Genomic DNA, 144,179 nt, shown 5'->3' on the forward strand with positions numbered 1-144,179 from the left:
CGTATGTTCCTTCTTCGTCTAACTCCTCATTACTGATCGTTGTGACCCTTGTGGAAGCAATGACTTCTAATCTTCTCCAGTTATACCTTCACTGCACTGAATATATTTATACTTCACGTAGCGCTCCAACCACCGAGGTGCCTTCTGCGAAAATTATTAGAATATGTTAAACAAATTTGTATCCCGATTTTACTATAAAATTATATATTGTAGCTTACAATTTTCCTGTCACTGTCAATCTAAATAAATAAATGTTTTTGTAAAACCGCCAAGTATCAACATAGAAAGGATTAGTACATTAGTTCAGTTAGTCAGCTAGATCCGATTTCAACCCGACGTCGCACAGTGGGGTATATTGGCGATCTGGGCGGCCAATATTATTTTTCGTTCTAAATCGATTCCAAATATGCCTTCTGACTAATTCATTGTATTATATGGAGATATTTTTTACTTATCAGTAAAAAAAAAAAAAAAATTTTTTTTTTTAATAAATGCAAATCGTAGTAAATAATTTAAAAATATTAGTCCGAGAAAGATGGCCATGGTTCCTCGTCCGGACACAGTTCTTCTTCCGCTTTTAATATAAGCGATTTCTTCATTTGTTATTTTTTTTTGTTTCCTTTATAAATCGTATTCTTATTGGACGACAATAACGTGGTGAAGAAGGAATTGGGTTTTGCCAAATAACCTTATTATTCAAGGAACAAATAAGTTGTAGTAGGGGCACAAACGAACTCTGAAATATGTTTGCATCGGAGTCTGCATCATTTAAAAACGTTTGTTTATATTGAGCTTGTTGTGCTCCATCACAACCCCACTTGCACATTAAAAATTATGTTTCTCATTCTTTTTTATTTAAATTTTATAAACATTCTTCTAAATGTGTCAATAGTCGCGTGGTAGTGTGATCCATTAAACTCTGTAGGTTTACTTCGGCACAAGTTTCAGTTACTCTGTAAGCTTTCTTAGCAGGGTAACACTCGAGTTTTGCTTTTTGTAAGATACTGTAACTCGGGTATAGTTTTTTTTATGAGAACTCCTTACTATTTCATATTGCCTTCTCGAAAGATCGGCTTCAACAAATATAGATAAAGCCTGTAATGGAGTCGATTGCGTTATCCGGGTATTTTTTTGCTGGCAACGAGAATACGCTTTCTTATATTTGGTAGCACGCTTAGGTGTACAGATAATTTCTTTCAACACCAAAGAAGCATCTCTCATCTCGCTTTCTCCTAACTTTGACCGAGTAGCATGGGTGAGCACATCTAATTCAATATGTTTGCGCAAATCTTCAGTTTTCCTTCTTTTGCTTCTCTGACTTGATTCACCAAACGACTTTGATGGTCGTCCTGATCGATTCATTACCCAAGGAATTGTAAAAGTTCCGTCAAGCCAATTTTCATTTTTTATCAAGAAAGTTTCCTCCTTTCTGAGTGCATTAGTCTATTTTCGTTTTATTTCAGATTTGAAATGCGAAAAATAGTTTTTAATTTTCATTGCACACTCGTCAGAAAAATTATCCAATTGTAAAAGGTACTTTTGCAAGCATTCTAATTTTTCATTAATTTTATTAGCATTTTGTTGCTGCATGATAATAAATAACTGTTTTCTAGTCATTATTCTAACATCTACTGGTCCTAAATAAAAATGTAACAATTTAAAGATAAAAAACTGTACATAGTTCAGTTTTCATTATTGTGCTGACTCATCTTAAAAGAGCGATTTCTTGCAAAAGAGCAAAATTCTGCAAAAAAAAATTCAATTTATATAAAGAAAGAGGGCTAAGCTATTTGATACAATCAAAATTATAGCCGAATAACACTCGGAAGCACAACTAAATATCCTTTATTTAAAAAAAAAATGAAGGAAAAATCCATTTAAAGGCACTTATTTAAATTAGTTTTTTTTTAGTCAATATGTTAGCTATTGCAACTTAAATCTATGTACAATACACTATCTTACCTGCTTGATCACAATCCATTATTAAATTGTATACGTGTAATACAAAAAAAAAAATAATCACTGAAATGTTTGCGTACTAAACGAACAGCGAAAGAAAAACACGTGCACTCACAATAACAACAACTTTGCGACTGACCATTAGACACGTGAGATGTGCGTGGGGGGGATACAATTATTGCATGTCATCAACAAAATACTCTATTTCATGTTGATATATTTTTCATACACCTGCGACAATGTTTTTAAAAGTGACTCTTGGCCGCCCAGATCGCTAATATACCCCACTGTGCGTCGTGACGTTGGCCAGTACACACACTCCTCCACGACCCTAACCAGCACAGCAGACAGATACGGTAACAGTACCAAGTACCCCATACAAATGTTTACTAACTCTGTGTCATAATATTCCTTTGGCCTTATCTGCACCCAGTGGTGCATAGGGGATTGCAAATAATCTACTCGGTGAAAAATCAATCGTGATTAAATGAAGGCAGGGAGAGAAGTCCCGCTATCCAGATTATTCATATCCAGATAATGTAAGTGAAGGAGCTTAGGGTGAAAAATATTATCAGTTTATGGGAAAGAAAATGAGAAATCTAATAATCTAGTCTGAATAGTGGTAAAATAATTATTTAAAAAAAAACAGTTCCTACCCCATCTTTAACCTTCAACGTCCCAAAGCCAAAATTCTAAATTTTATACTAAGCTTTACATACGGTGTTTGATAACTATGCGAAATGAATCGAAACACGTGTCATAATAGATTTGAAGAAATAGTGGTATTTCTTCAATGTATTATTTTCAGGTATTATTTTCAGTGAGACAACCCTTGCATCCTGAAAAACGACGATTTTAATAAATATGTCGTTAGTTTTTTTTTAAGTATTTCATAGGAAGTCTCATCATTTTGTAGGCCATAAACATAATATTGATTGAAAAAAATCTTAATGTACAATTCTTGAAATTATGATTACTTCTGAACTAGTTTTGTGCGGGTCTAAGTAAACTATTCAGTATCAACTAACTGTAACTGAATTTATCCCGTTAAAATAAGTTTTTAAAAGAACTCCATCGATGTTAGTGCAATTTCGATAGTCTTCGGTACATGATAGACAATTAGGAATTCATTTTTTGGGAATTCAAAAAACAAATAATGACGTAATTTGACACGTACCCGCACCCGATATTGCATAGGGCACTGCATTATTAAAACGCAGTGAAAAAAAAATTAAAAGGATATTTTCTAGCGTTTCTCATATATCGCTCACTCCTTTCAAGAACGTCATAAATCAAAAAACTTGATTTTTCAGGAGAACGTTTTTAAAGTTTAAAAATATAATACAATGTATTAAAAATAAATATCAAGCGACTTATTGAACTTTTTACTGTGCAACAGATCTTTTTAGGTAAAACCTGAAGGTTTTTTCTCCATTTGAAAAATATTTTGGATATTTAAAAAAATAATTAAACAATATCTTTTCTTCAAAATGCAAAAACAACACTTTCTGCCCTGTAGCGGGTAAATATGAAGTTAAAAATATGCAGCTTTTGCTGGGATATAGTACATTTTCTGGGCATTCCGAAAACATGCACAACTGAAAATTGACGATTTTTGATTTATGACGTTCTTGAAAGGAGTGAGCGATTTGTGATTATAATCCAGGATTCGGACCTCACATACAAATAAAATAGTTATCTGCTCAATAAAGAGCTTCTTTCATCTCACCAATAGATGTCTCTCGTGAAATTCTAGTGATTCAAGTGCAAGGATTCGAAATTGGTTCATATATGTATATAGAACTTCCAAGAATTTGAGTAGTGTGGTTGTAAATCATGGGTAGAATTGGTGAATGTTACACGTATGTAATCACTTAAACCAGCTTATAATGGTTGTAAGCCCCATAAATACCCAGACTTCCATATTCTTCTTCATATATGTTGAGATATAAAATAAAAAAAATACATGTATGGTACCTACATTAATACTTGTATGAGCGCGATGCACCATATACTCGTTAAACGTTTTGTTGTGACTTGAGAATTATCGCTAAGCAAGAAGATTGATTGTGTTAATGAACGAGATGTATTGTTTCATCAGGGTTTTCAGTTTCAGCTGTACATAGCAATCGACGTCAATTTATTTGGAATAAATACGCGTATTTACAATAAAAATTCTCTTTTTTACAATACAATATTCAAATTTCAATTGTACGTATTGGCCCTGAAAAAAAACGTAATTATGTCTTTATTAACGCTGCAGCCAATTTGATTAAATATATGTTGTATTAAAACATACAAAAAGGGTTAGTTTATTAATTAAAAATAACGTTTATTTTTGTTTTAATCATTTTTCGCTCTATATTATTGTATCAAGTGTTCAGAATTTAATTTCCTTTATATAAGTTTATTTTTTTTATCTTTTAGATTTTTAAGAAATGAGGTCTAATATGTTTGTAGGAAAGGAAATAAAGAATCATATCAATATTATAAAGTGTTTTAAATTAAATTGTAAATGAAAACACTTGTTTTTTACCACTTGAGTTAAATTTATTTTAACGACTAGTTTTGGAAGCTACAGATGCTTCCATCTTCGTGTCTTGATATAAACAGGGAAGCATCTGTAGCCTCCGAAATTAGTCGTTAAAATAAGTGTTTTCATTTACTATTTCATCACGTCTTACCACAAAGTGAATGCCGGAACAATTAATAAAATATGTTTAGAATTAAATTTACGGTACAAACTTTTGGCAACCCTGGCTTCGCAAAACGTCCTTGGTCAATAACAACCATAGTAAGTGTCGTCAGAAGGTGTTTGGCATATTAAACCAATGCAACCTATATTGTTACAGTCCATATTCTATGCAAAAGTGCAGTAAATGTAACAATGTACGTTATAAAGATTTTTTAAGCAATTTTTTTAAGGTTTGATTTTGTACATTTTACCCAAGATACGCAGAACCACCTGCATCCTGCACATTTTATTTAATGATCCAGAATACAAAATAATTAGGTAGGAAAATCTTTATTTTTCTTCTTAAATGTTTTTGAAAAATCACGATTGTATGTTTGGGAATCTGCCATGAAGCAAGCAATTGTAAATCTTATGTTTATAAACAATGTACTATAATAAATACATAAAGAGATTTTTGAAATTTTTAGACGCGTTTTTTGATAAAAATATAGGAAACACTAAATCGGTTGATTTTCACTTTCCTTTTTTAATTGACTCGAATTGATTTTTTTTAAAGAACATGCCACTTGATATCGTGAAGTGCACTTTGAATTTCATCAATTTAAATATTATTTATATAAGTATTTTCTTCCTCTATCAACTGCAAGTACAAGACTTGTACATCTTGATTGGTATTTGCATTAGGGCTAGTGAATCAGTATTACAAAATAAAAGTGTCTAATACAATTCCGTAAAATTAAATTTAAGTGATATGCAAACATATTTAAGACAGTATAATATATTTAAATATATATTTTTATTTAATACTTGAAAGTGGTCAGGTTAGGAGTCGTAACAATCGGCGGGTATGTATGAGGAGATGCATGAACGTGGAGGCGAAGAATGTTTGCAAGGACAGAGTGGTGTGGCGCTCTATTCTCTCTGCCTACCCCTGCGGGGAAGCGGCGTGATGGTTAGTTAGTTAGTTAGTTAGTTATTTTTATTTAAATAAAAAGATAAATATTTGTGTTTTTCCACAAATATTTCAATTTCATACTATTTCTGTGAGCCTGAGCGGCTCATTATTAGAAATAGGTATCCAAATGTGGTAGAGTGGGTTCGACCCGAGAAACTCCGACTTAAGAGAATGCGACACTAACCACGGGACCACAGCCCGACACGTATGATAATATAATAATATATCTAATATATTCTCATGTATCAGATATATTATTAAACCCATGTGGACCATATGGAATTCACAAACCGTCTCCAAGCTTTTCTGTCGGCTGCCAGCTCCCTTGCATCCTCCCAAGTCAGGTCCACGCCCTGAAGCTCTGACGAGAACTGCCGACGAATTTTCATTAGTGGTCGTCCTTGTAAAAGAGGCAAGTTTGATTAAGGCTCTCGGGAGGCATAGCAAAGGAAGTACATGGCCTAGCCAACTGAAACGCCTTTTCTTGACGACAGTTGTGACCATGATTTGCTGCGTCCTACGCCTTATCTCTTCATTCCTTACAAAGTCAAACCACAGCATAAGTATATCCTCATAAGGTAAAGCAAATACCAGGTATGAGGTGGGTAGAATTATATCTGAACTATTATTTCTAAGGATCTTGGGGTTTTGAAAATGTTTATCGATCCGAAGTTGACGGTATTGGAATCGGCGCCGAGAGAATAATAACATTATAATTATTGTAAAAGTCAGATATGTTATTATGACTATTATTGTGTTAGAATTAAATGTTCGAGATATTACATAACTATCCTAATATGTTCTCACCACACATACATGTAGATACTACTTAATATTTAATAGTAGGCAACTGCTAACGTCACGCAATAGTTCTGTCATTGACTAGAAGAAGGCAAATGCGAATAGTATGTTCAACCGTTCCATGTTCAGAATAATACGATAATTTACTAATTGGACTTGGTTTTTGTGATAATACATTAATATGTTTGTTTTGGAACAATTTTTCATTTTAAAGCCTCACATCTCATGTTTATATACATTCTTTAGGAAAAATGGTTACGTTTAGATGTATAAAACAAATTTTGTAACTTTTAAAAATTATAGTGCTTACAACATTTTGAGTGTGTCCAAATTCGTCTCTAATAGGGTTTCAAAAGTTTATTCTTTAGTCTAAGAACACAATTATGTGCGAGTATGTTCATAGTATAATGTTGTAACACGTAATGTGCCAGGCCTAGACTAGATTCGCTATCATTGTGATGCCACCAATTTACGGTGGGCAGCGACTCTGGATGCTGTGATTATGTGCCAGAGAGTCGTGGGCCACGTCCTGCCTTGGCAGGATGCGGGAGATTATCCTTTTAAATTCTCGTCTATCATAGCGGAAATGGTCGGGAAACGGGAATTGACTAGCATTTTTGTATAGTTGACACATCGATGCAAAAATGTACCGACTTATTTATGATTGTAATAAAATTCTCTTTAAAGTTTTTTATTTATTATTTAATATGGTTACAAAAGTTTAAAAGAAATCTAAGCATTTCTCCTTTTACAATATTAAAATTAATAACACAGTTCTCTCCAATAACGAGACTAAGCTTTTGTGCTTGGAGAGGGACTTACACTTATTATTTATTGTTTATGTTTGTTTGTAGTATATATTTTTTGTTATAATTATTTTTTGCGTGTGTTTTTCTTTCATTCTTAGATTTACATTTATATGATTCATGTAATTTATTTCTTAGCATTTTAATGTCTTGAATTTTTTGTATCTGTAGGAAGGTTATTGAGGTTCTTGGTTCCCAAATATGTAAAGTTCTGTTGGAATTGTTCGGTATTGCATTTTAGTAATGTAGTCATGTTGGTATCTCGAAGATGAACTTTTCATTAGGTTTAAGTATTCTCTCTTTTTTATATTTAACTGTATTCCAAACATGAGGTTTACCTCAAGTGTGCAAGCCTCAAATGTTGATATTATATTTACATTTTATAACATACAATGGAAAACACATGACAAAATAAAATTTATATATAAATATATATATATATATATATATATATATATATATATATATATATATATATATATATATATATATATATATATAATTTATATATAAATATATATATATATATATATATATATATATATATATATATATATATATATATATATATATATATATATATATATATATATATATATATATATATATATATATATATATATATATATATATATATATATATATATATATATATATATATATATATATATATATATATATATATATAAATACATATATATATATATATATATATATATATATATATATATATATATATATATATATATATATAAATATGTATATACATATATACATACATAAAAATAAAACAGCAGAAGGCAGCAATTCAAGAGATTCTCGATGATCCCATCCACTGTGTGTACATTGGGGACTGTGCCTATCTTGCTGTGGCTTTAATGGCTACTGCATGTTTAATTGAAGTATAAGTATAATAGGAATGATATAATAAAACACATACAAAAAGTTGTAACAATCAACTTTGTAGAATGCAGGAAGGCACGATAAGTTCTCTAAAACCCTCTTTATATAATTCACGAATTTTTTCGGTGGTCTGACTATAAACTACAATATTGAAATATCAAATGAATATTTACAGTATTGGCTTTGAATCATACTGTACATTAATAAAAGTGTAACCTCAATAAATTCTGATACACGCCTACTAGATCACACTCATTGTTGAATGAAGAATAAGAGCTCGTGGCTCATCTACAGTACGTGATCAACTATGTATTATAAATGAACAGTTCCTACCAGATATTTTCACCCTTATGTACAGCAAATGATTCTAGGGCACCGTACCGAATCGCCGCCGTGTTAATTTAATTAATTTTTCAATTCAATTTCAATGTATTCAATAATAATTAACACATTGTTACATTAAAAACTAAAACTAAAGCGTATACATTTAAACATAAACTAGAAAACTGTCGGGTTGTGGTCACGTGGTTAGTGTCGCGGACTCTTAAGTCAGAGTTTCTCGGTTCGAACCCACTCCACCACAATTTGATAACTATTTCTAATAATGAGCCGTGTAGGCTCACAGAAATCGTATGAAATTGAAATATTTGTATAAATAATAAAAACACAAATATTTCTCTTTATTTAAGAAAAGAAAGTAAGCAATAATACTCTTGTTTAACATGTAGAAGAACACATGGAACAAATCAATATCCGTCGTGATGTTGTTCGGCATAACGGTAGCTCTTCCTACAGGCATCTTCCTAACGGCAGGTTGGTCCTGTATAAAGGAATGTGAAACAATCTATTCCGACGCTGTCTTAGGTAACTATCGGGAATATACAGACCAATGCTCCGGATAATTTAAGGATATCAGGATACCGCGCAACAATCCAAAAAAATGCGTAATCAAATACAAATTGACTAGGTGTCTGTTATCTAAAGGCACAGGAATAATAAAATAGATTTTTTTAGGGCACTCGGGGTTGCATACCCGTACTAGCTTATGTGTTGTGTTCCCTTTAGGAATAACATCATAACAATAATTTTCAGGAGAATTATGAAATATCAAAGTTATTTTGAACTCCATAGCAAATTTTAGTCATGTAAATAAGGAAAATATTATATTAGTGGCGATAGACTGCCCTTCAATGATGCAACTTTTATTGAGTATCAATTTAATCAATTCATTTTTATAGAGTATAATTTCCATAATGTTTCATTTGACAACGATTAATACCGAAAGAAGTATTTAAATTACAAATATATATTTATAAATGGGTAGATGCCCTATATTTTTTTGTGTCCTACTTTTAAAATATATTCGATAAAACCTGGACTTTTTTTAAACAAAAATGGTCCCGGAACTCACTGCATGTCAAGCTTTTTACTAAAAAAAACATTTTCAAATTTCATTCAAGTATTCATTTAAATAGCATACTTTATCATTTTGACTAATTATATAAAAATAGATTGTAATTGCGTAGGCACAAAAATTGTTTCATGTAACTGATTTTGTAAATTTAAAAAAAATATTCGTGAATAAAGGTGCCGAAACGCCGTTCCACCGCGTTACATGAAAAAAAGCCCTGGATAAAACCAATCATTCTACACTCTACACGGACAACCATATTAGATAAAATAGTAGAATTTCGTAAAAGATGACGCGCCTTAAGAAAAAGCGATAAAAATGATAATATTATTAAATTCACATTATTTAATTTTAATTGAGTAGCAGTACACTCTGGACATATAAACAAAAAGTTGATAATATTGAGATGTTGATAAAAGCATCATAAAATATAAATAAAAGCCAAGGTGACCATTTATTTAAATTCTAAATTAGGGTATAAAACTTTCATCGTCAAGAAAAGACAGAAATTTAGACCTTACTGAATCTAAAAAAATCGTTTAGGCAAAAAAAATGTTGGTGGAGAAATCCAACTGAAATTTTTAACATAATTAAGCAATTGTGTAAAGAAATAAAAAATGTCGTGGTGATGTTTCGGTTGCAAATTAACATTGACATTAATTTAATTTGTAGTAGGTACTGTACTGTTAAAACCAATACGAATGGTCACATTAATTAATATACATATAAGTTCTCGGTATATATGTACATATCAATTTGTTAACAGAATCACGCGGGAAGAATGATTGTTTTTTTATGAGATAAAACATATAAAATTGTCTTACTTCGATTTAATTAATCGCGAAGGCGAAAGTTGTGGATTTCAGGATGTGTTATCTAAGGAGTGGAAAGGAAAATGGTCCTGAATGTGGAGCAATGAGAGCAATCAGTGTCCATCACCGTCTGAAGACGTGTGTATGAGACATACAAAGATCGTCTCGTCTGTTCGAACATGACATGGTGTGTTCCGCGATCGCTGAAGTAATTTTAATAGAACCGGCGTCATATCGTCCGCGCCGTCATCAGTCATACTACGGTACTAGTCTCTCGCGAACCGCGCGCTTCCTCACACCTTTTCTCAACCCTCCGACATGAAAACCTCCAGAATTCTGGGCTACTCGCTAGCCGTCATGTTGTGCATCATGCAGAGACAAGGTAATCTAATAACCAGATACAATTCTAACGTTTTCTCGACCAATTCCGCCATTCCCGCTCGAAAGGCCCGCGCGCATCTCCGATTCAAATTTGGGACAAGTCGCCAGATTCGTGGACCATCCATTTTTTAAGAAGCAATTGTGGCTACCGGTGACGAAAATGAACGTAATTATTCGTTAAAAATACATAAATTTAAGTTAACGATGTAAATGTAAAATACATTCCTTAAAAAATGGTTACATCGTGTCTAATTTAAGTTCTTTGTTTTGTTTCGAATGTCTTGTGAAGAATACAAATTTATAGAATACTTTTAAGAGGTCAGTTAAATATTGCCACGATTATGGAAGTGTTTTTTAAAACTAACGATTTAGAAAAATGTGGTAATAGGATAAAACTTTATCCGAAGTCACAAAGCAGATTATTCGAAAAAAGTTATGTTGGCACATTTGTACTCAATACAAATTTGCCAAAGCTGGGGCTAAAAATTCAACTATAATTAAATCGTTTTACCTATAAAAAAACTTCCAAATTCTTTTTCACCTACGTTGACATATTAATAAAAAATCTTGATATAGGCGATACTTTAAAAATCTACATTGAAAGGATCTGGTTGCCTGCGATTGCGGACATTTTTCATCCAATTCAGCCATTTTAGTTGCGGAAACTATTCGAATGAAAACTAGACTTAAAAGGAAGATAAGTTTTAACGTTGTCAAGGGCTTTCTTATTTTCAAAGTATATTAAACTTGTTTTCATTATAAACTCAACCAAAGTCAAATCCGACGCGCTAAAACCACGGGAATCAGTTTCAGTCGACATTTTAGTGTTAATGAAAAGAATTTTTTAAAACTAACAAAAGTTGAAACTTTCATCAACAAATTTACTGCTATTTATTTTAAAAAAACTAGAATCTCGATGTTTTTATGAATAACGATTAACTAAGCATTAACGTATACTCTTTTTTATTATACCATATTATTTGGGGATTTATTAAAAAAAATCTCTTTAAACTTTTCCATAGTAAATGAATTGTTTATTGATTTTATCATACTTAGGCAAAGCATTTATTAATGTAAAATTAATCTAGCTTTTTTGTAACTTTGCTCTATTTTTCTTATTCATTCACTGTCCCTTCGAACGGGTAAAATAAAAAAAAAAATCATTTGCCTTGTATCCTTGACTAGTATTAAAATTACGAATAAATCAACGCTACGTCAAAAATCCAATTAAAAAATATTACAGTAAGGAAAGACAAGTGGAATATAAATTAGCATAATACGAATATATATATATTTTTAATATTGCTTTGTATTTATGTAAAAGCAATTTTATTATACTGCGCATTATAACGAAACAAATACGTAAAATTCTTCTACATTAATTACATATAAATTTATATGATTATATGCGTAAAAAGTTTATCAGCCAGACTATAAATATTATGTATAAAATAATCTATTTTAATTGCTCAGGTCACTCTAATCGGTTTTCATAAGATTTCTCAATCGCTTATTATAATTATAACACAAAATACGTTAGTAAAGAAAATGACATATTGCAAGTGTATATCCTTATTTTTAATTGGTAAGTAAAGCTATTATTTATTTAACCTTGTTTATTTATCATGTACAGAAAAGAAATGAGTACATTGGCGGGCTTATTGTTAAAAAGCAATATCTTCCAACCAACAAAAAGCAGACTAGTGATATTGATCAAAACGTTTGACACGTTTGATATAAAGCCGTTTGCAATCAGAATGTATGATACTTGAATATAAAAAAAAACATAAATTAAAATTGATGACAATAAGGAAGGCAAATGAAAAAAGGGAGTTTAGGGGAGAATGTAGAGGGAAAAACTAAGGGAGGAGGTTTGATGGACAGTTAGGATTGTAATGATAGATAGTAATGTCTCAGACGTTTTTTAAAAAAAAAAATAGTAAAATTATGTACATAGAGGACGCCCACGCGTGGGCAGCGTGGCCGCGCTGCGAATATCTTTACGACTTATACGAGGACATAAGCTGTTCCACGTATAGGAGCTGAAGAAGGTTTCGCATAATAGACCGGAATGGCGAAGGAGGTGTTTTGATTTTTGCTGCAGACCTACATACAGGATTGAGACTTCCACAGGATTGAGACCACAGATGGAGAATATTACAATAAAATCCATTGCCTCCTAGAGTCTAGGACATAGACAATTTTTGTACTTTGAATAAAAGGGAACATAATTCAAAATAGCTCGATTTTCCATTTGACAAAAGTGTTGCCAGTGTAAATATGACTACCTAGTTCTTAAACGTAGTATCATTAGAAAAGGTACCTTATTTAAAATAACCTTTTTTAAAAACATGTTCAGAAAATTTAAACGTAGAATTTGATATATTTGTTGACACGAACAAGCACTGGTACAAGATTGTGCGTGATCGTGGTTTTCCATCCGATAAAACTGAAGGGAGTAGATACCTACGCAAGGGTAATAAAATATTTATTTTCAATAGTGGCATATGATCGCTAACATCTCGATGCGGTAAAACCATGGTTACCAAGTACCGTTTTCCATATCATCACGCGACGATACTGCATTGCAGTCTGCGGAATACTAACATAATGCCTATAAGTGCATTCATTAGCTTCTACAAATTGTAGGTACATACGGGTTATAAGGAGACAAATGTTTTTACACGAAAAATCATATAATTTTTTTTCAATATTTAAACTGCTTTATAAATATACTAATAAATACACATTTGCATATGTAAAAGGTATAAAAGGTAAGCGTGTTTAGCTACCGTTCTGGAGGTCCCGGGTTCGATTCCGATTCCCATGGTGTGGGGGGTGAAAATAAGCATAAGTGACTCTCTCATATTTATTTAATATTATCCTGGACTGGTCCTTGAATCGCAGGAGTGATCACCTTACCTTTACGTAAGTAATGATTAAGACAACACGTCAATATGATGCAGTGCCCTATGCACCATTGGGTTCATATAAGGGTTTGAAGAAAAAGAAGATATTTATACTTATTTTAACCCTTATTTATGACAGATCTTCATAGTGTTCATCAAATAATAGCAAAAACTAAATTATTCAATGAAAAGAAAACAACAATGTATTGTAATTTGATAAAGAAAACTATAATGTACCATTATTTGAAAATAATGTACCGTAATTTGGTAATTTAATGCAAGTTAGGTTAGTTACTCCTGCGATTAACTAACTTACAGTAGAAAGTAATGATAAAGATAACACTGTGTCAATATGATGCAGTGCCGATGCACCATCCGGTGCGGATAAGGGTAAGAAGAAGAAGAAGATTACCAATTTACACATTTCAATAAGAATAGTGTGTTTTTTTTATTTGATTTTTTAAAAATGGAAACAAGTGATACTACTGTTGTATATATATATATATATATATATATATATATATATATATATATATATATATATTGTTTCATTTTATTTATTGACTTGGCGTTTAATTTGTAGAACTCCATTTTAATTTATGTATTAATTTTAAATCAAACACAGATTTTTAGAGTCTACAAAGTTGTATTTTATTAACAAAAAACACATAAAAAATTATATTGTGACAATTGTTTCGCCTTGTTAGGGCATTATCAAACGAATGTCACATTCGTTTGATAATGCCCTAACAAGGCGAAACAATTGTCACAATATAATTTTTTATGTGTTTTTTGTTAATAAAATACAACTTAGTAGACTCAAAAAATCTGTGTTTGATTTAAAATTAATACATAAATTATATTGTTTCAGTTGGCGGTCTGCAGTGCTACGAATGCAATAGTCACAACGACTCCCGCTGCGCCGGGTTGAAGCTGCCAGAAGCCATGAAGAAGGACTGTTCGTCCTTGGACAGGGGAACGGCTTACACAATGTGCAGGAAGATAACGCAAGTCATAGAGTTCGAGGTCAACGGGATGCCTCCAGACAGCAGAGTCATCAGGGGATGCGGCTGGGATGAATCTAATTACAAGGTATGGTCATTTCATAGCACTACTAAGCTATATTGAGCTAAAAGCATACTATTTATCATTAGAATCCTAACTGGCCATCAAACCTCCTCCCTTAGTTTTTCCCTCTACCTCCTTCCCTAAACTCCTTTTTTCCTTTGCCTTCCTTATTAACATCAATTTGTAATTTATGTTTTTTTTTTGTTCAAGTACTATCTACCCTCTGATTGCAAACAACTATTGATATATGGTTTCAAACGTTTTGATCAATATCGCTAGTCTGTTTTTGGTTGGTTGGGAGATAATGCTTTTTAGCAATAAGCCCGCCAATGTACTTATTCCTTTTCTGTACATGAAGTTTAAATAAATAAATAAAAAGCTACCCTGCAGGAGCTCCCGGGTTCATAACTTCACTCAAATTTAATACCACTCCCGTAGTGTAATGGTCAGCATGTTCGGCTACCGTTCTGGAGGTCCAGGATTCGATTCCCAGGAGGGAAGGTCAAATAAATATAAGTGATTTTTTCGCTCTAAAATTTATTCAATATTACCCTGGACCGGAGCGGAGGGCTGATCAGCTTTCCTTCATGTGTTAGGATCAAGATAACACTGCGTTTATATGATGCAGTGCCCTATGCAGGTGCGGATAAGGGTTTGAATTAATGACATTTAATACAATAACCTGGACTGGCACCTGAAGCGTAGGACTGACTGCCTCACCTTACAATCAACCACCGAGTGAAACGGCATCGATTAAACTAAGTACCCTATGCACCATTGGGTGCGCGAGTGAACAAGGCTTAGAAGAAAAATAGCATTACGTCACCCATCGCGTACTTCTTACATAACAATTATTCTGAGAAATTCGAGTCAGGCGAGATAAGTAAAAAATTGGCCTATAATGGCCTATTTTCGTTCGAGAGAAATAAGTTTTGAACATTCTCATTGTATTTAATAATCAGAATGATCAATTATTTCATTTGGCATGTTTTATTTTCAGAACTCGCTTTTCCAAATAATGCATTTTCGTTTTTTTTCAGCATATTTTATTTTTATTTTGCATAAATATGTACGTTTATTTATTTATTTATTAAACATATTGTACCGTAGAACGGGGCTACTTGAACTTTGTTGTGTTACTTGAGCCCAGTACTAAAAAAATATTTAGATCGTGGTATCGATAGAAGTATCGTGACAATAAGTGTCACCTATCAGGGAAACAATGAATCATGTCGATACGTTCATTATTGTAGACCAAATACAGATTTAAATCTTTTTTTGTACTGGGCTCAAGTAACACATCAAAGTTCAAGTAGCCCCGTTCTACGGTACATAATGTGTGTATGTACATTGGAGGACTTATTGCTTAGAACCAACTAAAATATCTTCCAACCAACTAAAATATGTGTGATTTTAGAAAGTTAGTGCCGTGAAAACCGTTCAAGTTCTCCCAGTTGTCAGATTCTTGCTTCCAATACAAAATTAACACCATCATCCCGTCCTAAGGGTGCGTAAACGATTACAGCTATGGCGTGGTAACAGGGGTCGCAAGTTTTCATTCTTGCGATAGAAATAAGTAATGAAGCCACGAATTGTTCATTTTTCTTGTAATTGAAATAAAGAGTTTTTAAAGTTTTAAAATTCAAACCTTCCTTATTTTACATTTCTTAAGGATTTTTACAAGATTAGCGCCGTGTTTCTGGTTTTATTTTATTTAAAATTGTTTTTCATGAAATTATAAATTAAAAAAAAAAACGAAATACTAGTTAATAAATAATAATGGTATAGTATGTGTGCCGGAAAATGACACAAAATTTCCCATCTATGAATGCAATAAAGAATCCCATAATACATTTTTCTTAGTGCGTTATTTGTTGAAATTATGTGAAATATAAATGAGTAAAAAGTATAACAGGTCATTTTCACCGCTTCACTTAAGATAAGTTCTGAATAATTTTTAAGTATATATAACATTTTTTTATTGGTTAATGTCAAAAATGATGTTAAAAGTTTATTAAAAAATAAACTCTTTTTAAATAACAAAAAATGAAACAAAAAGCTTTTGTGATAACTTACTCTAAGTGCCAAATCTTGTCAAGATTATTCATTATTTGATTTTGCCAGACAAGGAATCATATCACACTTTTTACAAATGTATGTGTAAAATCTATGAATCTAGGTTACAAAGATTAATGATATCCTGGCATAAGTACAAATCATTTATGTGATTTTGATTTGTTTCCTTGTAAAATCATAATAAATACGGTGGATGCTTTCACTCGATTATTTAAAATATCAATCTGATGCGCAGAACTAATCGCCTAACCTTAATGTAATTAAAAATAAAATGACACCATCGATTACATGGATAAGTTTTCACATGTCGCCCACTTCTTTCGAGAACGTCATAAATCAAAAAACTTGATTTTACAGGAGATCGTTTTTAAAGTTTAAAAATATAATACAATGTATTAAAAATAAATATCAAGCCATTATTTAACTTTTTACTGTGCAACAGATCTTTTTAGGTAAAACCTAAAGGTTTTTTCTCCATTTGAAAAATATTTAGTATATTAAAAAAATTTAAACAATGCCTTTTCTTCAAAACGCAAAATGCCCTGTAGCGGGTAAATATTAAGTTAAAAATATGCCTTTTTGCTGGGATATAGTACATTTTCTGGGTATTCCGAAAACATGTACAACTGAAAATTGTCGATTTTTGATTTATGACGTTCTTGAAAGGAGTGGAGTGGAGATAAGAGTTAAACTAAGTGAAATAATTGTCATTTTAGGAATGATTTTCATGATCGATTCTGGGCATCGATTACATGGATAAGTTACCTTTTTAAGTTTTCACATGTAGTGTATACATATACCTTTAACTTTACTTCTAATTGGTGAAAAACAAATATTTCGTAACAAAAATCTTTCATTTTATATCCTAGTAATACGGGTCGATAACCAATAAAAATATCTTGAAGTAGAAAAGTTAAAAAGCCATTAAAAGATGAATCTTCACTACGTAGTTAACAAGTTATCTTTGGTAATTTGTGTTTTGGTTGTTTGATGCCCTCTTTCAATACAATATTTTAAGAACCCATTTTTTATAATACAAATGGCAACACATTCGTTTCTGGATATTTTTCATAATCTATTATTTGACATATCGGTTTTGACGAAAACATTAATTTTACGACTGACTTTTCATGGCGAGAATGGTAATCACAAAGCTCGCTAATTAGACGAAACCAACGACAAACTAAGAAATGACCGTCACCAATGCGGGTAAAGAAACATATTTATCTTTAAAGACTATTTAACCTTTAACAATTCAAACCTCTAAAATGTTTGAAAAAGGTTTATATTTTTAAAATTTCAAAACAATACAATAACAATATTTAAAAAAATACACACACACAATGAAAGGAGGAAAATAAAACTTAGCATAAGACTTTAGATTTTTGTGAAAAGTAATTTACGCAAAACATAAAATACCTTTTCCATTTATTATTGACCCCGGGATAAGTTCTATGTTTTTGTTACGCAGCACATATATTTTATTTTTAAAAAGGTTTAGTCATATAAAATAACTGTATCAATTTGTCTTTTTTATTAAAATATTTCGTTTTTATTTTCTTTAGTATCTACTAGCTATCATGCCAATGACAATTTAATAACATGTTTTTATATTTTATAAAATAAAATATTAACATTTATATTTATCAACAGAGTAATATAATTTGTAATCAAATAAATCGTTAATATATTTTTTTGTGTAGTTCTAATAAGAACTAGTTGAAGAGCGTAAATATCATGTATATTATTTATAATATTACACATAACATATTGTTGTGTTGGTATATAAGTAAAGTTTAGTACCTACACACACATTGGATGAATACTGAATGGCTTTATTGGAGTACCTAAAGCGAGTTACGAGCAAGTACGTACTTTGATTCTACGTACATAATATATTTCCGCTATATGCTTTGTGGTTCAAAGATAACAAAAGGCTATCAGTGCAAGTTATAGAGACCGATGCAATCAATCAATGTGCATTCTTATAACATGCTCGATCTACTTACATACTGGTGCAACAACACTAGCCGGTTTGTGTCTTCAACAGGACGCGAGAGCCGCGTGATGTCTGGAATGAATGAGATCCAATCATACCGGACTAGCCATTATAAAATTAGTTTCGAAGGGCAGGAACCAATTTGGTTTTCCAAATCAAATGAGGCGTATCGTTCGGATTCATTCAGCGGAGAATTTCCATGGAAAATAGTACAAAGACCGAATTGAGAGTAGATCAAATAGTGCAAATACTGGTGTGCCATTTTACACATGGTGGCGCAAAATTGATCACCCTATCGAAAGATGTTATAATTTTTGAAAATGGCGTTGTGCGTCAATCATATTTAACATTTGTAAACTAGACTGCTGCAGTATGCAAACAGATTTAAAGTGGCGCGGAATGAATAATAAAATTTAGTTTTTAAACTTTTTTACAATTAAAATATTTTGAGTGATGGAAATCCCTGTTTGAACCTTTAATTATTTTTCTGTTAAGTGGAAAAGATGATATTCGTCAAGTGGCTGCCGCCAGTGTCGAAATACATTTGTGTCCATTTTATTAATTTGTTTGCATACTGCAGCTGTTTAGTTCACAGATCCCAAATATAATTGACGTACGACACCATTTGCAAAAATTATTACATCTTCCGATAGGATTATTAATTTTGCAACACCCGTATAGGGTGGCGCAAGATCTTTTGTGTAACGACACATTCGTATGTGTTGAATGAATTTGTCCCATAGCTGACCTTATTTCACATTTCTTGCTGTACCGGCTTTTTTGGATCCTTTCATAAACATTATATGAAAGTCTATGACAATATTTTTCTTGGCAAGGGAGTGAGATTTCACCCAAATTATTTATATATATATATATATATATATATATATATGTATATATATATATATATATATATATATATATATATATATATATATATATATATATATATATATATATATATATATATATATATATATATATATATATATATATATATATATATATATATATATATATATATATATATATATATATATATATATATATATATATATATATATATATATATATATATATATATATATATATATATGTTTTTATGTTCGGCTGTGTACAATACACAAAGGGGATTTCTTGGACTAAACAAATCACGCAAAAAATGCAATACGCGTTTTTTTTTTACTAATTTATTGTTTCGTAACTAGTTTAGAGTTTTCGAGTTTTTGCAGGTGTTTTCATTTTATATAATTACAATATAATATTTTAATTTGTAAATATATGTGTATTTTAAAAATTATGTATATTGTAATTTCTTTACAGTAGTAACATTTTGTGATATTCGGGAATTACAAAAAAAAACATTATGAAAAGTGGAACTATCTTAGTTTATATTTACTACATTTACTATTATTTGATCTCACGTAATTCTGCTAACAATAAAATCAATGGTTATACACCTATCCTCGAGTTCAATTCATTAAACCCGATTCAGAAAACACAATTTCCGTCGAATAGTATATTCGTACCTACTAACATGACCTCAAATCCCGTTCTACTTTGGATAAGTGCCGTTGAGATAAATAATCTTTGATTTCATATAAATATCATCGGATGAAATAATAACATTATTACTGTATATTATTATTAAGATTTATAAACACGCAAAATTTGTCCGCCTCCGTAGTGTAATGGTCAGCACGCTCGGCTACCGTTCTGGAGGTCCCGGGTTCGATTCCCAAGGGGGGTAAAATAAATATAAGTGATTTTTTCACTGTCATATTAATTCAATATTACCCTGGACTGGTACCTGAAGCGGAGGGCTGATCACCTTTCCTTCATGTCTAAATGATCAAGATAACACTGCGTTTATATGATGCAGTGCCCTATGCACCATTGGGATGCGGATAAGGGTTTTATTATTATATTATTATAAACACGCAAAACAACCAATGAATAAGCGATCATTATAATAAAATTTATTGTGTTATACGAATAAGTAATAAGAACAATGAAAACCCCTTAAAATAAATAAGGGTTCATAATTCACCCGAAGCGATGCCATTTTTACCTGGAGAGAACATTATTTAAACTTCCTGGCAATCATATTAGCACAGACAGACAACAATACAAGATTGAAGAATATTTTCAGCTTTCTCATATTAAAATAAAAGTAAAAATAATATTACAAAAGGTAATTGAAGATCCGATGTCTTCTAGGGAACCCGCTTGCACATCGCGGGCTCAATCTGTGCACTTGATAATGTTTAATATTCTCTGTGATCGATAGTATAGAGTAGATGTACTCCCTGAACGATATACTCCTATAGGTTGATGATAATTTGGGTATTCTATTATAACTAGGGTATTGATTTGGATATAAATTTAAGATTTGTAAAAACAACAAAAAAAAGTTGTAATATACTTATCATTCATCTCTCAGTTCCATATTTTGGCTTTGATAAATTATAGAACCAAAAACACAAATGAACATAATATACTCGTAGATATGTTTAAAAGGAACCTTACAAATCTATCCATTTTTAATTAATGTTTTACTTAGTAAATACCACTATTTCTTAAAATCTACTGTGACACGTGTTTCGATGCATTCCGCATCATTTTCAAACACAGCTACTTAACGTCCTTTGTGATTATAAAGAACTGAGAATTGTCTTGTTTTCTTGTACCCAAATATTCTACATAGCCCAATTTCGTATTTTCTTTGGTCCATTTTTTAAATACCACTTTATTGTTATTTTCAACAAAGGATAAAGTATTATTTTTTGACACCTCATCAGAGATGAAGAAGAATATGGAAGTCTGAGCATTTACGGGGCTGACGACCGTCATAGGCTGGTTTAAGTGATACACACGTGTAACATTCACCAATTCTACCCATTATTGACAACCACACTAGTCAAACAATTTTTTCAAACTAGATTTGTGAAAAGTATTTGGACACACTCAAAATTTGTAAATGTAATAAAGTCATGTTGAAATGCTCTTTTTCATTCGTAATTTGTTTTGTTACAGGGAAAGTGCTATCAGCGTTCAGGGTTTGGCGGAAGACAAGAAGTGTGTTCTTGCACTGACGACTACTGTAACTCGGCACCCAGAACTGCTCCCACCCTTGCCGCCATGGGAGCTTTTCTAGCTATGCTGTACAGTGTCTTCTCACTCAGATCGTGCTAGGAGAGAGATCTAGTCACTAAAAATACCAAGCCGGTTCAATACAACCATTCATATCTCGAATTGAGACCAAGAAGTGTCGCGTACCTCATGAAAAACTGTATAAGCACCTAGCTGCTACGCCAAAAAATATTTCAAAATTGAAAAATACTGGTTTTTAAAACCGCAAAGCGTCACATTGACTCAGCTTATTTGTTATACCTTTTAGTTTATTTTTTCTAAGTTATCAAGAGTGAAATATCAATTTTCTAGGTAATTGTTTCTAGGTACACGCCAAACAGTTCTACTGTCAAATCCAAAGCATCCGGTAAACTCGTTTATTTAAGATTTAGATTTTTATTTAAATCATGACATCTTCGTTTACATCTCAATTCTACTACTCAAGGGCTACATTCTTATTTTCGATTTGTTTGGTTGATTGAATTCTGCTCTAAAAAATATTATGCGAATTTAGTAAACAAGTAACATTTTTTCATTTATATTTAAAGCAGCGTCTTTACTGTGCTAAACGTCTTAATTCATCACTTTAGTTTAGTTAATTACGATTTAGTTTTGCATTTTTTCTACAATTCACACATTACACCACAGTTTTTTTTAATTAAATAAAAAAAAAACCTAAATTGAAATATTCGAATATTACGAAAACGTCCAAAATATAAATTTCTTAAAAAATAAGAATTGATTTTAATTTGGAGATTTTTTCGTCATTTATTTTTCCATTGTGGTTTTCTAGTATTTATTCATAAAATATCGATATGTTGATATTCAGTTGAATACAACATAGTATTGGATATTTTCGTTAATTAACTCAGAATTAAAGATGTGTTGTTGATTGATAAGTACGCACATATTGACTCTGCTTTGTCGATTAATATTATTATTAATTCTTGTTAAGTTTTGTTTTTAATCATATTTTATTCATGTGTTTTAAATAAAGTACTCATTTACATCGATAAACTTTTTATTTTAATGAAATACCTAATTTCGTAGTTACACATATCCACAATGAATTTGGATTATTTTTAAAAGAAACAATGTACAAAAGAAAAAAATTGTAAATATTTTTTGATTCTCTATTCTTGTTAAGTTTCAATTTTTATACGAAAGCTCACATTTTACAATAATTCTTTAAATTGTAAATAATACATTTGTCTCGGTAAATTTTATAAACACATCATTTCTGCAAGACTTTTTCTTTGCGTATAATTTAATTAATATTTTATTAAGAAGTATATTAAACGTATTAGTTGTAGAATTATCATCAAGAAAATACATATCTCCTTAAAATAGATGCTAGTGTATTTTTTATGCAACTGATTATGCTGAAATTTGTTATATGTAAATCGAAAATAAATACGCGGATTGCTTAACTGTGTACTAACTTTATTTATAATCCCCAAAATCATAGTAAATTGCTATTTACCTACAATCCCAGTGATATACTTCCCAAATGGTCAGTCTATTTATTTATTTATAAGAATGAATTATTAATACTTTTTATCTTTTATAAAGTTATTATATAGTAAATTTAATTCCCAATTCACATTCAATTACAATTCGCTTATTTAAAAAAAAATCACAGACCTGTGTTATGAACGAACTGGCTTCAAATTTATTTAACAAATAATTATTACATAACTGATAGATTTTCCTACTAGAATAAACTAAACAAAAAACTATTACCTAGTGTATTCTAACAAGAAAATTCAAGTGCTTTTAGATATGATCGAAAGAAATGCATAGAAAAAATACCGAAAATATTTTTTACACCACATATTTTCCCGCTTAAACTCCGACTGAAAATAGATCAAAAAACGAATGATAAACAAAATTCAATTATTTTATTCGAATCCGTTGGCAAGCACAGAAAAATCAGGCAAAACGTAATTTTCACATAAAATTTTATTTCATAACTTATTCGCGGTCGTGTCGCATCGAAATATTTATTTACTAAAAATATTATTTATAAAAAAAACGTTTGTGGTACTATTTACACTGAAGTGGAGCTCGAAAAAACTATTTTTATCGGATGTAAAATGACTACAAGGTAGGACGACATTTTTAATTCATTCGACTCTATTATTTTACTATTCGACAATATCGTTTTTCAATTATTGTACGGCATTTTAATTTTTAGAACATTTATCTAAAGTTGAAAGTTGTTTTTAAAAAAAAAATATTCAATGCCTAATTATCCGTACATCATGATTCTGTGCGTTTCTTTTATTTCTAAATGTTATCATCGTTCAAGGTTATTACTAATGTTTAATATTACTATGTCTTCAAGTACACATATATATACAAAATAGAGTTTATTTTGAGGGTAGATAATATTTTAAACGGTAGATAATATTTAATTAAATTTAACGGTAGATGAAAAGCTTGTTGGAACGTTTCATGTAACTAAATTTGGTTTTCATTTAATTGGTTTTCAAATGCATCGAAGTTATATCGTTTACCGATTAAGTATCAAGAAGTTTGCCAAATTAAATCCTAGTCGAGAAAAATATAAAATTCCCTTTTTTGGTATTTTATATTTTTCAAAGGCATAGAAAATATTGTAATAGGGGTAATACTTAATACGCTCAATGACTCGTATACAATACAATACAAAATTAATTATTTCTATGAAACAATCATCACCAATTCAAATATTTAAGTATACCTACATAGATTTTAAAATATTTTTTAAATATTTTTTTTCGTTTTTAACCATCAAACAAATTACATAAAATGCTGATGTCAAGTCGCTTAAAAAATGCTGCAACGTCGTTTTATTTTCACGTGAAAATATGGCTAAAGTAGTTCAATCGAAGGTTGCTAATCGGAAAGCTTTCCTTTGTTTAAATACACACGTTGTAGAATAAGTCTGAACAAAAATATGCACATCACCGTTGAGAAAAACCTTTGTATCATATTAAAAGTATTTTATGAAAGGCATACCATTACACCATTCACAGATATCGTATATACCAACTGTCTCGGTTTAGATCGTTGCTGTGCGCCTGGTAGCTTTCTTTACCTCATACCACACCCAGCGCCTGTACGCCTACGGTGAAAATGTGAATCTCTCCGTCTCTCTCTTCCTCGAAACGTTTTCCGCCGCTACGAAGCCCCTCCCCCCGCTTCCCCGCTATTTCCTCATTTCCCCCGTAACGTGCGCTCCGATACCTTCTCACTATTCTGCTCTCCGGATACAAGTTGCCCCGGAATGACCCGATTTAGATGTCTCAAGGTGATTTGTTTTATAAATTGGGTCACGTTGTATGTTTCTATGGAAAATCAAAATGAAAAACTAACTGATACATAACTATATATATACTAACTGAAAAAAATTGAGGATCAATATTTTTTTATTTCTACATTCATTTTTCCAAAATAAGATCTCGTCTTTGTAGCTACGTAATTATGATACAAGCACGCAATAATTTATTAATCAATTTCTTTTCGAAATATTTATTTGAATTAATTGACGACAAATTATGATGTGATGACAAAACAGCTGATTTTGGTAGAAGCAATATTGTAGCATGAATCAATATTTTAATACGGCTTGCTTGTCTTTAAATTTTGATATTTCGGTTTTCGTATTTTTCTTACGAAACTTTTGAAAGCAGTCATCATTCGAATTAAATCAACATTAGTTGTATGTAATTGAAGCTACTGAATTAAAAATAATAATAATAACGGGGTTTTTAAATACACAATATGAAGAATATCATTTAAATGGCTTCAAAATATATGAATAGTTTTTTTTTAAGTCACAGTTTTACGAGTTATCTAATATTCTTCTTCTTCGTAAATGTGCTTAGTGCATGCTTCCCTGAAATTATATATATATATATATATATATATATATATATATATATATATATATATATATATATATATATATATATATATATATATATATGTATATATAATATATATATATATATATATATATATATATATATATATATATATATATATATATATATATATATATATATATATATATATATATATATATATATTTAAAGGTATATTTTATAGATACTGGCCAAAATCAATGAAGAATTGGAATTGAAACCTTGAAAATTATGGATTCAACATCATACGTAACTAGTGAGATTGATGGATCAATGCAACACAAGTAACATATCATTTTGTTATCTAAAGCTGATATTTCCCACCATTACATGAAATAAAATTTATTTGATTTTTTAGGCAATTTTCTAGAAAAATGACATGTGGATCTACAAATTCTTTGAATTATGCTAACAACATAAACATTTCCGATTACGCACTTGACACATTTTCTCAGGCACCAGGATTGCAAAGAAAAATTGTAAAATCTAACAATCAGTATAGTTTATCCCCCAAAGTGGAGCACATGGAGACATTGACTATAAAATCAAATGTATTTAAAGAACCCGATAACGGGAAAGTAAAAGGTCTCCCACATTCTGATTCTTCAACCAGTTTAGACTTTTTTGCCGAAGGAGAAAGAATGGTATCAGAATTGTGTAACATTTCTACTGAGCCTCATCTTCTTGAGATACCTGGATCCAGTAAAAGTGGCGACATTCTGTGTTCTAGATGTTCAACAGAGAAAGCCAATCTATGTAAACCATCGACAGTGGACATAGCTATGTACGATGAATCTATACCAATTCAAATCATCAAATTGGCTGTAGAAGCTTGTACCGCTGCGGAGAATATTGCTGTAGCAAATAAAAATAGACCGTGCTTTAAAAACATCCAGACTATTTGTGAAAAAACTCGATCCAATGTTCAGAAACCTGATTCTGCTGTAGCAAATTTGCACTCTCAAGGTGTTCCGTGGGTTATTAAGAATTTTATTTTTTCATTTGTCAGAATTTTGGATGGTTGGAAAGGAATTAAAGAACTTTTGTGTGAAAAGCACGAAAGTTTCAAAAGAATAGAAAACAAATATTACAATCCGAAAATAAGGGAGAGTTTTTTAGAATGGCAAGTCGCCACAAATAATATGCTGGATCATATTTACAAAACATTCAAAGCATTAGATAGTGGATTTCAAGCGGAACAACAAAGGTATAAACAAAATGCTAATGGACTGAATTTCTCTTCAATACAAAATCAGACTCAAAATCAAATTCAAAAGCACCAAATAAAACAGGTAGGGAGTGTAACCGCAGTCAACCCACAAGTCTACCAATCAACTCCATCAGCGCATCACTGGGGAGGGAATACTTGTTATGGAGCACCTTCATACTTGGCTCCAGGAATTCCGCTCTGCGGAAAGACATTTCCGCAGTGGACTAACTCGACAATTACTAATCATTCTTCACCCTCTGTCTTAAATGGCTCTCTTCTGAGAAATGAGAATGAATTAAATAAAAGACCTTTAATAGATACAACAGAGAAATCGGATGAAAGCAAACTACACAACAACACGGACTCCATGAAAAGCTTCGGTAACTGGAACAAAGAGTTTCCATTAAAATTTCAGAATGTGATGGGATCAACTAATTATGCAAAACTAGAAGATCTTTCAAGCAGAATAAAGGGGGCTTCAGAACTACAGAAACCTGTGAATTTAGAATCCATTACTATGATTCCCGAAACTATATTTGATTGTAATGAAGTCAGGGATTCTATTACACCCTTAAATACTAATTATTGGGTAAATGAAAAAAAATATAATGCAAATAAATGCTTCAATGATTCTTTCAAATGTCCAAAACAAAATGATTCAGAAAATAGTAATCAAAGAAGCATACCATTAGCCCAAACTATTACTTCAAAATTGGAATCGGATAGTGATGTACATGAGCCTACTAAAGTTTACATGAAGCCGGGGAGTTACAGTGTACCGATAAAGCAGAGTGACAAACCACCCGACTCGGAATATGGAGCTCTAGAAACAATAACTGTTCATAATTCTCTGATTACTAAAGGAACAGTCCCAAAAATATTGAGCTTACCATTCTCAAAAGCTCCAAATTCTTCATTTCCTCAACCATTATTCGAAGTAAACTCATATAATAACTCATATACTTTAAACAAGAAACCTCCAGTACTTGAACAGAGTCAGAATACTGGTAATATTTACATGCAGGGTTTAGGGTTTCATAACATGTTTCCAAATCTTAATCCGGGTTACCATACTTATTATGATAAGGAATGGGAAGCGGCGAAGCAAACTGCTCCAAAATTACTAACTAATATATATAGTAAACCTAAAACTGATGCTGAAAGATTATATGAAGCTCTGACACCGCCCGAGTTTGTTGATCTGGGGAAAAGTACTTCGGAGGAAACACGAGACACACCATTAACAGACGGTATTAGTTGGAACAAAGTTTCCCAAAACTTCTTTGGTGAAAATTCTCAACAATTCAGGAAGTTAACAGAAGACGCAAATCGCAATACCGCACTAAATGATGACAGAGATAATAATGGCATGGAAGTTTCTAAAGGACAGAAAAAGGAAGAAGTACCAATTGAGGTCCGACAAGAAAGTACTATGTTTTCAGTCCCCAATGAGCAAAATGAAACACAGTCATCTAAAGAATCAATAGTTGGTGATGCGTCATATTTTGAAAGGGAGTATCCTTCGTGTGCCACAAACAAGAAACTCAAAAAGAAAAACAGTGTCAATACTAAAACGACCAACAGAAAAAATAATGAATATGCTTTGTCCAGTGGATTGAAAAGAATGGAGTCCATTTTATTCTCACTGTGGAACATGGAGAATAAAGGCGACAGCAGATTTGGACTGGATATTAGTAAAGTTAGTAATAAACTGATATCTAGTTGTCTATTAAACCTTGAGAAATTATATACAATATATAAATGGGATGCAATCCTGTGGACTGTTAGTCAGAGTTTCTAGGTTGGAACCCACTCTGCCACAATTTCATTCATATTTAACGTGAATTATTTTCCCATATAATAGCAACTATTCACCTTTTTGGATACCATTCAAAGTTCCATGTATTGATTAATTTTTTTAATAAAAATTGTTTATCTATTTTTTTAGGCTCCTCACTTTTATGAAGTTGTGAAGAATCCTCTAGTCTTTTCAAATATCTCGGAGAGAATACAGAAATCCTATTATACTGATGTTCATCAAGTAGCTCATGATATTCGTTCGGTCTTTTATAATTCATATGAATATTTGAAGGTAATTTTCAATTTTGGCTTCAAATATTATTATCAAATTTGAGAAAAATATTATTCATTTCAAATGTATGTTTTGTTTTAGGTTTATCCTGATGACAAATTAAGAGCTCAAGTGGATGAAATGGCTGCTTATTTTGAAAAACTTTTTTGCGAGGATGTGTTAAATGTAAGCACTACAGATAAATCCAGGAAACCAAAGAAAAGACCTGAGTTTTTTGACGAAAAGCGAATGAATGTGTTTTATCGCGATGGTAAAAAATCATTAGAAAAAGAAAAATGCCATACTTAAATCGGTATTATTTCGAATAAGTTTTTTTTTTAAATGTAGACTTATAAAATACAGGCATTAAATTGAAGTGTTATACTGCAAAAATATTAATTTTGAAAGAAATATTTAAGAAAAAAGTTACGATACGTGTAGCAAACATGAAACATTCTTTTAAATATCAGAAGAAAAATATTTTTGAAATTTTATATATAATTACAAAATGAATTAGAAATTAATTACACTTATATTATTTTTAGTTAAGTTCCAAAAAAAATATTATCAAAGACTTGAAGAAAATATGTATTTTGTACAATTGATATGAATATTTATATAAATAAATATTAAGAAAACCAGAAACACACATCAGTTAAATTACATATGGAATATTAATTAATTTTTCATATATGTATACGCTTTATAAAGTAGCCTCCGTAGTGTAATGGTCAGCACGCTCGGCTACCGTTCTGGAGGTCCCGAGTTCGATTCCCAAGGGGGGTAAAATAAATATAAGTGATTTTTTCACTGTAACATTTATTCAATATTACCATAAACTGGTACCTGAAGCGGAGGGCTGATCACCTTTCCTTCATGTGTAAACGATCAAGATAACACTGCGTTTATATGACACAGTGCCCTATGCACCATTGGGGTGCGGATAAGGGTTTTATATATATTTATTATAAATAATATCCTATATTATATTAAATAAAGAGTAAGTCTAATGGTAGGGACTGACCGGAGCATTTCGTCGTAACGTAACGTCGTAACATCGTTCGCGGCCAGCGCTCCGACTATGGATGGAGCGCTCGGCTCGCTGTACTATACGAATGCTCGCATCGTAACGTGTTACGTTACGACGAAATGGCTCCGGTCAGTTCATACTATCAGACTTACTCTTTATTTAATATAATATAGGATATTATTTATAAAGCGTATACATATATGAAAAATGAATTAATATTCCATATGTAATTTAAATGATGTGTGTTTCTGGTTTTCTTAATATTTATTTATATAAATATTCATATCAATTGTACAAAATATATATTTTCTTCAAGTCTTTGATAATATTTTTTTTTGCAACTTAACTAAAAATAATATAAGTGTAATTTATTTCTAATTCATTTTGTAATTTTATATAAAATATCAAAAATATTTTTCGTGCGTGTAAACAATTTATTTGAACGATACAATAAATACTATACAAATAGAAGTGCGATATAGAGTATTGCAGGGTCGAAATCAAATTCAAGAGTACTTGAAAATTTAACAGCTTCGGCGCCTCATTTTTCTGATAGTGAGGCATTCGCGCTCGTTGGAGCACCGGTTCCTCTTGAAGCGGCCGGACTTTGATCTCTGCAGCGTTTCGTCTTGAACGCAGCAGCAGCTCGGGCGATTGCTGCTGCGCAACCGGCCGCAGCAGCAGCTCGGGCGATTGCTGCTGCGCAACCGGCCGCAGCAGCAGCTCGGGCGATTGCTGCTGCGCAATTGCTTCCTGGAGCAGGACCTCCTTCTGGGCCGCCTTCTCCTGCGCCTGGAGCACGAGCGACACCTCTTCCGCCGTCGCGAACAGGACCGTTTGCGCCGCCTACCGCACGAGTCCTCGCAAGAGGTCGAAGGAAAGGTGTCCGGATCTTCTTCCACTAGTTGACGCAAAACCGTTTTCATTTTAACGCTTCTTTAATTTTAAAGAATTAATTAATTTAATTTTTTTTTAATTTATTCTGTTCGATTTTTCTCTGGAATTGCTTCGGTAGGGGAATCTACTCTTGTTTCTGTATCGGCCGTTTTCCTGTCTTCTACTGTTGTAGCGGCTCATGCGTCCTTGCCAGTTGTCGTTTTCTTGTTTTAATTTTAGTTCCTTAACTTCATGTGTCAGTAGTTCGATTTGTTTTTGCAAGCTCAACAGTATGAGGTCACTAAAATTTTCGTTTCTTGGTTTGTCGCAAGTTGTATTATATTGCCGTGCTGCTGTGGATGGTCGATTTTCGTCTATCCTATTTCATTCCGGTTTTCTTAGTATGTCCATTATTTTATGTGCCGTGTTGGCCATTTCGTCCAAATTTTCTGTTTTCGTTGCTGATAATATCGCTTGGACTTGTTGAGGCAGCCTCTGTAGCCACAGGGTCTTCGTTATACGGTTTTCTGCCAAACTGGGTCCTGCTAGCTCCTTCATATACCTCATTAGTTCTGATGGTTTTCTGTCTGCCAATTGTAGTCCGGTTAACAGAGTTGTTAGTTTCTTCTGGTCGGAGTCTTGCAGTCGTGCTATCAGGTTTGTTTTTAGATGCATGTATTTTCCTGCTGTCGGAGGTCGCGTTATTATGTCACTTACTATCCTGAGTGAATCCGTATCTAGTGCTGCTAGTATAATATAGTATTTAGTTTCGTCGGCGGTAATTCCTGCCGTGGTGAATTGAGCTTCGGCTTGTATGAACCATAGTGTTATATTTTCCTTCCAACATGGTGGGAGTTTCACGCTGACTTTGTGTACTTCCGGTTCCTCTTGAAGCGGCCGGACTTTGATCTCTGCAGCGTTTCGTCTTGAACGCAGCAGCAGCTCGGGCGATTGCTGTTCGAGTATTTGACGTACCCGATGGTGCCAAGTTTTCCGTTGCCTTGCTGTGCTTCTTTTTCCTACTACATTCGCCTTTTATTTTTGTTCTACCCTTCTTTCTTACGTGTTGAACCATCTCAACTGACTTTTATATTATTTTATCTACGAGTACCTACCGTAAGTACCTACTTTTGGATGATTCAAGCATTTGCCGTTTGATGGCGCTACGGTACAGTCTAATTAATAATTCGACAAATTTTTACATTTTCAAGTACACGAGTACCGATTTTACTATGCCAAGTTTTCCATATAAGACCTCTTTCGTCTTCATATGCTCCTGGTACTTCGTACTTATATTATACATCAAACAAGGTTGTTCTGAACGTTTTAGCCGACTTATCATGACGCTTCTCCGTAGGGGTGGGCAGAGAGGATAGAATGCCACAATACTCTGTTTTTGCAAACAATCTTCGCCTTTTTCACTTTCATTCGCCAAATTAGTTTGAATTCATTTTTTAGTTCCAAATACCTTCTGTATCTTTCTGCAATCCTGGTTGAATTATATCGATACTTTCAATAAACTGGGTTGATTTGGATGTTGTGGCTGACTTAACATCATGACGCTTCTCCGCAGGGGTGGGCAGAGAGAATAGAACGCCAAACCGCTATATTTTTGGCAAACAATTTCGCCTCTTCCACATTTATAAATCTATATCCATATAAACCCACCGATTATTTCGAATTCTAACCAAGTAGTTGATATGGGAAAGTTTCAAATATTTTCGATAGATGGCGGTATGAGTACCGATTTGCACATTCAATTGATTTAATTGATTTGATTGATCGATTTGAAATTTAAATCCACGTTTGTTTTCCAAAATACTATGTTGAGATACACAAGCCACGATTTGAATAATTATCGAGTTATTTTCGAAAAATATGCTTACTTCTGAAGTTTGTTTTTACATACATAGTAAGCGTTGCATCGAATAAATATATATATATATATATATATATATATATATATACATATATATATAATTTTTGTATGAACAGACTTAATTCTGATTTATGTTTTATCATAATTAACAGGCTTTATAATGAATTAAAAAAATATATTATATACTTAGGTACTTACATAAAATTACTTATAATTAAATAAAAAATATTACTGATTTTTATTTTAACAAATACTAAGTGGTGATGCATAAGCCACGATTTAAATAATTTTCGGGAAATTTTCGATAAACATGCTTAGTTAAGGTTGATTTTTTAACATACTTTATAGAAGTTGCACCGAATAAAAAAATATATACATACCTGGGTGCCTACTTAAAATATTTTTATTTAAATTTAACAGACTTAGTTGTGATTTATTTTTTAACATACTTAAAAGACTTGACAATGAATAAAAAAAATACATATATACGTAGGTACTTACGTAAAATGACTTACTAAGGTTAATTTTGAAAACTAAGTATCTACTTTATTATGTTTGATTAAGTCATGTGAGGTGATATTTGAGGACTTACAATCTACATACTTAGAATTAGTAGTGTGAAATAACGTCAAGTTAGATCAAGTTAAGCAAATCCAAGCTGAGTAAAGGTAGTTAAAAATTCGTACCAAAAAAATATTAAAAAAACGAAAAAGGCGAAGTTTTAATGAACTCTTTCATAGGTTTTCGATAAGTTAGTTAAAGTTAAGCAAGTCTTAAGTTGGGTCAAGGATGTTAAGGTTAAAAAGTCGTACCATAAAAAAAGTTAATTTTTTAATGAACTCTTTTAGAGGTAAGATCTCTTAAAGTCTCTTTAAAAGTTTAGAGACGGTGCTCGTGTTTAGTTATTTTTTTAAAACATCATTGGTAATTTATATTGTGTAACTCAATTTCTGATTCGTATTATATCGTGAAATAGAGTCGGACAGTAATGTAAAAAGATTGACATCGGTTTAAAAGATGTTGTTACGTATAAAAAATAAAAAAGTCTCCGGACACATTATTAAATGTTTTTATATTTTATTTTACGAAATAGATTATCGAATTGCGGGAAACTTCCAAGTGTTTATGAGTGATATTTTTAGAACTTTGTAATTCCAAATCTTAAGTATACTGTTTACTATATATATCGTTAATTATTTTGAAATTATTACATAGCATCTTTTATTTGTACATAGTGTCCCATTTGTATAGATTATAAGAACTTGATTAATTTTAGTAAATGTCACGTGCTGTATTATAGGTATAATGTGTGAAAGTTGAGTTTTATCAGTCCACAATATTATTTTAATGTAAATTTTCCACCTAAGGTTTTAGCAACCAAATGTTTTTTTCTTCCTAGTCTTGAGATGTGTCAAATTTGCAATGTCTGCAGTTGTAAGTAAAATATATGGACATATGAGGGTAGTCACTATAATTTTCTGTTTCTCGGCTGTAGCAATGTATTGTACTCGTATCTATAACTACTGTGTTACATATGTATGATTATTATCTGTGATAGTGATAGAAGAAAGGGAACTAGTCATCAGTTTTGTATTGTCAATATAAAAGAAAAATAATTTATTTTCTCGGATTATATGTATTTTTAATGAATAACAGATGGTCTGTAAGTCTCGATTTTAGGATTAAAACGTCAATATTTTTGTTTAACTTAATAAATATTTAGCAAATGAATCATATTTTTCCTTTCATTACTTAGACCTAACATTTAGTAGTGTGAGATTTTAGAGTATTGCCCATTAAATTAATTTATTGTGAACAAATCACATAACATTAAATAAATGTGAATGAAAATTTGACCAGATGAATTAATCTTAATGTAACAGCCCTCGCTGTTTGTTAGTAAAAATACTTAAGGTTTGTATCACAAGGTTTATTTCACAACACCAGCGCAATACAACTTTATGTATGATCTTCATTGGTCTCGATCCAGGGAAGAAGTGCGGGTTGCCAACGGTTGTTTTCCAGTACACATGCTCCAGGCAACCTGGCGGGCATCCATTGGCTGACATCATTCCCCACTCCTTGACATCAATATTGCCATGTTACAGTAATATTATTTTTAACGGATTCAAAACAAAGTTATATGAAGTATGTACATAATTCTATAAATTAAAAACCATTAAGTAGTCACAGTTTACTTTATTCAGTATTTTTACAAGTCGATATGGTGGACACTTAACAAAAGTTTGTCAAAATGATCAGTGAACAATTCAGGTATGATATAACGAATGTTGGTAACAAACTAAAAATAAATTATATACATAATGATACATAATACATAAATATGTAAATTGCATAAATGTTTTCACAAACAAAACTAAAAGAAGAAAAATTAAAATGAATACACGCTTAAATTATAATTTTGAACATAATTTAACAAATGTAGGTAGAATGTCTAGTTTCACATGTTGCTGTAAAGCACATCCTGTTGTCACAAGGAATACTGGACTAAATTGATGAAGAATCTAATTTTATGCCTCATAATTAAATTCAGGATATTAATTGATTACTGATACATATATCATGTCTCTAAATAAGAAAAAATTTCATTATTGAAATATGTACCACATATGGATCATAATAGAAAATTGCCAAAATTCAGAGACATGTACCAATTGATGCACGAAATGTATATATAATACTAGAATCACAATGTTTTACGGATATCATACGCATATACAAAACAGATCTAGAAGCAACTCTAGAGTGGGGTGAGTGATGACTACCAGGCGCCATCTTATAAGGAATGTCAAAATCATCTTGGCAACGATGTCACTATTCAGAATTTTATAGGAAAAGCAAATGGAATTTAGTGACCCGAGGTAGATGCCATGTTTTCATTGGAGTTCATTTACAATGGCAACTCTAGACTAAAATTTGCACAAACCTAGTTAGGTATTTTGTAACAATGCATCCTGTAATGCCTTCTATAATTGTATTAACAATTAAGTTACATAATCGATTTACATGTCAGCATTATTTTATAATTTATTTTATTTTATACCATAAAAAGTATAACAAGATATATAACTGGATTTTTGTAAATTTTGTTTTCGATCGGTTAATTATAACAGTAAAGTATGAAGAGATTCCGTTTCAATGATATGATTTTAAATGCTATCAAATTATAACAAATAACCATTTAAAAAATCATTTTATAACAGACATGTCTCAAATGTGAAGGTCAATCTGAAGGTCTCACACCACCTATGGTAAATTTACTGTATTTTATTTGTAAATTGCTAATTGGTTCCAACTTATTGTTGGACTGACTGAGACTTAGACTGGTAGACATAATAGTGACTTTAAAATTGTACCTTTGTATCGGCATTTAAAGTCTTATCGACAGCTGATGCTCTCTCTTTTAGCAAACTAGTTTGTTCTTCAGACAGGGCTTTAGTTTTTTTATCGGAATTTTTTACCAAAAAGTGACTTATGAATAACCTCAAACCCTCCCTAAAGAGCCGGAGTTTGGGAGATATGGCGACCCGTTGGAAAACTTCTAAACAAGTTTGCCAACTCTTGTGCAGTAATATAGCCAACAGGATCTGCCTCATCAGTCGAAGAGTCGACTTTGTGAGATCAGAAAACTGCACCACCTAAAAATGATAATCATTTTTGCAATTAACATCAAACATTTTACCATCGGTTGAGCGAGAATGCGAGTCAACTTGTAAACTTAACCCATTGCACCACTAATAAAGATGACATAGTTTGTTCATACAACACACTATTTCATTTTGACAGTTTTTTTATTACAATAACATTAAGACTAAATTACACACAAAATTAAAATGGTACAACATTGAAGCTGATTTTGTTGTTGTTCGTAAGATAGGTCATTATGGCTCATCCCCAGGTAGTTTTGGAAAAGCGTGTTCAGTTCAGAGTTGAGAAAGTAATTGTCATTCAGTTTTAATGTAAAAAAAATCACTTCAAAGACAAACTGTGTAATCGCCGCCTTGAGTCAGTGACATATTGACCTTGTCCGGCGATTTTCCGGCTTTATGTTGCAATGGGTTGAGAGCCCGTTTACAAAGTAAAGAATACATTAAATATAATTTATATTTGAGGCAATAGCTTTGTGATTTTCAATTTTATAATTAAAATGTAACTTTGTTTTAAAATCACTATAAATATTTCATTATAACTTAATTATGATGTCTACCGGTTTCGAAGCTAACCGCTTGGGTCTTGATAAAGAAGCGGTTAGCTTCGAAACTGGTAGACATTATAATTAAATATTTATAGTGATTTTAAAACAAAGTTACATTTTAATTATAATACATTAAATGGTTGGAATATTGTTACATTCATCTAGAAATATAATGAAATGTAACAATATGTTTTGTAATCTTGATTTTTGCTGTCATCTGAATGCCTGGCATATTAAGTAATGATGAATTTGGAATATTATTGATAATAAAGCTATAATTCCACAGTGGTGTATACTAAATGTTGTATAGCATAATTGTGATTGAAAAAAATCAATACTTTACCTTAAGAATTGATATTGGTAAACCCTTTTCAATAAATAAATGTGTCAAGAATTGTCCCAAGTTTGCAATTTGAAAAGGTGGGAAGTCATCAATCTCTTTCAGCTTATCCCAAATACTGTATTGAATGGACATCTGAAATCATGAACCAAAACAAAGATTACAAATATACTTGTTAAATACAAAGGCAATTTGAAAACTACCCGCAGTTTAGATTGAAAAAATCCTCTTCTAATTTAAGTTCAACTTAGTAAATACATACCACTATTTCTTAAACTCTATTGTGACTTCCCAATAAGTGTCAAAGAAAAATAAATAAAGGTCACCAACAAACTGGATCTACACAAAAGACAAATCAAAGTAAATCAAAGTTGACTTGGAAATATAAAATTTTGTATTAACCTGAAATTTTCTGTCGTGATCACAATACTTTTGGGCTAAAACTGCATAGTAAGGATTGTAAATCTTCTCTTGTAAACAGCAAGCGATAATAATATGTATTATTTCTCTTTCTTGTTGATTCTTGAGTCCCAATTGCTGAAGTTTCTCAAACGCATCCATGTAATCCTATAAATTAAAACAAAACATGAAACACCCCCCCAAAAATAATCATTCCTCTAAAATTATCCTACATATATAGGGTATTTTTTAAGAAGTTTGGGTTTTAAACTGGAAACATTGTTTCTACAGACTGTCAATTTGATAGTTGACAGTTGGTAGTCAGTATATTTTGCCATTTCACCATGAATAGACTGAATGACCATTATGCGCATCGTAGGTTAGCTGAATGGGCCGAAAACAATATTCAGCTGGATCCTCTTTTTCAATACAAAATTTTGTTCACCGATGAGGCACATTTTTGGTTAAATGTGCCTCGTCAATAAGCAGAATTGCCGAATTAGGAGTGGATAAAACCTAGAAGCCTGTGTAGAGACACCATTGCATCCATTAAAAGTCTCTGTTTGGTGCGCTGTAAGGGCAGGTGGAATCATTGCCACATATTTTTTTAAAGACTATGTAGGCCAGAATGTTACGGTGAATAGAGAGCGCTACAGAACCACGATTACTGACTTCTTCGTACCTTAGTTGAATGGCATTGATGTGACAGAGTTGTGGTTTCAACAAGATGCCGCAACATGCCACACGGCGGGTGCCACTATCAATTTATTGCGGGAAATTTGAGTTTGTATACCTCCAAAAAAAAACACTCCTAATTTCATAATAAACCAATGGATTTAAAGAGAGAATCATTACCTCTGCAGACATGATAATGCAAAATATGTTTCTCCGAAGCTCAGTATTGATCCTTTGTTGAAGGGCTAACTCCATTAACTGCATATGTTTTTTATCAGCTGGTTTTTTGGTTTCACTTGATTCTTCTTTTTCTATTTTTGTAGATCCTTCCCAAGCAGATCCTACCACCCACCATTTTCCTCTTTCATCGGCTGAAAAGAAATGTCACGCAAAAGATTCATTATAGGAAATACAGTGGGTACACGCAATTTGTTTTAGGAGACTAATATGTATAAATACTAAATTAAATTTTCAATGAGAAAATAATGAATGATAATGTTGGGTTAATTAATAACCACTCCAAAATCTCTTGGATGAAGTTGATACTTCTTTATTATAATATTTGTACCATTGAAATGAATAAATGTAAGCGCGGGTTGTCATATGTACACGTGACAATAGGAATGTCAGGCATTCTATAACACATAATGGCATTTCTGTGTATCTCGAGGCTAGAGACAATGATGTGTCTCAATATGAATGCATCCCAGTTAGATGTACAACTGGTGTGCAGTAGTCGATTGACTGTCTCGGTAGGTAGTGGATTAATTTACAAACTGATACTTTTCATTGCGATATTACATTAAAAAAGGTTTTTTTTAATCATAAATTTATCAGATATCCGGCAAATCATATTAATTTAACACACTGATCGGCAATAAGACTTTCGTAATATGTCCAAAAAAGAGTCAGCCACCAATGGCCGACACGGCTCAATCGGAATACCTCAGTGTCGGCCACCGGTGGCTAACACCGCGATAAACGTGTTAAATTTGGAAATCTTCTGAGGACCGAAATTTGGTACAATTTTTGAACATGCTGTAGAATAAAATGACATGATTCCACAAATGGCTTATTTTGGTTGCAACCAACGTAACCTTCATCACTTCTGCATCAATAATACACGCAACTCTAAATACAGATAAAGTAAAATCAATTTACCTTTGAGTAAATCTTCTAATTTGATATTAAGGGGAACGACATAATTTCCTTTTCTAATAATTCCTTTCATAGATTTCTTCAATTCTTCCGTGTAAGATGGATCATAGTTAGGTATTTTATTCATGTTGTTATTTTTTATCGCCAATAAAACATCCAACAAGAATTTCACGCGGGAACTGGAAATAATATATACAGTATAAATAAGCTTATCTTATTATACAATACTTTGGGTATGTCTTTGTAGGTGTACAAATACTTGATTTCTCTGAGTGATTATAATCAAGTTTTTTTTAAACATCTCAACAGAGGCAAAGAACTTTTTTGAAAGGTGAATGTGGAGATATAGGTATTTACAGGGTTCACAAATTATCTTTGGCTGTATATTTTGATAATATAACACTCTCCTTATAATTCATCATTCACTTTGTGTATTACACAAAGTGAACGATGACTGATAAGGAGAGTGTTATCTTAGGCTGGTTTTTACACTGCTTAAAATAACAGCGATGGAACATCGATGTTTCAAAAAAAAAAATAATAAAAAAAAATAATATATATGTATATATATATACATATATATATATATATATATATATATATATATATATATATATATATATATATATATATATATATATACACTTAAACCAGCTAATGGCATGTTGCAAGCCTGTCTAGACATACATTTTAATACCTCAAAAAACCTCATTGTAGTTTAGATACATATGAAAAGGAAAATAATCATCCACTTCGTTATCTTTACCCTTTTGTCGTTTCATTGTTGAAGCAAGAAGCCCGTTCCTGGGTGGTTTGGATAAATGTCTTGAGAGCCACGGGATCCTCTTTCCGCAAGACTCCACCGACGCTGCGCAGAGCCACCAGCGCGCACTCCACACTCTTCTCCGATAGGTTCTCCAGAACCTTATTCAGGATCTCATACATCAACGGAGATTGGAATATCTGGGAATTTTTTACAAAGTTAAAAACATAGACACTTATTTAGGTGGCAATACTGTCTCATTTTGTACATGGCTGCAAAATGCACGATCAGTTTAAATGATGGTTAAGGTGGGTACTATATTGAGGCTTGTCTGTAGTTAGTATAGAAAGGATGGAAAAGTTAGGTATGAAAAAAAACATCACAGACACTCAGATAAATGAAAACAAGTGTTTCATTTTAAAATTGGCACAAATAGAAACAGAGTGTCTAACTAAGTATACCACAGTATCTATCGGTCGGCGAAATTATTCAGTGAATTCAATTCCGATGCTATGCTTTTCCGACATATTATTAGGTATAAAACCTTAGATAATACAGTATACATTTCCAAGTTCAAGAAATTGTTTGTAGTGGTTGATTTAAATACAGAATTTTATCTTACCTTAAAACTGTATAGGTACGAGAGAGCCAATATTAAATTATCTAATTGCTTATTTTCTAAATTCTGCTCAACTGCCATTACTTCATCAAATTTCTTCACAAGTGTTTGCAAGAAGTGTGCGCCTAAAGAAAAAAAATACATTCAGATTATACATACAAATAGAAAAATCGATAAACAGATTCATAGCAATATGTAATTGAAAAATGCTACACATTTTACACAAACAATATGATTTCTTGTCAGGCAATGGATTTGGCTTTTTTTTGACATCTTAACATGGATGAAGAAGAATATGGAAGTCTGGGTATTTACAGGGCATATGAAATGTCATCGGTCGCAACTACACATGCAACACTCACTATTCTACTTATGATTGACAACCACACTACTCAATTTTTTGGAACTTCTATATATATGATCAATCTCATGACACAGTGTATACAAATTCACAACACACATCTATGTTGGATTGAGAAAGCTTTTATTTAGCAGAGACCCTTTTATTTGGATGTCTGCAAGATCCGAACCCCGGGATATTTTCACATACTGGGAACCGCCTGAAAACATGATTTTCAAGCCCTGTATTTTCCTTAGTTCATATTCTTCTTCATCTATGTTGTAATGTTTTTTTAAAAATAATTTCTTCTTAGTGGAGAAATCCCAGATTTCTGAACAAGTACTTAGATACACTCAAAATGTTGTGAATTTTATTGGCAGCCACTGTGTGATATTTATTAATCTAAAATTTATCTTTTACTCGGTAAATACCACTAAATAGTGATATTTACCAAGTAGAAGTTAAATTTGTAAAAAATATTAGGTAATAAGAACACGTGAATTTATTGGAGAAAATATAATTATCTTCAAAAATTTCATTTTTAATTTTTAAAAACTGACAGCGAAAACATCTGAGAATTCACTAATTTGGGTCTATGTATTAAACATTTGACGTTTTGGATTTAAAATTTTTCATTCGCACCTGCCGATATTATCACTCCACTGTCGAGTGGATAGAGCGTGTGACGGATATTCCAATGATCCTGAGAGTTTGGTAGGTCACTTCTGAACTAGAGAAAAATTAGGATAAAATAAACATATTGAAGACTTGCCCACTTCCGATCCGACGTTGGCGTGTAGTATGGCCACCAGCATGGTGTGCTCCGCGGCCATCCTCTGCGAGGTCATGGTGCCCTGCACCAGGGCGGCGAGCCAGAGAGAGCAGAAGGCATTGTTCACTGCGTTCCGGCTGTTGGAAGAGTAGAGCCCCTCGATCTGACTGCCAGTCCAGTGCATATTGCTTCCAGCCACCTTATTAAGTAATCCTGGGAAGATTTCAAAATAATACTACAAATGTTTGAATGAAAGCTGTCTTAATTCACTTGACTGGTGGTGTTGGGCGGGAAGGGTAATTTTTACCTTTTCACTTGACTGATGTGTCAGTTATTTTTACGCATGACTTTTGCGGCATCTTTTGATCTCATATCGATGTATACAGTATGGTTAAATGTTATCACTTCTTTTCAGAGATGTTTATCTCTATTATGAGTATGAATCCGCCCGCAGATAGTGTGTTAACACTTTATTTACTTCATGACTTTCCTCAAATACCATGCAAATTTGTACTACTAGCAAAAAATGTACATTTTAACAAAACATTCATAATTTCTGTACCAATCATTCAATTATTATGATTTTTTCAATGAATACTCAAAATGTAAGATAGCCCTCACTCGAGGTCGTAAAATAATATTTATGATTTAACAAGTGGCAGTTGAAATTATGAGCAAAAAGTGTCGTATTGTGATTCATTCTAGAAACATTTTGTATTTATTAAAAATATTCTTGTGAAGACACATTTGGAGAATTGTTTGGGCCGTCAACGGAAGCAGACGCGTAATTTAGATTTAAAATTCACTTCTTTAACTTCGTATATTATAAATTATTTGTCAATATTTTATTTCAGCATTTAGAGTAAATTTATATTAATTTCAATAAAGCAATCAACTGTGGGTATATTATTTTATTTTCATTCAGCGCACTACACCTTACATTGACAAAAACAATCACCAGCCACGCAAAAACGTAGCCACACGCCGCCATAAAAAATAGCTGATCCCGAAACCAATAGCCATAAGTGGTATTCTTTTTAAAACGTAACATTTTCAAAAATAATAGTGCTCATTTATTTTATTTCATTTTTAGTTCGTAGTAAATATAATTTTTAAATGAATAGTTCAAATTTGATATCGATATAGTGATTTATAGTAGAAAAACCGACTAATCGGTGTTTGGTCATTTACGTTTGGCAGCGAAAAGCAGACTAGTCGGCTTTTGGTAGTTAATGCGTTATGTACGGACATAATCCAGCCCACAATTCCCTGGCTTTTAACTGTCATTTAGCCGAGATCTAATTTTTCATAACATGTCAAATTGTTGCGACAATGATTTATCGGAGACAACAAGTTTAGTTTTAAGGCATTTCAAAATATGTATTCATTTTGCCCCTATTGTTTGAAATTATTCAAATGAAAACTGCCACAATTCCCAAAAGAAATACAGTAGTTTTTAGATGCATTTACCTTTGATTTGACGTTTCAGCTGTTGGATTTCTTTACTATCTTCTAATTCTTTTTTAGCTCTCAAATGAGGAGGAATATACTTCGCAGTTTGATTCTGAAAAATATAAGTTAATTAAAAAATTATTACAAATTTTTTTAAAACAATATTTAAAAATAATACAGATTTACATGTCCATCTTATATTTTTTTTACCGTTAACACGTTTCCTTCTTTATCACGTTGCCTCCCATATATATCTTCCCACAAACCGTTTTTCTTATTTTCAGTATCCGATGATTCATCCTCATTCTCAGACATTTCCTCAGAGCCATCAGCATCCGTACAGTCATCACTATCTTCACTTTCACTGTTCACTTCCATAGGAACTTTGACACCCTTTTTCGGCTTATCTTTTTTGATGGGTTTGGAATTTTCTGTTTTCGGTATTTTCATATTCTTTTGTGGATTAGTATCTTCTTCATTCTTTCGCTTTAGATTTTCTTTTCTATCATTTTTCTCTAAAAAGAAAAAAAACATTATCCGTTATTGCACAGATTATCAAATTGGATAGAGCATTCATCTGCACATTGGGATAGAAAAATATGTTTTAGTCACTTCTGGGCTGGAACTCCATACGGATGTTATCGTTTTAACTACGTAGTGTAGATAAAAAAAAATTAAAATCAAATTTAACTGTATGTAACAATATGTAAACGATATGTATCAAAAACTGGTAGAAAATGCCAAAAATATGACAAATGGAAGTTTTGAAGTTATCTACACCAAGAAGAATGTTAACTTTTGTATACTGCAGCTGTCTAGTTCACAAATGTCAAATATGATTGACGTTCGACACCATTTGCGAAAATTATAGCATCTTCCGATCGGGTGATTAATTTTATGCCCCTGTATATAGCTAAAAATACACTCAGGACAGTCGGATGATTTTTTTATAGCTAATACTACTACAAACTTACTTGAAATTATTATAGTTGAAATGTACTAAGAAAAAGAATCGATCTAGTTATACCTTTCTTAATGGGATGAGTTTTTTCAAAACTTTTTTCACACTCAGATTCTGCACTACTCAGATTTTCAAGTAACTTATCCAACTCGGGACACTTAACGATTTCAGGTTCGGCTTCTCTTTCATAATCTCTGCCATATGTGTTAATCACTTTCCCGTTCACTACGATCTTTCTATTGTTACTCGGACCATCACAATGATCCTCGGAGCAATCTGAATTACTACAATCTGATTCATCAGAACTGGGCGGTACATTATCAGAGTCATCGTTCATTTCCATTTCCATTTCTTCATCTTCCAAGTCTGACTCTATATCGGAATCCATCGATTCATTAATAGAAATATCGTTAGGTGTGTTTGAAATTTGTGCCGGGATCTCAATGTTGTTTTGGTACAAATCTAATTCTTGCTCAGTTTCTTCTTTAACCGGTGTGAGATTACCCGGCTGAAAGGACTCATCGGGAAATGAAGACATACCTAAAATAGGTAAAAAGATTAAAAGAAAAACATTGAGTGGGTGACTAAAATTCCATACAACAGGTAAACTGAAGCTATGTATTTCTTATAAGATTGAATGTGGTTTCAGCTAATACATATTCCTAATATTGTAATTTTTAGGTAATAGTCTTGCATTTAGTGATTGGCTAATTTGGGTACGTGATTACCTCCGATACCGCTGAAGTTTGGATGGAGGGGTAGGAAATTTATATTCCGATGTAGGCTTCTCTTCTTCAAGTATTGAGAACGAGCCAGAATTCATGTCTATTTTTGATAGTAAAAAAAAAAACAAAAGAAAAAAAAATTCAACCAACAAACTGTAGTCTTACAACCACAATATGTATTACATTTATATATTGAACTAGTTATTTCGTTGGTTATATTGAACTTTTTAACAACAGGTTGCGTTAATTATTAATTGGTGAATGTATCCCATAGAGTCGTGCCATTACCGAGCACACACATACTATCTCATAGGTAGTAAAATAAGTAGTGTTGATGTATTTCATTATGTGGGTAATAACTCGGAGAGAGATTATGGCAACCATATTATTATTTCTTATGGATCTGACACCATTTAGATGCAGTGTTGATCATATCATTGGAAGCAAAGATCATTTTAATTTTTAGATAATAAATACATACATACTCTTTTGGTAATTTGTATTTTGAAATCATAGCTTTATTAAACAGCTTTTTTTAAAATTTTTTATTATTATTAATTTTTTAAGATTAACAACTCCAATTTTTTAAAGGGTGATGTGGATAGTAGGCATACGATTTTTCAAGTTTAATTTGTTTGTGGTCTTAGTACAAAGATAGCATTTTTTAATTGGAATTTATATTTTCAATGTCATGATTTGTATGCATAATGCTATGCTTGTAAATAAAACAGATTGTACAGAGATTTGAAGTGATACAACTAGGGTGATTTAAATGTCATGATTTAATAATGAACCATTTTTCATACTTAAATTATTTATAAACATATCGGGAGAGGACCGAGTGTAAACTGAGGATGTTTTCTAATGGTTAAATAAAAAGGTTGAAACCATCCTACACTCACCAGAACAAATCATCCCAAATTCTTCGTCTAAGTTGTCACCCATATCATCAGATTCTTCATCTTCTTCTTCTTCAATTTCTTCTCCCAAGCTCATATCAGAATCTGTAAAAGAATTTAAAAACATCAATTAATTTAGCAATAGGGAAGTGATGAACAAGTTGATAAAAGATAACTACTTAAATTACCTTGATCTGAAAAATCTTCATCACTATCACTAGAAATAATAGTTTGTTTTTGATTATTTTTATTGAGACTAACTTTTGCCACTGATTTTGGAGAAATGCTATTAATCTTGTTTTTCGAACTATCTTTTCGAGTTGAGGATGATATAATTTTTTTTTCTGTGTTTAATTTGATTTCCGTCTCTCCATCATTGCTATCACTTTCATTTTCATCAAAATCGTCTACGAAATCTTCATCTTCAGAAAAATCCGAATCACTAGAGGCATCATCAATGATGCGACTATTTTTCAAACTTTTTTTATTGTATGTGGCAGTAGATTTTCCTGTAGCAATAGCTATATCTTCTTCAAAATCAGATCCGGAACCAGTTTCTGCAAGATGTTTCTCCGCTGCGACAGCAGCCTGCATTGTCCGTTCATCGCATACTTCTAATAAATCTGGGTATTTGGTTAAGAAAAATGCAAACACGCAGTAAGGTTAGCAGGAATCTTAATAATGCACAGCATAAAACCTGTCTATCAATAAAAATGCATCATCAAATTCTCCATGTTCTCTCCGAGTATTTTCATTTATTTATAAAACTAAGAACCCATGATTCTACCATTAGAAATAGACATTTTTAATGCTAGAATCATGGGTGTCTTTTTTGAATATGAAAATGTTGACGATTTAGATAGCATTTTTGGAATAAAGAGTAAAATGATTTTTTTTGCTTTGTGGCCCTTTGGCAATTCACCAGGGATATGTAATTCACAAACAGATGAGATAGAAATTATATTGAATCTGAGAGTGTGGTTCATATTCTTACGTTTACAAAAACTGAAGTTGCACATTATCCTGATTTGTGGAAATTCTGTTCTACATGATAATGGATTACATACGTCATCTGTACGACCAATCCACGGTTAAATAGTAATACAGAATGCTCCAGAAATTAATAAAATGACTAAAATAGTAAAGGATACATCCAAGACCGTCAGCATCAAAACTCTTGGAAATATTTCCAGACTTTCTCTTTTTCAATTTCAGTTGTTTTTCTAATTTCTTAATGATCTTATCTTCTTCTTCATTGGCCTTCAACAGTTGGCTGTTTCTCTGCTCCTTCATCTGACTCTTTAATTTTTCTTCTCGCCTTTTAGCACCCTTATTTTCTTCCATAATTATATTAGTCCTGTCCAATACATTTCCTTTGCCAGTACTCTAGAAAAAAGAAATCCTTTTTTAATATTCACTTCAAACGCTTATCCGCACCCCAATGGTGCATACGGCACTGCATCATATAAATGCAATGTTATCTTGATCGTTAATACATGGAGGAAAGGTGATTAGCCCTCCGATTCAGGTACCTGTCCAGGGTAATATTGAATAAATATTAGAGTGAAAAAATCACTAATATTAATTTGACCCCCCTCTGGGAATTGAACCCGAGACCTCCAGAACAGTAGGCGAGCGTGCTGACCATTACACTACGGACGTGGACATATTTTTTAAATACAGTGTATTGATAATCTGCTTCAATTTAATTAAAGACGTGTGCGGACATGTCATGGCAAGTCATTTTGTAAAGGACAGGTGAAAGCGGTTTCACCTGTGCTTCACAAAATGTTAACGATGCGCTTGGGCTTTTCATTAGTTTAACCTATCCCTTACGGTACAAAAACTTCTGCGTGCAATGGAGATATGTATTTTGTACACCGTATGAAAATGTGATCTAAATGTTGTTTTTATTAACCATAGTTGAAGTTAAAATGTAACAATTTTGTAATGTTAGCTAGCTAATGTTAGATTTAAAACGAGAAAAAAATACATCGCAAGTAGCCGCAATAGCTAGCGTAGCAACATGACTGCCACTTAAGACGACCTGGGCACTACTGGTGCTACTAAACATGTTACGATATGCGCATATATGCAAACACAACATGTATGCATACACGGAGAAACGTTTGTATATTGGTGATTTTATCCCCGATTTTTTCACAAATTATTTATTTCCGATGCTGCAAATGAATGACTTTATATTATAATACTTTTTATAATACATTTTTTTATAATACTTTTTTGTTACCAGCGAGCTGATCTTCATCAACTACATCTATCCAAAAATGTTTACTTTATTTTTTTCTTTCACCGTTCTTTTCTTTAGTTTTTAATTTGTTAATTATTGTAATTTTAATTTTATTGAATACAATTTTTTGTAAAACATATATCGCTCACTCCTTTCAAGAACGTCATAAATCAAAAAACTGTATTTTTCAGGAGAACGTTTTTAAAGTTTAAAAATATAACACAATGTATTAAAAATAAATATCAAGCCACTTATTGAACTTTTTTCTGAGCAACAGATATTTTTAGGTGAAACCTGAAGGTTTTTTCTCCATTTGAAAAATATTTAGTTTATTTAAAAAAATAATTAAACAATACCTTTTCTTCAAAATGAAAAAACAACATTTTCTGCCCTGTAGCGGGTAAATATTAAGTTAAAAATATGATTCTTTTTCTGGGGTATAGTACATTTTCTAGGCATTTTGAAAACATGCATAACTGAAAATTGACGATTTTTTATTTATGACGTTCTTGAAAGGAGTGAGCGATATGGCTGACTAAGTATTGCACCCACAACTTAAAAAAGCTGGAATAAAATTGTATTATTATTATGTAATTAATAATTCTACTACGGCGGAATACAGAGCCCGTATATATTACATTTTATATTGATATTCTCATTTTTAAAGTTGAGTTTTAGTAAATACATATCACCGAGAGGGAAAGGTTAAATTCACTGTAAATGTGTTGGATCAAAATACCTTATTCTGCTTTAATTTATTTTTATCAACTCCCACATTATTCATAGGTTCATCATCCGTTTCTTTTGGTGCCTTAACAAATTTTCCAATCTCTTTCGAGTCACTTGTTTTGGAAAAATATTCGCGTTTATGAAGCTTCTTTAACATTCTTTTTTCTTTGCGAATATCCTTTCGGGTTTTTGGACCAACTTCTTTTATTTCTTTAGACTTCTTTACTTTCCTTTTCTTCCCTTTAAATTTTGCCATATTTTAGCTAAAAATGTGGAGTGTAAAAACATTATTTTTTTAATATATAAATAAGATAAATAATATTTAATTTAAGATAAATACGCCAAACATTTAGCATCTTCTAAAAATCATTTGTAAATAATAAAAAATATACGTGTTCTAGAACAATATGCTCAAAAATTAGGTATCCGTGAAATAAACAAAACTTAGAAAAGTATCCATATGAAATTAAGATTAACTTCCACGTAATTAGAATATACAATTTTATATTGAGTATATTATTTTTCAATAAAATAAAAATAATAAATTGAGGTTACGATACTAAAATTAATATGCCTTGAGAGTATTGTAATTTGATTATAATTAATTTGAATATTTTTCACACCTAAATGATGAGTAACGTTAAACGTAAGAGCACGACCAAATGTGTATTTTTTAAAAATGCAGTTCAAGAAACAACACAAAACACCAAGATATTCCAAAACCCTAACCACAGATCAGAAGTGACATTTTTTAAAATAAAGGGCTAATGCCAAAAACGAGGTTTATTGAGAATCTATGGAATTGTGACTCGCGGTGTTGGCATAATCAAAAATAAAATAAAAATCCTTGCTTTGTGGTCTTATGATGAATAGCTGTAATGGACATTTTTATTCTTATGTTTCTGCATTATCTGCTGAATTCACCATTGAAGACACTTTTTTTAAATTATATAATATGTTTAGGGATCGGTGGTGATGAGGAACAAGTTGGGTTGAATGGTAGTGTTTATTCAGATACTATACAAAGCGGTGTCGTAGCAGTGGTGTAGCGATGGCGTAGCGGTGTCGTAGCGGTGTCGTAGTGGTGTAGCGATGTCGTAGTATCGGTGCTGGTCGGCAGCGAAGATGGACTGCCAGACTGGATAAAGTAGCATTTTGATGTAGGCGAAGATGCTGGACTGAAGATTGGGGCGAAGACTTAAGATGGACGTCTTGTGACATCATCGGGAGACTGTTCTCGACTGTGTGAATGATGCTGGTTGCGTTCCCGGTGGAGGGATGAGATATCACTCGTCATGGTCCCGGTGGAGAAATGAGATAGTACTTGACGAGCTCCCGGTGAAGGTATGAAATGTCGATGCACGGGCTATACCCCTTTTATATGGTTCAGGAAGGCATTGTTCCATTGTCTCGATGACCTAAAGAACCAAAGTACGAATTTCCTGACGTCTGCTAAAATGCAGACTAAATAAATTCAGGTCCCCGCTCTTGGAACACATGTAATCCTTTTATTACCGGTGCGTATAATGCATGTTACGTTGCATTATCAAATTCTGCGAAAACTAATGCTCTCTAATGCCTTTACACGTGTGGTCCGTCCGCGGGGTCCATGGCCTCCACATATGTATTAATTGTTTTTGGGAAGGTCCACCTTCGTGGTGTAATGGTTATCGTGTTTAGCTACCGTGCTGGAGGTCCCGGGTTCGGTTCCCTGGGGGCAATAAATTTTAGTGATTTTACACTGGAATATTTATTTAATATTGCCCTGGACTGGTTCCTGAGGGGCAGGAGTGTTCACATTGCTTCATGTAAGTAACAATCAAGATAACACTACATCAATACGATGCGGTGCCTTATGCAACATTGGGTGCGGATAAGGGTCAAAAGAAGAAGAATTGTTTATTGTTGTTTTTAACTATTTTTATGGACAAGTGGTTTGAATTAAATATTTGTCTTTTATTGTGAACGAACATGAAATTCTAAAGTATAAGGAATGTGGTAAAACCCTTTATTTGCAAACATAGAAGATAGAAGTACTCTTAAAGGATTTTTTTTTCAAAAATAAATCATTCTATAAACCTACCTTTCTTTATACCTAAGTACTTACCTAGGAAGCACGAAAAACATTTCAAAAGAACGACCATAAGCATACCTTGCGTTAGTCTATGGATTTGAGTTATTTTCATCAGTGATTTTCATTGGCTTGTTTTCCGAATCTGACATTTGACTGCTGTCATATTGTTTATTTACATTTATACAAAAAATAAATATCTTGGCGTAGCAACAAATGTTTGGTAACAACAAAGCTACTTCACTTCAGCAGTTTATTCAAGAACAGTGCGATATTTGTGTTTTTTATGTTAATATTACATATGCTTATTACTAAAAGGTAATGTCTTCAAAACATTTTTCCGAAGAAACAAAGCTAACTGACTGTGAAAGTGATTTAGATTTTAAAATAGATTTCGGTGCTCCGAGTGATTTAGATTCTAGTCCATCTGTTCGCGAATTTTTAGAACAAGAGAAAATATGCATTGAAGAGGACGGTAACTTCAATATTGAAAATATTTTTGACCAAATTAATAAATTACAAAACGGAGGATTACAATCGGATAAAGGAACTTATGTATTTGTGAATGAAAATATTGATGAAATCTTGTCTGAAGCTGAGAAGTTGGTAAAGCAGACATCTTATGAGAATTCCGAAAAGTCTGTAAAGAAATTAAATTACCCTAATGGAAACTTTAGAAGCATTAAAAAACACGTATCATCTAATACCAACTCGATAATTTTGAGCAGTTCGAAAACTTTTTCTTCCACGAACCATCCTCAGAATTTAGAATGTGATCACACGGAATCAAACAATAATTTCACTGAAGATATTATATTGGTGAGTACTTTTTCTGCTTCGCTGTCTCTCTCTCGCTTTTACTAATTTTGATTTGTTAACAAAATATTATGGTTTGTTTTTTCTTTGACTAAATATGCACCTTAGACGAGCTATTGAATAATGTAATTAGTTTGGATATGTTTCAAAATTACTATTTTTTGCTTAATTAGTCATTTGATATCATTATTATTATTATTTAGTGCTTTTGTGAATAGTTAAATGATATTCATGGTCAATGATAGCCAATGATAGCCAATGTAATTGTATTTTAATATATTTTGTTCGCCTCCGTAATGTAGTGGTCAGCGTGTTTGGCTACCATACTGGAGGGCCGTCCCGGGTTCGATTCCTAGGAGGATCAAAGTTAACAGGTTATTTTTTATTCTAATATTTGTTCAATATTACCCTGGACTGGTACTTGAACTGCAGGGCTCATCACCTTTCCTTCTTGTATTCATCCAACTTTCAAGATAATACTTCTTATATATGATGCAGTGCCCTATATACCATTGGGTGCGGACAAATGTTATAAGAAGAAGAATATTATAATATCACGGTAAAATTTCTACCATTTTCTCAAATTGAATAATCATGCATCGATTTTCTGTTCGTAAATTTATTATGGGGAAATATATGACATTAACCTACTTGTACTTAACAGGGCAGATTTGAAATCCCCCTAAAACAATGTTTCGCTCTATAATTTAACCATATTTCTCATAATCTTTAAATTAATACCTAGGAATATTTTTTACGCATTTTTCTTTTCAAAATATTCAAAATGTGTGACATTTAATTTATTGTTATTGTAATTTTTGGAGACTTCGGATGAGGAAGGTTTTTTTATTTATATTTGTTAGTTGCTTTAGAAATTTTTCCTTGCCTATTATGTACAAGGATTTGTAACATATTTAGTTTACATCCATAAATCAAGATCCGCCAAAAAGCTCATTTATTTGTCTCATTCGTCTTGTCACATTTTCCTAATAAGACACAACCATAGCCGATGGATCCTTTTCTCCCATTGGCTCATCAATTTTTAATTTTGGATTAGGAAGGTTAGTAATAAATAAAACACACAAGAAAAAATAAAAAAGTCTTATTTTTATTAATCCTTAATAAACTACTTTAAATAACTTAGGAATAGTTTTTATAAATAATTTATAACTAATTTTACTATGAGACATTGTATTAGGCGAGGTAGGCGGCCTGTGCTAGCACTCGGAGACCAGCTATTGACTCCTTAGCAACTTTAACGATAAAGTGCGCCGGTAGGACGAACCCGTACTGGCCTCGGTCACTCAGTTCTACAGTGTAAGCGTACTTGATCCCATTGGCCTTGGCCCAGTCGTCGGACCCTCCCGACGCCGGGTACAGGATAAGGCTAGAAGTTCCCACTCTATATTTGTTACCTCCTGCTTGTTGTATCGCCTGCAAAATATTGGCATTGTTAATAGAAATTAACTCATGTTTTGAAAATAATGAATAATGCAAAACTTGCATTTGTCATGAGACTCTCTAATCCAGTGATCTCCAAACTCAATAAGGATGTGAGCTATTCTCGGAAATGGAACTTGTCTGGTGAGCTACCTTTACAAATTCCCTCTTTATAGTTTTTTTTATCATCGCCCCTTATCGTACCATACATAAAATTTTTATTTTAGTTTAAATAAATTAGAGCATCAGTTTAACGATAAAACATAATATGTGTACTTCCAATATTTATTTATAAACAAAATAATTATTGAAAATAGGTGTGATTAAAAATAAACGACATTAAAATGTTTACTGGACAAATTTAATACGCTAAGCGAGCCACCGAAAGAGCCTCTTTGAGATACCGGAAGCTCACAAGTTGCCGTGTGGCAATGACTGCTCTAATACAACATGTGGTAAATTGCACAATATTGACGTTTTACTTCCTAATTTACATGCATTTGAGATTTTAACTTTTAACCTTTAATCAAATTAATTTATTTTATTTAATGGGATTATTTAAAAAATTTGTTAGAATGACTTTTTTTTTATTACAAAGCAATTGTATAATTAATGCATAAATAGCATATACTTTTTTACGTTATGATATTTTGAAAGCAAATAACACTCCTTAGTTTTTTTGGGTGATACATCACACCTGGGCTAGATTTCAAAAATATATTCAAATGAAAAATAAGTGGTATCAATTCTTGAAATATTTATTAATTTTTCTTAATCTCTACTATGGTTATGTCCAAAGAGATACCGTATAATGTTTGAGTAAATGATAGAATAGTTACATATAATGGCCATTTACATTTTATATACATTGTGTATGGAGTACTATGCAAACGTAATTTGAAAATAATACTTTCAACTGGATATTTCCATTTTCACATTGATATAAATATCCAATAAAAAATGCAAAATCAATTTACCTGAGCAGCATCATTTCCAACTCTTTCCAATTCTGCAGAATCTGAAGTTACAACTTTGTCATATCCCCATGGATATAAGATATATTCTCCGTAACTGTGATATGTGGCATAGAGTTTGAAGTTTGCTGTAGAATTCCCCACAAAATCCTGCAGATATAAAACATGATTGAAACTTTTTGGGCTTTATATTGCGATTGCAATGTGTTTTGTATGCTGTGTCATTTCATTGCTTTATCATTTCTATGCTCTGAACGTTTGGTTTCCTTTTACACATATTAAAATATTTAATTTAAAAGATAATTTTATATCGCTCTAACTTTCTATTTTGCATATACTGTATTTGAATTTTTACATATGATTTCTTCAATATTCCCACAGAGTAAATAACTATTTTATATGCGTTATTGTATTATATTGTATTGTTTCCCCAACTTTTAAACCCAAAGATTTTGGTCATATGCCATACATAATTGGTCATATATATGAGAAATATAGAATAAAAGAATATGTCCAATACATTGGCGGCTCTCACCGTAAACCATTAAAATTATCATATTATTTTTTGACATCTCAACAAAAATGAAGAAGAATATGGAAGTCAGGGCATTCACGGGGCTTACGATCGTCATAGGCTGGTTTGAGTGATCACTTCACTCATGTGTAACATTCATCAATTCTACCCATGATTGACCACCACTACTCAAATTCTTGGAACTTCTATATATATATATATATATATATATATATATATATATATATATATATATATATATATATATATATATATATATAGTAGTTTAATTTCGAAACATTGTGCTTCAATCACTAGAATTTCACTAGAGACATCTATTGGTAAGATGAAATAAACTTTTTATTGAGCAGAAACTCTTTCATTTGGATGTGAGGTCCGAATCCTGGATTATAAGCACATACATATTTCGACATATTTAAAATGTTGTCATTAAAATTATGCTAAATTTATTGATGGAATTATCTTGCAAAAATATATACTTATATTTGTGACTCACTTTTAACGCTCTACTCTCCGGTTCTGAGAATGCATGCTGTCCCGGGTACACTTCACTGCACGGATTCTTCGATGTTCCCATTCCACCCCATTTGTATCTGGAAATATTTACTTCCAAATATTACTAATCTAGTCTAGTCAGATGATGAAACATTTTCTGGACAAGTTTGTATCATATCCACTAGGAGCGAGCTCAATGAACCCGGGATCAATGTGAATACATGACCTTAACCAAACTGACTTCACCCTCTGACTGCTCCTTACCGGTCGATTTATTTTGACTCGGCAAACATGCTAGCCGTTTCAAATATCTAATATCTCGGTTGTTTGGGAATCGACACCTGGACTGATACCTGAAGCGAAGGCCTGATCACCTTTCCTTCGTGTGTTAATAATCAAGATAACACTGCGTTTATATGATGCAGTGCCCTATGTACCGTCGGGTGCAGATAAGGGAAAAAGAAGAAATATCTTTATTTGGTTATCTCGGAAGCAGATGAAGACCGAGGATAACTTGTCATGATAAAGTATTTCAAATACTCTAAATAGGTCAGGTCAGGAATCGGAATAATCAACGATATGTATGATGAGATGCATGAATGTGGAAGAGGAGAATATTTTTTGCCTAGACAGATTGGTGTGGCGTTATATCCTCTCTGCCTACACCTGCGGGGAAGCGGCGTGACGGTTAGTTAGTTAGTTCGTTTACCCGAAGTTTCTGTTGAGATCAGTTCCACTGCAGGGCCCATAGCCTCTTCGGTTTTTCCTCCACAGCCTGTCGATGGTGTGTGTGAACTCATACCCGTCGGGGTTTAATACCGGCAAAAAGTACCTGCAGAAAGTTGAAAATTATTGTGTTTTTCATATTATTGACGAGCTTATTCTAAGCTCTTAACCCTTTCCGGTCCCCCAAAATTAAAAAAAAAAAAAATCTAGGTAGACAGTTACATTTCAATAGGGAAAAAATCTTTTGTCCTCTGCTCCACATACTATTGTAAAAGATACGAGTGACAAAAATGTAAGCTTGGAATTTAAATAAATAATACTAATATTATTTTTTGACATCTCATCAAAGATGAAGAAGAATATGGAAGTCTGGGCATTTACGGGGCTTACGACCGTCATTGGCTGGTTTAAGTGATCACTTTACACACGTGTAACATTCACCAATTCTACCCATTATTGACAACCACACTACTCAAATTCTTGGAAGTTCTATATATATGAACCAATTTAGAAACCTTGTTCATGAATCACTAGAACTTCACTAGAGACATCTATTGGTGAGATGTAAAGAAGCTTTTTATTAAGCAGAAACTCTTATATTAGTATGTGAGATCCGAATCCTGGATTATAATCACACACATGAGAAACGCCAGAAAATACCATTTTCATTTTTATTATTAAGCTTATAATTTGACCAGATAATTTATTTACAACATTTTGAGTGTGTCCAAATACTTGTTCACAAAATCTGGATTATCTCCAATTACAGGAGTTATTTTCATATTATTTTTTGACATCTCATCAAAGATGAAGAAGAATATGGAAGACTGGGCATTTACGGGGCTTACGACCGTCATAGGCTGGTTTAAGTGATCACTTTACACACGTGTAACATTCACCAATTCTACCCATTATTGACAACCACACTACTCAAATTCTTAGAAGTTCTATGTATATATATGAACCAATTTAGAAACCTTGTTCATGAATCACTAGAACTTCACTAGAGACATCTATTGGTGAGATGTAAAGAAGCTTTTTATTAAGCAAATAATACTAATGATGAAAAAAATGTCGAATAATATCCGACATGGGACCTAAGAGCAAAAAATCGATATCGAAAAAAATCGAATGAGATTCGACATTGGACCAGTAAGGGTTAATGAGACTTTAAGAGAGGATACCGCAACAAAAGTTCTTTCCTTCATCCCTTTCTTCTTTCCCATTTTTTTGTTATGACCTTTTTTATTCGAAAATAGTCGGTTTTTTGTCCTAGTAAAGGTGAATTGTTTCGATTATGTCAAACGCAAACTTACTTTACGAATCGGTTTCGTAATATCATTATATGTAAGTACTAAGTTTCCAAAAATTAACCTTACCTAACTCTATGCCCCTAGTCCCCTATGCACCACTGTATGGTTTATTTATTAATTTAGCGCAAACTTTTTGGAGCGACATAACGTTTGAAATGTGGAATAAAAACACTTTATTTTGTTTATAATAGTGGTCTTTTACGCATATCGCTCACTCCTTTCAAGAACGTCATAAATCAAAAAACTTGATTTTCAGGAAAACGTTTTTAAAGTTTAAAAATATAATACAAAAATAAATATCAAGCCACTTATTGAACTTTTTACTGTGCAACAGATCTTTTTAGGTAAAACCTGAAGGTTTTTTCTGCATTTGAAAAAAAATTAGTTTATTAAAAAAAATAATTAAACAATGCCTTTTCTTCAAAATGCAAAAAACAACACTTTCTGCCCTGTAGCGGGTAAATATTAAGTTCAAAATATGCCGCTTTTGCTGGGATATAGCACATTTTCTGGGTATTCCGAAAACATGCACATCTGAAAATTAACGATTTTTGATTGATGACGTTCTTGAAAGGAGTGAGCGATATTTTATATTTATATTTAAATTACACCATTGGCTATTTAAAAAAAAAACGCTCTGGATACAACAATACGAAATTGTCTTTAAAAATTCTGTTCATTCAATATTTGCACTGTTATTGATTGGTGCTTCATTGATAACAAGAAAAAATTGGTTTTATTGTAGTTCCGGACTTATTCATTCATTGTACACAAAGTGTGGTACCTCACTGTTCATATATACCGTCTGACGTGTACATCTACACCACTATCTGATTCTATCGCTTTGTATCGTTGTGTTAACGTCGCTCTCTTTTGCTCCACTACCGTGGCGTCGGAATGGATAGCTCTTTTTCTCCTTTCTCTATGTTATATCTTTCTTCTCTCTCGTGTAACGAAATGTGCCTAATAAATGTGACGCGTCCTCAAAATTTCACTCTCAACTATCGTCGATTATCGAATCGCCGCCTAAGAAGTTTCACTTCCAAAAAGTGAAAGAAAACATGGGTGCATAATGCCTTTTCAACAAAATATTTATCAATCAATTTACATAGTCGTATAAAATAATGAAATTGTAACAAGTACGATTTTTTTTAATTACCTAACGTCCAAGTGACTCTGAAATCTAGCTACGGCTTATGCAACACCGTTTATCATGTCCCTACTCAGGCTTCAACTTTATAAGTTTCATAGCCTATGCCTACTCGTGAGTGGATTTACTCTTTATGTTTAAAGTTACTAAAATTTCATGTAATTCATGAGTGAAAATTCTAGGCAAAAACACTCGCGAGAAGTACGAATTATACCAGTGGCTGGTAGTCTGTTGTTTTTATCACTAGTCCAAGAGCTAAAAGGTAAAACTAGTTCGCGGTCATGCAAAATAAATATCATCCGTGGTGATTTCCGCTTACTATACATACTGGTTAAACCGGTAAGAAATCTGTGGTCTTAACAAACGACGATATAATTTACAATTTGCAGTATTCTTATTTATATTTATGCGTTCACAGAAATCTGGCTACTCGAAACGAGTGCATAGAAAACTTAAAAAAATTACCAGGAATTTGAAAAAATGCCTACCAGTCGAGATTACGCACTGTTGAGGATTCCTTGTCGTAGTTTTCCACGAACTGATTGATTATATAGGTGACCGTCGCAGGACTTATCCATTCTCTGGCGTGAATACCTCCGTCTACTAGTATGGCCTTGTTGTTTGGACGGCCGTTAGAAATTCTCAGCATCTGTAAGAGTTTTTTATTATTATGTTTTTTTTTCAGAATTTTTTATTTACATAAATTGTATACATTTATTTAAAAAACAATTATAAACATTTTTAATTTATTATTAGATTAAAACCAATATTTTTAGCTTTTCCACTTTTTTATTTGACCAGCGACCGGGTTTCGTCGTTACCGACATCATCAGACATCACCAGTCTGATGATGTCGGTAACGACGAAACCCGGTCGCTGGTCAAATAAAAAAGTGGAAAAGCTAAAAATATTGGTTTTAATCTAATAATAAATTAAAAATGCAATTCCATCACGAAGTGTCAGTGGATAATATAAATCTATTATAAACATTTTTTTTGCAGAGACCCACCAAGCCATCTTGTGTGACTTGTCGGTGGAGTTCTTTTTACGTACCGTAGAACGGGGCTACTTGAACTTTGATGTGTTACTTGAGCCCAGTACAAAAAAAATAAATAAATCTGTATTTGGTCTACAATAATGAACGTTTAAGTGTCACCTGTCAGGGAAACAATGAATCATGTCGATACGTTCATTATTGTAGACCAAATACAGATCTAAATATTTTTTGTTGTTGTACTGGGCTCAAGTTCTATGGTTATTGTTTTTATCCATTTTAACCTAATTTACATACAAAAAAGAGAGAAAAAATTAAAAATATAAAGTATTTTACAATTTTCATAGAATTAACTCGTGATCATTTATCCATTCATTTATTTTGCCTTAGTTCCATATTTTATTTTGACCTCTAACCTCCGTCGGCAACAAATTAAATATGTTCGGAACGATATATTGCAGTGTTCGACTCCCATATTTATTGTTAACCTTTTAACCGCGTTAACTTTGTTCCTGAGAGACGCCCGTGCGCGGCGGTATTTCGCCGTTTTTTAAATGATTACTTTTATCATGTATTTAGTTAAGAAACTATTTATTTTCCTAAACAAAAACGTTCAATGGGATTCATTGTGCCTTATTGGTACACTATAATACGCTTGTGTCACATTATTCTTGAAATATATCGTAATATAAACAAATAAGATCGTAACATAAATAAATCAAAGCACGCATCGTGTGTCACTCTTACCCACTGGGGATGCGTAGCGTCGAGAGTGAGACAGATATAGGGCATGATTATGGCGCGGACTAATTACCGGCCGCAAGAAAAATCAGGGATCTGTTCTTTTATTTATCCTTGCGATGTTACAAATCATTAGTCAGATATTTCAACAGATGTCATAAGGCCAAGGATTGACATATTATTTTATCCAAAGTTCCACACCATGAAAAAATCCCTCCAAGTTGAACTGAGGTTCGAAACTTGGAGCAATGTAAAAACACATACGGTTATGTCAGCCGCGTATGGGGCATGTTATATGAAAACACATACGGTTATGCGAGCCGCGTGGATCCGGTAATTCTTGGGACTACCTTTGTTGTGGGTAAATCGTGTATCACGGTTGCGTACTAGAAGACTTCGATATTTTTTTCTAGTTTGTTGTTCAACGATGATACTCATCCACAATATTCCAGTTACCGGAAGTAGCTGTAAATGTTTATATATCAAGTTTGGATTGTCCCTTTGATTGTATATATGACTGTGTACATTTTTTTACTATGGAGTATTGCAGATAATAATAGTAATAAATTTGGATAATTTATATAGCGCCATTTTCGTAAAATACTACCTCAAGGGTGCTTACAAAACGTGAATTATGATATGAAAACGATAATGAGAGACTTTTTTTTAAAAAAAAAACGTCATCAATTGATTGAGTCTGGAAAAGCGGAAAGTAGAGCAGTCATATTGTTACACCTTCTCCTTACTCTTCGTCAGTTGGAGCATGGGCAAGATGTTGGGCAGGATGCCTCCCTGAGCGATGGCCACGCCGGAGAGCAGCTCGTGAAGCTCCTCGTCATTGTATATGGCTAACTGCAGATGACGGGAAATGATCCTGATCTTCTTGTTGTCTCTGACGACGTTGCCGGCCGACTCCGGCTCCATGATGACGCTTCTTTGTATCATGAGTATCATCTTTTATCTTGGTCCATTTTATTTCGGCGTATTTACACAAAAAATCACAAATATAATATATGCCTCGTTGCCTTCAGCTAAGAATTTATGTAGACATATAATAAATATTCTTATTGAAAGAATAATGAATATACTTTTTTTTAACTAACTAACTAACCATCACGCCGCTTCCCCGCATGGGTAGGCAGAGAGAATCGAACGCCACACCACTCTGTCTTTGCGAAAATTCTTCGCCTCTTCTACATTCATGCATCTCCTCATACATACCCGACGATTATTACGACTCCTGACCCGGCCGCTTTCAAGTATTTGACATACCTGATTGTGCCAGGTTTTCCTCGGTCTTCTTCTTCATTTTTTTTAAACTTAAATATTAGTAACATTAATAACAGTATTTCCATGCTGGAGTAGTGATTATTCCGACGAAGAGACGAGTACGTCTTGAAACTGGTAGACAAAAATCTCGGTGAGTGGTTGTATACTAACTTTACTAATATTAAAAAAAAAAGTAAAAATGAGTGACCACAAAGTAAGTGCTATGAATATTAAAAATATTAATATTTTAATAATAATGAATTTCTTTGTTTTATCCTCTTCAATTTCTGTAAAAACCTAACTATTGTACAAGAAGCGTATTTCAATTGTGCTTTTTTCCTGATTTATTTCCCACGTTGATTAATCGATTCATTTATTTCATTCTAAAACTTTTTACGAATATTTAACATATGTGTGTGAAGTCGATTTACGCTAATTTTATACGCGATATGTTATTTAGATTTGTATAATGAAATTACTGCGAAACACTTAAATACAGGACATTTTATCGAAATGGCGCTGTATAAATTATGAAAACTTATTATTATCAACATTTTGAATGTGTCCAAACACTTGTTCACAAAATCTGGATTATCTCCAATTACAGGAGTTTTTTTCATTTTATTTTTTGACATCTCATCAAATATGAAGAATAATATGGAAATCTGGGCATTTACTGGGCTCACAACCGTCATAGGCTGGTTTAAATGATCACTTTACACAGTGAAACATTCACTTATTATTATATTTGATTCTGGTTGAGCCAGCCAAAAAATATATAATTTTACAAAATTGTATAGTAAAATACACCGGTAGATTATTTCATATCTACGAGGATATAAATTTATACCATAAAAGAATATGTATTTTCTCTACTTTACAAAGAACGTCGCCGTAATCTGTAAAATAACTCCATCCAGGGCTAGTCTGCAGAAGATAGTAAAAACGTAATTTTATCATCAGACTAAATTAATTTTCATGTGTTCTATATGTTTCATACATGTGAATCAATAAATTCCGTTTGATTGTGAAATTATTACGTTTTTACTCTCTCCTATAGACTAAACCTGGATGGAGTTAGACACTTTACGAATTCAGCTGACAGTTTGCACAATTGATATAAGCATGTATATGTTTTTGATATATACAAACCTTTAAGTCTCTTCCTTGGAAAGACTTTCCGATAGTCATGACGCTGCAAATGCTGGGATAGGTGTAAGCCAAGTAATCCAAGAATCCGTGAATGTCAGAAAGGCGATGGTACTTCTGCCATGTCATGCGATGACCTGCCGAGAATCATACATAAGATTGGATAAAGGAGTCACGCGTCATGCATTGTGTACTCTCGGTTATCGGGCAGGCATCTATTTACATTTTTGTAAAGAGTTTGCAAAAAGTACCTAATTTTCGAGTGGCCAAACTCTGAATTGCATCGGATACTTTTTGCGTTCGGAGACTAAGGAATAAGTTATGACGTGCGAAGACATGGTAGATTTGAGGAAAGTTTCATGCACTCCATAGTCCGGGGATGCGGTGGATGGGCATGCACTTGTCTGTGGAGACGAACCCCAGTTAGCAGTCGGCCAGTTCTCCATGTGCTCGTCGAGGGAATTGTAGCCCAAGTATGCTCCTAGCATCGCCATTCTCCGATTAGCGGGCCTCATAACCGGCATGGTTAAGTGGCCTTTGGTCCTGTAAGTGTTCCAAAAACTGTAAGCCCTTGCTGCAAAGCAAAATAGCATCTGCTCACACGTGTTCGTAGAATTAAGTCTTTGATGGTGACGTCACAATCCTGCTAATTCAACGACCTAACTTTTGTTGTTTAGTAAATGATGTAGGTACGTATCGAGCAATCACTATTCATTCAGTTCAATCGAATTAATGTTGATAATCTTACCATTTCTGTCTTGCAGTTCTTGTTCTTCTTCGTTGAGGGGCGGGTTTTCTGCATCTATGTTCCTTTGAAGATCTTCAATGACTATGGAATATTTAATGTTAGAATCTCGGAGAATCTTAGCGACACGATCCTGATTTTCCGGTTTCACCAAGAAGTCGACGGCTGTATGATTGCCACCCCATGACGCCACCTCTAAAAATTAGTAAAGTGTATTTGTAAACTGCGGGATACAATTTTCCTATCTATCAGTATTTATTATTCAATACGTTTATGACATTTGATTTTTATATTCATTAAATGAAGCATATTTGTGAGTAAAACCGCACTAAGTGGCTTTCATCAGTATTTACTTTCGTGCAGTTTATACGTTTATCGAAAACGAACAAAAATATTTTGTTGTACGTAACGTAGAATTCGCGGGATAACATCCGTGCATACAGTCTGCTCACAGTTATTTTACCTCTAGTTTTAAAAAAAAAAAAAAAAAAATTATTATACTGCCAAATAAATAATAAAAAAAACTAGAGATAAACTAACTGTGAACAGACTGTAGTTTTGATCATATAATATGGTATGTTGTATGAATGTACCGTTCATTTGATGGTACGTTTTCGGGGATTTGGATCTAGATACAGTGTGCGGTTTACCTTTCGTTCTTGATAAATGTCCGACGACGACAAGTTTGGGATGTTCGTCGATGATCACGTTCCACACCTGAGCTCCGTAGTACTTGACTGCGGAGTCCTCATCATCGTGCACTTCTGTCTTTGTATATGTCGGGTATTGACTCGGCGTATTATTTTTGTTTGTAAAATAGATAGGGTCTTTTTGAATAGTCGGACGATGGTTTTGATTATTGTGAGATTCAAAATGATTGACGGGTTTTGGTACGCCCGAGTAATCATTACCGGGCTGTTTTTGTCCCCCATCGTAATTATTACCAGGTTGGCTTTGTTCCTCTTCGTAATTATCATCTGGTTGGTTTTGTACCCCGGTGTAAGTATTGTCGGGCTGCTTATATACCCCTTGGTAACTATTTTCAGGTTGCCTTCCTACATCGCCATAATTATTGTTAGGTTGGTTTTGTACCCCGACGAAAGTGTTATCGGGTTGTCTTTGTACCCCGCCGATTTTTTTGGGAGGTTGATTCGGGACCCTTTGGTAATTATTATCGGGTTGCTTTTGTATACTGGGATGATTATTTTCGTGTTGGTTTTGAACCCCACCATAATTGTCATCCGAATGGTTTCGTACCCCTTGAAAAGTATCGGGTTGGGTTTGTACCCCTTGGTAAGTTTTATCGGGTTGTCTCTGTACTCCGGTTGTCTTGTCGGGTTGGTTTGGTACCCTTTGGTAATTATTATCAGGTTGTCTTTTTACATCGTCATTATTATTGTTATATTGTGTTTGGTACCCGGGGTAATTACTTTCTGGTTTTCTAGGGGTGTCGGGATAACTCGCAATAGGATTTCCCTGGACTTCGCCGTAATTATTACTTCCGGTATTTTTTTGGTCATAATTATTAGCGGGATTTCTGTGAATCTCGTCATTGGTATGCACATTTAGAGGGTTCTTTGGAACTCCAGGATGATAAGCAGTCGGAGTTACTTGTCTCTCGTCAGTGTGTTGGAAAACTGAAACAGATTCTAAAGTTACAAACGTTTTTTAGAGTACAATAGTATTTACATATCTTCGTTAGAAATTACAGCGTGAAGCATATTTACATTTAAATAACAAAGAGTTTAACTAATTTTGATTATGGACATACTCGATCCGTTCGTTAAGGTAAACCGCGGGTTAGCGCATAAATTAATGCACACATAAGTATGTTTGTGAATGTTAAATCTTCATTGACAATGAATCTCATTTGTAAATGTGAAATTTCAATCGTGTAACCTAAATTTCTTTAAACTTTCACCTTTGTTCTGGCGACACATAATACATTCACCGTGCCATATTATGTCGGCTATATGCTGTATCCTTTTGGTGTGACGAGCGCCATTCATGTGAAATTCACCGTCACATTTCCTTAGTGTAAAAAAGGTACACATATATACGTGTGGTAAGTGAAATATATATATATATATATATATATATATATATATATATATATATATATATATATATATATATATATATATATATATATATATATATATATATATATATATATATATATATATATATATATATATATATATATATATATATATATATATATTATATATATATATATATATATATATATATATATATATATATATATATATATATATATATATATATATACATATATATAAAGTTTTACGAGTACTGCTGGAAAATGGGAAATGATCGGCGATAACAAATAAAATAAATAAATAATCTTAAAGTCAAGGATGTGATCGATTAATTTTGTCATAATACCGTTCTTTAAACAATAATAATTTGAAAGTACTTAGATTTAATTATTTTACTATATAAATACACTTTGATAAACACATTCAAATCAAGTAATAATTCAGTAACGTATTTAATATTACATTATTACGATATTGAGGTGGGTATTTCCCAGATATTATATTTATATCTTTCACACGATAATATTTTCAATGTGTGCTGTACTGTAATTGGTCAAGAATACTAAGATCAAGGAATCAATAACACACGCGTGCCTTGTGATAATTCGATTCAAGTTGATACAGAATACGTCAAGCATTTCTTAATTTTTGTGATTTTGTTATTTAAGTAAGAGGAATCTTCACATAGATCCCATACTATATTTAAATTTTTGATTAATTTATTGTAATTAAGAGTATTATTGATTAAAGAAAACACTTCGTTTTTTACCACTTGAGTTTTATTATAGACAGTTTCCATTCATTATTAAATAGACTAATTAATATCCCCCTCAGTAACTCAAATTATAATCGTGAATTTAACACAATTAAACTAATAGCAAAAAACAACGGGTATAATAGCGCGCTAATAGATAAAATGTTAAAAAATAAAATTAAAAATAAATTAACCAAAAAATACATATATTCAGCTCCTAATAATAATTCAATCAAAAATAAATCTTGGCGAAAATTTTTATATACGGGTTTAATAACTAAAAATATTTCGAAAATCTTACCCTCCCATATCCAACCTGCATATTATACAAATAATAATTTACATAAAATCCTCGATAACTCAAAATCTAAAATTGATTTTTTACAAAAAAGTGGTGTTTATGAAATTTCGTGTGGAGATTGTGATAAAAATATATTGGCCAAACTGCGAGAAATTTTAAGATTAGAATTAAAGAACATCATAGCGGTCTTGTTAGTTATTATTTTTCGGAATTTGCAAATCATATAATAGATACTAATCACTCATTTCACTCTCATAAATTAAAATTATTACGCCTTGTTCCATATAAAGGCAAAATTATGAATTATCTTGAAAATTTAGAAATCCAAAAAAACCTGAATTCTAATAATAATTTATTAAATAATATATTGTTTCAAAATTCTTCACCATTGCTTTCCATTTTTCCTTTGTTTTCAAACTCCGTCCCTTAACTAACCCCTTCCCCTTACTTTCCCCTCTCCTTATTTATAGAACAATTTTATATTTTATATTTTAGTTATTATACAGACCTGAATGATGGAAGTTTAACTTCTGAAACATGTAGTCTATAATAAAACTCAAGTGGTAAAAAACGAAGTGTTTTCTTTAATCATTGTAACATGTCTTACCACAAAGTTAATGCCGAAACAATAAATAAAAAGATCCCATACTATATTTAAACTGTTGATTAATTTATTGTAATTAAGAGTATTATTCATTTTGCTTATCAATTATGTTTGTTGTTTTCTTCATATATGTTTTTTAAACACGCGCTTTAAAATAATCATATGTCAATGTGTAATCTAAAACTTACGTATTTATATCAATTACAACAAAGATGAATTCAAATTATTAAATAAAAAATGTGTAGAAACATACATTTGATATTTTTGAGTACACATAATTGAATATTTTTGTTTTATATTGAAATTTTCGCCTTGTTTCGATATACTTAAATCTGTTTTGTTAATATATTTAAATATTATTTTTTGACATTTCATCAAAGATGAAGAAGAATATGGAAGTCTGGGCATTTACGGGGCTTACGACCGTCATAGGCTGGTTTGAGTGATCACTTTACACACGTGTAACATTCACCAATTCTACCCATTATTGACAACCACACTACTCAAATTCTTCGAAGTTCTATATAACATTCACCAATTCTACCCATTATTGACAACCACACTACTCAAATTCTTCGAAGTTCTATATATATATGAACCAATTTAGAAACTTTGTTCTTGAATCACTAGAACTTCACTAGAGACATCTATTGGTGAGATGTAAAGAAGCTTTTTTATTAAGCAGAAACTCTTATATTAGTATGTGAGATCCGAATCCCGGATTATAATCACACACATGAGAAACGCCAGAAAATACCATTTTCATTTTTATTATTAAGCTTATAATTTGACCAGATAATTTATTTACAACACTTTGAGTGTGTCCAAATACTTGTTCACAAAATCTGGATTATCTCCAATTACAGGAGTTATTTTCATATTATTTTTTGACATTTCATCAAAGATGAAGAAGAATATGGAAGTCTGGGCATTTACGGGGCTTACGACCGTCATAGGCTGGTTTGAGTGATCACTTTACACACGTGTAACATTCACCAATTCTACCCATTATTGACAACCACACTACTCAAATTCTTCGAAGTTCTATATATATATGAACCAATTTAGAAACTTTGTTCTTGAATCACTAGAACTTCACTAGAGACATCTATTGGTGAGATGTAAAGAAGCTTTTTTATTAAGCAGAAACTCTTATATTAGTATGTGAGATCCGAATCCCGGATTATAATCACACACATGAGAAACGCCAGAAAATACCATTTTAATTTTTATTATTAAGCTTATAATTTGACCAGATAATTTATTTACAACATTTTGAGTGTGTCCAAATACTTGTTCACAAAATCTGGATTATCTCCAATTACAGGAGTTATTTTCATATTATTTTTTGACATTTCATCAAAGATGAAGAAGAATATGGAAGTCTGGGCATTTACGGGGCTTACGACCGTCATAGGCTGGTTTGAGTGATCACTTTACACACGTGTAACATTCACCAATTCTACCCATTATTGACAACCACACTACTCAAATTCTTCGAAGTTCTATATATATATGAACCAATTTAGAAACTTTGTTCTTGAATCACTAGAACTTCACTAGAGACATCTATTGGTGAGATGTAAAGAAGCTTTTTTATTAAGCAGAAACTCTTATATTAGTATGTGAGATCCGAATCCCGGATTATAATCACACACATGAGAAACGCCAGAAAATACCATTTTCATTTTTATTATTAAGCTTATAATTTGACCAGATAATTTATTTACAACATTTTGAGTGTGTCCAAATACTTGTTCACAAAATCTGGATTATCTCCAATTACAGGAGTTATTTTCATATTATTTTTTGACATTTCATCAAAGATGAAGAAGAATATGGAAGTCTGGGCATTTACGGGGCTTACGACCGTCATAGGCTGGTTTGAGTGATCACTTTACACACGTGTAACATTCACCAATTCTACCCATTATTGACAACCACACTACTCAAATTCTTCGAAGTTCTATATATATATGAACCAATTTAGAAACTTTGTTCTTGAATCACTAGAACTTCACTAGAGACATCTATTGGTGAGATGTAAAGAAGCTTTTTTATTAAGCAGAATCTCTTATATTAGTATGTGAGATCCGAATCCCGGATTATAATCACACACATGAGAAACGCCAGAAAATACCATTTTCATTTTTATTATTAAGCTTATAATTTGACCAGATAATTTATTTACAACATTTTGAGTGTGTCCAAATACTTGTTCACAAAATCTGGATTATCTCCAATTACAGGAGTTATTTTCATATTATTTTTTGACATTTCATCAAAGATGAAGAAGAATATGGAAGTCTGGGCATTTACGGGGCTTACGACCGTCATAGGCTGGTTTGAGTGATCACTTTACACACGTGTAACATTCACCAATTCTACCCATTATTGACAACCACTTATTATTATTATTATTATTAATAATTCTAACCATTATTCTAACCATTATGAAAATAACTCCTGTAATTGGAGATAATCCAGATTTTGTGAACAAGTATTTGGATTATCTCCTTAATTATAAGCTTAATAATAAAAATGAATATGGTATTTTCTGGCGTTTCTCATGTGTGTGATTACAATCCAGGGTTTGGACCTCACATACTAATATAAGAGTTTCTGCTTAGTAAAAAGCTTCTTTACATCTCACCAATAGATGTCTCTAGTGAAGTTCTAGTGATTCAAGAACAAGGTTTCTAAATTGGTTCATATTTATAGAACTTCCAAGAAATTGAGTAGTGTGGTTGTCAATAATGGGTAGAATTGGTGAATGTTACACGTGTGTAAAGTGATCACTTAAACCAGCCTATGTCGGTCGTCAGCCCCGTAAATGCCCAGACTTCCATATTCTTCTTCATCTTTGATGAGATGTCAAAAATAATAATTATTTTTATATTTATATTTTACACTTTTGTACATTTTTTGCTCTAATTTTATAAATGTATCAGTCGTTAAAATCGGAGTAAATAAGTGTTTTAAAACTCATATTTTTAATAGTAATTAAATAAAGTTTATAAATATATTATCTGTATTATAATCGATCTAAAAATTATGTAAACCCCGCCTCCATAGTGTAATGGTGAGCACGCTCGGCTACCACACTGGACGCCCCGGGTACGGTGCCCAAGGGGGGGGGTCAAATAAATTTAAGTGATTTTTCACTCTAATATGTATTCAATATTACCCTGGACCTGTAGCGGAAGGTTGATCACCTTCTTTAGTGTGTTAACGATCATGCAGTGCCCTATGCACCACCGGGTGCGGATAAGGGTAATATGTATGTAAAAAATACACCTTTTGGGTGTGGATAATATCTTAAAAATAAACCTGCCATCGTCGGTAGTATTTTAATTAATTTATTTATTTAAAAATAATCCAAACTGAAATATAATTCATATGTTTATTAATTTCCTCGTCACTTTTCAAATTCACAAAACGGACTTCAACAAATGAATTTAATTAATTTCACGCAATCGAGTATTATAAACAACGGATGATCATTATAGAACAATTACATTTTTATTAAAACAGCTACACGTTATCATGGCGTGATTGCCTTGAATTTCACCATAATAACTCTAGTCTATTGATAATCAAAATATTATTATCATAAATTGACTTACAGACGTTTTTTCTCTAATGGCTAATGGCTCTAACCCTTCGAGCTTTCACGGAGTTTTTAATCAGGGAAGTCAGTGTGGTAGGGTAAGGATAAGGTAGGCACGCTTTTCTGCAGAATGCATGTAGAATGCACGCCTCTGGCTTCTTCAAGAGGGTTCTACATAGTTTTGACTTCAGAACAAAAACATCTTATTGATCAAAATTTTTGTGGATGTATCAAGAGAGACTGAGTTGGGGATATAGAAGTATGGACATTTACAGGGCATACGACTTGACGTTGGCTGATTAAGTGATCGCTTTATACACTATTCAAGTCAACTGCGTTCAAAGAGCAGGTGTGAAACATTCAAAACTAAGACCCCTTCTTTTGTCCTTATACAGTCAACATCTTAATAATAATAATAATAAAACCCTTATCCGCACCCCAATGGTGCATAGGGCACTGCGTCATATAAACGCAGTGTTATCTTGATCGTTTACACATGAAGGAAAGGTGATCAGCCCTCCGCTTCAGGTACCAGTCCAGGATAATATTGAATAAATATGACAGTGAATAAATCACTTCTATTTATTTTACCCCCCTTGGGAATCGAACCCGGGACCTCCAGAACGGTAGCCGAGCGTCCGCCTCCGTAGTGTACATCTTATCTCATGTTGATTTTATAATTGCTTAATTGATTTAAACAATCTTATTATTTTATTTATTTATTTATAACTAACTCTATGCCCTCAGTCTGGTTAAATGGGAAAGAAAGAAAAGAAAAAGCACACATTTCTGACATGTTTGATTTTGCAATGCTTATGAGGCACGCCGTCCGCCATTAGTAATATTTGGTATTGCGTGTGTTGCTGTTGCGTTTTCAACAGATGGCGCTGACATTGCGGCAAATAAAACTGTTTTTTTTTTTAATACAAAAAAACATGATTTTACCTGTCGTAGGTATATAAAAAACACTTGCGTAATAGAATGCAAGATTTTGAACAAATGAACATTAACACTTTTCTTTATGTAGATTTTCATCTACATAAACAAAAATGTAAATGACTTTAACTATAACTTTTGTTAATAGTTGCTTCGTATATATATTGTATTTCTTCTTACTCCATATACTTATGCACAGGACACTGTATCGATTTGATGTTTTTTGATCTAGTTAAATATGTCATATGTATATTACATATACTTAGCGGCGTGCATTCTGCATAGGCAGTGCCTACCCTGGATTACTCGCGTTCCATATAGAAGCACGACCAGTCGCTACTATGTCTTAATCTTACCCAACCCTACTGCCTACCTGGTGATTAAAAACTCTGTGCACGCCACTGTATATACTAAATTTCATGTCGACCCAGTCGGGAATCAATTTATACTAGACAAAGCGCTTACTCCTTTCAAGAACGTCATATATCAAAAATCGACAATTTTCAGTTGTGCATGTTTTCGGAATGCCAAAAAATGTACTAAGTATATCCCAGCAAAAGCGGCATATTTTTAACTTAATATTTACCCGCTACAGGGCAGAAAGTGTTGTTTTTGCATTTTGAAGAAAAGGTATTGTTTAATTTAAAGCTGTTCAACTTATTCCACATGGATTATTTGTTAGATGTTAATTCCCTAAGTTTGTGTAAATTTAAAACTTTGCTTAGATTATTTATAGAAGAGACAGATTTTAAGCTCCTTTTTCTTGTAGTACACGCTAGCTTTTTTACTTTTTACTTTTTCATCTCTTTTTTATGTTATTTTATGTTTTTATGGTATTAAGTTTTTAATTTTATTAAAAAAAAAACTATTTTCTGAGAGTTAAGTATTTTTTGTATTTTATATTAACACTATTATTCTAGTTCTACTTATAAAACCTGAATACCCTTTACTATGACTAAATTATATTGTATACCCACACACAGGCCATGCCTTTGTGGTATCTTTTTTGGTATTCATTTTTATATTTTATTAATTTTTTTTTGTATTTGAATTTATGTTATGTAATGCAAAAGAATTTAAATTAAGAATTTTTTTAAATATACTTAATATTTTTCAAATGGAGAAAAAACATTCAGGTTTTACCTAAAAATATGTGCTGCACAGTAAAAGATGTGTTGCACAGTGTGCCGAGCACTTGCACTATGAAGCCATGTGGACATAGAAAAACATTTAAAAATGTTATTCAATTTGATCTTCTGGAAAATCCTTAGTTGGCACTTTTTACGATTCCATTCTAGTATTTATTCACGGAACATTGTGTTTACCTCAAACAATAATACTACCGTTACATTGATGACGAAGTGTGGTATACCAGTTTTCGTTTTATTCGCAACATTTTGAAGAAAAAAATACGTAAGTATTTGACACCGACACTTTTTTTAACACCGATTTTAATGTAAACTAAAATTTTATTATCGCATTATCGAATAATTTCAAAATTCACTCGGTTATTTGTTTTCTTCAAAAACTATTTTTTTTTGTAACCGGACCCGAAAAATGGTTAGCAGTATATTATATTATATATGTTTGTATATATAATATAATATACTGTATAATATATGTCATATATTAAGGGGATACAACGAAACACATAATTCAATCAACGGCCGACCGCCGGAGAGGTAACACGTCTTTCTAGGCCAGATTTTTGTAAATAATGTATATTGGTTTTTTGTTGTTTTTTTTAGAATATACATAAGTATATAGAAAAAATATTTTTATATATTTTTTTAAACTCGTTTCCTTTCAGTCAATCCTTTCTTTTCAAAGCCATATAATTATTTCGAAGAAAAACTTATTTTTCTCTGTGCAAATACTGTGTTTTAAGAAAACGATCAATCACGTAAAATGTTACCTGGATTAAGAGAAAATTAAGTTGCGACTTAACGAATACCGGACCTCAACACGAAATACTTTTTAAACGCGTTTTGTGAATTTGTCCCCACTGAACTTCGCCGACGACATCACTCGCGATTACTTACGAACTAACTTAGAGCACTTGTGCACTACACTGAATTTTACTGTCCGGCAGTCCGGTTAGCATGAAAATACGGATGATTGGCTTGTGCAATTCGCTCACTCCTTTCAAGAACGTCATAAATCAAAAAACTTGATTTTTCAGGAGAATGTTTTTAGAGTTTTAAAATATAACACAATTTATTCAAAATAAATATCAAGCCACTTATTGAATTTTCTACTTTGCAGCATATCTTTTTAGGTAAAACCTGAAGGTTTTTTCTCTATTTGAAAAATATTTGGTATATTTCAAAAAATAATTAAACAAAACCTTTTCTTCAAAATGCAAAAACAACACTTCTGCCCTGTACTTGGTAAATATTAAGTTAAAAATATGCCTCTTTTTCTGGGATATAGTACATTTTCCGGGCATTCCGAAAACATGCACAACTGAAAATTGTCGATTTTTGATTTTTGACGTTCTTGAAAGGAGTGAGCGAATTGTCCGTCTTTCTCCGTATCGGTGCGCGATCACGGTGCGCGTGAACTCGATCACGTTAAACTGTCGTAGTCGCTTTTATTTATAAAAAAAAAACCGGACTGCCGAATTGTAAAATTCCGTGTAGTGCACAAGCGCCCTTAGAATTAGATAAATCGGAGTTGAAAAATATAGATTATTAGTATAGGTAGGATGAGTTCGTACGTTCTTTGGGCTGCTTGAAGACCGTGTCCTCGAAGATGATCGGGTTCGGGTCGGGGCTCTGCCGCCCGAGGTAGCGGGTGTCGGGCTCGGCCGCCGCGAGCGGAGCGGTGAGCGGGGCGGCGAGTAGGACGGCGAGCAGCGCCGCGGGCAGCAGCAACACACCGCGCGGGGACGGCATCTTCACTGAAGCGGCCGGCCGAGGTGAGCCGCTTATAAACCTGCCGGGACCTATTCGCCGACCAGCTTCCGACTCCGAAATTACAATCAAAACGGAAAAAAAGTATTTTAGTTGTTATTTTATTATAATATAATGCAGTTCCACCAAGAAATGTCGGTAAAAGCGTCATTTTACAAAATTTTATCGCGTCCAAGTACTCGTTCACAAATCTGGATTATCTCCAATTAGGAGTTTTTTTTACATTTTTTTGACATCTCAGCATAGATGAGGAAGAAACAAATTCTTCATTTCTTCTTTCAAATTAACCGATAAAATTATAAGCTAAAATAAATTGAAAATGATATTTTCTTGCGTTTCTCAAGTATGTGAATATATAATTGTTGGGTAATATATCCAAAATAAAACAAGGTTTGTTGGATTGAATTCTACATTTATTTATGTATATGTTAATACGTGACGCGTTTCGTCTTCTTAGTACATTATCAAACACTGACGCGTCACGTATTAACATATACATAAATAAATGTAGAATTCAATCCAACAAACCTTGTTTATTTTGGATATATTACCCAACAATTCAATATGGAATTCTACCAACTGTCTGCAGTTACAATAAATATGTGAATATAATCCGATTTGTAAATACAGCAATTTGAATGGGACGGAATGAGTATTCAGACAGGCGAGGCAGGGAGATGTGGCAAAAGGGAATGAAAAATCTGAAGCGGTATCCGTGAAATGGACGCAGAACGTGATGGGCAGATGAAATTGCGATGCAGTGGTCGAGGAAGACCCAGAAACAAATGGAGCAGCGCGCAATGAAGGTGACTTAGCGCAGTGTGTGGATGTAATAGGGAGACTTTCGGATTTTTTTCTCCTCACTCGCTTTGTGCTGAGTTTCGTGGGATGTCTAGGATATGGTGCACGATTCGCCTCCCTTCATCTCGGTCCTAGGACAAGTTGAATTGAGTAGTCCACTTGCAAACCACGTTATGTTTAAAAAAATGTTTTTTTAGCCAATGATTCCAATCGGTAGAAAAGTAAAAATATTGACGTCCATATTTATTTTAACATAATATGCCAAAATTCGTTAAGTTAGGAATTAAATGGAATACAAAAATCGATACTCTTGCTACACTCGCTATGCCTATCCACAGTTCTCTTTCTAAAATCTCTCAAAAAGCTTAAATCGGTAAAAGATTTAATATTCTACCGGTTGCCGCCATTGTCTAAAAAGCTTAATTTTTTAACACAACGTGGTTTGCAAGTGAACTGCTCAATTTTTTTTATTTGGTCTTTCCATTTTGTGGATTACCGTCACTTGGTCGCTTTCCCTCACTAGAAACAATAATTTTTTAATCAAAGTATTTAAAATAATCAAAAAAGTTATTACGTCTGAAAATAAAATACTTGTGAAAACTTTTGGAACCAGGAATCTGTGTATATTGATTTTCTTTTCTAAATATAGGCTCACTCAACCGTTTCATGCATTTTGTAGTCTATATAAATAATAATTGAGTGAATACGATGCTTCATTTAATAAAAAAAAGGTATTTCATTGTAAGGTTTATTATTAATCGATTAAAAAGTAATTACCTCATACACAGAAATATTACATATCGCTCACTCCTTTCAACAACGTCATATATCAAAAAACTTAATTTTTCAGGAGATCGTTTTTAAAGTTTAAAAATATAATAAACTTTTTACTGTACAACAGATCTTTTTAGGTAAAACCTGAAAGTTTTTTCTCCATTTAAAAAATATTTAGTTTATTTAAAAAAATAATTAAACTATACCTTTTCTTCAAAATGCAAAAACAACACTTTCTACCCTGCAGCGGGTAAATATTAAGTTGAAAATATGCCACTTCTGCTGGGATATAGTACATTTTCTGGGCATTCCGAAAACATACACAACTGAAAATTGACGATTTTTGATTTATGACGTTTTTGAAAGGAGTGAGCGATATGTTGAATCAACTCGGAATAAAATATGTTATTTGTTTGATTCATTGAAAAACCGGACTTAGTCCCTAAGGATTTATTTAGATATAATTATATAAAACATATTATGTTGAATATGGATATATTTTATTTTGAAATTATTATATTGTTTTGTCGTTCGATTGATAACGATTCGTGAATAGGAATGTTTATTTTATCGATAACATTTTTTTATAGTTTCACCTTTGTCGCGGGTTTTGTTCGGGTCATTAATTATTGTTTATTTTGTCATATTTTTATGCGTTTTTTTATCTGTGCTACTAAAAATATTTTTGTGATATGGAATTTACACACGTAATATAAAAATTATAAATGTAATCATAACAACTCAACAGCATGCTCTGTGAAAGTATTGAATCTGGCATACCTCAGGGTACTCTGTTAGGACCGTTATTATTTATTCTCTGTGTAAACTAAATTTCTAGTTTAAACCTGCATGGCAAAATCTCCCGTGCGGACGATACCGTATTATTGATAAAACCAAGAACGTGGGAGAGCTAAAGAATTAAATTAATGATGACATGAATAAATAAAATAAAATATTTTTTGACTCAGTGTCATCAAATATAGCATATTATGTATCTTTTACAATACATCTCTGTGGTCTTTCAGATTCGCTATTCGCATTGATCGAAACATATTCGCTATTCGCATAATTTAGTATATCGCTCACTCCTTTCAAAAACGTCATAAATCAAAAAAACTTGATTTTTCAGGAGAACGTTTTTAAAGTTTAAAAATATAATACAATGTATTAAAAATAAATATCAAGCCACTTATTGAACTTTTTTCTGAGCAACAGATATTTTTAGGTAAAACCTGAAGGTGTTTTCTCCATTTGAAAAATATTTAGTTTATTTAAAAAAATAATTAAACAATACCTTTTCTTCAAAATGAAAAAACAACATTTTCTTCCCTGTAGCGGGTAAATATTAAGTTAAAAATATGATTCTTTTTCTGGGGTATAGTACATTTTCTAGGCATTCTGAAAACATGCATAACTCAAAATTGACGATTTTTGATTTATGACGTTCTTGAAAGGAGTGAGCGATATGCGTAAACATACAAAAACTGTCGCGTACTAAAATATTTTGGTGTATATTGCTCGTTATATATATAAAAATATGATGTGGAAATCCTAAACAATTGCACAGTTAAGAGAATAATAAAACTTGTATGGGTATGTACCTACGAGTATTTATGCGACTACAAAATATAATTTAACCTTAAAGGCAATCAAAATAGTTTATTTCGCATGAATTATTTTACACAGCGGAATTATTGAGTAGGGTGATCCTGCGAGATGCATTTGCAACCTCATGACAGAAGAAAATATTTGATTTTCCAATAATACGTATTACACCAGTTGCTGGTAGTTGTAATATTTTATATAATATGTCGTTGACTATTCGACTGTCAAAACTCAAAACACAGTAAGGGACATTTTTTTGTAGTACGTTTTTTTTGCATTTTTGGACTAAGTAGATTCTACTTAGTCCAAAAATGCAAAAAAAACGTACTACAAAAAAGATGTCCCTTACTGTATTTTAATTTTGGACAGCCGTATTGTACCTCGCATTGTACATCTTCATTTGCCAAAATTTTGAAAGAATTTATTTTTAAAAAAAAATATAGATTAATGAAATCAAGATAGTTTAGCATATTCATGAATTGTGTAAAAACAACAAAAAAATAAACCAATTATGGGTTTCGCTGATAACAAAAGAAAATATTTTTAATTTGGGTAAATTGGGGTAAACATAATCTAAAGTAAAAGAAAAATTATCACAGGAAATACACATTATGAATTCGGGTAATCAAGAAACCAAAAAATTTTCATAATTTTTGCAAGATCTAGGAGTATCACGGATACATGTTAAAGGTGATTTTTCGAATTTGCGTATATTTTTTTTTTGTTTTTTTACCCATAAAAAATGTAAGTTATTATTTTTTTGCTTATAGTTTAATTTTCCGAAGTATGTTATCATTTATCGTAAGTTAAGTGGTGATTTATGAATATTCTCGTGTTAGGCTATGGTAGATATATCCTCAGTGCTTATCGCGCCTTGACTGTATCAAGGTTTTTCCTAGATTTCCTGCTCTGCCAATTTTATCACTAATTTCCCGCAGTTAGCTATGTCTATATCTTTGTTCGCTGTGCTGGAAAGGGTAGGGTTTGGTTCACTTAGGGCCTACGTGAAGCGAGTTCTTCAGAGAACCGCCCTTCTCCCTCCTACAACGTAGGGCACTGCCATCAGCTCTAGGTAGGTCTATTTTGGCGTAGACGAGCCCGAGCTTAAAATAATAACTTACATTTCTTATGGGTAAATTAACAGCAAAACCTTATACATAAATTCGAAAAATCACCTTTAATCCCGGATACTCCCGGATGTTAAAAATTATCAAGTCAATGCGCATGATGTCCGCGGAATCAATTTCAAATTTGATTGTACATATTCCCAATTTTTAACATTTTGTCTATTAAATTTTCAGTTGGTAGTTCCGAAAAATCGTATATTTCTATAATCCATATCCTCGCTTTTTGTTCGCTTCGTGTTGTTTATCTTGAACTAGATTGTCAAGCATTACTTTTTGATGCCAGATTTCCGTTTAAAATTTACCGATTTTGATGATTTCGTCAAATATTTTTATTGAAAAAAGTACTTAGCGTATGTGGAAAAATCCAACTAACTAACAATAACTATCAATATTATACTGTTTGCTATTCACAATCTATACAATTTATGTGTAAGATTTTAAATGCATATTTAAAAAATACTAATTACACGCTGTGATAAGGTATTGTACAAATTATGTAATTTAGCCAAATGGAAATGTCTGAGTTAGGTAACTAAATCCCATATAAAAATACGTAAAATTTTAATTAACACGTTTCTTTGTACCTAAATTGAAATTGTCGTGATATTTTTTTTAAATAACAGGCAAAGCAATTTCATAAATAACATATATTTGTTAACACTGTTTGTTTTAGTACCTGCTGCTTTCTGACATGACATGATATTATTGAATTGTCATACTTCATATTTTAAATTAGCAAATAAAGAAGTAAGATTCACCATTATGTGTAGGTATATCGTGTTTCTTCACCTTTAAAAGGGTATAATTATTTTATCCGCGGACCTAACTTATAATTTACGAGTGGATCGTTAATAAACTCAGATTGAAGTAACTCTAAGTTAGTTAACCATAAAGAATCGTGATTTTAATCATCCAATTTTGTTTTAATCGATTATAATTTTTCCTTTGTGGTTTCGTTAAATAAAGTCACTATTATTAACGCTATTATAAATTAGTTGTTTCTCCGAAGATCCGATATGTTTTTAAACGATGAAATAAATCAATCTTCTATTTTTTTGCACTGATTTAAAAAAATAATTTTTACTAATCTTCATTCGAGTTCTATTAATTGATATATTAAAATTGAACTATTAATCCAATCAAGTTGTAATTCATAAATAAACGCCAGGAAAAACCACAACATCCGTTAAGGGAAGTCACTTTCATCAATATCAATACAATTACACAAGTATTAAAAAAATGTTTGCTTTGTTATATCATTTTATTCACGGAACCACATAGAAACTTCGTAAGCTGGAAAGTAACAAAGTAAAGTAAAGTAACACGAAATATTACAGATTTTTAAAAAATGAGTGCAATTTTTAAAACGTTTTATAAATTTCATTTTAGACTATCACAGGGTAAAGCATTTACAGATGATTCGAAACGTATTTTATGTCTTATTTCTTTTGAACTGTGTAGTTTTTTTTTACATATTGTAAAATATATCACGGCGGACTCTTGTTTACTTTTTGACACAGAATATTTTTTTCTTAAAATATTATTTGTTTTGGTATTACTTACTTAGCTTTAGTATTCTTCCCCTATTGCACGTTTCGCGGTTATTATCTATATTAGTATTTGTGTACGATGGACCATAATATTTTCTTGAAAAAAAAAGCTAAAACTTCTTTAGGCGCTGTTGACCGAAATGACGGAGTTGTGTTAATAAACCCAGGATTAGTATTATGTGGGAAGTTTCGTGGGTGGGATAGCATTTTTTGCATTATGTCTTGATTTTTTTTATTTTTGCGTAAAATGCACTGTTCTGGAAAACACGTTTGGATTTATGTTCCTATTGAATTTTGAGGGTATTTAAATTGAAATCGAAATAAAAGTATATTTTATTACTTATTATTGATTGATGGTCATAATTGGGTACTTTGTATTATATATTATCAAGGTTATTTAAAATAAAAAGGTACCGGAACTCACATCATGTCAAGCTTTTTACTAAAAAAATAGTTCAATACAATATCATATTTCATCATCTAGACAAATTATATTAATATATATATTGTAATTATGTAAGTGCAAACATTGTATCGTCTAATTGATTTTGAAAATTAAAAAAATATATATCCATGAAAAAATGTGCCGGAACTCCGTTCCACTGCGTTACATGAAAAAAGGATATTATTGTAACTCTTCTTAATGAAGCTATCACGAATTTCACTTCATCGTTTTGAAATAAAATGATGAAGTGAAATTTGATCTGGTACACCATTTGAATAATGGTTTTCGTATAATTATTTGATATATTAAATTATGTGTTTTAATCGCAGGCAAATATGGTTTTACTAATAAAGTTATCGTCTTAATGGTTTCATGCATCGCGCTGTGAGAAATGTAATTCCGCCTTTCGAGTAAGTGAAATCGTGTCCTTTTTCTTGAATGTCCAGTCACATTTGCAAGGCGGATGATATATGTACATATTGTACTACTGTCGGTAAAACTATAACCAAATGAGCTGATCAAAAATCGAAACAAATTCGTACCTAGACGGTAGTTTTTATTATGCATATATTCATATCGGAGAGTCGCTAGCTTTGAACGATCCGTACGTGAGTTTGTGTCGCTATGTTTGTACTAATTCATTTCGGTTCTCGTTGTTCTATCCTCTTCCGTTTAGCATGCTCCAGTATCATGTAACTTTCGCTCGCGCCTTCTAAGTTACGTTTACGAGTTGAATTTGCCGCCGCATTGATTCGTGGCCTCGTTGATTGGACGTGGCTTCTTTCCGTTTAAATTATACATTCTCGACCTGTACGATTTTCAGCTCCTTCGACCTTGAATACGAACACAAACAGTAAACATCACATATTGTCACATTGTAGAAGAATATGCTGGAAGTTACACCTTCGTATGAAATGTGGGCAAAGAGTGGAATCCAAAGTTCATCTAAGTGCTAAAAATTACCTCATGAATGCTGGATATATTGTATATATGGATGTATATCTCGCCTTCGGGAATTATTTTGGTAAAAAAAACATGTGGAAGCATTAGTGCCAGTATTTAGATAGCAATTCAATGTAATTTTTACCAATTGTTTTACCAATTTGTTTCAACTCTTAATTGTATTTTCTTATACAGCATCCATTCACTGCTGGGTGAAGGTCTCCTTCATTGCGTGCTATTTGTTGGGGTTCTGGACCCTCGTCGGGCACTCCTTTCTGAGAATATTGGCCTAGTATAAGTTTTGAGACTGGTCATCACTCCAGAATTTTTCTTCTCCACTCGCCACCCCCTCGTCAACCTCAATAATCAATTACACGCTTTAATTTTTGTTTTCCTCTCTCTCTGCGCAACTTGTAGTTGCTGAATGGTCTGCTTGGTGAGGTTTTATTTCTCCACTCCATACGTCATAACAGGTCACTGCTCATAAGCTTTGATTTTGATGTTAATTGGCACATCATTTTTGTATAATTCTGAAAGTTTCCCTACGCAACCTATCTTAGCTGAATTAGTCGTTTTGTTTCTCGGACTCGTCACTTTTTGTCGAGTGTGAGTGGTTGGGCCAACTTCACATTTTCATCTAGGCGGCTGATCTTGTCATAAAGCGTAAATGGTCTGTGGAAGTGTAATTGTATTTTTTATGCAGAATATATCGTAGTCGTACAGGAGAAAGTGACCAACTAACAAAACGTAAAATGTTCAGGTGGGCCACTTAAGTCACTTTTGCTTGGCAAGAAAATAAACATGCAGTTAGTAATTTTTAACAAATCAATATATTATAATTCCATATCCTTTGGGATTTTTTTTCAGGGCAATATTAAGCTAGTAAGATATCAAATAGTCAATGATCACGTTTTTGTAAAAAATGCACTAGGTCACTTTCTCCTGTATGACTACGATATGTATGTACAATGGTGGGCTTATTGCTAAGAGCCATTATCTTCAATCCAATCAAAAATAGGCTAATGATAATGGTGAATGTTTGAACCTTATACTGTCTTTAGAAATTAGGAGGTTGGTAATTCTTGCACGTGAAAAAAATATCACTTGATGAAAACAAGGAAGGCAAAGGAAGCAGGATTAGGTAAACAGTTCAATGGTAGAAGAAACCGAGGAAGAATGATATGACGGACAGTTAGAGTTCCAAAGATAGATACTAATATTTCAGGCGTTTCTTGAAAGTCATCAGATATGGTGCATTGTTCAAATGAAGTGGTAATTCATTCCGTGGGCTGGCCGCTTGGACAGAAAACGAATTACTGCATAAATGTGCCATGACGAGGGATGAAAAGTCATCTCTCCCGGGAAGAACGAATAATTATTATCACTTTTAATGTTTTTAAAAACGATTTATATGATCTCAACCTGTTGCTTGGCTTTGCATTTATGGTTATGTCTCCTCGAGGGCTTTGGAAGTAATAATGCAAAATAAATGTATTTTTAGACGGTTCTGACTCGTTCGCAAGCACCAGCAATATCAGACGATTAAGTATTTGGTCATTTATAGGCGCACTTTTTTTAGTCCTCGTAAAAAGGAACAAATGGACGTGAAACCGCCATCGTTAACTCCAAGGGGTCGTTGACTCAAGTTTGGACACCATCATTGTGAAACAGTTAGCTATATATATATATATATATATATATATATATATATATATATATATATATATATATATATATACATATATATATATATATATATATATATATATATATATATATATATATATATATATATATATATTTATATATATATATATATATATATATATATATATATATATATATATATATATATATATATATATATTTTATATATATATATATATATATATATATATATATATATATATATATATATATATATATATATATATATATATATATATATATATATATATATATATATATATATATATATATATATATATATATATTTATATATATATATATATATATATATATATATATATATATATATATATATATATATATATATATATATATATATATATATATATATATATATATATATATTTATATTTATATATATATATATATTTATATATATATATACATATATATATATATATATATATATATATATATATGTAATAAAATAACTAGGTACCTACCTATACATTTTATTAAGTACTTATAAATAGTACCTACATAAAACAGTTCTACCAGATGTCGCATGCGTCGCTCAGAATTAAACAAAAGACTTCCGATAATATTATTAACTGTCAGAATCAGATAGATAGATAGATAGATAGATATAAAATTTATTATAAAGATAAATTAAGAATAAACTTTAAGAATAAACATTAATTACAAAGCAACACATTGTTTATTTTATTATTATACACCCACTTTACATATTATTTACACTTAATTTTCAAAAGGAAAATATTACCACGTTATAAAACGACAATTTTGTTAATTGGAAATGGATTATGAAACATTAGATGTATTAAAACAATTACTACAATATGTTCGGAGTGAGAGAGAAAAATCAGAAGATGATCAAAGAAAACGATTAGAAGATAATCAAAGAAGACATGGAAATTTAAGAACTAGTGATAAAATTAAAAATAAAAATCATGTGAAAAAAATTTCTACAAAATATAAAATAAAATATACTCCAGAAAAGAAGAATTTCGAAGCAGATTGTGTGAGCAGGAATCCAGTATTAGAATCGAAGGAAAATGCAAATGAACAATTAAAAGTTGTAAATTTGGTTAAATTAGAAGATATTTTAAAAGATCAGAATAAAAATGAAGACATACAAATAACACAGAAACAGTGCTTGAAAAATGAAAATAAAAATAAAGTAGAAAAAACTTCTACGAAAGATGAAATAAAATATACTCCAGGAAAGAAAAATTTAGAAGTAGATTGTCTAAGCCGGAACCCAGTTTTAGAATCGAATAAAAATGCAGATGAACAATTAAAAGTTTTACATTTGGTTATATTAGAAGATACTTTAAGAGATCTGAATAAAAATGAAGGAATTCAAAAGAAAAAAACAAATGGATTGAGAAAAACTGTGTCTACTTTAAAAGGGTCAAGAAGCAAAAAAAAAAAAAAAAAAAAAAAAAAAAAAAAAAAAAAAAAAAAAAAAAAAAAAAAAAAGAAAGAAAAAAAGAAAGAAAAAAAAAGAAGGAAAAAAGATAGGAGGAAAAAAAAAAAAAAAACTTTATCATATCACTAAACTTATACCAGTCCCTTCACTACAAGAAGATGATCCGGAGGACGAGTGAAAATTTTACTATGAATTTTCATCCCCAAGGGGGGAGATGTAATAAAATAACTAGGTACCTACCTATACATTTTATTAAGTACTTATAAATAGTACCTACATAAAACAGTTCTACCAGATGTCGCATGCGTCGCTCAGAATTAAACAAAAGACTTCCGATAATATTATTAACTGTCAGAATCAGATAGATAGATAGATAGATAGATATAAAATTTATTATAAAGATAAATTAAGAATAAACTTTAATTATAAACTTTAATTACAAAGCAACACATTGTTTATTTTATTATTATACACCCACTTTACATATTATTTACACGCAATTTACAAAAGAAAAATATTACCACGTTATATATATATATATATATATATATATATATATATATATATATATTTATATATATATATATTTATATATATATATATATATATATATATATATATATATATATATATATATATATATATATATATACATATATATATAGATATATATATATATATATTTATATATGTATATATATATATGTATATATATATATATATATATATATATATATATATATATATATATATATATATATATATATATATAAATATATATATATATATACATAAGTGTACATTTGGCTACCATACTGGCGGTACCAGGTTCGATTCCCAGGGGGGGGGTTGAAATTATGTTAATATATGTTTTTTCACTCTAATATTTATTTATTATTACTCTGGACTGATAGCTGAAGCGCAGGACTGAGCATCTTGCTTTCATATAATGAAAGAGTATTAAATTCAGAGAGATATATTTCAAATAATAAACACATGCTATGAACGAGGTCGACGTATTTTCCGTCGAAAAAAATTCCAACCGTTTTGATTCGAACTGTTGATAATGCGCCCTGTTTAATTATCCCGTGGTTTGTTTGGATGCTCATATTTCCGACGATCTGGTCTGGTCGCACGTTGGTTGTTTGATAGCAATATGTTATATAGCAGGGATGGCGAACCTATGGCGAGCGTGCCATAGGTGGTACGCGAGACGGTTTTGCATGGCACACGAATGAAGAGAAAAAAAAATGTCAGTTTGTGGTCCCGTAGTTAGTGTCGCAGACTCTTAAGTCAGAGTTTCTCGGCTCGAACCTCCAACACCGAACTCTACCACAATTACACAGATACCTATTTCTAATAATGAGCCGCTAAGGCTCACAGAAATAGTATGAAATTGAAATATTTGCGTAAATAATAAAAACACAAATATTTCTCTTAGAAAAAGTGATAACACAAAAAATATAAAATGTTTAGACTTACAGACGAAAGTACTACTGCTTGTATTCTATTAAAAGCTACCAGCTATGAACCCGATAAAAAATGTTGGCATCTAGCATCCAACAACAAAAATCTCAATAATAATGAATTTTTGGGAATAAGTATTTTTTATTTATTTATTTTATTTTGCCATTTCGATGTTTTGTTTATATTAAAAATCTGAAATTACACAAACATTTGATGCATTTTTATTTCCATGGCATGTGACACGCGACATATTATTATATCGAAAAAATTTTTTTTGGCACTCAGGCTCAAAAAGGTTCGCCATCCCTGTTGTATAGTGTGCCTATAGGTACATATTGCTCGTATTGGCCGGAGCCGTGTTCCGTTAGCTGCCCGCGAGCTGAATACGGAATCGTGGAAACTGGGGTCACACATGATACATGAAACGCCATTAATTACCTCTCTCACAACTATATCGGTGCAAGTCAAATCTACAATTTTTAAAATAAACAACAATTATTATTCGATTATGATTAATGATTATTTAACAGCCCATATCAATGGCAATTGTGGTCGTCCTCACTAAAACGTTACATTTCCATTGAAAATGATTTTAAGTTATCAGGAATTCGAGCTTGTAAAATGGTTACGTTTTGATGCAATTTAATGATTTCATATTGGTATAACACAGGATTGATCACGTTTTGTCGCAATTTTAATTATTATTTCGATACAATACAGTAAACAAAAAAGATTTGCATTGAAAGGATTTTTTTGTGCAATATTGGAAATGTTACTTTTTGGTGACGACCTCCACAATTACAGTACATATTGTTATTTAAGTATTACAGTACATATTGTTTTTTATTTTATTTTTAAATATAATATATCATGGGCGTTTAAATTTAATTAATCAAGTTTTAAACATAAACTGTCTCGTAATATTATAACTATGACTGTTTTACCGATAAATATGATACACATAATTATTTCGCACGTATTTTATCGAGTGTCTAGATCAGAAATGTGATAAATTGACAAGAAAACTGAAAAAAAAAACAGTAAAACATTACGCCTGGGTAAAGTTTTGAATTATAACTGATTTTAGTTGAGATTTTAACCAAAAGGATAATTCTAGCCTTACAGGGACATCTTTGGTCAAGTGCCATTAATAAATTTGTGTAAAAATAATAAGAAAGAATGCATTACCAAAAGTTTTCTTTTTCAACTGATTTGTAGATATCACTCGAAAGCGTCTTTATAATATGGACTACCCATGGACGGAGGTGTGGATCCGCAGTGATTCCTCGTCCGACTGTTTTTTTTAATTACGGCAATCTAAATATTAATATTATTATCTAAATTCGTACCGAATTCCCGAGAATTTTTCGTTATGATTACATGAAGATTAACGATTTAATTTATTTTAAATATTGTCTTAAAAGTGTAGATTTTTTTTTGTATAATTGTGAACCTTTTATAGCAACTTTGTTTGCGACGAATTTTGAAGGTGAAGACTACAGCATATAGCCCTTGGGTGTTGAAGTAATTCCATATGTCGGAGTTATTGGAAAATATGTATATTTTTAAAGATTATTTGTTGATGTCCAAAAATAAAGATCTATTTAATTGATTATTATTATTACATGTGGTTTTTTTTAACTAAGAGTTTAATCTCATTTCTCATTTTTATAATTTAGAGGTGCTCATGTCGCAGTTTTAGTCCATCGACAGTTGGAGACAACGAGCACCAAAACTAGAGCTGTTTGCAAGCGCCCAGTGTTGCCTCTGAGAATATTGTTTCAATGACAGAATTAAATAACATATGAATTTTACATTTTTTAGGATAATTCAGTTGAAGCCGATCTAGATACACGAAAAAAATCTGCAATGGCTTCCCAATCATCAATTAAGACTGACAAGGATCCATCTATTTATGAACTCAAACAATCTCTTAGTGAAGTAACAAATGGAAAAATTGAAGAGAAGAAACAATCTTTCACATTGCCGGATGAATCTAAACATTCAAAGTTAATTAATGCGCTTCGAGAAGAATTGAAAGAAAAAAATGAAAGACTACATAGCATACAAATGCAACATGAAAATTTGGCCGACTCCAGTCGATTAACAAGAAGTGTTAATGAAGAACTATCGAGGGATAACAAATTTCTAGAAACTCAACTTAACGAAAAAGAGGCAGTCATTGAAAAGCTTTGGAAAGAATTAGAATCATCTAAGTTAGATAAGAGTCTCGTAGTCTTAAATGAATCAAAATTTAAGGAGGACATAGCTCATTTCAAAGAAGAGAAGAAACAATTTCTGCTCCAATCCAGTAAAGATCAAATCAAAATTCAAGATCTACAAAGGCAGTGTAAGGAGATGGAAGGAATCCTTGCTAGGAGACATCCTGATTCAGTGTCAGCATTAATAGGTAAGTCACATAAACAGATTCTATGATAGCATTGATTTTTTTATTAGTATTCAAGTAACACATTTTGATTTAACTTAATCCAACCATACTATGTCACTGTGATCATCATCAGGTATATCCATTTTTTAAACATACCCATGGTATTTTATACAGTTATTATTTAAAAATATACAGTACATGGTGGGATTCCTTCTTGTATTTTACCCTTTGTACTCCATTAGTGCTGTTTCAGTTTTACTCGGTAGTTTGAGAATTCCCTGTAATCGCATGCAGTATTAGTAATTTCAAAATTATGCACAATTTTGTTGCTTTGATACTCATGTATAATCTCACGGCGCCTTTGATATCATTACAGTATGTTTTAAGGTGATCTCTTTTAATGCTGGTTTTTTTAAGCGCTGGAACTTATTGTAATGTATCCCCAACACTAAACGGCGTCTATCTGTACTAGACATTTAATTGGTTTCTAAAGTATCTCAACAAGTTTTCTCAATAATGCTCCCTATCTACTTATTTTCAATGATAACTTTGGAAGTGATTGACATTTCACTCTCCTGGAAACAATACTGCTCTTCTTTTTCTGGTGCCTCTCCAATTGATGAATGTTGGCTGTTATACTGTGTGTTATGCAGCCAGGACTTCCTCTTTCTGCCTAGGCCTACTCTGACTTCCACTTTCTCTATCATTATTTCCCGAAGAACTTGGTACCGCTCATGTCTCATCATATGTCTTGGGCACTCAAATTTCCTAAGTTTGATGTCACTAATTGGCGAGTTTTCCCGATTCTTCCTAGAACCTTTTTATTCATCGTCTAGAATTATTTCCACTAGGGTATAATAACATATATCTTACAAGTGAGAAAAAACTCTTTTTTTCAGTGGCTTCAAAACATCCTACATTAGGACATAATACAAAAACGTTGCTCGAAAATAGAATTTCTTTCCTCGAACAAGAATTAAAAGAGCAAGAAAACAAATATCAATCCGCCTTAACCACAGTGCAGGAAAAAGTGAATGCCATGAGAATTAACTATGAAACTCACATCGGGGACTTAGAGAATCAAGTTGTGAGTCTGCAGCATATTAATTCTGAGCTCAAGGAGCTTAGTAAACCTAAAATCACAAGGAGCGTGACTGTCCAGACGGAAAAGGCCACCGCTCCGGTAGCTATCCAAACCCAAATTGTTAAACCTTCATCAGCCAAAACTTCTAAGACACTACCTACCAACGATAGGGCTGGCAGCTCTTTGTCTAGGGAAGACAGCCATAGCCATTTAGTTGCAACAGTTCGAGGGTTAAATACAGAAATAGCACAGAAAGAGAAGACTATTACAAGGCTTAACAGAGAGTTGGAGGATGCTAAGAAACTTGTGGCAAAATTGCAAAAGGATAAAGAGGGTTTGTATAATTTCGCTTCTTTGTACCATAAATTATTTTTAAAATTACATCATGCTGATAGAATACATCTTTGAGGCCTGGAATAGTACCAGTCTTTTTTTAGTTCTGTGATTTTTTAATCTGATTTCTTTTCAATCAATTGTCACCCCAATATTTTAAAATAGTATGTTTTGCATCCACAGGTTCTAAGGGAAGTTCAGAAAAAGTGATGGGTAAAAAAACAACTGGAAAAGCTAACACTGCAAGATCCACAAGGTCATCTACAGAAGCATTAAATCCTCGTCTGAAGTGCAACAAGGGGAATGAAGTGAGGAAAGTAGAACAAGATGAAGCTGGCGATTCAGTCAAGAAAGATCTAATTACATTGCAAACTGATTATGAATGTTTGAAGAAAAAGAGAATCGAAGATGTGAGTTTTGTTGCTTTAGCTATCTAATAATTACATTATTTTTAAAATTTCTATCTAATGATTATCTATTATCTAATGCTATAATTAGCATAAACACACATCCATATGTGTTCTCACACATGCTAGTACGAGTATAGGTATCCAACCCCCAGTGCCCAGTTATTGCTGGTGTTCTCCCTTTTCTTTCCAACAGTCCCTACCATTCCCCTTTTCATTTCCATTCCTATGTAGCAGTAATGTCCTTCACTTTGCATCATATACATATATTCCACTCCCATAGTCAAGAATCTATAGCGCAGGACTAATCACCTTCTTGTCACATAATTGGCAATCAAGCTAACACCGCTACAGTGTCAATCCAATTTCATTCCATTTACACCATTGAGTGTAGATAGTAGTTGGAAGATTTTTTTATATAGAGCTTAGAATTGGTCCTCAAAATTAAATGATACACTTTTTATTTAAATTCAAATGTTTACCCTTACTGGTCCAATGTCGAATCTCATTCGACATAAATTTTTTCCTCGTAGGTCCTATGTCGAACGTCATTTGACATTATTTTATTATCAGTATTATTAATGTAAAATGCAAGGTCACTTTTTTTCACTCGTATTTATTACAGTATGTGGAGCAGAGGACAAATGATTTTTTGCCCATTTGAATGAGTAACCGTTTACCTGGAAGGGATACAAAAGGGTCAATTTAGATGCTAGCTCTGCTCACGCGGTGCTGAAGATGAGAAGTTTAAACCGGTTTTATTTGTTTTTAAACATATATTTTTTTCCAGCTTTTTGCCTTGCAAACAGCTCACGAGAAGGAATTGATGAACCTAAATGTAAAAGTTTTGCCACTAAAAGATGACATTTCTACTTTAAACACAACGGTAGAATTACTTCATAATCAAATTAAGCTGATGGACGAGCAGTTATCGGTTATCGTCATGGAGAGAGATCACTACAAACACAAGGCTGAACTGTTGAACTCCAAGTTGAACTTCCCATCGGAATGCCAGACTGATAGATCGACAAAATGTAACAGTAAAGCATCAGAAAAGGATTATAACATGTTGAAATTTAAGGTATTAGAAAACAAAATTAATAATAAAAACTCAGGGTATTTAGTACAAATGCATCGAACAAAATATATTTAAGTCTTTCTGATGTAAAATTGGATTTCGTGGCATACAAAAGTATGCATAGGATTTGTAGATATCTTGATAACAGTCCCTCGGGGGTTAAATATTGTATTTTTGATATTTTTCAATATTATTTTAATTTTTAATTTTATTTATAAGGGAATAACCCGCAAAGTCCCTACTTTAAGAGGCTTGTCTGGGATAAGGATAATTGTATTGTATTATGATAATTGTATTAAGGATTGTAAGGATAGGGAAGGTAAATTTGAAAAATACATCTCAAACACCCAGACCAATTGAAAATAAATCTTTCTTGAATTCATTTTGCCATAGGCGGGAATCGAACCCGCGACGCCAATTTCTCAGTCGAGCATCTACTCAACTACTCCACAGCGCCTGTCTAATGTCATATCTTAACATAAACGAATAAAAATATAGAAGTCCGGGTATTTACAGGGATTGACAACCATACTACTCAAATTTTGAGAGTCGTCAAAATTATATGACAAGTGTTTGGACACACTCGAAATGTTGAATCTTGTATTTGTGTACAAATTTTTGACATTTGTGCTCAAAAGATTGTTTTGAAAATCTAATACATTTATAAGACTAAACAAGTTATTAAATATAAGTTGCACATCTTTTGTTTTATGTCCTTTGTACGTTGCAGGTCGCCGAACTAGAGAAGCGTTACGAAGGGCGGGAGCTTCGGTTGAAAACCCTCGTGGACTCTTTGGCAAGGCTCAAGGACTCTCAGTTCCAGCCATCTAGTCTGGACTCGGGACGCTGTACCGACAGGCTTAACCTACCCACTCAGTATCCTTATTAGCACAGTTTGTGCGGGCTTCGCGGCAAACTCACTGGTGGCTGCGTCAGACAAAAACCAGAGGAAAATAAACCCAACCTTAATTTTACAAAAATCGCTATATGTACAGTGGAACCATTCAAAATGAGCACCTTTCGTTATGAGTAATTTGCAACATTTTGAGTGTGTCCAAACACTTGTTCACAAAATCTGGATTATCTCCAATTACAGGAGTCATTTTCATATTATTTTTTGACATCTCATCAAAGATGAAGAAGAATATGGAAGTCTGGGCATTTACGGGGCTGACGACCGTCATAGGCTGGTTTAAGTGATCACTTTACACACATGTAACATTCACCAATTCTACCCATTATTGACGTGTGTAAAGTGATCACTTAAACCAGCCTATGACGGTCGTCAGCCCCGTAAATGCCCAGACTTCCATATTCTTCTTCATCTTTGATGAGATGTCAAAAAATAATTTTAAAAAAATTTGCATAGCAAGCAAAAAAAACTGATAAAGTTGCTCCCTAAACGATTTCACATTATGAGCTATACAGAAAAGGCAAGTTCTCTTTTCGAGATATTCACTTGTGGGCCGGGAATTCCGCGTCAGTTGAAACAAAAAAGGTTTCGCTTAAGGAGTAAAATTCTGTAGCGAATTACGCTCATTATGAGAGGTTCCACTGTATATTCCAAAGTATCGATATTTTTTTGAATAAATATTCAAATTCACACTTACCATATTATATTGCTCCACAGTATTGTTTTTATTGAGATAAAAACAGAATTATTATCGCCTACGGAAAACGAAAATCATTTCAGTATTTTTTTTTTTTTAAATAAAGGAATAACCCACAAAGCCTCTATTAGAAGCTTGTCTTCAGGTAGGATAGTAAGGATAGTTAAGGTAAATGTGAAAAATACATCACAAACACCCAGACCAACTGAAAATAAATCTTTCTTGAATTTATTTTGCACTTGGCGGGAATCGAACCCGCGACATAAAATACTTACCTTTCCGTACCTTACTGTAGAAATACCTTACCTGTCTTTAAAATGCATTCGGCGTAAAAGGTAGTATACGGAAGTAATACCTGCCCCACTGATAAACACTAGTCAGGCAAGAGGGTAGTAATACTCTCCCCGTACAAAGTGTGTTAATTATTTTAAAGAAAAGTTTTTCTTTTATTTGATCTCCGATAGTAAAATCTCTGATTAATGATTATAAAAAAAACCTCTTGAAATGGGTGATTCCGTTGATCGAGTGATTATAAAGTTCAAATAAACATATTTCGAGTGATCTTAATAACCCAATTAACAACTTAATAACCGAATAAGTTGATTCGGCAGTCACTTTGTGGTTAATCTATCCATTTTTAATTTAAGTTTTCTTTGTAAATACCATTATTTCTTAAAATCAATTGTGATACGTGTTTCAATGTATTCCGCATCATTTTCAAACATCGTATATACGTATCTTCTTCTTCTTCTATCCATGTTCGCTCCCTAGGTGGAGCATATGGCCAACACGAGTCGTCTCCAAGTCACTCTGTCACGCGCCATCTCCTTGGCTTCCTCCCAGGTCAGTCCGGCGTCTCGAAGTTCCGCTGAGTATAGTCGGTGAATGGTCGTCAGCGGCCTTCCGGGGCGCCGGAATCCTCGGGGTTGGAAGAAGAGACACGAGGGATTGATGCCCTCAGGTGGCATTCTAAGGACATGTCCCAACCATGTCCACCTTCTTCTCTTCAGGACTTCCAGTATGAGGGGCTGTTGAGTTCTTCTCCTCACTTCGTCATTCCTGACGAAGTCATACCACTTTATACCCAGTATTCGCCTCAGGCATCTATTTTCAAAACTTGCTAGTTTCTTGCTTTGAGTTTTGGTGAGGTGCCACGACTCACATCCGTACAGCAACACTGTTAGGATGCAGGCGTTAAAGAGACGACACTTGGTTTTTGTTTTTTTTATACGTATATATTTGGCTTATTTGATTATTAAGGACATACTAATTTTCTTTTCAATGTTGTATTGAGTTAATAACGGATTCAAATAACTCCATTACTTTCATCATTATTTAAAATAATTTTTGATACCTTTTATGGTACACATTAATGAATTTATTATAGTTTTATATTGTCGAGTTATTGGAGTCTTTTGTACTAGTTAACCTAAAGTTATACATATTCTACTGGGTTTATCAATATCAATGACAGTGCGGATGTTACTGAATGCAGATATGTACATATCTACATAATTACTTTGGCAAGTATAAGCTCTGTCTACAATTGGAGAGTTCTGCATCGCCATCTACAATTAGGATGGTATAGTGATGGGCATCCACAGAACTGCTGACTGGAATGCCCAGGATAGAAGTTTGAGGGAGGCCTGTATATGATGCTGGGTTCATATGGTTCCTGAAGTAAGTCAGTCAGTATTGACTATATTCCATATTTACTTAATATTAAGCTTACATTAAAATTCCGTTATACTGTGATAATATTATCAAGAGCTTCTAGGTATTACAATTATATATGAGTAATTAATGAAATCTGTCTATCAATTATGTAGGAGGGCTCTATTTACTAGCATTATTAGATTTAAGTTTTGTATTGACATTTCTTGGTGGAACTGTATTTTTTAATAATAAAATAACAACTATGTATATTGTTTTTTTCAACATTTATATTCGAACATTATGTCAATTTGTGGGAATTATCCATTTATCTTGCATAATATATTCGATATTTGTGTTTTGATAAACGCTTTTGGTTTTTCAAAATCATAAATTATTTAATATCGGATAATATTCACTCCATAACAGTAGACTATACAGTCGTATCTCTTCCATTAGCTAATGCAAATATGAAAAACACAGAAAATTTAAGGCATTTAGAGGATATATTGCAAAGTATCATTTTTCTTTAGCACACGCTCCTTTATTGAGTTTTCCTTATATGTATTTGATATTGGAAATGTGAGCAAAATGTATGTGATAAGTAATAATTTTAAGTATTTCAATATGAAATTGGATATTCACCAACTATAGGTGTCTAATGTATTTAACATTAGTTAATACATCTTTATATCAGTGAATATTTTTAGTTAAGAGTTATATTATATGTAAATTATTTTTAAAAATATGAATTTTTACACTTTTTTGCAGCTTTTGTAAAAAATAAATTGTGCTAAGTGTGCCTTGTATCATATAAAGTATGAAACATAGTAAGGTATTTTAATATTAATTTTTAGTCTATTTGAATAACGCATATTATATAATTAACATCTCATGGTTTTATTAAAACGTTTGTGTTTAGTCACATAACTTTTATCGCAAGTTCCATGACTTGGTGTTCCGGTTCTTAGTTGAGTGTTGAAAATTGAAATCAGTTAAGGTAGTTTTAGTCAACATTCGATAGGAGTGCATTTGAAGAGAAATATGTATCTAAAAAAACATTTTTTTTTTATATATGTATCTGCTTTCGTGTTTATTCCGCTTCTGCACTTAAAAAAATGGTTCTTGGTGTAGTAAGTAACCTCCTTTATATTAATTAAAATCTGCATAACATCATTTATAACTACTTATAAGACTGAATTTAAAGATCAAAGTATTTTATAGTTGTAAATTATATTAAAAGACACAAATAAAACATATCTGTAAAGCCTTTAATTTGTTATTGCTCTGTATTCATTTATTAGTTGGAATAAATATATGAAACTACTAGAATGTTGTTTTTATTTTTATTTTTTTAAATTATGTACATTCATTTTATTATGTGAATTTCCTGTGCCAATTTACGGAAAAGCTACCTCGACATAACAGAACCCTTTAAATCTCATAGGACAATACACTTCTATATATTATTCGTAAATATTTTGTGGAAATGAATCCTTCAATATGATGCTTGCATTAAAAAAAATATAAATCTATGATATTAGAGGCTTTTGGAATTCAATACATAAAAAAATTGTTACAATTTTAGCCAAATGAAGTATCAAATTTATTAAAATTTTGAAGTCCTAAGTACTAACCAATTAAAAATACTCCAACTTCAAATAGCTTCAGATAAGTGTAGTATGTAATACCATGGATCTATTTTTGTATGTCAGAGATCTTTTTGATAATCGAATCTATATCTGAAAATCTTTAATTGACTTACTTTACTCAATTGATACTGATATTAATTAATTTGAAAAAATTGCGATTACGTATTGCTGAATCAGATTCATTTGTCACAAAAAGCAACAGTAATGTGATTTTGAGGTATAAATTTTTAGCCATTGGGAACACCCTAAAAAAAACTTTTGCATAGTTAGAAGCGATTTTTTCCATAATGGTCCATTTTTTAAAAACACTTGTTACATCCCTATTCTTGTTATCTATTTTTCATAACCAAATTTGAATACAGTTACTGTTCCTAATGCATAATGTTATAATTTTAACTAAGTCAAATAACTCACAAGTTTTTGTGAATCATCTACAATATTAACACATTTCGGCTGTCCAAACTCAAAACACAGTAAGGGACATTTTTTTAGTAGTGCGTTTTTTTTTCATTTCTAGACTAAGTAGATTCTACTTAGTCCAAAAATGCAAAAAAGAACGTACTTCAAAAAAAATGTCCCTTACTGTATTTTAAGTTTGGATAGCTGATTTGGGTCAGGTGTTTTTTTTACGCCTGCAGACCGCTGGCGGCGGGATTTCATAATTGTGTATATATAGTTTAGACCTTAACAAAGAGATTGGCATATTCATATTAAAACATCAAATAATTCATTATTTTCTGACTTTGAAATTGGTGCAGAAGATAAAAATACCCTTCCCATCCTTAAGCATCAATCGACTGAACGGGTAGAAATACCTTTCCCATCCTTAGTATGTTAATGCCAAACGATACATTTTATGTTTAGGCTTGATAAATAATGCTAATAGTGTCGTGTCACCTTTTGGGAATTACGTTTTTATTTTAGTATGTTTTAAATTGTTTTTCTTCTGCAAAAATTTATGTGTTTCTATTTTTTATCAAATTATGGTTATTTTATGTTTACCGCTTATTATAGTAAAAATACAAAGGTAAACATTTTTGTTTATGCATTGGACAAGATAGTTTAATTGGACAAGATAGTTTAATTCTTCATTTCTAGAGGTAGAGAAGAATTAAACTATTTAAAAAAAAGGTTAAATTAAAAACGGTTTTGCTGCTACACTTTATTAATTTCAAAGCATTATAACATATTTTATTACAATAGTGAAATATTTAATTTTTTTATCTCTAAAACGTTAATTTAACAGTGGTATTTATATTCCATAAAAATTCTACACTTTTGAAAGATAGCTGAATCCCATATTTATAACGGTCTACTCTTTTTAACATTCTTGATTCTACAGGGGTAACTACTCTATGAGTGGCGACTACATGAAAATGTATGGAAAATACTTCACTTAAATAAATATTATTAACATGTACTAAGTATTTTTTAGTTTATAATCTGAGATATTTTTACTACTTGAATGGAAAAGAAGTACTCTAAATATTTATTCAATTTATAAATGTTTTTGTATAAATAATATTACATTATTTTTATTTTTTAAAGAAACCTTGTTTAGGATTCTAATTATATGAGATTTTGAATATATTATATTTGACTTTGTTTATTTTAATATTTCATAAAATATATAATATATAATATTTTTTCAGGTACCTACATCTATTTAATAAATAGTATTAAATTATTTTAGCATCTTATATAAATATCGCTCATTAACATTGTCATAGCCATTTCTCTGTCGTAGGGGAGGTTTGTGGTTGCTTTGTGCTGATCACCATATTAATCCACCTTGATTTTGACCATCTGCCCCCAGTTTTGGATAGCCCTGAAGAATCTGTTAAAAAAAATCACTTTTATCATTTTATATTTGCATACATAATAGGCGGGGAAAAATAAGACTGTTTACTTCAACTTAGAAGGGGATTCACATAAATATGTATCCGTTATAATTAAAGGATTGATATTCATAATGGTAAATGAAATATAAATATTAGAATTCAAGCAAGTATTAGTATTCACTAGTAAAAATGCTGCCGTTTAAAGAAAATTAAGAAATCTGTACTATACAAGGCTCTAAAGAAATTCTACGGAATGGGAATGGATAAACCTGAAGAATTGCATATATTTTTTTTTAAGAAAAAAGTTATAATATTCACTCCATAACACTGGATATAAAAATATGTAAATACAACATTTAATTTCTAATAGAATAATAAAAAAAAATATCTTGAAAGAGAACTTACCCAGATTTCATCTTGGAATCCTTGTATGTGCTTGCAATTTGAAGGAATATGGTACAGATGCAAAGTGCCTGCAAGACTTGAATTCCCAATTCAGCCATTGTCGGATTGATTATCTCATCCAGCGTGTTTAATTTGAAGGTTGACTTTTCATATTGCTCCGGAGACGCGATTAGGCGCTGGAATCGAATGTCCTGGGTCTCAATTCTACGTTCTGATATTTCGCGAACGTTATTTGTTTGACGATCTGTACGGCGATCGGTGGCCATTCGTTGAGGGTTGGATCTGGCTACCCTTGAACTTTCAGCTGCCCGAATGCGACGTTCAATGTGTGACCTGCTTAGTTGCCTCCTAGAATCTTCAATATGATTTTCTGAAACGCGTCTTTCATCATTTCGTCGTTCACTAGATAAGTCAGTTCTAGAAACCCGTTCATTAAGAACTGAGCGTATGTTCCTGTTATCGATTTGAGAAATGCGACGGGAATTCGATTGATCGATTCTGTTATATTGTCTCCTTGTATTGTCATCGAGTCGATTTCTGGAAATGCGCCTTTCTTTGTTTCTTCGTTCACTTGATAAATCCAATCTAGATGTGCGTTCTGCAAATCGCCTTTGTCTATCACCTTCAAAACGGTTTTCAGAAATACTTTGCTCCTCAATTACTCTTTCACTGGAATGGTTGATTCTAGATCCAAGCTCGGCAGAACGAGAGGGCACATTCCTGTTATATCTACGAGACATGCGTCCTGCGGATTGGGATCGAGTGTTAGAAAGGCGTCGCTCATTGGAGAACCGCGTCATTCTCGAATTTTCTTCTACACGGTTTTGTGAAATGTGTTGTTCGCCATTTTGTCGTTCATCTTTTAAATCAGCTCGTGCTACATATTCAACATTTCGCGAACGCTCATTCATCCTTTCTTGGCGAGAAATGAGACGATCATTAGAAAATCGCTGGATCCGGTTCGGTTGTGTCCGCATATTTTCTCGGTTCTTGGGAGAAACACTCCTCTCCTCGGTTTTTCGATTATTTGATTGGTCATTGCGAGTTTCTTCCAGAGATCTAGAACGAAGATTTCTGTTACTGCTGCGAGATGCACGATGATCCATAGTAAATCTATCAATCCTGCTGGCTTGCCTTTGTACGTTATCTACAGTGCTTCGATATTCTTCTGTTCTTCGCTCGGAAGATACACGTCGGCTGGTATCAATATAATTATCGGTGATTCTTTCATTTGACCGTTCTCGGCGAGTTACGGATAAGTCTCGTTTGGATCGGTGTTCTCCGGTTTCTCGGTCTTCTCGTCGTGTACCTCGTTCTACGCTACGGTCTAATTTTCTTTCGCGGTTTGCTCTTACTAAGTTATTTCTCGAAGCGCCTTCTGGATAAGTGTTCCTCCGTAGGCTGTCTTCATACATGCGACGATCATTTGCAGATGATCTTTCGATTCGTCGGTCTCCTATTTCCGCACTTCGGATCCCGCGAACATTCTTTACTCGAGACATATCCAATCGGCGTTCACGAATTTCCAACATGTTCGGAACATTTCTTGCGGCCCTAGAAACCGTCACTCGAGATTCTCTCTCACTCCGGGAAGAACGGATCCGCTCACTTGGCAACCTTCTGTCTACCCGTTCGCTAGAAAATCTTTCCATCTCTCGGCGTACAGATGATATCCTCGCGTCTACTGTCCTTTCAGTCCTTCTTTCAGACAGACGATTTAACGCAGAACGCTCGTTAGATGCTTCGCGCTTAGTCCGGAAAATTTCCCTGTTTCCAGCTTCCCTTTGTCTAGATTCTTTTCTTTCGGATAATCGACGTTCGACTGCTTTGTTAGCGTTGATATCGCGTCTCTCGTTTGACACACTATTACGTGCCGAGGGGTCGACACGACGCTCCTCATTTTTGGCGATACGATCAATATTGATGCGATTATTGTTCTGTAGAGGTGATAAGTTCCGTCGGTTTGTTTGTGAAATTTCCCGCGTTTCTCGGCGATTTGTAGAACGATCTACCTGTAAATTGCCCTCCAACAGTCGTCGGTTCGTCGATACTGCCGATGCTCTATTCTCGGAAGTGCCTCGACCTACCCGGCGTTCTTCGTTTCGGCTTTCGACCCTGGTGTCACGTCGAATAGCGAGGCGATCGGTGGTTCGTCTGTCGGGATTGCGGTTGTCCGAATTCATTATATGGCTCGGCATTTGATGGTCCGTGATCCTGATTTGATTGTCTCGTGCCTGCGATACTGATTCGCGCCTATCGTTTCGGCGTTCGGCAACAAAACGTCTGGAAATTAGTCGAATTTCATTTTGTCCTTTACGATTTACTGGTGATCGAGTCGATGGGTATTGCTCGTTTTCGCGGTTATTCCGACGTGTGGTTAAGCTGATTTCCCGTCGCGCTCGGTCATATCTGGTCTCTCGGCCCTCGAACCTAGAGGACACAGTGGAAAGCCGTTGTCGCCTATTTGATTCTCGTGCCGCGGATGAATCTTCGGAACTTCTTTCCCTGTAAATTCTGCTATTTTCAGTCCCGAGATGGTATCTGGATAAAACGACCCGAGTTTCCTTCAAACCGATGTCATTTTTCGCCGCGTCTTCCTTGGCCTTAATGAGTACGTCGTTGCCTTTATTCCCTTTCTCGTGTCTCTCGCAGACCTTGTCATCTAGTTGGATGCCGTCGCACACGTTTTCGATAAAACTTTGAGATGGACGTACGACGAGTAGGAAGAGCGCACCTACCGCCAACAGAGTATCTCTGTACAACATGATGAAATGTCACCGAAATACTGCGATGATCGGAAGTATTTCTGTAAATGCTTCTTTCAGTGGAAAAGCTTCAGGTGCTGGGTTCACTCTCTTGGGAGAGTTACCGAAGAACTGTGACAATCCGAGCTCTTCCGAGGCTTTTTATACTGCGAAGCTCCGAAGTAATTTCACACTTGTGTTGGCAGGTATTAACAATTTGCAGCACCCACGTACCCCGTAATGTCCATTATCTGTCCCTCCACACGCCGTGGCGTGTTGGGGGGGTTCCCGGTCCCCGGCGCCCATTCACAGAACGCTACTGCGCAGCATCCACTCATCATTCATCCGATAGGAAACCCGAGCGGGTGCCTGGCTGAGCGACCGAAATGAGATTTTTTCAACTTGTTCTCACCGTTATTGAATTTATTGTTCACAGCCGTTTGGAGCGTACGGTAATCGAAATCTGTGTCAATGCAATTTGTCGACAATAAATTGGCAAAGCCTTAGTTCAGGGTTGCGTAAAAACAGAATCGTCCATTAGTGTTACAAATTATTTTAACGCAAGAATGTTTGTATACCATATATGAAATTTAGAAATCATCTAGTTAGATCTGCGTAATATCAAAACCCTTAGTTTTATGGACACATTAAATGGCTGCTGAAAAGTATCGAATATTATATTAACTTTTCGAGATTTCCAAAGCTTCAATTCAAGAGCCGTTTTCCTAAAGGTAACTTCTTTAAATGATATATTTTTTTTATATTATTTTTTGACATCTCATATATTATTTCATTGAAGACTAATTAAAAAAAAAAAAACAATGCTGAAAATGCTCATATTGTTTGTAAAGACGGATTGGTGTGGGGTTTGATTCTCTCTGCTAACCCTCGCGGTAAAGCAGAGTGATGGTTAGTTTGTTAGTTTTAAAATAATATTATTATGTAAAAAAAAACGTTATGGTCGACCCTGTTAGTTTTTCTAGAGGAATGTAGCAACTCGAGGGCTGTTGTTGACTGATAAATTCAGTTAGGTCTCAGTTGGTAATTCTGCCGCTCCGGCGACCCCGTGACGTCAATCCATTCACGGCGACAAAATGAATTGGAGTTAGAGGCGGTGGCGGCGGGCGGCGGAGGGCATCGATTATCCACAGGACTTACAGGACATATATTTATATGCAGGGGCGTGCCTTCCATGTAGGCAGAAAGCAGTGTTCCCTATCCTAACTTGCTGGCGTGACATATAAAAACCCAACCAGTACCTACCCTACCTACTAAGTAGTATCACCTTACCTTACTACCTACCCTAGTAAGTAGTACCTAGCTTACCTTAGGTACTGCGTACCTCTACTGTGGACCCTAATTAATTCTCTTCTCTCTTCTCTCTAGTGCACGCATTGGTATCTATGGTATCTATTACACATTCATTTCAAATCCTCATGGTACTCAAATCCTAACTTTGTGGTAATATACAGAGACCTACTAGATGGATCTTGTAGTGTTTGTGTTTTGGAAAACACATAAACACATCAAACAAATCCAACACACACTTCTTTTGGTCAAAAGAACAATGGTGAAATAGGCAGATCTGAATTATAATAGATCGCATCATTTAGCCATGTCGTATTTAATTGCATAATCAATTCATATAATATATATATATATATATATATATATATATATATATATATATATATATATATATATATATATATATATATATATATATATATATATATATATATATATATATATATATATATATATATATATATATATATATATATATATATATATATATATATATATATATATATATATATATATATATATATATATATATATATATATATATATATATATATATATATATATATATATATATATATATTACAATTATATTGATTACAAAAATATATTAAATATCACCGAGTTTTTTTCATATTATTATTTATTTAGTTAATTTTAAAATATATTTTTACAAAACATAGATGATTATATTTAATCCCTTTTCGTTGATATCTTGTTAACATTAATTGGACATGTGGCTCAATACTTTGGTTCGTGTAACTTTGGCCCAGTCATCGTTATCCATGTGTTCTTCTATAAAGTCGATGAATGAGGAGACTTTAGTGTAAACTGTAGGTGCTCCTTTAGATCCACAAGGGTTGTAACCCCATGAAACAATACCAATCTGAAAAAACAAACAATATTTTAACGTATATTTTGTAATTTCATATGATATACACTGTCCTGGTTTAAAATATCAAATTTTAATCAGTCCGCTTATAAACACCGATTTGAGATCGGTATTTTTACACACAGTTATTATTTTCCTCGATAATTATTACTGCACACGTTATAACTATTACTTAAGTACCTAGAAATGACAATGCCCTATCAAGGCGAAACAATTGTCACAATATATATTTTTTATGTGTTGTTTGTAATAAAATGCATTTTAGTAGGTAGACTCTAATAATCAGTTTGATGTTAATATTTGATATATAAATTAAAATGGAGTTCTACAAATTAAACGCCAAATCTATAAATAATTAGAGAAGTTTTTTACATTATTTTTAACATCTCAACATAGATTTTGTGAACATGTATTTGGACACACTCAACATGTTGTAAATAAATTAACTGATTAAATTATAATTTAAAATAATAAAATGAAAAGGATATTTTCTAATGTTTCCCATGTATGTGATCCAGGAATCAAACCACACATACAAATGAAAGAGTTTTTTTTCTTGAATGTTTTTTGCAGATACTTTGTGGCACATTTTATAAACTTTATATAATAAAACAATTTTTATTTTAACCACTTTTTTATTGGTTCATTTTTTCTCCAACCGGTTTCTACAAGAACCTTGTCATCATCAGGGTTTAACATGCACAAGGTTCTTGTCGAAACCGGTTGGAAAATAAAAATGTACAAGTACCTAGCTAAAAACAAAGTTGTTTTATTTTAGAAAGAGTTTCAGCTCAATAAAAACTTTTTTCATCTCACCAATAGATGACATTAGTGAAATTCTAGTAATTCAAGCACAATGTTTATTGACACACAAGTAAATTATAGAAGTGTCCGAACCTGTACAAGGCCCCCCTCGCCCTCCTGCACCAGAGGGCCTCCGGAGTCCCCGTTGCAGCCCCCCTTGCCGCCCGACAGGGGGCCGGTGCACACGTTGGACTCCTCGTCCAATGGGTTCCTGTCGTCCGGACTGTCGCGGAATGACTCGACGGAATCGTTGCACTCTGAAAGACATGAGAACAAATATAGAGCCATAGGAAACAAGCTAAGAAACACATGGTGTAATTGAGTTAAAACAAAATCCGTAAACGTTCTAACGAAATTCATGAAAGAATTAATAATAATTCATTCAAGTTTTTACATGATATATCGTAGTCATACAGGAGAAAGTGCATTTTTTTTACAAAAACGTGATCGTTGACTATTAGAGAACTTACTAGCTTAACATTACCCTGAAAAAATCCCAAAAGATTTTGAACTTGAAAGTATAATATATTGACTTGTTAAAAATGACCAACTGCATTGATGTTTATTTTCTTGCCAAGTAAAGGTGACTTAAATGGCCTTCCTGAACATTTTACGTTTTGTTAGTTGGTCACTTTTTCCTGTAAGACTACGATATATATATACAGGCGTTTTTTTCATGTAATGCGGGGGAACAGCGTTGCGGCACTTTTTTTCATGGATATATTTTTTTAATGTTTCAAAATCAATTACACGAAACAATGCTTAAGTAATTACAATCTTTATTTGTGAAATTCGTCAAAATGATAGGAAAAATAGCTTTAATTTTTATTTAAATGATATTTAAATATAATTTGTTTTAGCAAGCTTGACATGAAGTGAGCTCTGGGATCTTTTGTGTTTGAAAAAAAGCCCTGTATATGTATGCATACATACATTTAGGATAGCAGCATTTGTATTCTCGAACCGAGTATATGTACCTACCGTTTGAGAATACTAATGCTGTCATCCTCCTAATACAGTTGAATAGAGAAATACTGAATTGTGATTCCTTTAGGGTCACTAATATGTACATTAGGATAGGGGATATGCAGCACATGTATTGCATAGAATTATAAAATATTTATTATTGACAAGTAAATTTAATTGAAAAGTAAATTACCATTAAACTCGCCCCACCAACTGATATTGAGTACCTTATCTAATTTTAAAAAGTGGGATGAGGTATTTTAATAAGGATCTATTCAATCTTCAGGCTAAATTTAAATTAAGGGTAAGCTGATGGAAATGAACCAATTTTCTTCTACCTCAATCAGAATGATCGTAATCGGGTATATGGGTAGTTCTTTTGGTGAGGTAATTGAAATTCTAATGGGTTTAGAGGTAAGACATTATTGGATCGTGTCGTTTCTGCAGATGTATCCTTGTTTGAGAGATAACGAGAAAGAAACTGGAAATTGGGCAGGCGCTGCTGGAGCCTTTAATCCTTAAAAAATATATTGTAAACTAATTTTAATAAGCACCTGGAAGAGCTTTGTACTAAATTTAGTATCTTTTAAGGTATTAATTTTCTCTGAGACCTCTTTGTGGTACTTTGGCACTCTATCTCTCTGTTTTTCAGGATTTCATAAAATCTAAATATTAGTTTTATATCATTAATATTTCAAAAATAAATATTATACCATTTTCTATCAAACAAAATAATTTTCTTTAAAATTAGCTGTCTTGATGGGAAAATTGTTTGGTTCGAAACCAGTCGACATTACAATTACGTAAATTAAAATGAAGTGATTTTATAACAATGTTTTATTAGTTTTCGGTTTGTATCAAAATTAATAAAAACAGTCAACAGAAAAGTAACATGTTCTGAATAATGGGATGACCAAAGACGAAAATAATAAAAACTTCAAATAGAGATATTTTTACGTAAGTTTACTCTAGCTAATCATTTTCGATTATCATTTCGCCCACTCCTTTCAAGAACGTCATAAATCAAAAAACTTGATTTCTCAGGAGAACGTGTTAAAAAGTTTAAAAATATAATACAAAGTATTAAAAATAAATATCAAGCCACTTATTGAACTTTTTACTGTGTAACAGATCTTTTTAGGTAAAACCTGAAGGTTTTTTCTCCATTTGGAAAATATTAAGTAAAATAAAAAAATATTAAACCTTTTCTTCAAAATACAAAAACAACACTTTCTGCCCTGTAGCGGGTAAATATTAAGTTAAAAATATGCCGCTTTTGCTGGGATATAGTACATTATCTGGGCATCCCGAAAATATGCACAACTGAAAATTGTCGATTTTTGATTTATGACGTTCTTGAAAGGAGTGAGCGATATATGAGCAATATGACGTTTGCGCATTATTTGTGTATTGTCGTATGATTATTCCGCAGAACTTCGAATTCATCAGCTCAGGATAATAATTTTATAAATATTACTCACAACCAGGCCTTTTTTTTAAACAAAAATGGTCCCGGAACTCACTTCAAGCTTTATACTTAAAAATATATATTCAAATATTATTTAAATATTCATTACTTTTCCACATTTTATCATTTTGACGAATTATAAAAACATATATTGCAATAACGTAAGCGCAAATATCGTTTCGTCTAATTGATTTTCAAAATATAACAAAAATACATGTATTACCCGTGAAAAACGGAGCCGGAACGCCGTTCCAACGCATAACATGAAAAAAAGATCCCTGCTCATAACTATGCAAAATAACTTCAAAATCCTTTATGTTTAATTTGATTTTATAAAAAAAAAGCCTACGTGTAATTAGTCAGCAAATTAAAGTATTCTTATTTATTTAATACGCATGTATTCAAACCGGTAAATATGAACACCACAAAATAAATAATTTTTAGAATAAAATAAAGTGGGGAAAAAAATATGTTTGGCAAGTTAGAAATTCGGAAAATGAAAATGAAACTATTAAAATTTCCAGTCAGAATTAGGGTACATATTACAGACGTACCCTTGAAGGTCAGCACGGGAAGGTCGACTTCTTGCAGGTACTCCGGTAGCCTGCTGCCAGGGGAAGACTTCCGCAGTCCCCATCCGGTGAGAGTGGAGTCCCCGAGGGGAGTACTTCCGGCCTCGGGCAGACTTATCGGCTGCACTTTGTCATTGAAGATCAAAGCCGTCCTGACCCTGAGCAGAGCGATGTCGTACGGATTCACATCACTGAAAACGTCAATAATAAAATAGTTAACAAGAATATATTATATTATTTTTTGACATCTCATCAAAGATGAAGAAGAATATGGAAGTCTGGGATCTCACATACTAATATAAGAGTTTCTGCTTAATAAAAAGCTTCTTTACATCTCACCAATAGATGTCTCTAGTGAAGTTTTAGTGATTCATGAACAAGGTTTCTAAATTGGTTCATATATATAGAACTTCCAAGAATTTGAGTAGTGTGGTTGTCAATAATGGGTAGAATTGGTGAATGTTACACGTGTGTAAAGTGATCACTCAAACCAGCCTATGACGGTCGTAAGCCCCGTAAATGCCCAGACTTCCATATTCTTCTTGACGGTCGTAAGCCCCGTAAATGCCCAGACTTCCATATTCTTCTTCATCTTTGATGAGATGTCAAAAAATAATATGAAAATAACTCCTGTAATTGGAGATAATCCAGATTTTGTGAACAAGTATTTGGACACACTCAAAATGTTGTAAGAATATATTATTTATAAATTCGGCATTAATTTTGTGGAATGACATATTGATTATTAAAAAAAAACACTTGTTTGATACCACTTAATGAGTTTTATATCATTACACACGACTAGTTTCGAAAACTGACAGACGTTTATATATATATATATATATATATATATATATATATATATATATATATATATATATATATATATATATATATATATATATATATATATATATATTATTTTTGTCCGCCTCCGTAGTGTAATGGTCAGCACGCTCGGCTACCGTTCTGGAGGTCCCGGGTTCAATTCCCAGGGGGGGTCAAATAAATATAAGTGATTTATTCACAGTAATATTTATTCAATATTACCCTGGACTGGTACCTGAAGCGGATGGCTGATCACCTTTCCTTCATGTGTAAACGATGAAGATAACACTGCGTTTATATGAAGCTTTTTTTATTATTTTTTATTATTACATATATATATATATATATATATATATATATATATATATATATATATATATATATATATATATATATATATATATATATATATATATATATATATATATATATATATATATATATATATATATATATATATATATATATATATATATATATATATATATATATATATATATATATATATATATATATATATATATATATATATATATATATATCTGTATTAACAAGAATGTGGTATATTTAAAAGTTGTGAAGTTTAAAATTAATAAAAATAAATAATATTTACCCTTCATATTTAGGGTGTATGACTCTTTCTACCACCCTAGATACCTGGGTTGATTTTTCTCGTCCTTTGAGGCTGTGAATTCCAGCGTATACGTCCAGCGGGGTAAGAAAACTGTAAAATGTTTCTCCCACACAATGAGCTGCTGTCAGTACCTGTGACAATCGTAATAATAATTAAGTAATTGTATTTTGTCATTAATAAAAAAATGGTACCTATTCACCTTATCAAGTTACTTACTCGTATTATAAATAATTTTCAAAATCTGCGTGAAGTATTATTTTCAGAAAAGCCGTTTTAGAAAATAGAAAAAAAGTTATGAAAATAGAAATAAAGTAATGTTATTTGAAACCGAGCCATGGACTCCTGTTTTAACGTTCACGAACTTGAAATTACAAAGTAAATTCAAGAAAGATTTATTTTCAATAAATAAAGATTTATTTTCAATTATTTTCAATTCATCTCACCAATAGATGTCTCTAGTGAAGTTCTAGTGATTCAAGACCAAGGTTTCTAAATTGGTTAATATATATAGAACTTCCAAGAATTTGAGAATTTGAGTAGTGTGGTTGTCAATAATGGGTAGAATTGGTAAATGTTACACGTGTGTAAAGTGATCACTTAAACCAGCCCATGACGGTCGTCAGCCCCGTAAATGCCCAGACTTCCATATTCTTCTTCATCTTTGATGAGATGTCAAAAAATAATATGTGTTTTTCACATTTACCTTCCCTATCCTTACTATCCTACATACAGATAAGCCTGTAAAAGTAGAGGCTCCGTGAGTAATTCCTTTAAAAAAATACTTCTTCTTTAAACCCTTATCCACACCCGATGGTGCATAGGGCACTGCATCCTATAAACTCAGTGTTATCTTGATCGTTAACACATGAAGGAAAGGTGATCAGCCTTCCGCTTCCAAACCAGGATAATATTGAATAAATATTAGAGTGAGAAAATCACTTATATTTTTTTTCACTCACTACTTAAGGACTATAATCTGATTCTTATTGTCATCGAAAGCTTTCATTGTGCGGTTTATTTATAATCGCAAAGGGTTTTGCTGAGGTATCGAAATTCGATTTATAAAAAACCTACGCTATTGGGGTTACATTGTCGGTGGCTAACGTTCCGGCTTATCAACCATCCACAGTGACATTATTTTATATGGGGATTATGGGAGCATCGAGCTAAAAGCCCTTTCCAATATATTTTTTTATGGAAGATATATAATGGAGTCTATTTTCTATTTGGGCAACTTATAAATCTTATTCCTACGCACTCTGAAACCTCCCGCTATATTTCCGGGTACTGTATATTAACTTATTTTTTTCTCTTCGGAACCAAACATGCATACATAAAAAAATATATATTATTTTAAATATTATATCGGTATTCAATTAATCATTCAAATTATTTTGCGATACAAAAAATGCATTAATTTTTAAAACTTTCCTTCCTCAACCTTTTATATAGTTCTAATAATAACCCTTACTCCCCCAAATGATTTAAAAAAAGAGACTGTGCCTAAAGGTTTCGGTCTTCTTCTTCTAACCCTTATCTGCACCCAATGGTGCATAGGGCACTGCATTGTATTGACACAGTGTTATCTTGATCGTTATTTACATGAAGGCAAGGTGATTACTCCAGCGCTTCAGGGATCAGTCCAAGGTAATATTAAATAAATATTACAGTCTAAAATCACAAATATTTATTTTCACCCCCCCTGGGAATCGAGCCCGGGACCTCCAGCATGGTAGCTTAACACGCTAATCATTACACCTCGGAGGCGGATAAAAAGCTTTCGGCCTGGCATATTTATTTATTTTGATTTCCTCGTACACATAATTACAATAATGTGACAAAAATTGATGAGGCAAGGAAGTAAGGATTTATCGGATTTGGTGGTGTCTTATTTGGAAAATGTGACAAGAAGAATGAGAGGAATAAATGAGCTTGTGACGGAATCTTGATCGATATAAGATGTTGAATCCATTGTGTCTATCGTAGTATTGTATCTTTTGTTTTGTTTTTTTTAGGAATCAAATTTATTTATTTATTTTGAACTATACACATCCAATTTCATTTTCACGAGACATAAACTAAATATGCTATATTTTTTTCTAGGGCAATTAACAAATGTGGAGGTCCTCACCAAAAATTTATATTTCCAACAGTGCACAAAAAATCCTTTAAATGCAAATCTGTACTGTTTATTGTATTCTATCGAAATTTTAATGAAAGTTGCAACAAAACGTGACCAATCTCCTTGTTAAACCAATATGGAATTACACAAGCTAGATTACTTCCTGATTACTTAAAATCATTTATAATGGAAATATAGCGTTTTGGTGAGGACCTCCACAAATATTTAAAAAATATATAAAAGATATAAAATTGTTACCCAATATTCGTTCAAGATAGACCCTCCGCAGTTGTGCCTGTGCATCCAGAGGATCCTCTTCTGGAGGGACACTTGGTAGGGGTGTGAGTGCGGCTCAGCCTCGTGCCCTCCTACTACCTTCCCTGGTTTCTGCTGTGGACCTTTCGCAGGCACCCCTTGAAATTACTCTCCATTAGAATATATATCTTCAAATATGTTACTATATGCATGTCTTATATTTTTATTAAATATTTAGTATGTAACTCGATTAAGAGTGCGTATTTTTTAAATACTAATTACTCTTAAATAAAGAAAAATACATTAAATTTTAAATCGAATACAATTTTTTTGAATCTACTAAGTTGTATTTAATTGTTTAAAAAACACATAAAAATCAATGTTGCAACTAGGCGAAACAATTGTCACAAAATGGATTTTTATGTGTTTTTTGACAATAATATACAGCTTAATTAAACTCAAAAAAATCAGTGTTTGATCTAATATTGAATACATAAATTAAAATGGAGTACTAGAAATTCAACGTCAAAATAAAGAAAAATGCCTTTTATTTCATTTATTAGAACATTTTTCCTGCAAAAAAATTGCAAAGCCTTTGTCTTTTGACCCTAATAAATGTTTAATCACGAGAGGCGTAATTAAATAGTGGTGAAATATTTGAATACATTTTACTATGAATCTTTTTTTTTAAATCCACGAATTAAAAAACGTTTATAAATAAACATTTATATAAAAAATACTAAAAATTGATTAATAATACATATTTTACAATGTTTTAACATCGCTCCGTTGTGTAAATTCATTCGAGTTATTTTATTAAGGAAAAAACGTTAAGCCCCAATATGTGATTAATCGGAACCTAATATTCTTTAAAACCAAATGAACATTACTTTAAATTAATTTTAATTTATTTGAACATTACCTTAAATTAATCCAATATTTTTTTTTTAAATTAACTACATAATATGTAAATAATTTAAATAAATTTATTGGATTAATTTTTAATAAATAAAATTATTTAACTTGACATTTTTAATAATAATTAATTATTAATAATAAATCCCTTACCACACCCCAATGGTGCATAGGGCACTGCTTCATATAAACGCAGTGTTATCTCGATCGAACACATGAAGGAAAGGTGATCAGCCCTCCACTTCAGGTACCAGTCCAGTGTAATATTTAATAAATATTAGAGTGAAAAAATCACTTATATTTATTAAACCCCCCTGGGAATCAAACCCGGGACCTCCAGAACGGTAGGCGAGCATGCTGACCATTACACTACGGAAGCGGACAGATAATTAATTATTAAAAGCTATTGAAACCATTTTGATCAGATTTTAATGATTTATTTTGCTGAAGATTTCCATATTGGGTATAACGACTGTTCATTGGATTGAAACCAAATTTTTAAAAATATATAATGAGATATTTTTCGAAAATTCATCAGTTTTTATCTCGCGATCATACGACGGATAAATTAATCACTGAAATTTAAGAATAATTCTTTATTAAAATGATGTATAAAAGCCCGTTTATTGTATTTTTCACTGGCAAAAAATATACTATACTGTATTAATATGCATTTTAATATCTCACCACAGGCACCGTGAACTATCGCAAAACACAAAATGACTAATTTAAAATCCATTTTGATTGACTATCGTACTGACACACTGTTCACTTAATTGACAGGTTTTACGGTGCTCTTATATTATATAAAACAGAATTGTAAGATAAGGCTGAATTTGTGTTATGAATTATTATTTTATGCGGGCAAATAGCAAACATTTTTTCGAGAGATTCTATAGCAGAGATGACGTAGGTACCTCGATATACTTAATTCGAGATTTTGTCAGTGGCGTAAAATTTATATATTCAAGCACAACGTATTTCCATTAATCTAGAAAATTAACCATAAAAGCAGCAGAGAGGAAGAGCATTGACGCTTTCGAAATGTAGTGTTAGAGGCGCATTCTCCGAATTCCATGGACAGCTAGACGCTCTAACGAGTCCATTCGTCAGGAGTTATACTTGGATGGCTTGACTCTGGCCAATGTCTGTACACGACGGATTCTCCAGTTCTTTGGACACGTTGCGCGTGGCAATGAGGATAGCCTGGAACGACTGGCTGTGATCGGAAGCCTGGAGGGGAAGAAAGGGAGAGGAAGATCCCCACACGATGGACCGACGTAGCGCTCCAACCACCTCGGTGGTTGGAGCGCTACGTGCAGCGCAGTCAAGGGATATTGCTTCCACAAGAGTCACAACCCTTAAGTATGAGGAATAAGATGAAGAAGAGAGAAGAAAATTAAATAGGTGAAGTAGGTGTTTAATAAAATATAAAAAAATAAATCAAAAAAGGTTTTTGCAGATTTTAACCATTTTAACTATCCTAACTGCACGTGAGGAAATTTTACAGGGAAGGAAATAAAAATTTAGAAAGCAAATTATTTTAATCACGTAGTAGTATTTTCTTTTTAAGATTTAGATTCATAATGCTTGAATAACAATTTATTTAGTAAGAACTTTCTGCACAGCAAAATCACTATTTCTTATAAAATTATCTTATACACATCCAATGGTTCATACATCGCATCGACACAGTGTTATTTTGTTAATTACACTAAGGCAAAGTGATCACTCCTGTGATTAGGGTATTAGTCCAGGGTGATATTAAATAAATATAAATGTAACAAATCAATTTATGTAAGAAGACCCCCTTGGAATCGAATCCGGGACCTCTAGCACGGTAGACAGATACGTAAATAGGACAATATAATACATTAAAAAAAACGACACTGACTTGAAAATGCGACTTCATAAGAGGACAGTTCTGCATTCAGACGACGATATGATCGGATGTGGTCGGAAATGTGTGTAAGAGAAAAGCAGACGAGATCAAATAAAAAGAACATCTTTTATATAAATGTGGTATTTTTGTTGTTGTTTTGTTTTGCATTCATTATATATATAACTATTCTTCATAATAAAGCTTTCTAGTTGATTTATATTATTTATTGATTTATTAGATTTATGTAATTTTATTTATGTAGGTAACTACGAACATATTATTACACATATATCGTCCCAGGTTAGTTCATTATCTCAGAGTTCAATAATTAAATTAAATATTTCCAAATGGTCGTTGAACATATATAAAATATATGTAAAAAAAAAACATGACAAAATTATATATTTTTTTAAAGTTCCAAATATTGCTTATGTTCTGCAACAACAACATAACACCTTTTTCCCATTTATGGTATTAATGTATAAATGTAACTGTATGTCTATTTTACAGATAAAAATGCACACTGTAAACAATCATTCCTTAGTAATAACTAATGAAAAGTTGTTTCTCAATTCATTCGTTTTTACACCAAATAAGCGATATGTATTTTTTTCTCATTTTCTCGTGCGTAGGTACTTTAAAACATGTAATATAAACACGATAAACGTAATTAATCGTTTGTAATAAATTTATTGATTTTTTTGTTTGATTCTCAGTATCTGAATATAATAAATTAGAATACACTTGGAATGAAAGAATGAGAAATCAACGGTAAAACAGTTCTACGAGGCAAATTAAGTAAGAAGTAAAAGGAATTTTTTTTAAAATGGGAATTGCATTTATTGTTTACCTTGCTTATTATGTAAGGTTTATAGATCACTAAGTGGATTTTTGTTTATTTTAACTAAAAATGATATTTTATTTAAATCTGTGTTGGGAGCAGGAGGAATAATCTAGTGTGGGCCAATCAGGAACTTCTCAGCATTTGCTCATTGCTGGGAGGAAACCACGTTAAACTCCTCAGGAGAAGCCGGACTGTTGACTGTCATCAACAGACCTTCTGTTCTTCTAGAGGAAGGTCTGGCATTGTTATAGTAGACTTGGCTTGATTAAATATATAAATTTTTGGAAAGTGGATAAATCAATGGTCGATTACAGTGGATAGATAAATTAAGCTTTACTTCAAAAAGCTTATTTTTAACAAGCATTTCGAATCCGCTCATCGCTGCGTATTGTCAGGACTTTTTTACCTGAAGTTAAGTTATCTACACTACATGAAAATGTTATAAAAATCGTTCTTGATTTTACATTATAAAAAAAGTTTATCTGCACCTACTTATGTACCATAGGTACACGCATTGCTGATTTCTAAGTACGCGTCCTTCACTTGGTGACAATGGCCTATAGAATGTGCTTTAAATAATCCGATGAGCCACCTCATTATAATTTCCCATTAACGTGATACGATATGACACACTTATTTACGTAATAAATCATTTTAGTTAATTATTAACACTGCTGTATTTCGAACATCGCTTTTTCTACAGGTTTAAATATACTGAGAGAATAGTATTACATTCCTAAAAAAAAAACCAGAAGTATCATTCTTTGAGAATTACATATAAAGCTCTCAATTCTTCTAAAGCTTATTCTGAATCTTTGAAAGCGGTAAATCCTGAATGTACGAAAAAATAAAAATAATTGTTTACACAATTTTCAATAAAGAATTCTAGTATTTTATTTGAATTTTATTTTCCCGGCTTCAAAATAAGTATGTTGTTGGTAGTGTTGAAGTTTGTTAGAGCAGTGGACTTTAGTATTGGATATTTTTAGACAATTAATTTTAAAAAATGGCCGCTTATTGACAAGTCCGTACGATTACTCGTTCATATGAAAAACGGCACAATCGGGAGCTACTGATATCGGTCACTACCGGGCCATTTCAGCTGGATAAGAGAATTGTGGCAAAGAAAATATATATGTAATACTACTTTTGTCCGCCTCCGTAGTGTAATGGTCAGCTCGCTCGGCTACCGTTCTGGAGGTTCCGGGTTCGATTCCCAAGGGGGGTAAAATAAATATAAGTGATTTTTTCACTGTAATATTTATTCAATATTATTACCCTGGACTGGGTACCTGAAGCGGAGGGCTGATCACCTTTCCTTCGTGTGTAAACGATCAAGATAACACTGCGTTTATATGACGCAGTGCCCTATGCATCATTGGGGTGCAGATAAGGGTTTTTATTAATACTACTTTTAGAGGCTTGTCTGCAGGTAGGATAGGGAAGAAAAATGTGAAAAATGTATCACAAACACCCAGACCAATTGAAAATAAATACATACTTCTTGAATTAATTTTTAAATTGGCTAGAATCGAACCCGCGATGCCAGTTTTGCGTCGAGCGTCTTCCTAACTACGCAACGGCGCCTGTCTGAACGTATCAGTAAAATGGATTGTAAGGGAAAAATATATTTAAAAAATCATTAAATCATAGTATTATTTTCTTTTGTAAGTGCACAAATTGTTAGAATCTGAACTAAAATAAGAGATCATAACAGATTTTAATCCCAAAATATTTATTGTACGTGCTTTTATTGAGTCAATCATTTATTTATTTAATAGTAATATATTTTAACAGCTTCAACATAATGCTTCTATACAATACTAACTACAATGAAAACTAACACCCAGTTATTTACACAAAGTGTGTAATATATAAATGCTATAGGTACAGCTAGACATTTTGTTTCCTGTGACATGTAGTTTATATAATAAAACTGTTTTTATTAATTATCTTCCTTCCATAGGGACAGGTCGATATTTTGAAATTTTGAACAGTCGACTGTTGGATTTCTGGAATGAAAATTAATGTATTTAAAAAAAAAATTAAATGTAAATGTTTGCTTCTTAATTTTTTAAAATCTCATTCATTGATTTTTTTTAAAAAATTACACAACGTTGCATTCAAATTTACGCATATTTTTTGTGACGGTAAAAATGAATTTTTTAAACAGGTTTTCTACTTCAATGGCAGCGTCATCTATTGAGCGTAACAGAAACATACGCATTACATACAAGTATTTTCAATGAACAAGATTGCATTGTTGGTTCATAGATTTTTTTTATATTTTCATTGCTCCCAAGTATTGTGTAAAATTGACAACATTAGAAATATGTGTGTGTGCTTTCTATCTTTTCCGTTTAACCAGACTAAGTCAGAGCAACGCGTGGCCGGTTATATCTTACTTCTTTTTCTAACCCTAATCCGCACTGAATGGTGCATAGGGTTCTGCATCGTATTAACGCAGTGTTATCACTCCTGCGATTCAGGGACCAGTCCAGGGTGTAAATTAAGGGTGTGATTAGATTGTAAAATCACACATATTTATTTCCCCCCCCCCTGGGAATCGAACCCGGGACCTCCAGCACGGTAGCATAACACGCTAACCATCACACTACGGAGGCGGACAGATACATCTAGCTGTAGGTAAAATATTGGGTCAGGTTAGAAAGAAATTAATGAAAAAAAATATATAAAACACATGTTTTTATATGTTCATGATAATAGGTGTATCTCACCTATTACTAGGAGGTACAAATCCATTAAGCTGTATTTTGTTAATTCCTGGGGCACTGTTACACACAATTCTCGATATCTTAGAAGTTCTGATGGAATTTAGTTGTGCTGAAATAAAATGCAAATGAAATTAAAAATAACTCTGTATGTTAATTAATTATCGTATTAAATGAACGATTATATACGGCAGTTAACGTTTCAACTACATAGTAAAGATAACATCAACTTGACTTTTGAACTCTTATTATAATGACTTTGTAATTTTCATGATATTATTACTACGAAGAAAACTTTAATTAATAACTTAAAACGTTAACGTCGTTATAAACTTCTATTTTTGTCTCAAAATAGGTTTACCCATTCTAAGAGAGAACAGACATGATTTACGCATATAAATAATTTAACACACACACACACACACACACACATACACACATTTTTATATATATGTATATATATATATATATATATATATATATATATATATATATATATATATATATATATATATATATATATATATATATATATATATACATGAAAACCTGAATTCAATTAATAATTTATTAAATAATATATTGTTTCAAAATTCTTCACCATTGCTTTCCATTTTTCCTTTGTTTTCAAACTCCGTCCCTTGACTAACACCTTCCCCTTACTTTCCCCTCTCCTTATTTATAGAACAATTTTATATTTTATATTTTAGTTATTATACAGACCTGAATGATGGAAGTTTAACTTCTGAAACATGTAGTCTATAATAAAACTCAAGTGGTAAAAAACGAAGTGTTTTCTTTAATCATTGAAAAAAAATGTTTTTTTTTTATTCGCGAGATGCTCACCCAAAGTGAATCCTGCTTGCGTGTGCTCGAACCATACATAGTCCCCTCTGCGCAGTCTGAGGAAGTGGTCGGTGAGAATGCACTGGAACGTCGGTCCGACACTGGAACCCTGCGCGTGGATCTCCACAGAGGCCGCTGCTATCAGTTCCACTGCATCCATCGACGAGTAGAGATTCTTCAATTTGGCTAAATTCTTAATTCAGTAATATTTTAAGTATGTCACTTTTGTAATTTTATAAGAAACACCGATATCCGGAGCATGTGTAAGACGGAAGATATCGTAAGGTGGGGACGACAACGAAGGCGATACTGGAATGAGCGTATAAACAGAATGTCAGAAGACAGACTTCCACGTATCGCCCTTCAAAGAAACCCTGAAGGACGCAGACCCCAGGCAGAACTCCAAAAAGGTGGAGAGATAGCTGGGAGTCAACATCCCAAGAGCGACAGGCGGAGGCATAAACAAATCCTTAGGATCTACAAAAAGAAGAGGAAGAAGAAGAAGAAGACTTTTATATTTTATTTTGATTTTATTTATTACGATTTTATTTTATTAGCAGATTCTACAACTTTTTTGCATACTAATCAAAGTTCTTTTGACCAAGAGAGGTATGTGCTCAGTCCTATGTCTCACAATACCATGTCAATAGATTCTTCCTTTCCCCGAAAATTAATGTAAGTATACGTACTTCATCCCCCATTAAGTATTGTTTTCTCCCGTAAATTAACATATGTACAACTGTAACATAAGTACCTAGAATTGTAAAGTTATATAAGGACCATTAGTCCGTTTAATATTCACATTAGTTTGAAAATGCCATAACAAGGCGAAACAATATACACAAATTTTATTTTCATGTGTATTTTTATGTGTTAATTAACAATAAAATACAATTTAGAACACTCCAAAAATCGGTGTTTGATTTTAAAATTTCTTATATTAATTAATCGTGTTTATTGGTTCTACATGTATTTTATTATGTCTTCGTGTATTAAAATAATGAATTTCTCTGTTGAAAATCGGTTTGGCGTTGCTGTGAGTCATTTTAAACTATATTTGAAGCATTGTATTTGTAATCTCATATATTGGGGAGAAAAACTAACTAACTAACTAACTAACCATCACGCCGCTTCCCCGCAGGGGTAGGCAGAGAGAATAGAGCGCCACACCACTCTGTCCTTGCAAACATTCTTCGCCTCTTCCACGTTCATGCATCTCCTCATACATACCCGCCGATTGTTACGACTCCTAACCTGACCACTTTCAAGTATTTGGCATACCTGATCGTGCCATGTTTTTCTCGGTCTTCCTCTGCTTCTTTTCCCGCTAACATTCGCCTCATAAATTTGTTTTACTGTTCTTTCCTCACTCATTCGTTCTACATGTCCAAACCATCTCAACACACCTTTCTTAATTTTATCCATAATGCTTATCTCAGCTTTGCATTCCTTCCTTATTTCACTATTCGTACATCTATCATACATCGATTTGTCGCACATTCTTCTGAGAGATCGCATTTCGACTGCATTCAGTCTACTTTCATCATTCTTTTGCCAACTCCATGTTTCACTTCCATACATTAGAGTTGGAACCAGGACTCCGTTGTGCACTGCCAGTTTAGCTTCCGCTGATAGGTTTTTATTTGCTATAACTGATTTCAGTGCACCATTAACTTTGTTCCCAGCATTCACTCTCCTTTCTAAGTCTTTATCAATCTTTCCATCCCTAGAAAACATACTACCCAAATACACGAAATCATCTTAATGTAATTATTAATCTTATTCTTTCATCGTTTGAATCAAATGCAGAAAGCGATACTTTTTATATGAAGTGGATTATGTGAAGTTCATCTCTAACCTGTGGAGTGATGACATCCCCGAAATCAGCGAAGGACTTGCTTTCACCAGCGCCGCACAGTTGCCGGTATCGGTGGTAAGTGCTGAGTCCAACATCTCGAGTTCGCTGGATATCAATAGCCTTTAGGTCATTTCCAAATATTTCTCCTTTTTTGTGATCAAAATAGTGCCTTACCTGAATCATACACATAAATTAATGCATATTTTATTCTCAAGCACATCGTAGTTGTACAGGAGAAAGTGACCAACTACCAAAACGTAAAATGTTCAGGAGAGACATTTGAGTCACTTTTGCTTGGCAAGAAAATAAACATCAATGCAGTTAGTATTTTTTACCAAGTCAATATATTATACTCAAGTTTAAAATCCTTTGGGATATTAAGCTAGTAAGATATCAAACAGTCAAACAATGTACTTGTTTACTTTCTCCTGTATGACTACGACATGTGAATATAACTACTAACCAAAAAGATGATTCACGCTTCGAAAGCATTTGGATTGCATTATCGTTTAATACATTTTTAATAAATATTTTCTTGGATTCACAAGCTGAAATGAAATATGTAAGAAATGTGTACTTTCTATTTTCATTCTTTTTTATTTAACCAGACAGCTTACAGGTATAGAATGTAGCTCTTCGACCCGGTATAGCTGGTAAAAAATTATAACTAATTTGAAATTTAAAGGGGGTCATAACTTATTAATAATAATTAAAACTAGTTTTTTTCAAAACAATATATGTAAAGCTGAAAGAGTTCTTCAGTCCTCTTGCTCCTATATAACTAAATAATGATTTTTTCACTCACGGCTGAAGAATATTGAGTGTCGGCTTCAGCCATCGGTTGCGTAATCATCCCCTGAAACAGCTGTTGCAGCTTTCCTTTCTTCAGGAGATGGTCTTGACAAAATATTGTTCCGCTCCACTCGAATCGATCTACGACATTCAGATTCTGGTCACGAAATCTAAAAAAAGTCATTCATCATGTTAAGATAATTTTATTCAAAATTTTTATAAAAAAAACTTGCTGAGAAATCAAACGGAAATCAAAACAGAGATCTTTGCAGACAATGTTTTGTACAGTTTTAAACTTAAAAGTACCTAATTGCTTTTCATAAAAGTGCGTAATTTAATATTGTCGGGTTGTGGTCTGTGAGTGTCGCGGACTGTCAAGAGTCCAAGTCAGAGTTTCTGGATTCGAACCCACTATACCACAATTTGATACCTATTTTCAGGGTTTTTTTCATGCAACGCGGTGGAACGGCGTTCCGGCGCCTTTTTTCACGGATATGGATATATTTTTTTAATTTTTCAAAATCAGCTAGACGAAACAATGTTTGTGCTTACGTAATTACAATCTATATTTATAAGTATATTAATCGTTAAAATGATCAAATATGGTATAGTAATGAACATTTAAATGATATTTGAATATATTTTTTTTAGGGTTGCGAGATATTTTTGGTTTAAAAAAAACCCTGCCTACTTTTATTAATGAACCGCTTAGGCTCATAGAAAAAGTATGAAATTGGAGTATTATTGTAAATAATAAAAACACAAATATTTCTCTTAAAAATAATAAAAATCACCAGTTACTTTGTTTTACTAATTTTTAAATAATCAGGTTGTTTTTAAAAAAAATATAAAAAAATAGTAAACCAATTGTGAATTTGTAAAGGTTTATATATTAACATTATAAGCATCTACATATGAATTGCGTATATTTGTTATAAAACATACTCATAATATTCTGGAATGTTGGAGTGAAGATACACAAAGGCGGCATGAGCGTACTCATTTGTAGGCCCTGGATTTATACTTGCAACGTAATCATTTACATGTACTAGACTTTTACTAATAATTTGTAAGGCCAGCAATTCCTCGCGATCTAAAAATAAAAATGGTAAAAACTGCATCATGATAATGTATCATTTTTAAACTTTTGATAAATCTAATGATGATGCACAAAAACTTTTTATGTAATTCACAGAGAGCCAAATAAAAATTATCGGAATTAGATTGTTTGTACAGTTTCCGATTCTTTCCTTTAGCATAATTTTCTGCGAGTAAGTAAACATAAAAAAATAAATAGAAAACAGAATAAAAATATTACTTATAAGAAGGGGGAGCCATTCGTAGTACGAAATATATTGATACTGAGCTATCAATATTCTTCTGCTTTCGTGAAAAAGTTTATCATTATTCCAATGTGGATTAATAATTGCTAAAGCTCTAGCAATTCTGTTATGTTCCATAACAAATAAAGTATGCATACTTAGTAAAGAAGGATTCTGGTCTGATCGAGAGTCTCCTAAAATAAATAAATACAAGTAAAATAATTAAAAGGAGGCGTGTATGTTATATAGGGTGTATGTAGGTGGCTTGATCCACTCCATTTTTCTATATGCTGCTGAACCATGGACCATAAAAGCAGCAGAAAGCAGACAATTTGACGCTTTCGAAATGTGGTGTTGGAGGCGTATGCTCCGAATTCCATGGACAGCTAGACGTACCTACGAGTCCATTCGTCAAGAACTACACTTGGATGACTTGACTCTGGCCAATAGACATGCACGACGTATAGACGTACAAAACGGATTCTCTAGTTCATTGGACACGTTGCGGAAATGAGGATAGCCTGGAACGACTGGTTGTGATCGGTTACCTGGAGGGGAAGAGAGGGAGAGGAAGATCCCCACACGATGGAACGATGAAGTTAAGGCACCAGCAGGCACCTCGGTGGTTAGAGCGCTACGTGCAGCGCAGTCAAGGGATAACTGGAGAAAAGTCATTGCTTCGATAAGGTCACAACCCTCAGTAATGAAGAATAAGACGGAGAAGAATATATGTTATTATTTACGGAATTCAAAGTTCTAACGTGATCGAACCCTCGACCCTGGAATCTTTCTAAACACCATCCGGATTTCTTTTGAGTCTGCTGTATGTCTTCAGTTCATTTACTATTAGAAAAAATATTTATGATAACACACACGTCAATATATTACCAGCTATGAAGGCCATTGTACAATCAGTTCTCTGAGGAGCATCGATCGATAGAAACTCTGTTCCATCCTTCTTATGTGTTCTCATCAGACCCTTTTCATTGGCTCGAAGAATTTGGTTGATTACTGCAGAAGTACTATATACTGGAGACAAGTCCAAGGCTGCAGTTGCTGAGTTTATCTAAAATACATGTACTTGAATGTTTCGCAGAATTGGTAACAGCTAAAAGATACTGATTTTAGTGATACTTACTACAAAGCCTTAAAATGCATTGGCATATATTGTACATAAAGCGTGTTTTACGTATATGCCACACATTTGTGATCAGATTGTGTAAATTCACAGGGATAAACAGATTATGGTAAAATAAATATCTTTGAAAATGATTTCTTGCGTAGCTCCTTCATCAACTAGTAAAAACAAAGAAATATTTAACACCCTATTTCAAAAATGTAAAAGGGTGTTAAATATTTATTTTCTCCGTTGATAATCTTCATTAAAATCGTTCATGTTAAAGTACCAAAATATGGTCATGATCAAACTCTCAAAAAAAAACTGGTAAAAATAAGTAAAACAAATTGAAGTCATTTGTGAAAAATGTTACACATATAATTCAGGTTTCAGCTCAAAAGAAAATCAATAGATAGCGCTTCCAATTACCATTAAGTGCATGAATATAGAAAAAGTGAAGTCACTAAAATCCGCCATCGTAAGGTCGTGGACCCTACAAATGTTTTTCTTCTTCTTCTTCAAACCCCCATCCACTCCCGATGGCGCGTAAGGCACTGCATCATATAAACACAGTGTTATCTTGATCGTTATAATAAGATGCTTTTGTTTCTCATTTTAGAAATGTAGAGTACAAGGTAACTTTCTTCTTCTTTCTTCAAAACCTTATCCGCACCCGATAGTGCGTAAAGCACTGCATCATATAAACACAGTGTTATTTTGATCGTTAACACATGAAGAAAAGGTGATCAGCCCTCCGCTTTAGGTACCTACCAGTCCAGGCAGTGGTGTATACAGATAATTAATTAGGGTAGGTAGTAGAGGTAAGTACAGTAGTAAGGTAAGCTAGGTACTACTTACTAGGGTAGACAGTAGAGGTAGGTAGGAAGGTAAGTCAATGAATTCTTCCTTTCCCCGAAAATGAATATAAGCATAAGTACCTATATGGCCCATTAACAAACAACTGTTGTCTCCCATTGTTATCACCGCACATGTTAAAAATATTGCAAACTTCCTAGAATTGTATAGCTATGTAAGGACCGTCTGTCCATTTAATCTACACATTCGTTTGAAAATACCATAACTAGGCGAATCAATTATCACAAAATGTATTTTTATATGTTTTTTTAACAATAAAATACAACTTAGTAGACTCAAAAGTCAGTGTTTGATTTAACATTTAATACATAAAATAAGCTAGTACTGCTTAGTAATCACTTATATATTTATTTAACCCCCCTCCTGGGAATCGAACCTGGGACAAATGCTTAGGCTTCCATATCTATAAAACAATTACCTTGTGTCCTTTTCCCTTCTGACAGCCGAGGTCTTCATCGGTCTTGGCTCTGCTGAAGTTTAGGCATTGAATGTTCTCAATAACAAACATAGGATCATTGCAGCCGATGTGAATGGGGAAGCAGGACTGTGTAGCGTAGTCGTTGTACTGGCGGCTTGCGGTGCAGCAAGCGTCTTCCGCTAAGGACTCATAGCAGTGTTATTATTTCTTGAGTGAGGACAGTTAATAAAATTTACAATTCTCAACGGTTGTAATTTTAAATATTATATATTGAGAATAATTAATATATTATTTTTTGACATCTCATCAAAGATGAAGAAGAATACGGAAATCTGGGCATTTACGGGGCTGACAACCGTCATAGGCTGGTTTGAGTATTCACTTTACACACGTGTAACATTCACCAATTCTACCGATTATTGGCAACTACACTACTGAAATTCTTGGAAGTTCTATATATATGAACCAATTTTTGAAAAATTGTTCTTGAATCACTAAAACTTCACTAGAGGTAAGTAACTAACTAACTAATTAACCATCACTCCGCTTCCCCGCAGGGGTAGGTAGAGGGAATCGAACGCCACACCACTCTGATTTTGCAAACATTCTTCGCCTCTTCTACATTCATGCATCTCCTCATAACATACCCGACGATTATTACGACTCCTGACCCGGCCGCTCTCAAGTATTTGATATACCTGATTGTGCCAAGTTTTCCTCAGTCTTCCTCTGCTTCTTTTTCCAGCCGAATTCGCCTCATAAATTTGTTTAACCGTTCTTTCCTCACTCATACGTTCCACATGTCCAAACCATCAAAAATGTAAATTTTATACATGATAATTATAATAATAAACTACTAAATTTATATTTTGTCAATCATATCTGACATTTGTGAACTAGACTGCTGCAGTATACAAACAGAATGATTAAACGGGCCCAAATGTTTATCAACACTGGCGGCAGTCACTTGACGGATATCATCTTTTTCACTATTACACATACATATTTCCTTTCCAGATTTTTTCTTTTATTTAGTGTAAAAGTTATTAAAAAAACAAAATCGGATGATTAATTTTACACCACCCTAAATCTGTTTGTATAATGCAGCTGTTTAGTTCACAAATCGCTCACTCCTTTCAAGAACGTCAAAAATCAAAAAACTTGATTTTTCAGGAGAATGTTTTTAAAGTTAAAAAACATAATACAAAGTATTAAAAATAAATATCAAGCCACTTATTGAACTTTTTGCTGTGCAACAGATCTTTTTAGGTAAAACCTGAAGGTTTTTTATCCATTTAAAAAATATTGCGTAAATTAAAAAAAAAAATTAAACAATACCTGCTCTTCAAAATACAAAAACAACACTTTCTGCCCTGTAGCGGGTAAATATTAAGTTAAAAATATGCCTCTTTTGCTGGGATATAGTACATTTTCTGGGCATTCCGAAAACATGCACAACTGAAAATTGACGAATTTCGATTTATGACGTTCTTGAAAAGAGTGAGCGAAATGTCAAATATGATTGACATTTGACGTCATTTGCAAAAATTATAAAATCTTCCGATAGGGTGATTAATTTTGCGCCATCCTGTACATCGTTTTCCGTATCGTTATTTTAGCAGCTTCAAAATAGCTAAAGAAATGTTAAAAAAATGCTACAGCCCTTACTTGAAGTTTCCTGAATTTGAGAAATGTCATGGGCCATCATTTGTCCAAAGGCTAGATACAGCATGTTCGCACTTCGACTCGTATTATACCCCTCCGTAAATAAGTTCAAACTTATTTCCCTCGCGGTTGGTAGAGGGTATTTCTCATAACTCATAATCGGTTCATTACAATCTGAAATATATTATTTTATTTTTATTTTTCAACGCAAAACGAGTTAAATAAAAATTCTGAGCACTTCAATTTTATCGATTTTTATCGGAGATTACCTCGGTAAGGCCAATATACGATAAATCGTTACTTAATTTTCTTCAAACCAAGGTAACATTAAACGTAATTGATGTTTTTGCTTTAAACGTTTTGGTATTGAAAAAATAAGTTTTTCTTTGAAATAAGTATATGGTTTTGAAAAGAAAAAAGTAATTGAAAGGAAAAAAGTTAAAAACAAAAGATAATTTTATTTTCAATATGAATTTGTTTTTAAAATCCAGTACTTATATATTCTTAAAAAAATGCGCGCGGGGACACGTCTGTCCTCTAGCGCGATCGCTGATTGAATTCAACGGTTTTGAATACCCTTTTAATTAACACATTTCGTACGGGTGTTTTTTACGCTTATGGGTGACGGAATTTCATAATAATGAACATATATGTAGTTAAGACCTTAACAAAGAGATGGTGCATAATATTAATATTAAAACATTAAATATAAAATTCCTTCTTTTCTGACTTCGAAATGAGGTCGGCACAAAAGGTAAAAATACCCTTCCCGTCCGAAGTAATATATTATATATTTTCCTTGTGTACTTTTGTTTTCGACGGTTGAAATTGGTTATCGACTTGTATTATTGTAAATGAAAAACACTTGTTTTTTACCACTTCATTTTTTTATTATAACGATTAGTATCGAAAGCTATGCTTCCATCTTCAGGTCTAAATATAAACTAAAGCATGATAAATAATTATATGTTCTATAAATAAGGAGAGGGGTAAGTTAGGGGGAAAACTTCACCCCTGACTAACTCCCCCTCCACCTAACATACCCCTATCCTTTTTTCTTAAACAGATAATTATTTATTATGTTTTAAACTTTATAAAATGAAACAACTTTGTTTTAACTACTTTTTTAATATAAATACACTTTAACCTACTGGACAAGAACCTTGTCACAAAAAAGTGGTTAAAACAAAGTTGTTTAATTTTATAAAATGTGCCACAAAGTATCTGCGAAAAACATTCAAGAAAAAATATTATGTTTTGGTTTATATTTAGACCTGAAGATTGAAGCATAGCTTCCGAATATAGTCGTTGTAATAAAATAAACTCGCGTGATATTCTTTTACAATTTTATCATGTCTTACCACAAAGTGAATGCCTAAACAATAAATAAGAATCGTACTATCATGAAAGGAATGAAAGAATTAATAAAAGTAAATTTTATTTTTAATTTTTTTCTTTCTTCTTGATATTTTACCGTCTGTGTATCTAGTAGGAAGCAGAGTTGAGTACGGCGCCCCCGCCGTGCCCGCCTCGGGCAGCGCGGGGTTGGTGCACGACCCATCTAGGCGCCTGTAGCGGGCGCGAGGGTGGCAGGCTTCCACGCGAAACCCGCATGAAGCTGGTCGGACTGGTGGGTTTCTGGCAAATTATTCCATCAATCAATCATCAAGTAAAATTCAGCATTTGAAAACAAAAAAATTAACACACTCAAAACATTGTCAAATATGTAATATGTATGATTTACATATCATGCCAATAATAACTTATTATACAGACCTGAATGATGGAAGTTTAACTTCTGAAACATGTAGTCCATAATAAAACTCAAGTTGTAAAAAACAAGTGTTTTCTTTAATCATTGTAACATGTCTTACCACAAAGTTAATGCCGAAACAATGAATAAAACAAAATGTCTCAATAAAATGTTAATAAATCAAGCTAATTTGACAAAAAATTTTACGACTTAAATATGAATATCTAATGAAAAGAAAAATCAGGATTAAATATTTATCTGTAATATATAAATGATCAACTTGGTCACGAGGGTTGTTCAAAGAAAAAACTAAGCAAGTAAACTTATGTTATTAATTTATTAATAACATAAGTTTTGACTTATTAATAACATAACATTAATTGTCCTGGTTTCTACGCTAATGTTTGAAAGTGAGGCACGGATTTGGCAGAAGAAGGATGCAATCAAAATGCGATCTCACAAAAGAATGTGCGTCAAAACGATGTATGGTAGTTGTTCGAATGGTGAAATAAGGAAGGAATGCATAGCTGAGAAAGCATTATCGGTAAAATTAAGAAAGGTGTTGAGTTATTTATTGTAACTGCAGACAGGTTGAATTCCATATTGAATTGTTGGGTAATATATCCAAAATTAAACAAGGTTTATTGGATTTGAATTCTACATTTATTTATGTATATGTTAATACGTGACGCTTTTCGTCTTTTTAAGACATTATCAAACACTCTTGTTGTGTTGAGATGGTTTGGACATGTGCAACGAATGAGTGAGGAAAGAACAGTTAAACAAATTTATGAGGCGAATGTAGTTGGAAAAAGAAGCAGAAGAACACCGCGAAAAATTACAAAAGCTTACTTAAAGACACGATCAGGTATGTCAAATACTTGATAGCGGTCAGGTTAGGAGTCGAAATAATCGGCGGGTGTGTATGAGAAGATGCATGAATTTGGAGGAGGCGAAGAATATTTGCAAAGACAGAGTTGTGTGGCGTTCTATTCTCTGTGCCTACCCCTGTTAGAAAGTGGCGTGATGGTTAGTTGGTTAGAAATCTCTAGAGCTTCCCTTGCTTCACGGACCGACCCAAAACGATAGACAATATTTTGCAACCATATAAAGTATCATAAAAAATGTTTTATGATATAACCTCTGAGTAATTATTATCATTATTTCTTATTATGAACAAGGTTTATTTTGCAACCAAATAAATTATAACAAAATGTTAAATTATGTAATTATTATCATTATTATAAGTAAGTATTAAGTATATGGAAAGATATTACCCTATACCGGCTAATTTTGGCAGAGGAAACGGCAAAGAGGCCAATGATTTATTAATGACGAATAATATTAATAAACCGCATAAAAACACTAACTCGGACAAAGTCATTTTATGTGGTAATCAATATACAATTCACTTAAAGAACCTGTCGACCGTTCAAGCACAAGTTGAAAATAGAGGAATCCGAGTACACAATGTGTCACGACACCATATGAACATTCAATCCATTCACCACCAGAAATACCTTTTTTGGATGGGAATTGCATTTATTACTTACCTTGCTTATTATGTACAAGGTTTATAGATCAATAAGTAGATTTTTGTTTCTTCTAACTAAATAAAGACGTTTTATTTTAATCTGTGGGAATAGGAGGGATAATCTAGTGTGGGCAAATTAGGAACTTCTCAGCATTTGCTCATTGTTTGGAGGAAATCGCGTGAAACTCATCAGGAGAAGGCGGACTGTTAACCGTCATCAACAGACCTTCTGTTCCACTAGAAGAGGGTTCGGCATTTTGTGTCCTAGCTTGGTTTATGGTACCAATGTCCTTCACCATTTTTATCGTGTATGATAAAATCTCTCGTGACAGTTCCTTATGAACTATCACGGGTCCGATGTCGGAAAGGTCCTTACCTAGGCTCCTCCAACGCGACTCTAGCTGTTGTCTTTGGATGCTGAAAAGGGGGCAAAGCATCAAGAGGTGAGGGACATCTTACGGTGTCTTATCATCACACGTTCAGCTGTCAATCTCGGAGGTCTTGAAACGATGCGGGTAGCACCAGTAATACCGCAATATTGGTAACAGATTAAAAAAAAACATATTGAGTCGTCGTTCGTGGTTAGTGCCATATAAGTAAAAGGGTGCAAGGTTGAAGGTATATCGCCACTCTGCCATGACTTGATATCTATTTTTAAATGCTTTCTCAGATTCAAAAGTTAAGAAGCCAAGGGTTGCAGATTGACCCCCCCATAATAATGACCCCATTGCCAAAATTTAATCCCTATTAAAAAGTATATATTATATGTTTTTATATTATGATATAATTAACCACTTGATGAATTATACCAGTAGCGAGTGGGTTAAAAAGACAGCAAAAAGTTATTTGTTTCGGTAATTCCAGTCACAGTTCATTTGGCTACACGGAACGTTAGTAGGTACTCAACAATGCAATTATTTTTTGCAAAGTAATGCGTGTTATAATGTTTTTAGTACAAAATAATCAGATAAATTAAGTTATGTGACATCTACAGCGGGATCCTATTTAAACGCCAATAATAAATAGGTAGGCACCTAGAATATTACAGATACAATATATGTATAAGACATAATATGTAAAATACATATAAAAAATTAATTAAAATGATAAAATATTGGCAAATAAAATACCATACAAAAATCACAAGCCAATCGGTGCCTTATATTTTTGTTAATAATATTAATGTCAAGAATAACGAACTTGGTGTCATCAAGTGTGATGTCGTTTGTCGAAATTGTCTGTCGAGCAAGAAATGAAATTGCAAAAAAACATGCGACCCCTATTACTACGTCATTATTGTTACCGGGGAGTTTACATACCCTGTTGACAAATTTCTTACTGATGCATAGGCATCAGAAGCTTCTAAAAATTGGCTTTTACGGCATTTTCGACAGATTTTCAAAAACTTGCATAGACGTAATGTTGTGATATGTTGCGAACTAATGAAATGCTTTATTTTGATAAACGAATTTTGCAAATGAAAGTGATTTTTGATGTTTTAGATTTGTATAAATACAAAGAAAACCTTAAATATCTTTTAGTATGTACTGTTTAATAAATCCGACATTCCATCCGCTCGAAAATAGCCCATTACATAAACCTGTGACCCACTGAAAAGTCACTTGATTTACTAGGTCACGTTTACGTATGCATTATAAGTTATACATTACGTAAATAAACCTTATGCAGCACTAAAACCCAAATACTTATAACGTGTAATTTTTATAAAGAAAGTATTTTATCTTTTATTCAGCTCGTAAGTACTCGAATAAAATGTAACGTGGTGTGGTCCCATTGTTTAGATTTTTTTTTATAAATTAAAAATAAAATGAATGAAACTTCCTTCGATTCAGTAGACGCAATAAAACGGAAAAAAACTTTAGATTTTACCGAAAAAATGTTTATAAGCAATACGAGTATGATCAAAGGGAATAGTGGAAAAGGAAGACAAAAAAAGAGTTGTGCGGACAGTTGAAGAAGAAGGCAGACGTCTTGTCGTATAAAAATCTGAGAGAGCACATTCTTCAAAAATAACGGCTGATGACACCGTGAAACAATATTTCATCAGACTTATATTCGTTCTTTAAAAAAATATATTAAAAAAGTACTTCGCGTAGGTAGGTACTTTTTACCTGAATTAAAAAAATATTTAATTTATGCTCCCACATACACCTACACACACGAATAAATTCAATAATCAAATGGGGGGCCACGCGGTTTATCTATTGATCCCCGGTGGGTGAAAATTGTATCTCTAAGAACAGGGAGTTTAATGTCCGCATTTATCACCTGCCGACAAAAATTAGAAATCTTTCTATACTAACAGAAAATCCATATTGACCGGGTTCGCTGCCACGGAGGATCAAATACAAATCAGATTACCCGCCATTTTGTCTCGCCAATTTATTTGTTTCTATGGAAATATAACTACAATTTTTTGTGCATATGTATATATATATATATATATATTTATATATATTTATATATATATATATATATATATATATATATATATATATATATATATATATATATATATATATATATATATATATATATATATACATATATATATATATATATATTTATATATATTTATATATATAAATTTATATATATATATATATATATATATATATATATATATATATATATATATATATATATATAAATATATATATATATATATATATATATATATATATATATATATATATATATATACATACATATATATATATATATATATATATATATATATATATATATATATATATATATATATATATATATATATATGTATATATATATATATACATATATATATATATATATATATATATATATATATATATATATATATATATATATATATATATATATATATATATATATATATATATATATATATATATATATATATATATATATATATATATATATATATATATATATATATATATATATATATGTAATAAAGTCAGAACTTCTGTATTTATTAAACTCAAAAGTGAAAACAAACAATAAAAAAAAATAAAAATAATTTTTTGCAAAAAATACCGTACATCAAATAATATATCGAGAAAAAAACATGTCATGAGAATAATTTAATATTACTTATTATTTCATTTACAAATATATTTTAAGTACAATGGGTTATCAAAGAAAAATATTTATGTATTGTTTGTGTTTGCTGGGGGTTTGTGAGTATAGCCAATTCTTTGATGAATTTCTTTGCTTGATTTTGAACCCAGGTTCCAAGTAATTGGTGAGTACAATGATGCATTGGGATCTTGATCCTTATTTGTTGATTGACTGGAATTCGCCTGCTGTCTTTTCATGGCGACAAATTCTTCTAAATCATCGAGCTTGAGCTCTATACTTGTTAACGGACGACGAATCATCTGTAAAAAAAGTTTTCATTGTAAGGCAGAAAGATAATATTTTGTAAAAGAAACGGGAAACATGCATGTCATTTTTAAGATAGCCGCGCGCGCCACGGTAAAAATTGTAAACACAATAAATATTCTTTAAGTTGGTAGTACTGTCTAGTGACGCTTTCTTTCGGTGACGGCTCCGGCTATCGCTCGCTGTTTTCTATAGATTCCAATGAACTAATATTGTTTTTTATAACATTTTCACTTGAGAAAGCATATTAACTAACTATTTCAAAATGTTGTATTTGGAAGATTACCTTGAAAGTAAGTAAAATCCCAAAATCGACACAATACTTGACAAGGCGGAGCTCGAGTCACTTCTCTTATTTAGAAACTACCAACTTAACAACGATGTACATCGTAATGGCGGTAAAGTGTAATGGTGTTTGAAAAGTTATTGAAAAATAATTTATTATTTATAAATTTTTATACAGGTACCAAATTCGGCTATTTTTTATGATTTGTAAAAATAAAATGTCACTTTTTGATTTTTTTAGTGATTGAGCATCTGCCTCAAGAATTAAGGGATCGCTTCACCGAAATGAGAGAGTTGGATTTGTCAGTTCAAAGTAAGTTAATATAATATTGTTTGTATTGTATTTAGATTATTCAATGAAATCTACTATGCAATTGTAAAATTGGAAATCTGTTCAGTACGTAACATTTAATATTATATAGTCACGTATTAAATTCATTGTGAGACACCGGTTTCTAATTTCTTTAATATATATATAAGTATATATATATTTTTAAAAATTTGTAATGTCTTACAATTTTATTTTGTGAAATTATTTACAGACAGTATGGACTCCCTGGAAAAGCGGGTTCGCCACTTGTTTGGTAATTGTCGGCGTGGAGACATATCCACTGAACTAGCTAATCAAGACTTTGGTGATATACGAAAGGAATATTACAAAACATTAGATGAAGCTGACGAAAAAGTGCAGTTAGCTAATCAAATGTATGAACTTGTTGAGAAATACCTGCGAAAATTAGGTAAGTAAACAAGATAATCAAACATTGCGATATTGCTTCAGCAGAAGTTTTAATTTGGGGTATAATTTTGAAGGATATTGTATAAATATTAAATAATCAATTATATTAGTAATCTGTCCAATGTAGTTACAATGGGCAATATGCCCATTGTAACTACATTGTAACAAGTAGGAAATAATAATTTTTCTGGAATGTTAGGGAGTTTCCCGGTTACTGATAATGCCTTGAGGATAGAGGCATTTGTGTGTCTTACAGTCTAAGGAATACGTGGTGACCATTTTAAACAGATCCAGCATTTTTCCTTTTCTTTTCCTACTGTCCATGTTTGCGCTTCTTACGATGCAATGGAAACTATCAGAGGTGTCACTAGACGGGTTTTCATTTTTCTACGTTTTGATAATTTTTTTTGCAGACAAACCTTTAAAATAGACGTTCTGCCTCTTATTCCTTAAAAATTTAAATAAAGTACCGATGTTCAAAGTAAACAAAATTTTTATGCCATAAGCTTTGATATAAATGCAAATACGCTTACTATTATCATTACGTTTTCATTATTCCCGAGGCCACCATAGCCAAGTTTAACTGTAAAATTGAAGTGACAACAGAAAAAGTAAATAAAGGTACAGGTAGCTGTATTTTATGTATAATATATAATATATATACAGAGGCAAAGTTATATTGTATGGTCCCCTTTATTTAGGTTTTATAACTAGATTTTATTGAGGTAGTTGAAGTGTTAAAATATGATGTGCATGTTTGCCAGGAGTGCTCCTTCCATTGAACATTGTAATATTTGTGTGTTGCTATTCCAGACACCGAACTGTACAAATTCAAGTGTGAACTGGAAGCAGATAATAAGGGTATAACCGAGTTACTGGAAAAACGTTCCCTGGAACTCGACCAGCCCACTTCCCTGGGACAGAGCTCCCAGAGTAATCACCATAAAGAGAATAGGTACAGTCTCCAAGGTTTCGGGACAGTTCTCGGGACGGATACACCATCCCGATCGGCAAAACTCATTAACCACCAACCTCATGGCGATCGCTCTCTGCCCATACATAGTTCCTAACATAAAACATGCGCAAAATCCACAAATATCATGTCTTTTGTTTAAGCATTTTGTGTTATGGGCTGTGCTAGGTCATCGTGATGCTTGTTAGTTAATGACTTTTGCTTTAAGGCGATACGTTTAACAATTGGATGAAAAAGCACTTTACGAGAAATATGAGAATATCAATCATAGGAAGGGTTATGACCATAGAAAAAAAATGTTTTTTACAGATATTAAATAAGGGATATCAGTGATTTTAAAGAATATGAATGACTTCATTTAAAACAGTTATGGGTTCAATTCCAGTTTTGAAAAAATCTTAAATTGGATTTAATCATTCCTTCGATTATTTTTTTTACTCCAAAAAAAAGTTATTTTAAATGAATTTTAAAATGACTGTTTCAATGCTGATAGCATTTGAAGCAGCATCCATCATCAGTATTTTGTGGATAAGAAATGTTGGTAAATAGTGCTGATGACATATAATCCTAAAAAATGCTGTCAGCACCTGAACAGCCGTGAATATACGAAGACATTTAATGATTACTTTAATGGTTGTTAGGGATGATGTTTTGAGTGTACATATTATATTCTCTTCTGCCTATCTGTTTTTTGGTTCCTTGAAATATAACATAATATTTATATGTTAACCAGTTGATAGAGTGATGTTCTGATTGTTCAAAATGAGTAGTAAGTACAGGATAATATAATTTACGTATCTGTTCAATAGAATTCCAAGAAATATCAATAAAAAAACATAAATTTTATCAGCTTTGCTTAGAGTAATAACTATTATTTCAATTTATTTAATTTACTTACTTTTCTTAATAATTAGGAAGTATTTTTAAAATAATTATTTTATTATTATTTATAAATGTACTAATTAAAAAATATATTTATTTTGAATGTCGAGTCACAAATGACATCATTTAGGAGGGAAAACATTATCGAAACTAATGTAACAGTTAGTTAAAATGACCTACGTATAAGCTGTTGTCTCTTTTGTAGATAGATATACCTATGGTGTAAAGAAAACCGAAATTGGCGAACATATGTCACGTGAAACAGTTTAAATAAATAATGATTTATATTTTTTTTTCTCAAATATGTAAATTTTTGAAAGTGTATGATTGAGCGTTCAGTTTTAGATAGCACAGAACATCCTAATTGTGAGTGTTCTAGATCCAACTTACAAACTAATATCACAGACTGTATTAGTAGGCAAATGTGAAGTACAGGAATGAAAGTAAAGTACGGTTTATGATTTCAGGTACCGAGTCCGCGCTGAGAAGCGGCGCGAGAGTTGGGGCGGCAGCACGAGCTCCGTGGCGAGCGGGGGCACGTCCCGGAGCCTGGAGCAGGGGCTCGGGGCTGCGGGGAGTCGCGGGGGCGAGGGCAGAGCCCTGGTGGCCGCCACTGCGCCCCTGGCTCTATCCAGGACGGACTCCGCTATTCAGGTGCCTATTCTATCCGGTCAAGAACCTGTAAGGTTCCTGACATAATTGCGATCTGTAAACATCTATTTTTGACATAAATTTTTTACCACTTGAGTTATATTTATTTTAATTTTTACGACTAGTTTCGGAAGCCACATATGCTTCCATCTTCGGGTCTGAATATAAATTTAGTTTATATTCAGACCCGAAGATGGAAGTATCTGTGGCTTCTGAAACTAGTCGTTAAAAAAATATAACTGAAGTGGTAAAAAACAAGTGTTTTCATTTACAATGAAACCTCATCATGTCTTACTATTAATATCAGTGCCGATAAGTGAAATGACTCTAAGACCTTAGAGATTTATGCCAGAGTAACTTATTTTTAGATTAATTTTTTTATATTCACCTTATCAGTACAGTGTCACTAAGTTTATTTATTTGCAGCAATTGCCTGTCGTATTTGAAAATAAATTAATTTACATCACATTTTTCCTTAAATTCATTTGAACTGTTTTTTATCTGATAAATATTTGAGTAGGATTATGAAAAGGCTAGTGAACTTCTCGTTTGTTTGTTGTTTTTTTACACACATTTGGAATTAGAAATGTAATAATTTTCCAGGCTGCTCTGGGCCGAGGGGTTGCGGAGTCCAGCAGCCCTGGCGGGTACACGCTGGGTCACATGGGGGCGGAGAGCGCCATCGCAGTTGCCGCTAGTCAGGCTATAGTCGCCACTAAACAGGTATTTTCATATTCTAATCGGTACTAGCTGCCCACCAAATATATCTGTTTGTGGACTCGCTTTTTTAAATAAAATTTCTATTTGTGTATATTAAGTTTACTTTCTTCTTCTTCGTCCCCCCGACGTTGGCAATCACTCTGGCAGAGACTTTTCCATCTTGCGCGATCCGGAACAGTTCCCCCACATCGCTCACTCCTTTCAACAGCGTCATATATAAAAAAACTTGAGTTTTCAGGAGATCCTTTTTAAAGTTTAAAAATATAGTAAAACGTATTAAAAATAAATATCAAGCCACTTATTGAACTTTTTACTGTGCAACAGATTTTTTTAGATAAAACCTGATTTTTTTCCTCATTTGAAAAATATTTAGTATATTAAAAAAAAAAATTAAACAATGCCTTTTCTTTAAAATTAAAAAATAACACTTTCTGCCCTGTAGCGGGTAAATTGAAAATATGCCGCTTTTGCTGGGATATAGAACATTTTCTGGACATTCCGAAAACATGCACCACTGAAATTTGTCAATTTTTATATATATGACGTTGAAAGGAGTGAGCAACATGTCTCATCCCGGTTCAATCTCCTATATTGCGCAGACAAGATGTTTGCCTTCTGGCAGGCCCACGCTGCCTCTCAATTTTCCACATCAGTATTTTTTCAAGTAAACTGTACTTCTCTCTCCGCAGAATGTGACCTAGATATGAAATTTTACGAATCTTAACCTGTTCACCGAGTTGTTCACTTTTTAATTACGTAACATACGACGGGCGTGAACTTTTTCAATAGGACATGTCAGTACGCCATACCTGGTGGACGTGATTTCATTTATTTTATTTATGCTTAAAATAAATGAAATTATTTATATGAAAATCACAAAGGAAAATACAAAATTACAAACAAATAGAAAAGAATTCACGTTGAAACATGTATGGATATCTAATTATCTTTGTTGTTTGAAAATACATATAGTCCCCGACCGTTTACCGACCAGGGCGCAACATATATTTACAGGATGTAATATTCATACAGGAGAAAGTGACCAAGTGCATTTTTTACAAAAACATGATCATTGACTATTTGATATTTTCCTAGCTTAATATTACTCCGAAAAAAATCCCAAAGGTTTTTAAACTTGGAAGTATAATAAATTGACTTGTTAAAAATGGCTAACGCATTGATGTTTATTTTCTTGCCAAGCAAAGGTGACTTAAATGACCCTCCTGAACATTTTACGTTTTGTTAGTTGGTCACTTTCTCCTGTACGACTACGATATGTCCTAACCGTTGCCGATATTGTTGGCGTTTGACGTATTTATATGTCCCGCTCGGTTAACAGGTTAATGTCCTTTAGCAGTTGTCTGTTGCAATTGGCTCTCCTCAAAACCGTGTGAAGAATATAAAATTATCAAATACAGATCTTTTGATTATTGAAATTGTGAATATGTCTAGATGCAGCAAGGGCGCAGGACGGCGTCGCTGAAGGCTTCCTACGAGGCCATCCACGCGGGCGGGCCGGCGCCCGGCGAGCTGCAGCTGGGCCGCGAGCTGGCCGGCGCCGCGCAGCAGGCCCTGCAGGCCGTGCACCACCTGGAGCCTGCCGCGCACGTCGCTCCCTCCCCCGCCTCCCTGCCCTCCACGCCCTCCTCCTCCAAGAGACACAAAAAGTACGCATAGAATAAAACCCATTTTTCTATTATCTTTATTCTTTAAGGTTAAGAGTGCAAGGCCCTTAGGTTCATGTGGTATATTCTTCCTTCTTCAAACCCTTATCCGCACCTCAATGGTACATAGGGCACTGCATCATATAAACGCAGTGTTATCTTGATCGTTAACACATGGAGGAAAGGCGATCAGCCCTCCGCTTCAGGTACCAGTCCAGGGTAATATTGAATAAATACTAGAGTGAAAAAATCACTTATATTTATTTAAACCCCCCCCCTGGGAATCGAACCCGGGACCTCCAGTCCGGTAACCCAGCGTGCTGACCATTACACTACGGAGGCGGTATAAACAGCATTTAAAATACAATGAAAATATTTATTTTTAATTTAACACTTTACTACATGGATCCATGTATCATGCGTCTATCGCATGGTGCCCACTACACGGATCCGTGATCGCGCACATCAACATACAAATGCGTCAGTCTATTGCGTGCACTGCTGGCGAGATTTGGATACACGATCCTTGTGATTTGGAATGGAACAAAATTGGAACAAAAGTGGAACAAAATTCATACAATTCACTCGTTGCACATGTGTCATATTTTTCTGTCAATCCAGTTTTCCTATAAAAATTGGAAATTCCTGTGCTGCTTGAGTACAAAACCATTGTAGCAGTTTCATCAAAATTTGTACGATCACAGCTCCTATTTTTTTTGAGTCCATGATGCTCTTTTTAAATGCAGATAAAAATACAATATTGACTCTGAGAATGATGAAAACTTTGCATATTTATAAATTTAATTTTAATTTAAGTTATTTATAAATTGATTGCGGAGGTCTCATATGTATTTTTCTGTCTCTTACTGACTGGCAGTTGAAAGATATTATTTAAAGGTCTTAAGCCATCTTGATGGAATGCAAATAATACATTGTTTTATTATTATCATTTTTAGGAAGGCTAGTTATGGAGGTTCATTGAGCGGAAACAGCGGTGTTATGCTGCATTCGCAACAAACCCTGGCGTCATCTGTCAGCCGATCTTCTTCTCCTACACAGAGGTACAGTGAGAAACCATGATACTGGAACTTGTCTTTGTCTATCTTAGGTCTGGGCACTGCTCACTGCCTGTGCATCTATAAGATAAAGTGCATTACATCACCATATTGCGAATGTGGACAACATATAGGGGATGAAACCATATATTCACAACAGAAGAGAACTTTCTAAATAGCGTATAACACGGGCAGGAATCTAACTCCCCACCTAAGTATCCACCCTTCTTTCTGAACCTAATTCTAGAATTGCAGTCTTAATTTCTAAAATGATAAAGCTAAACGCATTCAAACTATGACATTTTGTATTAATTGCTATTATTATTGTTTGTAAATAAATATAAAACTTGACACTGGCATCAACGTCCTTTCACTGGGTGACTGCCAAATAAATTAAAAAGAAAGAAAAAATCCACATATCATAGTCGTACAGGAGAAAGTGACCAACTACCAAAACGTAAAATGTTCAGGAGGACCCATTTAAGTCACTTTTGCTTCGCAAGAAAATAAACATCAATGCAGTAAGTCATTTTTAACAAATCAAAATATTATACTTCCATGTTTAAAATCCTTTGGGAATTTTTCAGGGCTAATTTTTTAAGCTAGTAAGATATCAAATAGTTAATGATCACGGTTTTGTAAAAAAATGCACTTGGTCACTTTCTCCTGTATGACTACGATATGTATAAGATATGGCCATAAGAAAGAGTCGCTTATTCATTATGTGTCGTGTTTCAGTGTGGGTAGTGTGGGAGTGTCGAATGCTGCGCCAATCACTTCCATGCCACTAGAAGAGGCGCTCACAGATGGAGAGTGGACATATGATCCCAACGAGCCTCGCTACTGCATCTGTAACCAAGTGTCCTACGGAGACATGGTTGCCTGTGATAATGATGAAGTAAGTACTATGAACAGCAGTACACACAGATATATCTTTTATGGGTTATTTGTTATTTACATATTATTATTTCGCAAGTAGAATATGTTGCATTTAGTGTTACTTCACAATATTAGAATATTAACTATGAGTTCCCGCGCTGAAGAATGCATTTTATGTTTTGAATATTGAAAGCATTAACTTTGTGGATCATATTGATGTTTTATTTCGAGAAATAAAAATACTTTGTGTTTTTATCCACTCACATTTTTTATTTCTCGAAATAAAAATGCATTTTACTTTAAAAAAAATAAATAATTTTCGATAAATAATTTTATCCCTAATTTTTTTTAATTTGTGATTCTTGGGACTGGTAAAAATATATGTGGAAAAAAGTGTATGGAAGTTTTACAATTTCTAATAACATTGAATCCTCGGTTTGACATGACCCGATTAAATGTTTTTCTTGATTTAGGTTTCCATTTGACTTTCAAATATTCCATAACTAAGTAATTCTCGATTTGGCGCTCTTAGAACCATGATACAACATAAAAAAAACAGTAAAAATTTTGCAATTTTAAAAATAATACAATATTTTCACATAAAAGTGCCGTCAACTGATGCTGATTTATTCAATCCAATCCTTTTTGAGTAAAAAATGTTATTTCAGCACTATTAAACTTTATTTTATTTTATTTTCATCTGCAACTAAATTTGAAAAATATACATGAGTCATAATTTGTATTCATGGAATTCTTCTTAGTTAACCTTTCTCTCCCGGTGATATGTATTTACTACAACTCGATTTTTAAAATGAGAATATCAATATAAAATATAATAGATACGGGCTCAGAATTTTTGCATTCCTCCATAATGTAATTACATATTACATATTTTAATATAAAGTTATTCATTTGCAGCGACAAAAATAAATAATTTGTGAAAAAATCGGGGATAAAACACCAATACACTAATATTTCCCAGCGTGTGCATGTGTGACGTGCTTTGCGTACACACGCACGTCGAAACGTGTTTAGTAGCTTGCAGGACGTCTTCCACGGTGGTCGTGTCGCTGCTCCAGCTATTACAGCTACTTGCAATGTATTTTTTCTCATTTTCAGATAGTTATCAGAGCTAACATTACAAAATTGATACTTTCAACTTCAATTAAGGTCAACGAAAGCAACATTTAGGAATATTCATTTTATTTATTGATTTGGCGTTTAATTTGTAGAACTCCATTTTAATTTATCTATTAATTCAAAATTAAACACAGATTTTTTTAGTCTACTAAGTTGTATTTTATTAACAAAAACACATAAAAAAATAATATTGTGACAATTGTTTTGCCTTGTTAGGGCATTATCAAACGAATGTTTGATAATACAAGGTGAAAAAATTGTCACAATATTAATTTTTTATGTGTTTTTGTTAATAAAATACTACTTAGAAGACCCAAAAAATCTGTGTTTGATTTAATATTAATACATGAATATAAATTTTTCCCGTTTTTAAATCACATGTTCGTATGGTGTACAAAATACATATCACTGTTGTGCGCGGAAGTTTTTAGCATCGTAATGGGATGGTTCATCTGATTTGCCTTTTGTTAGTTTGTATTGATTGTCACAACATTTTGAGTGTGTCCAAATACTTGTTCACAAAATCTGGATCACATTTACATCTCATCAAAGATGAAGAAGAATAAAATTATGAATAAAATTATTCTTCTTCATCTTTGATGAGATGTCAAAAAATAATATGAAAATAACTCCTGTAATTGGAGATAATCCAGATTTTGTGAACAAGTATTTGGACATACTCAAAATGTTGTAAATAAATTATCTGGTCAAATTATAAGCTTAAATAATAAAAATGAAAATGGTATTTTCTGTCGTTTCTTATGTGTGTGATTATAATCCAGGAATTGGACCTCACATACTAATTAAAGAGTTTCTGCTCAGTAAAAAGCTTCTTTTCATCTTACCAATAGATGTCTCTAGTGAAGTTCTAGTAATTCAAGAACAATGTTTTAAAATTGGTTCATATATATAGAACTTCCAAGAATTTAAGTAGTGTGGTTGTCAACAATGGGTAGAATTGGTGAATTTTACACGTGTGTAAAGTGATCACTCAAACCAGCCTATGACGGTCATCAGCCCTGTAAATGCCCAGACTTCCATATTCTTCTTCATCTTTGATGAGATGCTAAAAAATAATATGTATTGATTGTGTTTTACTTTCCCAGTGTCCATGCGAATGGTTCCACTACCCGTGCGTGGGCATCTCGGCCCCGCCCAAAGGGAAGTGGTACTGCCCGCAGTGCCTGACCAACATGAGGCGGAGGAACCGGAAGAACTGAAGCTACACCAAGTCCTTGGATTCTGATTTTGTTTTTTACTAACCTAACATACCCAGTCCCCTCCCGCTCCATTGTAGACTAATCAATGCATAAAGTTTAATGATTTTATGACACTCATCTAGCGATCATGGCACTCGTGGATCTCATAAGGAGTTGTTGAATTTGCTCGATGGAGGGACTCTTCTGATAAAAAAATTGTTTGTATTTTTCTCTTTGAATGTAATATTTGATACACGTTAAGGAACAAACGCTTTCATTGACATGTCTGACAAATAAAGTTGGATTTACTCGAATGAAAAAAAAAGACTTATTGACTAACGTCGTTAGTAC

At 32.5% G+C, this 144,179-nt stretch overlaps 8 protein-coding genes and 1 long non-coding RNA gene across 12 annotated transcripts in view; 4 read left to right on the plus strand and 5 right to left on the minus strand.

Moving 5' to 3' along the window:
• Nucleotides 1-10,593: 10,593 nt before the first annotated feature.
• On the plus strand, nucleotides 10,594-23,337 carry LOC148304314 (uncharacterized). The gene is made up of 3 exons (XM_088268519.1): nucleotides 10,594-10,724; nucleotides 14,504-14,724; nucleotides 21,812-23,337. The coding sequence occupies exons 1-3, from the start codon at nucleotides 10,661-10,663 to the stop codon at nucleotides 21,968-21,970; spliced, it is 444 nt and encodes a 147-aa protein (XP_088124645.1). The 5' UTR covers nucleotides 10,594-10,660; the 3' UTR covers nucleotides 21,971-23,337.
• A 494-nt stretch (nucleotides 23,338-23,831) lies between these two features.
• On the plus strand, nucleotides 23,832-32,910 carry LOC148304315 (uncharacterized). 2 transcript variants are annotated; one of them, XR_015838377.1, is made up of 5 exons: nucleotides 23,832-24,014; nucleotides 25,990-26,102; nucleotides 26,177-28,727; nucleotides 28,977-29,120; nucleotides 29,202-32,910. It is a non-coding gene; the product is annotated as an uncharacterized LOC148304315 (long non-coding RNA). The 2 variants fall into 2 exon arrangements; XR_015838376.1 differs by having other exon boundaries at nucleotides 26,003-26,102.
• A 2,153-nt stretch (nucleotides 32,911-35,063) lies between these two features.
• On the minus strand, nucleotides 35,064-49,941 carry LOC148304316 (nucleolar MIF4G domain-containing protein 1 homolog). Of its 2 annotated transcripts, XM_088268595.1 has the most exons (16): nucleotides 49,807-49,941; nucleotides 49,194-49,446; nucleotides 47,355-47,589; nucleotides 46,392-46,826; nucleotides 46,207-46,308; nucleotides 44,646-45,119; nucleotides 43,829-44,133; nucleotides 43,637-43,730; nucleotides 42,167-42,379; nucleotides 41,058-41,179; nucleotides 40,439-40,635; nucleotides 39,676-39,851; nucleotides 38,695-38,885; nucleotides 37,843-38,007; nucleotides 37,444-37,575; nucleotides 35,064-36,543 (listed from the first exon to the last, which is right to left on the minus strand). In XM_088268595.1, the coding sequence occupies exons 2-16, from the start codon at nucleotides 49,437-49,439 to the stop codon at nucleotides 36,250-36,252; spliced, it is 3,381 nt and encodes a 1,126-aa protein (XP_088124721.1). In that variant the 5' UTR covers nucleotides 49,440-49,446; nucleotides 49,807-49,941; the 3' UTR covers nucleotides 35,064-36,249. The 2 variants fall into 2 exon arrangements, with proteins under 2 accessions (XP_088124721.1, XP_088124722.1); XM_088268596.1 differs by lacking the exon at nucleotides 44,646-45,119.
• A 1,409-nt stretch (nucleotides 49,942-51,350) lies between these two features.
• On the plus strand, nucleotides 51,351-92,908 carry LOC148304317 (uncharacterized). The gene is made up of 6 exons (XM_088268535.1): nucleotides 51,351-52,073; nucleotides 88,462-89,047; nucleotides 89,926-90,444; nucleotides 90,627-90,853; nucleotides 91,641-91,931; nucleotides 92,659-92,908. The coding sequence occupies exons 1-6, from the start codon at nucleotides 51,576-51,578 to the stop codon at nucleotides 92,815-92,817; spliced, it is 2,280 nt and encodes a 759-aa protein (XP_088124661.1). The 5' UTR covers nucleotides 51,351-51,575; the 3' UTR covers nucleotides 92,818-92,908.
• On the minus strand, nucleotides 53,158-74,769 carry LOC148304318 (carboxypeptidase A4-like). 2 transcript variants are annotated; one of them, XM_088268537.1, is made up of 9 exons: nucleotides 74,589-74,769; nucleotides 64,252-65,238; nucleotides 63,605-63,796; nucleotides 62,860-62,993; nucleotides 59,192-59,352; nucleotides 56,224-56,346; nucleotides 55,516-55,612; nucleotides 54,488-54,634; nucleotides 53,158-53,504 (listed from the first exon to the last, which is right to left on the minus strand). In XM_088268537.1, exons 1-9 carry the CDS (start codon nucleotides 74,764-74,766, stop codon nucleotides 53,265-53,267), a joined length of 2,259 nt encoding a protein of 752 aa, XP_088124663.1. In that variant the 5' UTR covers nucleotides 74,767-74,769; the 3' UTR covers nucleotides 53,158-53,264. The 2 variants fall into 2 exon arrangements, with proteins under 2 accessions (XP_088124663.1, XP_088124662.1); XM_088268536.1 differs by having other exon boundaries at nucleotides 64,252-65,250.
• A 5,093-nt stretch (nucleotides 92,909-98,001) lies between the features above and the next one.
• Nucleotides 98,002-101,964, minus strand: LOC148304319 (uncharacterized). The gene is made up of 2 exons (XM_088268621.1): nucleotides 99,090-101,964; nucleotides 98,002-98,680 (listed from the first exon to the last, which is right to left on the minus strand). The coding sequence occupies exons 1-2, from the start codon at nucleotides 101,852-101,854 to the stop codon at nucleotides 98,626-98,628; spliced, it is 2,820 nt and encodes a 939-aa protein (XP_088124747.1). The 5' UTR covers nucleotides 101,855-101,964; the 3' UTR covers nucleotides 98,002-98,625.
• A 1,799-nt stretch (nucleotides 101,965-103,763) lies between these two features.
• LOC148304320 (trypsin-1-like) lies at nucleotides 103,764-113,444 on the minus strand. The gene is made up of 6 exons (XM_088268723.1): nucleotides 113,282-113,444; nucleotides 111,683-111,837; nucleotides 109,282-109,433; nucleotides 107,823-108,031; nucleotides 104,928-105,091; nucleotides 103,764-104,024 (listed from the first exon to the last, which is right to left on the minus strand). The coding sequence occupies exons 1-6, from the start codon at nucleotides 113,331-113,333 to the stop codon at nucleotides 103,863-103,865; spliced, it is 894 nt and encodes a 297-aa protein (XP_088124849.1). The 5' UTR covers nucleotides 113,334-113,444; the 3' UTR covers nucleotides 103,764-103,862.
• A 7,276-nt stretch (nucleotides 113,445-120,720) lies between these two features.
• Nucleotides 120,721-130,083, minus strand: LOC148304321 (salivary peroxidase/catechol oxidase-like). The gene is made up of 7 exons (XM_088268589.1): nucleotides 130,070-130,083; nucleotides 128,421-128,584; nucleotides 125,282-125,460; nucleotides 123,759-123,936; nucleotides 122,494-122,641; nucleotides 121,562-121,718; nucleotides 120,721-120,930 (listed from the first exon to the last, which is right to left on the minus strand). The coding sequence occupies exons 1-7, from the start codon at nucleotides 130,081-130,083 to the stop codon at nucleotides 120,721-120,723; spliced, it is 1,050 nt and encodes a 349-aa protein (XP_088124715.1).
• A 3,690-nt stretch (nucleotides 130,084-133,773) lies between these two features.
• LOC148304322 (inhibitor of growth protein 3-like) overlaps nucleotides 133,774-144,179 on the plus strand; it is a 10,841-nt gene continuing 435 nt past the window's right edge. Inside the window, exons 1-10 of the mRNA XM_088268622.1 lie at nucleotides 133,774-133,934; nucleotides 134,168-134,239; nucleotides 134,469-134,666; nucleotides 135,479-135,620; nucleotides 136,988-137,174; nucleotides 137,775-137,894; nucleotides 139,344-139,558; nucleotides 140,512-140,616; nucleotides 141,349-141,508; nucleotides 143,736-144,179. The exon at nucleotides 143,736-144,179 is cut by the window's right edge and continues 435 nt beyond it. Of these exons, the coding sequence (XP_088124748.1) occupies nucleotides 133,907-133,934; nucleotides 134,168-134,239; nucleotides 134,469-134,666; nucleotides 135,479-135,620; nucleotides 136,988-137,174; nucleotides 137,775-137,894; nucleotides 139,344-139,558; nucleotides 140,512-140,616; nucleotides 141,349-141,508; nucleotides 143,736-143,849 (1,341 nt within the window). The 5' untranslated portion in view covers nucleotides 133,774-133,906 and the 3' untranslated portion in view covers nucleotides 143,850-144,179. The remainder of the gene's footprint in view (nucleotides 133,935-134,167; nucleotides 134,240-134,468; nucleotides 134,667-135,478; nucleotides 135,621-136,987; nucleotides 137,175-137,774; nucleotides 137,895-139,343; nucleotides 139,559-140,511; nucleotides 140,617-141,348; nucleotides 141,509-143,735) is intronic.

Source organism: Brachycentrus maculatus, unplaced genomic scaffold (genome assembly GCF_059751285.1).
Source record: "Brachycentrus maculatus isolate JH-2025_06_01 unplaced genomic scaffold, ASM5975128v1 h1tg000326l, whole genome shotgun sequence".
NCBI classification, from domain to species: Eukaryota; Metazoa; Arthropoda; class Insecta; order Trichoptera; family Brachycentridae; genus Brachycentrus; species Brachycentrus maculatus.

Bases quoted from the DNA above. Each gene is read 5' to 3' on its own strand.
- LOC148304314 (XM_088268519.1), top strand. From the start codon at position 10,661: ATGAAAACCTCCAGAATTCTGGGCTACTCGCTAGCCGTCATGTTGTGC. The intron at 10,725-14,503 runs GTAATCTAATAA...ATATTGTTTCAG, and splicing joins GTGCATCATGCAGAGACAAG to TTGGCGGTCTGCAGTGCTAC. The intron at 14,725-21,811 runs GTATGGTCATTT...GTTTTGTTACAG, and splicing joins GGGATGAATCTAATTACAAG to GGAAAGTGCTATCAGCGTTC.
- LOC148304316 (XM_088268595.1), bottom strand. From the start codon at position 49,439: ATGGCAAAATTTAAAGGGAAGAAAAGGAAAGTAAAGAAGTCTAAAGAA. The intron at 45,120-46,206 runs GTGAGTGTAGGA...TACCTATTTTAG, and splicing joins ATTTGGGATGATTTGTTCTG to GTATGTCTTCATTTCCCGAT. The intron at 44,134-44,645 runs GTATAACTAGAT...TTTTCTTTTTAG, and splicing joins AACTCATCCCATTAAGAAAG to AGAAAAATGATAGAAAAGAA.
- LOC148304317 (XM_088268535.1), top strand. From the start codon at position 51,576: ATGTCTTCAAAACATTTTTCCGAAGAAACAAAGCTAACTGACTGTGAA. The intron at 90,445-90,626 runs GTTTGTATAATT...TTGCATCCACAG, and splicing joins ATTGCAAAAGGATAAAGAGG to GTTCTAAGGGAAGTTCAGAA. The intron at 90,854-91,640 runs GTGAGTTTTGTT...ATTTTTTTCCAG, and splicing joins AGAAAAAGAGAATCGAAGAT to CTTTTTGCCTTGCAAACAGC.
- LOC148304318 (XM_088268536.1), bottom strand. From the start codon at position 74,766: ATGCCGTCCCCGCGCGGTGTGTTGCTGCTGCCCGCGGCGCTGCTCGCC. The intron at 56,347-59,191 runs GTAGGCATTTTT...AACTTTCTGCAG, and splicing joins ACAGTGCGTAATCTCGACTG to GTACTTTTTGCCGGTATTAA. The intron at 55,613-56,223 runs GTAAACGAACTA...AAATATTTCCAG, and splicing joins GATCTCAACAGAAACTTCGG to ATACAAATGGGGTGGAATGG.
- LOC148304319 (XM_088268621.1), bottom strand. From the start codon at position 101,854: ATGTTGTACAGAGATACTCTGTTGGCGGTAGGTGCGCTCTTCCTACTC. The intron at 98,681-99,089 runs GTAAGTTCTCTT...TTTTTTTAACAG, and splicing joins GATTCCAAGATGAAATCTGG to ATTCTTCAGGGCTATCCAAA.
- LOC148304320 (XM_088268723.1), bottom strand. From the start codon at position 113,333: ATGGATTTTAAATTAGTCATTTTGTGTTTTGCGATAGTTCACGGTGCC. The intron at 111,838-113,281 runs GTGAGATATTAA...AGTAATTTCAAG, and splicing joins GATAGTTCACGGTGCCTGTG to GGGTGCCTGCGAAAGGTCCA. The intron at 109,434-111,682 runs GTAACAATTTTA...CGATTGTCACAG, and splicing joins CTATCTTGAACGAATATTGG to GTACTGACAGCAGCTCATTG.
- LOC148304321 (XM_088268589.1), bottom strand. The intron at 123,937-125,281 runs GTAATTGTTTTA...CATGTATTTTAG, and splicing joins AGAAGGGAAAAGGACACAAG to ATAAACTCAGCAACTGCAGC. The intron at 121,719-122,493 runs GTATGTTTTATA...GACTTTTTTTAG, and splicing joins AACATTCCAGAATATTATGA to ATTTCGTGACCAGAATCTGA.